The sequence below is a fragment of the Coregonus lavaretus genome (assembly GCF_964263955.1).
Source record: "Coregonus lavaretus genome assembly, chromosome: 23".
NCBI classification, from domain to species: domain Eukaryota; kingdom Metazoa; phylum Chordata; class Actinopteri; order Salmoniformes; family Salmonidae; genus Coregonus; species Coregonus lavaretus.
Genome location: NC_140010.1, coordinates 6,297,367 through 6,441,545, shown reverse-complemented (window position 1 = coordinate 6,441,545; position 144,179 = coordinate 6,297,367). Strand labels below are relative to the sequence as shown.

The 144,179-nt window shown below is 45.2% G+C and overlaps 3 protein-coding genes and 1 pseudogene across 4 annotated transcripts in view; 1 reads left to right on the top strand and 3 right to left on the bottom strand.

Moving 5' to 3' along the window:
* Positions 1–8,261, bottom strand: part of ece2a (endothelin converting enzyme 2a) — a 156,531-nt gene extending 148,270 nt beyond the window's left edge. The window contains exons 1-2 of the mRNA XM_084139906.1: positions 8,140–8,261; positions 7,612–7,788 (exon numbers count right to left, since the gene is read on the bottom strand). Coding sequence (XP_083996032.1) covers positions 7,612–7,771 — 160 coding nt within the window. The 5' untranslated portion in view covers positions 7,772–7,788; positions 8,140–8,261. The remainder of the gene's footprint in view (positions 1–7,611; positions 7,789–8,139) is intronic.
* A 618-nt stretch (positions 8,262–8,879) lies between these two features.
* Positions 8,880–19,363, top strand: LOC311150659 (acyl-coenzyme A synthetase ACSM3, mitochondrial-like). The gene is made up of 14 exons (XM_084188157.1): positions 8,880–9,069; positions 9,359–9,565; positions 9,891–10,101; positions 11,981–12,188; positions 12,525–12,668; positions 13,064–13,220; positions 14,024–14,103; positions 14,191–14,314; positions 14,388–14,468; positions 14,627–14,728; positions 14,963–15,090; positions 18,176–18,275; positions 18,515–18,634; positions 18,734–19,363. Exons 2-14 carry the CDS (start codon positions 9,359–9,361, stop codon positions 18,818–18,820), a joined length of 1,749 nt encoding a protein of 582 aa, XP_084044283.1. The 5' UTR covers positions 8,880–9,069; the 3' UTR covers positions 18,821–19,363.
* Positions 19,364–38,634: 19,271 nt separating this feature from the next.
* On the bottom strand, positions 38,635–114,314 carry LOC311098807 (YEATS domain-containing protein 2-like; annotated as a pseudogene). The gene is made up of 25 exons: positions 114,210–114,314; positions 113,937–114,029; positions 113,576–113,760; positions 113,177–113,295; positions 111,622–111,708; positions 97,477–97,587; positions 96,629–96,673; positions 96,229–96,423; positions 95,476–95,636; positions 94,761–94,925; positions 90,758–90,844; positions 89,624–89,796; positions 88,629–88,867; positions 87,860–87,996; positions 85,683–85,831; positions 71,001–71,189; positions 52,642–52,991; positions 52,329–52,452; positions 49,150–49,221; positions 45,519–45,622; positions 42,278–42,458; positions 39,896–40,132; positions 39,001–39,075; positions 38,891–38,901; positions 38,635–38,734 (listed from the first exon to the last, which is right to left on the bottom strand). The product of its transcript is annotated as a YEATS domain-containing protein 2-like (transcript).
* An 11,175-nt stretch (positions 114,315–125,489) lies between these two features.
* The window catches only part of LOC311150705 (kelch-like protein 24), a 45,862-nt gene continuing 27,172 nt past the window's right edge, over positions 125,490–144,179 (bottom strand). The window contains exons 6-8 of the mRNA XM_084188217.1: positions 132,558–132,746; positions 128,998–129,186; positions 125,490–128,698 (exon numbers count right to left, since the gene is read on the bottom strand). Coding sequence (XP_084044343.1) covers positions 128,495–128,698; positions 128,998–129,186; positions 132,558–132,746 — 582 coding nt within the window. The 3' untranslated portion in view covers positions 125,490–128,494. The remainder of the gene's footprint in view (positions 128,699–128,997; positions 129,187–132,557; positions 132,747–144,179) is intronic.

The window sequence follows — 144,179 nt, the reverse complement described above, 5'->3', positions numbered from 1 at the left end:
CTGGGGGAGGGGAGATGACTAGGGGGGAGGAGGTGAGAGGACTGGGTGGATGAGGGGAGAGGACTAGGGGGAGGAGGGGAGAGGACTAGGGGGGAGGAGGGGAGAGGACTAGGGGGGAGGAGGGGAGAGGACTAGGGGGGAGGAGGGGAGAGGATTAGGGGGAAGGAGGGGAGAGGACTAGGGGGGAGGATGGGAGAGGACTAGGGGGGAGGAGGGGAGAGGACTAGGGGGGAGGAGGGGAGAGGACTGGTGGGAGGAGGGTAGAGGACTAGGGGGGAGGAAGAGAGAGGACTAGGGAGGAGGAGGGGAGAGACCTAGGGGGGAGGATGGGAGAATATTAGGGGGGAGGAGGGGAGAGGACTAGGGGGGAGGAGGGGAGAGGACTGGGGGGAGAAGGGGAGAGGACTAGGGGGGAGAATGGGAGAATATTAGTGGGGAGGAGGGGAGAGGACTAGGGGGGAAGGTGACAGTGGATCTGATAACAGCTCTTGACAGCTGCTCAGACATGACTCTCTCCCTCTCTCTCTCTCTCTCCCTCTCTCTCCCTCCCATCGTCTCCCCCATAACCCACTATCTTTCCGTCCTGTCAGCGTTTAGCAGAGCGAGAGAGTGTGTTGAACTTCTGACACTGCAGAAAAAGGGATCTGAGAGGACCTTGACCCAGGAGCTCCCCATTAACAATGACATCCAATCCTCCCCCACCCGGGCATCCTCCCAATCACCCACCCACCCACCTACCTACCTACAGCAATGCAGGAGAGGACACACACACAGTCTACATCAAAACCATCGACACGCGTTTCCCACAGTGCGGAAAATAAGAAACACGCAAACCCACACAGATAAACAGAGATACTCTCAGCATTACAGTGAAAAGAGAGAGATTAACATTCTGATCATGTTCATAGAAATCACTGCTTGGAGACAACATGGAGGCCGAAACAAGACCAGGGCGGCACGAGCAACCTCCTGTCTGGCTACTGTCTGTCTACTGGCTGGCTACTGTCTGGCTACTGGCTGGCTACTGGCTGGCTACTGGCTGGCTACTGGCTGGCTCCTGGCTCATTTGAGCCCCCAATATCTTTGACAGGCAGAGAGGAGAGCACACAGTGGACTAGGAGCACTGTAGGCAATGAGGAGACGGGTGGGTCGACCAAAAAAATAGGCAAACATTTTGAGAGATTTCATGAAACAATTGAGAACCATTCTACACTTTGGGGTTGTTAGTTATGTTCTCACATTGGAGCTTTCCAGAGTTTAATAAATATCAAACTAAAGTTTAGCATTCATACATTAAAAAAATAAAATCACTTTCTGTAGGACACACCAACATTAACTTAGGGAGTGAGTCAATAAAAACCAGTCTGGAAACTGCTGCTCTAGAATCTATGGAGTCGTAAACACTTCCACTACTTCTATATATAAGCTAACTGCCATCTAGCTACGGTAGGCCTTTGATACCCAATACCGATGGACGTTGTGGAGAACCGAGGGCGGTGGCCAGGGGGACTGGCGTTAGAGCAGTGGCGTAATGAAAGTGGCTGGACGACTGGACAGCGGGTCGGACTGGGCCATAAACGGTTATACAACGATCAACAGAAACCCCAGACAGTCACGTGCTGCTAATGCTAATGGTGCTACAGTCAATAATTTCAGTTTACATCACCCCTGGGCAGTACGCCCCCTGGTAGTCTAGGGTCATTACTGTTACTAGGAGAGGGTGAGAGAGAAGGAAAGAGAGAGGGATGGGACTCGTACTATTAATCTGTTAATTAGTTCATAGTTAATGAAGTTAGACATATATGCAGTGTTTATAACACAGTGGATGGCCATGGAAGATGTTCCAGACACAACTGTCAATAGGCAACCTGAAATGTTTGTTTTATTGTTTTAATAGCGTCTGATGTTCTTACAAATTCATACATAAAGATACACATTCTCTCTCTCACGCTCTCTTCCTCGCTCTCTGTCACACACACAAAGCATTCTGCATCTTTCAGGACCCCCCCAGGCAGTGTTTCCAGTGTCTGTTGTGAGATGTCCTGGTCTTATCATGGGCTAGTCTGCCATGCGCAGTGGGACGGAACATTCGGAGAACATTGTGTAGTCACACACCCTCTGGCTCCGGAACAGGGGAACAGGGTCATTACATCACCACTAAGCGCCACGGGAACAGAATCATAGTCAGAGCTCTCTATATTTCTAAATAGGAGATTTACATTTTATACTTTAGTCAAGTAGCAACATGCAACAATTTCAATGATTTTACGGAGTTATAGTTCATGTATGGAAATCAGTCAATTGAAATAAATTCATTTGAGAGAAGTAAGCTTTTTGTGCAGATGGAACATTTCGGGGATCTTTTATTTAAACATGTAAAAGTGGGACCAACACTTTACATGTTGCGTTTATATTTTTGTTCAGTATATATATATATATATCGATATTTGACTCCAAGTATTTATTTCATTTTATTTTTGATACTGTAGGTAGCATTAGCTAGCACTAGTCGGGTGTACCCGAGCCAAAACTACATCAAATCGCAATAAAATCACAGTATCGATTCGCAATACATATAGAATCGTGAGAATGGCAATACATACAGTATCATATCGGCACCTAAGTATCGTGATAATATCGTATCGTGAGGTCCCTGTTAATTCCCAGCCCTAGTACATCATCAAACAGGCAGGTAATAAAAGCATGAGTAAGTCCATGCGTCAGTGTTGACCAGTGGTAATGCTTGTGACCCACAGAGGGGAAGTGTGACTGAGAAGGGTCAGAGACTGTTCTGTTCCTTTTACTAACATGACACACACACACACACACACACACACACACACACCCCAGGCATATCCTATCATGTACAGCTCAGAAGTAAACATATTGGATACACATACAGGGCCAGGTAAATATAAAGCTATAAAAATACTGACACTGTAAATAGGTCAGGATGTTGAAAACGGTTGACATGTAGAAAGAGAGTGAGACAGTGAGCAAGAGAGGAGGAGTGGGTGAATGAAGAGGTGGAGGAGGAGGAGGAGGAGGAGGAGGCGAAGCTTTAGTCGACTGGTCGATTATTTGGCCGACCGAGATTTCTTTAGTCGAGCAGTAGCAAAAATAAATATATGTCATGGTGGACAAGACCCGTGTCTGATTGGCTCCTGTCTGAGTGGACTTATCAATTATGGAGGCCTGTCTTGAGTGGACTGATCCACTGTCATAAAAATAATAATAATAACCATCCGTTTTCTTCATCTCCTTATTGTTATTGTTATGATCATCATTATAATAATAAGTGATGTCATCATCATTAGTAGTCTTAGTATAGCAGCCTTGTATAACCACCATCGTCCTGTAAGCCTAAGAGGGCATCCTGTTCAGTCTTAATACCGTAACTTACTTAGGCCTATATTTCAATACTTATTAAATAGGCTACAGTACCGTATCAATCAATCATTCATTATTTCGTGTCATCACACAGCATACAAGTCATTCATTATTTGAAATGCAATCAATCATTTTAGTTTTAAAATAAAATAACAAAGCAACACTTGAATAATTAGCGTAAACAATAAATAAACTGTTCCATTTCAGAAATTGCATTCCCGAATTATTGTGACTGCTTTTAGTCTTTGCTGTAATAAAGGCTTTACAAAAAAATATATATATCCTTACTGGCCTGATATAGGCTGCACTATCTAGCTACTCTCCTTACTGGCCTGATATAGGCTACAATATCTAGCTACTCTCCTTACTGGCCTGATATAGGCTACACTATCTAGCTACTCTCCTTACTGGCCTGATATAGGCTACACTATCTAGCTACTCTCATTACTGGCCTGATATAGGCTACACTATCTAGCTACTCTCATTACTGGCCTGATATAGGCTACACTATATAGCTACTCTCCTTACTGGCCTGATATAGACTACACTATCTAGCTACTCTCCTTACTGGCCTGATATAGGCTACACTATCTAGCTACTCTCCTTACTGGCCTGATATAGGCTACTCTATCTAGCTACTCTCCTTACTGGCCTGATATAGCCTACACTATCTAGCTACTCTCCTTACTGGCCTGATATAGGCTACACTATCTCGCTACTCTCCTTACTGGCCTGATATAGGCTACACTATCTAGCTACTCTCCTTACTGGCCTGATATAGGCTACACTATCTAGCTACTCTCATTACTGGCCTGATGACTGTAAGTCGCTTTGGATAAAAGCGTCTGCTAAATGGCTTATTATTATTATTATTATTATTATATAGGCTACACTATCTAGCTACTCTCCTTGTGTCATGGTATGTCCTTGTAGATAACAATGTCACAAATAAATAAATACAATTATTTATACAAAAGCTTTTTCATTATTAAAATAGGCCTACAATTTTTTATCTAAAAAAATGAACACTCACGTAATCTAATGCTAACGTCCGTTTGGATATTCAATTAATCGATTAACTGTGTGCATCCCTAGAAGGGCAGATGAGATAGTTTGACACAGAGGCAACAGTAAGACAGAGCGATTGCCTCAGAGAAAGAGAGAGAAAGAGAAAGAGAGAGATAAAGACAGAGAAGGGATCAAACTGTGATCAGCATGCAGAATGCTCTCTTTTCTCCACCCCCTCTCTCTCCTCCACCCCCCCCCTTTCCCCCTCCCCCTCTTTCTCCTCCACCCCCCTCTCTTTCCCCCTCCCTCTCTCTCTCTCCTTTCCCCCTCCCTCTCTCTTTCCTCCACCCCTCTCTCTTCATTTATCTATATCTTCCTTGCTCTCCCATCTCTTTCTACCTTCCTCAATCCCTATATATTGCTTTCCCCCATCCCGCCCTCTCAACCTCTCCCTCCCTCCACTATGTGCAGATTAGTCTAATAGAAATGACCTATTGGAGAGAGCAAAGTGTTCCAAACCTGATTACTCATTTACCTCCCCTTCATCCTTTTCTCACTCCACTCCTCTATTCTGCCCCCCCCCCCCCCGTTTCCTCCTCTTCTCTCCATGCTTTAGAGAGTTATCCCACTGCGTTACACACCACAGTGAGGCAGATTCTCTGTGACAGTTTATATGAGCCAATGGCCTCACTTAAACACCAACCAGAAACATCACTGTTGAGATGGTGGGTGAAGCAGGGGTTTGTGTGTGTGTGTGTGTGTGTGTGTGTGTATGTGTGGATATAAAACCTATATGTAACTGAACTGTAGATGTGTGTGTGTATGTGAGCGTAAATGTGTGAAGAGACAGTACACGTGCCAGTGACAGAAACGTGTGATACGGTGATTGCCTGTGTGTGTGTGTGTGTGTGTGTGTGTGTGTGTGTGTGTGTGTGTGTGTGTGTGTGTGTGTGTGTGTGTGTGTGTGTGTCTGTGTGTGTGTGTGTGTGTGTGTGTGTGTGTGTGTTTGTCTGTGTGTGTGTGTCTGTGTGTGTGTGTGTGTGTCTGTGTATGTGTGTCTGTGTGTGTGTGTGTGTGTGTGTGTGTGTGTGTGTGTCTGTGTGTGTGTGTGTGTGTGTGTGTGTGTCTGTGTGTCTGTGTGTCTGTGTGTGTGTGTGTGTGTGTGTGTGTGTGTGTGTGTCTGTGTGTGTGTGTGTGTGTCTGTGTGTGTGTGTGTGTGTGTCTGTGTGTGTGTCTGTGTGTGTGTGTGTGTGTGTGTGTCTGTGTGTCTGTGTGTGTGTGTGTGTGTGTCTGTGTGTGTGTGTGTGTGTGTCTGTGTGTGTGTGTGTGTGTGTGTGTGTGTGTGTGTGTGTGTGTGGGGGAAGCTCCTCAGTGAGGAATGCATCCAGCCCTGAGGTGATGTAATGGTTTTCCTTAGGCTCAGATCAACATGCAGAAAGAGTGGTCTGTCTTGCAGCAGCACCATACTGTGACGCAGGTAGGTGGAGGTGACAGAGGTCTCGCCATACGTCGATGAGACAATACGAGACACATTCACCACCCCTTTTACCAAAGGTGTTACTTTTTGACGCAGGTTGGCACCCTGTTTAATTTGGGGATTTTACTATAGTATGTTTGTGTGCACAAAAGCAAATGTTGTTCCACAAAGAATATACAAAGATAAATAAATAAGTCGGTATTAGCTGACCAACATGCATCAATATTTATACATATATATTCTTTTTTTTTGTAAACTGGCAGCCATTTCACTCGCAATACTTTTCCATCTGCAACGTGCTGCATTCATCCCACTGAATGAGCAGAGGCTATTTAATATTAAATCTAAGACATGAACCTGTTTGATCCCAGGTAGATTCGACTCCCAGGGTCGAGTGAAAGACGAGAAAAATTACAGGAGAGAAATTACAGGAGTTTTCCGTGGAGGAATGCAAGCCCTAGTGCCTAGCTCCTGACGACACTGGTCGTACCCCATCGTAGTACGGAAAGCCCCTGTCGTTCGCTGACACCATTTTTCAGCATTGAACCCTCCACATACACACACACTCCTAACCAAGAGCGCTGCTCTGCTGTGCATACATAAACAAGGACCCTACAGTAGAACACTGACAACAGACCACTAGCAACAGCGCCCCCTTAGGCCTCTGAATGGTCACTGCAACTACAGTCCAACACTCCAAGCCAGGGGGAAAAAAATCATATCAGCAAGGTTGGCTTTGGAATCCTCTGCACTGGGATAATAATATTATTCAGGGCTCTATCAAACCGTTTTTTGGGGGGGATATTCCATCAAAATAATGCAAACATGTTTAACACATTTGTCAACATCAACTTAACTGTTGCATTCTATAATTAAGCAATACGGCCCGAGGGGCTTTGGTATATGGCCAATATACCACGGCTAAGGGCTGTTCTTACGCACGACGCAACGCAGAGTGCCTGGATACAGCCCTTAGCCGTGGTATATTGGCCATATACCACAAACCCCAGAGGTGCCTTATTGCTATTATAAACTGGTTACCAACGTAATTAGAGCACAAAAAATAAATGTTTTGTCATACACGTGGTATACGGTCTGATATACCACAGCTGTCAGCCAATCAGCATTCCACAAGGAACCGCTTTCACTACTGGGACAGATACAATATCTGCCATGTAGTGGCAAAACAACGGCTTGGGTAGGGTTTGAAGGATAGCTAACAACAATAATATATATATATATATATATATATATATATATATATATATATATATATATATATATATATATATTTACTCTATCCATGCTGTTTAAGACTTCCATTCAAATAACAGGCAACATAGGTTACCATGGCTATCATTCTGCACTCTGAATGCACCAGTGAAAGTATCCAGATAAGCACTGAATAGCTACAAAACCCGGTCATACATCTCTACAAATGACTTCCAACCACTTCTGTAGAATGATGTAATCAGGGGCTGAAGAATTTGCAGGGATGGGATTATAATATTATAACGAAACTGAACATGGACATTTTCAAACGTTGTCTTACAGCGCCATGTTGTGGTCTGTCGCGTTATAGAGCCCTGTTCCACTCTTTCCAACGACATTACCAAATTATGAGGCAAACATTCAATTGATGCAGTAGAGTCTTAACCAATATAATTTTCACAAGGTCCAATATTTATTCAGAAATAAAGACAAGTAGGCAGGCAAGTAAGGTTAAAAACACATACCAAGCACGAGGATGGCATCGTCCTTCATGACGTGTTGCTGCAGTAGATGCTGGAACTTGGAGAAGTCTCCAAACCATTCAAAAGAATGTTCCGTCTTGTACCTCTCATCCCAGTAGTCCACGTCTTTATACCTTGAGTTACGGTCGGGTAGATACTCCATCCCAACGCTGTCCCTCACTGTAGACGGAATGGAATGATAACTATACACAATGTATAGAAATTAAAACATAATTGATACTTTCCTGTATAAAATGGAACATGAATTTACTGTCAGTCACCATTATGTTGTGAGTGGCATTGCTGAGTTGATGACAGAGAAATGTAACTAATTAGACTGTTGACAGTGTTATGTTATGATGACTGCCCCAGGTTGTGGCTGTGCAAGTCTAAACCAACGATAATAGCACAACGTTTTTACATACTGTACTGTCTTTGACAATAGCTATCTAGCCATATATATCTATCTATCTATCTAGCTACATTTCACGCTGAATCCCCATGTGACATTGTCAACTCTTATTCGCTTACGTTAGTCAGTTATGTCCTCACTTTATGCAGTTTTCATAAAAATTATTTGAATTGAAATGAAAGGAAAATATAGGCTAGCTGTTCATGTAATCATTTTCCATATTCCACGTGCTGCTCGCGGGAACCATCTGACGCTTCGCGCAAAGCATCCTTGGGAAATGATATCACCGTCCAATCACATTTGAGGAACCGACGCTACAGTGTAGCCGTGCGTAGTAGCAGGGTTAACTGTATTTGCAAATAAACCTGGCAGAAGTCTGTGACATTGCCTACTACAGTTGTAACAATGTTTTCACGTTCATTCGTTTCCGCTCCGTTTGTAATCACATGAGATTCACCGTGCAAGCATACCGTTTTCATGTGTGTAAAACGACGAAGAAAGTGTTAGGCTACATTGTGACAGATTGCATGGCCTGGGTGGGTGGTGATTTCTCTTAAGGACCAATGGCACCGGCCATGCAAAACGAACTCTATTGAACAGCGCTTGATGGCCATCTAATCTGCACAGTATACTAATATTTTGGACTGCAAAATATGTATTTAGTAGGCGCTATGATAACCATAAAGACTATTAACAACCAATTTGTGGTGTCATATTACTCTCATTGTGGTCTGAAACATATTAGTGGTTTTCTTCTCAATTGTTCTGTAAATAAGCAAACACGTTTGAACTTTTACATGTGCACTTGTAACACCACGCCTACTTCCTGGTCTTGCAGATTTTAATAGTTCACCCATTCAGTTCAAGGAATGGACAGATCTTTCCCCGATCTTGCCCTGTGTCAGAGTCGAACCGTGGTGATCCTTCCTTTTCTCTCGACCTTTTCTGGAGAAATTCCTTGTGCGCCATTCCTTCTTTTCAGCCCACAGACAGCGCAACATAAATCGCAAACAATACGACGATTGGAGGTCATCTTGGAGATTTGAGAGGTAGTTTTTGAAGGGGGTTTAAACTTAGTCGTGATACTTTCTAAGCTTTATAAGTTCTGCACAGTGTTCTTCTCTGCACACAAATACTAGTTGCACAATTTGTCTCTGTACTGAATGGCTTTAATATAACTCGTAAGAATGTCTTCAAAGGCATTTGCATAATGCATAGAATGAGAGAAAGAGATGGTTCTTGCTCTGAACTGTATTTTTCCTACTGCATCTACAAGTCCCCCATATAATTTATTTTATCAAGTCAATACTTAAGTAGTGTTTTATTTTTCCTTTGCAGATGAGGGCCATTGGGAAAGTGTCCTTTCAATTGAAGGCGCTCAGCATATTCCCAAGTAAATTTAAATGTCAGATCCGTGGACATAGGGTATCTCGTCCTCAAAACTTTACTGGCTATGAGAGTATCAAACAACAATACAGCCCCCAGATACCTGAGTACTTCAACTTTGCAAAAGATGTGCTTGATGTGTGGGCAGAGAAAGAAAAGGTACAGTATACCTTGTTTATCTAACCTTCAACTTCCGTTGCCAGTGCTTGACTTGGATGCCAGCTCCTGCCCAAGTCAAGCACTGTCCGTTGCATAAATTGTCATGGTGGAATGAAAAAATGGTAACACTTGACTTGAACCCTCTGACTGTGACATAGTTGTTATAACTCGTAATGACGTGTTGTTATGTCAGTGTTATGACAACATCATCATGATAGCATATTTGACATATCATTCATATTGGCAGAGGGATATGTTCAGCATTAAACTTTACGGTTTCAGATTAACTAAAATGTAAATGTGAAATCACCATTGTTTATTTCAGAAAGGAGAGAAAGCATCTAACCCTGCCTTCTGGTGGGTGAATGACAGAAAGCAGGAGGTGAGGTGGAGTTTTGAGGAGCTGGGCTTCCATTCCAGAAGACTGGCCAATGTTCTGTCAGGTGCCTGTGGTCTCAACCAGCAGGACAGGGTGTTTCTGGTACTACCCAGGGTTCCAGAGTGGTGGCTCGTCAATGTGGCCTGTCTCAGAACAGGTGAGCTAGAAAAGATCTAATCAAGAATTCCAAGACTTCATAATAGATTGAATAATTTTTTTCACCAGAAATTCTGGCGACCCCACCACACCCCAAATCTTAAAATTGGTCAGTTTTGATTTTCACATCAACAAACTTCAAATCATTACATTTTAATCTCTCTAAGAGAACCAATACATACATTTAGTCAATACAATTTTATTTGTCAAATTATCTTTTTCACTAACGTTTGTATATTGTTCCCATAAAATAATCTGTACTGTTAATTTTTGGTTCCCCCCAAAATAAAATAAAAACGTTTTATTTATTTTTATTTGGCGACCCCACTGAAATTCCCCCGCTACCCTGACTTTGAAAACTGTTTAGTGCAATAAATAAACTCGTAGTCCTCTCACTGTCAACTACGTTTATTTTCAGCAAACTTAACATGTGTAAATATTAGTATGAACATAACAAGATTCAACAACTGAGACATGAACAACTGAACAAGTTCCACAGACATGTAACTAACAGAAATTGAATAATGTGTCCCTGAACAAAGGGGGGTCAAAATCAAAAGTAACAGTCAGTATCTGGTGTGGCCACCAGCTGCATTAAGTACTGCAGTGCATCTCCTCCTCATGGACTGCACCAGATTTCCCAGTTCTTGCTGTGAGATGTTACCCCACTCTTCCACCAAGGCACCTGCAAGTTCCCGGACATTTCTGGGGGAAATGGCCCTAGCCCTCACTCTCTGATCCAACAGGTCCCAGACGTGCTCAATGGGATTGAGATCCGGCCTCTTCGCTGACCATGGCAGAATACTGACATTCCTGTCTTGCAGGAAATCACGCACTGAACGAGCAGCATGGCTCGTGGCATTGTCATGTTGGAGGTTCATGTCAGGATGAGCCTGCAGGAAGGGTATCACATGAGGGAGGAGGATGTCTTCCCTGTAATGCACAGCTTTGAGATTGCCTGCAATGACAGCAAGCTCAGTCCGATGATGCTGTGACACACCGCCCCAGACCATGACGGACCCTCCACCTCCAAATCGATCCCGCTCCAGAGTACAGGTCTCGGTGTAACGCTCATTCCTTCGACGATATACGCGAATCCGACCATCACCCCTGGTCCACTCGTCAGTGAAGAGCACTTTTTGCCAGTCCTGTCTGGTCCAGCGACGGTCGGTTTGTGGCCATAGGCGACGTTGTTGCCGGTGATATCTGGTGAGGACCTGCCTTACAAGAGGTCTACAAGCCCTCAGTGCAGCCTCTCTCAGCCTATTGCGGACAGTCTGAGCACTGATGGAGGGATTGTGCGCTCCTGGTGTAACTCGGGCAGTTGTTGTTGCCATCCTGTACCTGTCCCGCAGGTGTGATGTTCGGATATACCGATTCTGTGCAGGTGTTGTTACACGTGGTCTGCCACTGTGAGGACGATCAGCTGTCCGTCCTGTCTCCCTGTAGCGCTGTCTTAGGCGTCTCACAGAACGTACATTGCAATGTATTGCCCTGGCCACATCTGCAGTCCTCATGCCTCCTTGCAGCATGCCTAAGGCACGTTCACTCAGATGAGCAGGGACCCTGGGCATCTTTCTTTTGGTGTTTTTCAGAGTCAGTAGAAAGGCCTCTTTAGTGTCCTAAGTTTTCATAACAGTGACCTTAATTTTTGCTGAGTTTATGTTTGGGGCAATACAATACAAATAGTTTTGGAGAACAGCTGCTAAATTAGTAAACATTTCTAATATAAATGCGATACCTATTTGGTCTCCTGACCTGAACAGGAAGAACGTAGAACCTTATTTATTCCAGTCCCTTGTTATTAGCTATGGCTAGGGCCCCAAGACTTTCCTTCAGGAAAAACTCCTGTCCTTGGTGAAGTCCCATGTCTCCCACAGGAACAGTGCTGCTGCCAGGCACCTCTCAGCTGACAGCCAGGGACATCCTCCACCGGCTGCAGACCTCCGGCGCCCGCTGTGTCATCACAGACGAGTCCCTGGCCCCCCTGCTCGATGCCGTGGCCTCTCAGTGTTCCAGCCTGCAGCATAAAATACTGGTGTCCCCCACCAAGAGAGAGGGCTGGAAGAACTTTGGAGATCTGGTGAGGTAAAGATAATAACTTAGGTCAGAAATAATTCCCTAGACACCTCATAGAAAGGATCATATATTTATATATTTCCTAATTCCATTCTTTTACTTTTATATTTGTGTGTATTGTTGTGAATTGTTAGATACGACTGCACTGTTGGAGCTAGGAACACAAGCGTTTCGCTACACCAGCAATAACATCTGCTAAATATTTGTATGTGACCAATACAATTTGATTTGATTTGAATGGGCTCATAATGGCTCCAGTTCACTGTGTTTGATATATTGGTTTGGTCTATCTACACCTTGCTTGTTACTTTCAGCACCTCGGTACTGACCAAACTCTCTCCATAGGAATGCGTCCAGCGACCATGAGTGTGTGGAGACTCGCAGTGATGACCCTATGACCATCTTCTTCACCAGTGGGACCACAGGGTCACCTAAGATGACCCAACACAGCCACAGCAGCTATGGGATAGGCCTTACTGTCAACGGAAGGTAGTTCCTCCAACATTAATCTCGGTTAACCCAGATGTTTACGTAGTCTGTCCATGAGAGATTACTTCAACATAATAATAACCATAACCTTAACCACAACCAAAACCACAACACAACCATAACATAATTAGAACCATAACATAACCATAACCACACCACAACCATAACATGGGTTAAACTTAGATTGCACTGACACTAATTGCTTAGGATTTTTTGGTCATTTTATTAGGATCCGCATTAGCTGTTGTGAAAGCAGCAGCTACTCTTCCTGGGGTCCACACAAAACATGAAACATGACATAATACCCATTGAACTGAACCCTAATTGCGGTTTATCTCTGTCCTACTCCCTCCCTCCCTCCCTCCCTCCCTCCCTCCCACTCTGTCTGTGTGGAGGTACTGGTTGGACCTGACAGAGAGGGATGTCCTGTGGAACACATCCGATACAGGCTGGGCCAAGTCTGCCTGGAGCAGTGTTTTTGCCCCCTGGATCCAGGGAGCCTGTGTCTTCATCCACCATATGCCCCGCTTTGACAGTCACACTGTACTAGAGGTGTGTGTGTGTGGTGTGTGTGTGGTGTGTGTGTGGTGTGTGTGGTGTGTGGTGTGTGTGTGTGTGTGTGTGTGTGTGTGTGTGTGTGTGTGTGTGTGTGTGTGTGGTGTGTGTGGTGTGTGTGGTGTGTGTGTGGTGTGTGTGTGTGATGTGTGTGCGTGTGTGTGTGTGTGGTGTGTGTGTGTGGTGTGTGTGTGTGTGTGTGGTGTGTGTGCGTGTGTGTGTGGTGTGTGTGGTGTGTGGTGTGAGTGCGTGTGGTTTGTGTGCGTGTGTGTGGTGTGTGTGTGTGGTGTGTGTGTGTGGTGTGTATGTGTGTGGTGTGTGTGGTGTGTGTGTGTGTGTGCATGTGTGTGTGTGGTGTGTGTGTGTGGTGTGTGTGGTGTGTGTGTGTGTGGTGTGTGTGTGGTGTGTATGTGTGTGGTGTGTGTGTGTGTGTGCATGTGTGTGTGCATGTGTGTGTGTGTGGTGTGTGTGTGTGTGGTGTGTGTGTGCGTGTGGTGTGTGTGTGTGTGTGTGGTGTGTGTGCGTGTGTGTGTGTTCATACACCATATGGTCTGAAAACAACACCTATTCCCTTACCTCATTGATGTCAGCACATCTGAAGGAAGTGGATTGCTTCAGATCTGCATACACTGCATTTGACCACTAGATGGCCCTGCATGTCCATTCTCACTCCATAGAACCCCTCTCTGTGTCTTCTACTGCCTGTGTGTCCATGGCTAGGTTAATACTGAATGTAGTGGGGAAATGTTGTTATTTCATGTCATTACAGATACTGATATTTCATGTGTTTTTCTTTGAAGACTCTCTCCAGCTACCCCATATCCACATTCTGCACGGCTCCAACTGCTTATCGAATGCTAGTGCAAGAGGACATGTCCAGGTATTTGCTTCTACACTGATTAAATAATGTCCCGATTAAGATTAAAACCAAATCATTATTAACATCTGAGACATCTCTTCTTGTCAGTTATAATTTCAGCAACTTGCAGCATTGTTTGTGTGCTGGTGAGCCCATCAACCCAGAGGTGATGGGGAAGTGGAGGGATGCCACTGGACTGGACATCTACGAAGGATATGGACAAACTGAAACTGTGAGTTACGTTCGAGATGATTAAAGGTTGCACAAAGAATGGTGTCTTAGCTTCTCTGTCATTTCACTTCCAGGTACTGATAGCTGGTACTTTTAAGGGCATGAAGATCAAAGCCGGGGCTTTTGGGAAGGCTTCACCAGCGTATGATGTGCAGGTATGTGCAGTCTACAGACAACAGTGTTGAAAATTATCCAAGTCATTCATTCATGTAATGTGTGCTAAACCATCAACATTAACCAATGTGTAATCAATAAAGTTGCCAGGTTTTGATACAAACTGCGGACATTGGCAACATTTGTGTTTGTATCTCAGGTGGTAGATGAAGCCGGTAATGTCTTGCCCAGAGGAGTGGAGGGGAACCTTGGTATCAGAGTGAAACCACACAAGCCTTTTTCCCTCTTTACTGAATACACGGTATGTAAGACCACTTCACTGCAAGTCAACTAGATGCCACTTGGTCCCCCTGTCTGTTTTTTTCCAATAGGAATTGATGAAATATCCACATCATTGATTGATTGATTGATTGATTGATTGATTGACTGACTGGTCCTTCAATTTGATATTGATCTGAACCTTCTGAAATACATTGACACTTGGTTTGTTTCCTTGCATCTTAATATTGTAATATTTTTATACACCTCCATGCAGGGTGACCCTGAGCGAACAGCAGAGTGCTACGTTGGGGACTTCTACCTGACTGGGGACAGGGGCGTCATGGATGAGGACGACTACTTGTGGTTCGTGGGTCGAGCTGATGACGTCATCCTCTCAGCTGGGTAACACTACGGTCGACTTCCTGCCCGACTGGATGTGCAGGCCTTGCATTGCATCAACCAATGGTTGCGTGCCACATCATCGACTGTGCAGTTGGGAATTAGATTGCTATGTCATTATGCTGCGTTCGTAACCAAGTGGGAGGAGGGAATTTACCAGTTGTGAAGTCGTAAATACCAGTTGGATGCGTTCACGTGCTTTGAACTCGTTGAGAAACCCTGATTGGCTAATGGCCAAATAGCTGCGTAAATCATAAACTAAAAGTTCAGCTATCATGCTTGTAAACAAATGATAGTGCTCAAAAACTATATTAATAAATTGTTTTGTTGTTGCATTTAACTGCCGAAAATGCTGTTATCGAGGTAATTTCCTTAGTAGGTGAGGTCAGAGGTAACCATGTGGAAGTAGTGGGAGCGCAGGATCATAGTCAGTTTCCCACTAGTAATTACCAGTTGGAGGGCCGTTCAAGTGGATTTTTCCCAGTTTTATGTGTAAATTCCCACTTTCCTCTTGGTTACAAACACAGCATTAGTTGACATGTTAAATACCTATCCAGGCGTTGTAAGATCTACCATGTGTCAGCAATGTAGTCGGGCAGGAACTCAACCTATATCTATGGGGCACAAATGTCAATTGAAAGTTCTTCTCAATCCATGAGTAAGCTCAATCTGAGTCTGGGAAACTGGACAACAATGTTTAGTTGACTATCGCCCTATTGGCACGGGACTAGTATTACTAGAGAACGTTGGTTATGTAATTATTACTCCAGAATGTCCGTAATTCCAGAGGACGATTCGGACGGGATTCGTTTTTTCCAAACTGCCGGCTGTAATGATTACTTTTATGACGGAAGCCTGGAGTTTTTATTCTAGTCGTGAAGATACAGTATTTCAACATGTCCAGGTGATCGGGCCACACTGATAACTCCAGCTTGGTTCCCAAGTTTCTAAACCATACCCAACCATCTTTGGTATAGTGTCGCCATAATATTTGAATTGAGGAAGTGTGATCATAATCATTAGGATATTTTAGCGATCCGCAGTACGTCCTAAATGCCCCCCATCCTTCAGATGTGAGCTAATCAGTGCACTTGCACCTGAGATCCATTTTAAGGCTATGGATGAGAAAGTTAACATATAATTTCCAAACGTTTAGGTCAGTTGTATGCTGCTTTGCGATCTATTAACAGCAAGGGTTGCATTAAATAGCCGCAATATATTTTTTGCACAAAACATATTTAAAAAAGCATTCACTGTGTAAGTTTGTATTTATTATGGATCCCCATTAGCTGCTGCCAAGGCAGCAGCTAGTCTTCCTGGGGTCCGGAAGAATTAAGGCAGTTATACATTACAATACATTCATTACAGAATTCACAACACACTAAGTGTGTGCCCTCAGGCCCATACTCCACTACCACATATCTACAACACAAAATCCATGTGTACGTGTGTGTATAGTGCGTATGTTATCGTGTGTGTGTATGTATGTGTCTGTGCCTATGTTTGTGTTGCTTCACAGTCCCCACTGTTCCATAAGGTGTGTTTTAATCAGTTTTTTAAATCTAATTTTACTGCTTGCATCAGTTACTTGATGTGGAATAGAGTTCTGTGTAGTCATGGCTCTATGTAGTACTGTGCGCCTCCCATAGTCCGTTATGGACTTGGGGACTGTGAAGAGACCTCTAGTGGCATGTCTTGTGGGGTAAGCATGGGTGTCTGAGCTGTGTGCTAGTTGTTTAAACAGACAGCTCGGTGCTTTCAACATGTCAATACCCCTCACAAATACAAGTAGTGATGAAGTCAATCTCTCCTCCACTTTGAGCCAGGAGAGATTGACATGCATATTATTCATATTTGCTCTCTGTGTACATCCAAGGGCCAGCCTTGCTGCCCTGTTCTGAGCCAATTGCAATTTTTTGTGGCACCTGACCACACGACTGAACAGTAGTCCAGGTGCGACAAAACTAGGGCCTGTAGGTCGGACCTACCTTGTTGATAGTGCTGTTAAGAAGGCAGAGCAGCGCTTTTTATGGACAGACTTCTCCCCATCTTAGCTACTGTTGTATCAATATGTTTTGACCATGACAGTTTACAATCCAGGGTTACTCCAAGAAGTTTAGTCACCTCATCGTGCTCAATTTCCACATAATTTTTTACTAGATTTAGTTGAGGTTTAGGGTTTAGTGAATGATTTGTCCCAAATACAATGCTTTTAGTTTTTGAAATATTTAGGACTAACTTATTCCTTGCCACCCATTCTGAAACTAACTGCAGCTCTTTGTTAAGTGTTGCAGTCATTTCAGTTGCTGTAGTAGCTGACGTGTATAGTGTTGAGTCATCCGCATATATAGACACACTGGCTTTACTCAAAGCCAGTGGCATGTCGTTAGTAAAGATTGAAAAAAGTAGGGGGCCTAGACAGCTGCCCTGGGGAATTCCTGATTATACCTGGATTATGTTGGAGAGGCTTCCATTAAAGAACACCCTCTGTGTTCTGTTAGACAGTTAACTCTTTATCCACAATATAGCAGAGGGTGTAAAGCCATAACACATACGTTTTTCCAGCAGCAGACTACGATCGATAATGTCGAAAGCCGCACTGAAGTCTAACAAAACAGCCCCCACAATCTTATTATCATTAATTTCTCTCAGCCAAGCATCAGTCATTTGTGTAAGTGCTGTGCTTGTTGAATGTCCTTCCCTATAAGCTGAAAAGTTGATACATGTAGGCCATTAATATATAGCTTATGTGCAGCACTTCGTTCAATTTATCCAATCAGTTATCGTTTTCTTGCTCAAACCGCGAACGAGCAACACCTGTCAAACTCAGACATTTCTCTCAAAACACAGGTATATCGATTCGCACAGGACTAGCATTACCAGAGGACCTTGGTGTTCGCCAAAAAACAGTAGGTTATTCTGGCTGGAATTGTTACTCACCTTCCATGTAAAAATTACTGACATGGCAGAATCGGACGGGACTAAAATTACAGATGTGGTGTTTTGTGCTCGTGAACATAATTACATTACCTCCCCCAGTAAAACTAATCCTGTCCGAATAGGGCTAAAGTTTGGGTTGGTTGTTTAGGTACCGTATTGGTCCATTTGAGGTGGAGAACGCTTTGATTGAACACCAGGCTGTGGCTGAGTCAGCCGTGGTCAGCAGCCCTGACCCTATCAGAGGAGAGGTACAGTATGGATGGATCAATCAAATCCATTAAAGGAATAGGTCATCCTCACCCAAAATCAAAGCTTGTCAGATGATTTCAGAGCTCAAGTTGTTAAAGTCCATAGTCAAGCTAAGTCCATATTTTATGCTATCTTGTTGTTTAGATCTCTATAAATGAACCTATATTGGCCTCAATCCCAAAATGATTTGTAGCGATTGCACTATAATTCCAGTGAATCTTTCCGTCCATCTTTCCAGGTTGTGAAGGCGTTTGTTGTTCTAACAGCAGAGTACAAATCTCAAGATCAAGATCAACTTAAGAAAGAGTTACAGACGTATGTGAAGAAAGTTACTGCACCGTACAAGTATCCACGCAAGGTAATTGTTATTATTTTGTAAAGATACTTATCATTGAAAAAAGGTTGATCAATATCTATTAGGCAAAATAAGGTATTTAGACTTTTCTCCTCTTGACAGATAGAGTTTGTGGAACAGCTACCAAAGACAGTCAGTGGTAAAATCAGAAGAGTGAAGCTAAGGAACAAAGAATGGGGACGATCCTGAATCGTTTGAGGATAATCTGTTGTACAGTCTTATTGGAACTGTGAAGAGAAGGTTTAAAACGTTTATCAAATCGCACCGTCTTTTCTTACTAGCACCGACTTTTCTTACTAGCACCGTCTTTTCTTACTAGCACCGACTTTTCTTACTAGCACCGACTTTGCTGATAACTACTTAATTGAGGAAAAATGTACTTACTGTGATATGTGGTTGTCTCACACTATCTTATGATGAATGCACAAACTGTAAGTTGCTCTGGATAAGAGTGACTGGTAAATTACTAAAATGTAAATGTAAAATGAATCAAAACATCTGTGAAATGAATGGCACATGCCATTTTCTATTTGTCTCCATCATTGCATGATTAGCTACTTCACATTGGTATGAATGAGAAAAACTTTAACAATAAACTTTTGATTCAGTATATTACAGCACTGTGTGCGTACGAGCATGTGTTTTTCTGTGAACAGCAGCAGTGATTTACTAGACAAATTAAGGCCCAAAGCAAAGTGATAATATTGAGAAAATAAACATCTATTTCTGTACAAACCTGTTTTGGTTATCCCATGATCCTCTGAGGTCTTCTACTGAAGATTCTAGTTCTCTACATGTTCTTCTTCATACACTTTTTGGTGTTGATGACAGTGTGCAGTCCAGGTATTGTGTGACGTCTATGTAGACCCCTGGAGACTGGACCATACCACAGCCCATGCCCCAGGACACCACCCCTAACAGCATGGTACGACACACCAGAGGCCAACCTGAGTCCCCCTAGAGAAGAGAGAGAGAGACACCAGTCCTGTTTGAATACTTTAAGGTGATGTAGAGTTGAAGTCGGAAGTTTACATTCACCTTAGCCAAATACATTTAAACTCAGTTTTTCACAATTCCTGACATTTAATCCTAGTAAAAATTCCCTGTCTTAGGTCAGTTAGGATCACCACTATTTTAAGAATGTGAAATGTCAGAATAATAGTAGAGAGAATGATTTATTTCAGCTTTTATTTATTTCATCACATTCCCAGTGGGTCAGAAGTTTACATACACTCAATTAGTATTTGGTAGCATTGCCTTTAAATTGTTTAACTTGGGTCAAACGTTTCGGGTAGCCTTCCATAAGCTTCCCACAATAAGTTGGGTGAATTTTGGCCCATTCCTCCTGACAGAGCTTGTGTAACTGAGTCAGGTTTGTAGGCCTCCTTGCTCGCACACGCTTTTTCAGTTCTGCCCACACATTTTGTCAGGGGTCAGGGCTTTGTGATGGCCACTCCAATACCTTGACTTTGTTGACCTTACGCCATTTTGCCACAACTTTGTAAGTATGCTTGGGGTCATTCTCCATTTAGAAGACCCATTTGCGACCAAGCTTTAACTTCCTGACTGATGTCTTGAGATGTTGCTTCAATATATCCACATAATTTTCCTTCCTCATGATGCCATCTATTTTGTGAAGTGCACCAGTCCCTCCTGCAGCAAAGATGCTGCCACCCCCGTGTTCTTCGGCTTGCAAGCCTTCCCCTTTTTCCTCCAAACATAACAATGGTCATTATGGCCAAACAGTTCTATTTTTGTTTAATCAGACCAGAGGACATTTCTCCAAAAAGTACGATCTTTGCCCCCATGTGCAGTTGCAAACCGTAGTCTGGCTTTTTTATGGCGGTTTTGGAGCAGTGGCTTCTTCCTTGCTGAGCGGTGTCGAGCGCTGTCGATATAGGACTCGACCTGTTTCCTCCAGCATCTTCACAAGGTCCTTTGCTGTTGTTCTGGGATTGATTACTTGTGTCATGCACAAAGTAGATGTCCTAACCGACTTGCCAGAACTATAGTTTGTTAACAAGAAATTTGTGGAGTGGTTGAAAAACGAGTTTTTATGACTCCAACCTAAGTGTATGTAAACTTCCGACTTCAACTATACGTCTTTTCTCTTTACTCTAGTTGCTAATCTGTTGGTCATTATCTAAGTGGAAGCAAGACTTCCTATCTTATCTCAATCAGTCCATCCTTCTCAGGGACCGGACCATCGATTTAGTGGCAATCCTTGACTCAAACTGAGTTTCCCTGTGTGTGAGTGGCCTGTACCTTGATCAGCGTGATGTCATGGTTGATGACACAACTGGCTTTGTACGACATTGATCTGTAGATACGGCCCTCCAGAATCCTTTGACCCCTCACCAACGAACCCTCACTGCCCAGGTCCACCGTCATCCTGGAGGGTATTTGGGTTTGGGGAAAAGCATATCAGACTCTATAGGGACTTGGAAAGTTAAGCTTGAACCAATAACCCAGCATTTAAAGGGCAAGCACACTGCCTCCTGTGCCATAAATTTCAGACCTCTTGGCAGGGGCCATACATTGCTGTACAGACAGGCTCACTGTATATAGCAGTACGCAGCAGAGAGGACCCAATGCGGATGAATCAGGGCTCCACCGCACAGGGAGGTTTTCACACGGAACAAGCTGACTGCAATTACTGGGTTAAAGAAGCCTTGTCAGAGCTGTGATGTGATTGACGTCTCAATGGATATTTCATTACTTTAAGTTTACACCATGTTACCTTTTAGCCTAATGTCAGTTTCAGATGTATGTTCAGAGAGCCACAGGCTAGTGTGAGTTTGATTAGTAATAATGGGTTGTGCTGTGCATGATGGAACTGTTATGTAGACTACAGGTTTGGAATGAGAGAGAATACAGATTCCTGCTGAGCCTGTAATGAAAAAACTAGACCTGAATAGCAATAGCACAGCCTTTTCTCTCAGTCGGACTCCAGATTAATCATTTGCTATAGATTTCTTAGCCAGCAGATCCGACCTGCTTGCTTACAGCTGTACTGGGGTCTGGCAGGCTTCCTGTGTGGATTAAGACATCTTGGAGCTGGTGTGAGATATGGCTTGGAAAACGTACTTCAATCTAGGGATAAGAAATGCGTTGTACTCCGAATTGTCCCATTATCCCAACTGAAAGACTGAGAAGATTGAACGTCTGCTAGCTGTCTTACGTAACCATACCAAACATAATATATCATACTAATTTGAGTGTCTCGGATTCACGTTTACTATGTTACGTCTAGTCTATGATGACAGCTTTTCGATAGCGCTCTAGCTGCTCCGCTCCATCCTGGCATTCCGGAGCCGTGGCATGGAGACAGCACGCTCGCGCAGGTTTCCAGGAACGGCCACACACAAGGCGGCACTTCTGAATGCAGCTAACGTTGGATTTGTTTTGTTTGATTAAATGTTCCTTATTATATTTTTTTCCCATTTTCTTTGATTAGTCTATTACTTTTTTTATTCGAACCAAATCGCCATGGCTTGGCCATGCATAAGCAGAGTGTGCTGTCTGGCTCGGTTTTGGAACCAGTTTGATAAATCCGATCTTTCATTGCCACTGACCAACCATAACTACTCAGACATCGCAGACCAAGAGGTGCGATCCGTCACCAGGCATGTACCGACGGACCGGGTTCTGACGCACAACTATTCCACCCCGGACCACCGCGGATCCCCCCAGACACCGGGAGATGCCCCGGGGACCCGGAGATCATTGAGAGGCCGGAGGGAAGCCAACTTCAAACCCCGGGAGGACTACCATCGACCCGGCGTGCCGTTCTCCAGTGTCACCCAGTACAAGCAGGATTACAAACCCTGGCCTATTCCGAAGAAGGAGAATTTCCCCTGGATTAGCAATTGCGGAAAAGGTGGCAACGTTGGTTCGGATAGCCCAGTAAACAGTTACCCCAATGCGAGCCAGACGAGAGGGGACAGGGGGGAGAGGGAGAGAGAGGAGCTGGGCATGAGGTGGGGGGAGCAGGGGACGGGAACAGCTAAAAGCTCTTACAGGTAGGCTCCATCACTCTGACGCTGTCCTTTCAGAACCATTCTGTTTCTTTCATTTCAGCACCTGGAGCTGTCCACTCACTCATAAACTATTGATAACTGCGCTCTAACCTAACGATTTCATTAGTCTGCTTCAAGTTATTTTATTCATGATGCACTGTCTGAAATTCGTTAAATCATTTTTATTCATGTACCGTGGGCTATTGGCCCAAATGTAATTTGCAGTATGTATAATTATGCAATACCTTTTGAACGGAAATTGCCACCAGGCTAGGTCTTGCAGTTCAGTGTGTGTGTGTGTGTGTGCATGCGTTCGCGCGACATAAATTGGATGCATTAAGTGTCATGCTACAGAAATAACCAATAGCTTTGATCTGGACAGTAGGCTGCTGCTAAGATAGAAACACAGCAAAACGCTTTAAATTATTAATAAACACATTTTTTATCCCCCCTGTTGGACACACATTTTATATCCCCCCTGTTGGACACACATTTTATATCCCCCCTGTTGGACACCCATTTTATATCCCCCCTGTGTTGGACACACATTTTATATCCCCCCTGTTGGACACACATTTTATATCCCCCCTGTGTTGGACACACATTTTATATCCCCCCTGTTGGACACACATTTTATATCCCCCCTGTTGGACACACATTTTATATCCCCCCTGTTGGACACACATTTTATATCCCCCCTGTTGGACACACATTTTATATCCCCCCTGTGTTGGACACACATTTTATATCCCCCCTGTTGGACACACATTTTATATATCCCCTGTTGGACACACATTTTATATCCCCCCTGTTGGACACACATTTTATATCCCCCCTGTTGGACACACATTTTATATCCCCCCTGTTGGACACACATTTTATATCCCCCCTGTGTCAGACACACATTTTATATCTCCCCTGTTGGACACACAATTTATATCCCCCCTGTTGGACACACATTTTATATCCCCCCTGTTGGACACACATTTTATATCCCCCCTGTTGGACACACATTTTATATCCCCCCTGTTGGACACACATTTTATATCCCCCCTGTGTTGGACACACATTTTATATCCCCCCTGTTGGACACACATTTTATATCCTCAACATCATCATTAACAGAACCCACCCCCGGTACCGCTCTGCTCGAACCCCAATGGACACCATTATCCTTTATCGATGATAAACCTGATTAGTTCGTTCATGCTTTGGTTGGTCCAATTTACACAACAGTACATCATTTGCACACTTTTCTATGTAAAATAGCCTACAGTATAGAGAGCATAAAGCCAATGGATAAAACTTTTGCAGTGTTGGTCAAAGAAAAATTATTTTCAGACCGTGGGAGCTCTCTTACACTTCCATCCTCTCCTCCTTGTAGACAGGAGTACCGGCCGTGGACGGGGGCAAGACCAGCCAAGACCACTAGGAAACAACGCCCCCCTGCCCCGTACGCCAGCCCCCGGTCGGGGGTTTCCCACCTCCCCAATGAGACCAGCTACCAGGCCGCCTACAGCGGAGCCGGGGAGGCTTTCAGACACACAGAGCTTCACCAGAGGGACCATAATACCACCACCTCCTCCGCCGGGCTGCTGACCACCACCTCCATCTCCACTGTCCCCCAGACCACTGTAACCCTGCTCCAGCCCTCCTCCACCACTACCACCCCTATCACCACCACCGGCCTCCAGCAGAGCAGCCTGCCAGAGAGACCCAACCTCAGTATAGGGACCATGGGAGAGGTGAGACAGAGGACTTCGGTTTTTGAGTTTCACAGTTTCAGGGCATAAATCCAGCTTTTTCAATGTTATTCAAAATGGGTCGAATCCTTGAGATGAGCAAAGTGTTAGTAGTGGTATCTCGTTCTGTAGAAGTAATTGTACAAATCTGTGATGACGCCCCCTATTCCTTAGATAGTACTATTTCTGACCAAAGGGAAAGCCACTTGAAAGACATAGACACTGTAAAGACACAAAGACACTGTGTGGGGAATATAGGGTAAGGGTGGGGTTTGGGACATAGCCATTGTTCCAGCCAGGTCCCAGGTGTTCCCAGTGGTGCTGAGGCATCTCTAAGAGGTGATACTGTGATCCTGTTCTGTCCTAAAGCTGCTCAATGTGGCCCAGCTGTTTCAGACTATGACGCAAACTGCCAGGCCTATGACATTGACCTGGTTAGAGCAGAGCAGGCATTACATGCAGAGAAAAGAAGGTCAATAGTATTTAGACATTTGGGCAATTAGGATTTGGATGAGAGAGAGAGAGAGAGAGAGAGAGAGAGAGAGAGAGAGAGAGAGAGAGAGAGAGAGAGAGAGAGAGAGAGAGAGAGAGAGAGAGAGAGAGAGAGAGAGAGAGAGAGAGAGAGAGAGAGAGAGAGAGAGAGAGAGAGAGAGAGAGAGAGAGAGAGAGAGAGAGAGAGAGAGAGAGAGAGAGAGAGAGAGAGAGAGAGAGAGAGAGAGAGAGAGAGAGAGAGACTGTAACTCTTTCCTGTTTTGATCCCCGCCCCCCTGTCCTCTCCCTGGTAGCTCAGAGCAGACGTTGTGTGACAGGGAGTGGAACTCTTTAGGGAATGTCCTGGGGTTTAATGACACCCCCCCCTTCCCCGCCCCGCTTCTCTGTCTGCCAGCGGAGAGTAGAAGAGAACGGACTGAACCGACTCGGCTTTCTGCTTTCACTCACTGTCATCTACGCCAGAGAGTTTGTCACAGATTAGAGAAAGAATAAACTCCTGCACACTGCTTGCTAGGAATGTTTTGGTTTTAAATATAATAACAAAAAGTGAAACTTTGAAAGCAAGCAGTGTGGAGGAACTGTCCCCGCGTAGCTGAGTGTTAGTGATGTGGATGTGCCAGTACATCTCTTCTCAGAATCAGAGAGAAAAAAGAGAAAAGAGTGAAAAAGATTATCTTCGGTCAGTTCAAACTTTCTTCCGATGTTCTTTGGGAAGATAACATTTTCTAAAAGCAGAAACATACTCCACTATAGCTTCCCAAAAAGCCACAATTAAAGTTATTCAACTTTTTGACCATTCACATGGGAGAACATGTTTTAGCCTCCAAATCAGATGTAGAATGCCAGTGCCTAGCCATTCTAAGCCAGATGTTGTAGAATGCCAGTGCCTAGCCATTCTAAGCCAGATGTTGTAGAATGCCAGTGCCTAGCCATTCTAAGCCAGATGTTGTAGAATGCCAGTGCCTAGCCATTCTAAGCCAGATGTTGTAGAATGCCAGTCCAATAGTGTTTGACAGGCCACCGGGTTTAATATGAGACATGTCATCTGTAGGTCATAGTCTATTAATAACCATGGCCCAGAAATCAGTGTGAGATGTGTGTATGTGTGTGTTCAGCGTGAGATGTGTGTATGTGTGTGTTCAGCGTGAGATGTGTGTATGTGTGTGTTCAGCGTGAGATGTGTGTATGTGTGTGTTCAGCGTGAGATGTGTGTATGTGTGTGTTCAGGGCGCATGCAGGGAAAGGTACAACTCTACAGTTGGCTGCGATGTAAGAGCTATTTTTAAAAAATCGGGTGCAAAGGATTTAACTCCTGCCCTGAAAAGTAGACATTAGATACCAAACTACAGGCTATCTGCTATGGTCATCATATTGGACCCCTCAACCATCAACCATCAACCAAACCCTACCTCAGTGTACCTCCCCTCTACCTACTGACAACAACCTAGTGCTCTATTGTTTTTTATCCGTCGCCGAGCAATCTGCCAACACCACGCAAAACCCAGAGGATCGATATTAAACAATCCAGTCCAAGACCCCACACACTGCCAAGTCATTTCTGACACCCCCAGAGCACTCTGATGCAGCACTCCATCACTCTCCTTCTTGGTAAAATAGCCCTTACACAGCCTGGAGGTGTGTTGGGTCATTCTCCTGTTGAAAAGAAAATGATAGTCCCACTAAGCCCAAACCAGATGGGATGGCGTATCGTTGCAGAATGCTGTGGTAGCCATGCTGGTTAAGTGTGCCTTGAATTCTAAATAAATCACAGACAGTCACCAGCAAAGCACCCCCACACCATAATACTTCCTCCTCCATGCTTTACGGTGGGAACTACACATGCGGAGATCATCTGTTAACCCACATCGCGTCTCACAAAGACACAGTGGTTGGAACCAAAAATCTCAAATTTGGACTCCAAACCAAAGGACAAATTTCCACCGATCTAATGTCAATTGCTCGTGTTTCTTGGCCCAAGCAGGTCTCTTCTTCTTATTTGTGTCCTTTAGTAGTGGGTTCTTTGCAGCAATTCGACCATGAAGGCCTGATTCACACAGTCCCCACTGAACAGTTGATGTTGAGATGTGTCTGTGACTTGAACTCTGTGAAGCTTTTATTTGGGCTGCAATTTCTGAGGCTGGTAACGCTAATGAACTTATCCTCTGCAGCAGAGGTAACTCTGGGTCTTCCATTCCTATGGCAGTCCTCATGAGAGCCAGTTTCATCATAGCGCTTGATGGTTTTTGCGACTGCACTTGAAGAAACTGTCCATATTAACTGACCTTCATGTCTTAAAGTAATGATGGACTGTCGTTTCTCTTTGCTTATTTGAGCTGTTCTTGCCATACTATGGACTTGGTCTTTTACCAAATAGGACTATCTTCTGTATAGCCCACCTACCTTGTCACAACACAACTGATTGGCTCAAACGCATTAAGAAGGAAAGAAATTTCACAAATTAACTTTTAAGAAGGCACGCCTGTTAATTGCAATGCATTCCAGGTGACTACCTCATGAAGCTGGTTGAGAGAATGCCAAGAGTGTGCAAAGCTGTCATCAAGGCAAAGGGTGGCTACTTTGAAGAATCTCAAATATAAAATATATTTTGATTTGTTTAACACTTTTTTTGGTTACTACAGTGGGGAAAAAAAAGTATTTAGTCAGCCACCAATTGTGCAAGTTCTCCCACTTAAAAAGATGAGAGAGGCCTGTAATTTTCATCATAGGTACACGACAACTATGACAGACAAAATGAGAAAACAAAATCCAGAAAATCACATTGTAGGATTTTTAATGAATTTATTTGCAAATTATGGTGGAAAATAAGTATTTGGTCCATAACAAAAGTTTCTCAATACTTTGTTATATACCCTTTGTTAGCAATGACACAGGTCAAACGTTTTCTGTAAGTCTTCACAAGGTTTTCACACACTGTTGCTGGTATTTTGGCCCATTCCTCCATGCAGATCTCCTCTAGAGCAGTGATGTTTTGGGGCTGTCGCTGGGCAACACAGACTTTCAACTCCCTCCAAAGATTTTCTATGGGGTTGAGATCTGGAGACTGGCTAGGCCACTCCAGGACCTTGAAATGCTTCTTACAAAGCCACTCCTTCGTTGCCCGGGCAGTGTGTTTGGGATCATTGTCATGCTGAAAGACCCAGCCACGTTTCATCTTCAATGCCCTTGCTGATGGAAGGAGGTTTTCACTCAAAATCTCACGATACATGGCCCCATTCATTCTTTCCTTTACACGGATCAGTCGTCCTGGTCCCTTTGCAGAAAAACAGCCCCAAAGCATGATGTTTCCACCCCAATGCTTCACAGTAGGTATGGTGTTCTTTGGATGCAACTCAGCATTCTTTGTCCTCCAAACACGACGAGTTGAGTTTTTACCAAAAAGTTCTATTTTGGTTTCATCTGACCATATTACATTCTCCCAATCCTCTTCTGGATCATCCAAATGCACTCTAGCAAACTTCAGACGGGCCTGGACATGTACTGGCTTAAGCAGGGGGACACGTCTGGCACTGCAGGATTTGAGTCCCTGGCGGCGTAGTGTGTTACTGATGGTAGGCTTTGTTACTTTGGTCCCAGCTCTCTGCAGGTCATTCACTAGGTCCCCCCGTGTGGTTCTGGGATTTTTGCTCACCGTTCTTGTGATCATTTTGACCCCACGGGGTGAGATCTTGCGTGGAGCCCCAGATCGAGGGAGATTATCAGTGGTCTTGTATGTCTTCCATTTCCGAATAATTGCTCCCACAGTTGATTTCTTCAAACCAAGCTGCTTACCTATTGCAGATTCAGTCTTCTCAGCCTGGTGCAGGTCTGCAATTTTGTTTCTGGTGTCCTTTGACATCTCTTTGGTCTTGGCCATAGTGGAGTTTGGAGTGTGACTGTTTGAGGTTGTGGACAGGTGTCTTTTATACTGATAACAAGTTAAAACAGGTGCCATTAATACAGGTAACGAGTGGAGGACAGAGGAGCCTCTTAAAGAAGAAGTTACAGGTCTGTGAGAGCCAGAAATCTTGCTTATTTGTAGGTGACCAAATACTTATTTTCCACCATAATTTGCAAATAAATTCATAAAATGTCCTACAATGTGATTTTCTGGGTTTTTTTCCTCAATTTGTCTGTCATAGTTGATGTGTACCTATGATGACAATTACAGGCCTCTCTCATCTTTTTAAGTGGGAGAACTTGCACAATTGGTGGCTGACTAAATACTTTTTTTCCCCACTGTACATTATTCCATATGTGTTATTTCATAGTTTTGATGTCTTCACTATTATTCTACAATGTAAAAAATAGTAAAAATAAAGAAAAACCCTAGAATGAGTAGGTGTGTCCAAACCTTTGACTGGTATTATATATTTTTTTTAAATTAACAATACCCTTACAGTTAAGAAAGATGCCTAGCAGTCTACAAGCCATTTATTTCCTCTGTCTCTGGTAAACATTTAGGCATAATATTCTGTAGTTCCATCATGTCTAGTGAGAGTGTTTTCTCCTATGAGACATTTTAAGAACCTTGCAGAGATTTTTTTAGCTGCTGGAGGACATGGCTTGAGCTTTTCTATGTGATAATAAGAGAGAGTTTCTGCTTTGTACTAAAACAGATGAACGTTCAGGAATGGGGATGTGGTTTACAATGGGTTAAAGTGCATAACAAGAGGATAAACCAAAGCATCATGCTAATCACACCCCTTTGCACCCCTTTACTCTCTCACTCGCTGTCTTTTCACCCTCCCTCCCTCCCTCACCCGCTCTCCTTTCACCCTCCCTCCCTCTCTTGCTTTCCTTACACCCTCCCTCCCTCACCCGCTCTCCTTTCACCCTCCCTCCCTCTCTCGCTTTCCTTTCACCCTCCCTCACCCGCTCTCCTTTCACCCTCCCTCCCTCACCCGCTCTCCTTTCAGCCTCCCTCCCTCACCCGCTCTCCTTTCACCCTCCCTCCCTCTCTCACGCTCCTTTCACCCTCCCTCCCTCCCTCCCTCCCTCACCTTTCACCCTCCTCCCTCTCTCGCTTTCCATTCACCCTCCCTCCCTCCCTCATCCGATCTTCTTTCACCCTCCCTCCCTCACCCGCTCTCCTTTCACCCTCCCTCACCCACTCTCCTTTCACCCTCCCTCCCTCTATCGCTCTCCTCTTTTTATTGTCTCTCCTGTCTCCCTCTCACTCACTGTTCTATTAAATGTGAACTTTTCCCTTTTCCCACGATGCATCTGACTACAGGCACGGTCATTAGCCAAACCAACAGGGAGGGAGAGAGAAAGTCAGAAAGAGCGAGGGATGGATGGAAAGGGTGAGAGAGAGAGAGAGAGAGAGAGAGAGAGAGAGAGAGAGAGAGAGAGAGAGAGAGAGAGAGAGAGAGAGAGAGAGAGAGAGAGAGAGAGAGAGAGAGAGAGAGAGAGAGAGAGAGAGAGAGAGAGAGAGAGAGAGAGAGAGAGAGATGGAAAGGGTGAGCGGAAGAGAGAGCGAGAGAGAGAGAGAGAACGAGGGTTGGATGGAAAGGGTGAGCGGAAGAGAGAGAGAGAACGAGGGATGGATGGAAAGGGTGAGCGGAAGAGAGAGAGAGTGAGCAAAAATTGATTATTTGCCATTTTGTTAAAGTGTGATGTGATGCAGTGGGTTGCAGACTTTTCAGCGTGAATCTAATTTAGGAGAGGCAGACCTGGCTGCTGTACCGAGTGGAATAGAGTTTGGGTTGGAGGAGGGAGGAGAGGAGGGAGGAGGTGAACACACACCCACGAATACACAGAGACACATAAACACATAGGCAAACAGACTCTGAAGCACACGCACACGCAAAAACAATTTTTGAAGCCGCAGTTTGACAGACACAGCCTCTCATCCAGCAAATAGTCATATTCTATTTTTTCATTGGCCCAAGAGGCTGTTACTGAGACTACAGACCTACAACTTAGAAAAATACGCTTTGATCTCAAGTCAAACTCTGCCAAGCACACCTTCCATTGTACCACTACTGGTCAACTGCATTGGAACAGTTAGATCCATATCTAAACATCATATCAAGCCTAGAACATCCCACTGGGCACAGACGTCAATTCAATGTCTATTCCACGTTGGTTCAATGTCATTAAAAGGATGAGGAAACAATGTTGATTCAACCAGTGTATGCCCAGTGGGATGTTACTTGATGGATGCAGCATGCAAACTTCCTTTCAGGGTCGAGTGAAATTCCATTATTGTAAGCTAAATAGGTTCCGGCTGGATGTTCTTTCAGAAAGTCTGGCATCAGCAGCATTTTGCAGTGATGAATTCTGTCTACTAGTCCACTGACAGCAGTGGTGAATTCTGTTTACTAGTCCACTGACAGCAGTAATGAATTCTGTCTACCAGTCCACTGACAGCAGTGATGAATTCTGTCTACTAGTCCAATGACAGCAGTGATGAATTCTGTCTACCAGTCCACTGACAGCAGTGATGAATTCTGTCTACCAGTCCACTGACAGCAGTGATGAACTCTGTCTACCAGTCCACTGACAGCAGTGATGAATTCTGTCTACCAATCCACTGACAGCAGTGATGAATTCTGTCTACCAGTCCACTGACAGCAGGGCTGATGCACTATGTCTGCACAACCAATCAAGTCACCTCTCATATAGCATATCTCCTGTTTGAACAGCACAAGACCTGTATTGCCTGTGGTCATCTTTCAGTAACCCATGTCTTGTTTGTGTTATTGCAGGAGCAGTTGGTGAGGACTAAGCTCTCTCCCAACCCCTCTGCGGTGTTTCAAAGCAGATCCAGGATCTTCAACATATGACAGACTCTCCAGACTATTCTACTGGTTACCAGGAGACAAAAGAACCAATGAGGGGAATGTTCTCTGTCCATTCCACACTACAACAAAATCTATGCAGGGAATGTACAGCTTAATGTAACCAGAAAGGAAAAGTATATACAGCTTACCAGTCCATTATAGTAAGTCAGAGACAAGTGAATGACAAACCAGATGTCACAAAACAAGAGAAATCATTTTACAATCCTGTTCTATTGCTATGAAAATGGAAAATGCATGTAACAAGCTAGTTTGAAATCGAGCTTCTTTTGCAGTGTTAGACACTCCAAGACAACATGGCTGCTCTGTATTGTGTGTTTGTCTGTACTGTCTGTATATGTCTATGTACCTGTTGAGATGGAATGATTTGTGTTAAATCCTTTTCTGTACATACTGTTGGATCTATTGAAATGACAGGGTGACGACTTGTTGTGAAATTTATGCTCAAACTGTACTTTGTCCAGAAAGTAAGGTGTTCCTTTACTCTCTGCAAGTATTTTATGAACGGAAACAAAACATATATTTATTTCATTTATTTTCAATTAGGTAACTATTTTGAGAAAGTAATTGTTCCGGTGTTTACGTTCATTTTGTAAATCTGTTGTTTAAGAAAAGTCAAAAAATAGTTAAATATTAAATGATGTACAGTATATTACAATAAAATAATATCAGGTTCTTAACTCCATCAGGTTCTTAACTCCATCAGGTTCTTAACTCCATCAGGTTCTTAACTCCATTGATGTAGATGTTTCTGCTACACCGGTCTCAGATGATATCTACATGATCTTTTATGAACTGTTTTCTTTGATCAAGATCCGTATGTGTGAGTAGGGTTGCAAAATTCCGGGAACTTTCAATAAATTCCCTGGTTTTCCAGAAATCCTGGTTGGAAGTGTCTGGATTTCCAGCGTATTCCCTCCTGATTCCGGGAATCCTCCAACCGGGATTTCGGGAAAACCAGGGAATTTATTGAAAGTTCCAGGGATTTTGCAACTCTAATGCTGAGTGCTGATCTAGGATCAGGTCCCCCTGTCCTTTTAATCTTATTCATCATGATCTAAAATGCAAGACTGATCCTACTCAGATCCTTTATGACTTATTAATTAATTATTGGGATACAGTAAATCAATATACAGCAGGGTGGAGATGAGAGGTGATAAGTGTGTTGTAACACCTTTGGCAGTGGAGGCTGCTGAGGGGAGGACAGCTCACAATAATGGCTGGAACGGTGCGAATGGAATGGCATTGAACACGTAGAAACCATGTGTTTGATACCATTCCACTCATTCCGCTCCAGCCATTAGCACGAGCCCGTCCTCCCCAATTAAGGTGCCACCAACCTCATGTGACCTTTTGGACATTGTTTATCTGGTGTGGTAGTGTCTGTGCTGACGTATCTGAGCAGCTGACAGCCTGTCCATAAGTGTGATATTGATAACGGCTCACAGTTTTCTCTTCGTTCCCCTCTTATGTAACCTGCTCCAACAGTGGAGGAGCACCACGAGAACCCTGCAATGTCTGGGTCTGTGTGTGTTGGCATGCAAGCAGTTTTAGCCGAAATCTCTGATCACAGCAACTAAATCAGAAACAATAATTACTAATCTCCCTGGTCCATCAACATGATCCACAGAATGGAACAACACCACAACAACACATTATACTACAGTGTGTGACTTCTGTACCCATCTGTTCAATCTATTAGTTTAATGGAGCCTGTTGAAATTGATTATAAACAGCATCCACAGGATCAGATACACAACCCCTTTTTCAGATCAGTTCCATTATCCCAGCCCTAATCTTAGAGAAACCTAACCTCATCGAACCTAACAGCAAGCTAACGTTATAGTAACCTAAGAGTAATGAGCAAGACTCCACAGGAAAAGATGCGTGCCAATCAGGGATGCTAAACATAGTGGCCTGTCCTGGTATTCATGACTATATTCTCTAATGCATGTCACACAGCTGATACGATCACAGAATATAACAGGGAGTATCCGTTGACACACACGGCTCTCTAATGCTTCCGTGTCGGGCCATTCTGGCTAATGTACCTGGAAACCTGGTTGTCCCTGTCCCTGTCCTGGTGTTGTGTCTGGTCTCTGTCCTAAAAATACTGCCTCTGATGTATCAAAGGTGGCCATTAAAGGTGGACTCTGTCACTTACCTGCAACAGCGGCTTTGTGTGTCTGGCTTCTAGAATAGTAACTGATTCTGTGATCTTCCAGTATCACAGAAGGCCACTGCTTTCCAGAATGAAGTGTGTGTGTGTGTGTGTGTGTGTGAGATAATGTTTTATTGAATCCCTCTCGCTGCACCAGATCCCTTCTCATCCCTCTCATATCTCCCTTCTGTGAAAAAAAAAGATGAAGGGAGCGAGGCACAGGAGTTGAGCCACATTAAGAGAACATAAAGTACTGTCATCTGATCCTCCCATCCCACCCAGACACACCAAAGCCACCTCATCTGATCCACCCATCCCACCCAGACACACACAACAAAACCACCTATTCCATCCAGCACCCTGTAATCTTTCAATCTATGGGGAGATTACAGGGTCAAACACGACACTAAATCACCACACGTAAACACAAGCACAGTTTTTATATTTTAATAATACATTTTAATAATAAATATTTTGGTGTGCACCGGAAAATGAAATAACAATGGTCAATTTATATTATTTCTACAATACATAAAGTTTGGTCAAACAGGCAAGGTGACCACTCAGTTTAAGTTAAGTTTTAATGTCACGTGCACAAGTACAGTGAATTGCCTGTCTTGCAAGCTCTAAACCCAACAATGCAGTAATCAATAACAATGTAATTCTAAAAATAACATATGGTAGAACAAAAACACACAATAAATGAAAATAAGAATACGATAAAGTAAGTAAGCATACTAAATACAGGGTCAGTCAGTTCCAGTACCATGTTTACAATGTGCAGGAATACTGGAGTGATAGAGGTAGATATGTACAGTGCATTCGGAAAGTATTCAGACTCCTTGACTTTTTCCACATTTTGTTACGTTACAGCCTCATTCTAAAATTGATTAAATTGTATTTTTCCCTCATCAATCTACACACAATACCCCATAATGACAAAGCAAAAACAGTTTTTTAGAAAATTCTGCTCCGTTCATCTTTCCCTCGATCCTGACCAGTCTCCCAGTCCCTGCCGCTGAAAAACATCCCCACAGCATGATGCTGCCACCACAATGCTTCACCGTAGTGATGGGGCCAGTTTTCCTCCAGACGTGACGCTTGGCATTCAGGCCAAAGAGTTCAATCTTGGTTTCATCAGACCAGAGAATCTTGTTTCTCATGGTCTGAGAGTCCTTTAGGTGCCTTTTGGCAAACTCCAAGTGGGTTGTCATGTGTCTTTTACTGAGGAGTGGCTTCTGTCGGGCCCCTCTACCATAAACGCCTGATTGGTGGAGTGCTGCAGAGACGGTTGTCCTTCTGGAAGGTTCTCCCATCTCCACAGAGGAACTCTGGAGCTCTGTCAGAGTGACCATAGGGTTCTTGGTCACCTCCCTGACCAAGGCCCTTCTCCCCCGATTGCTCAGTTTGGCCAGGCAGCCAGCTCTAGGAAGAGTCTTGGTGGTTCCAAACTTCTTCCGTTTAAGAATGATGGAGGCCACTGTTCTTGGGGACCTTCAATGCTACAGACATGTTTTGGTCCCCTTCCCCAGATCTGTTCCTCTGGAGCTCTGCGGACAATTTCTACAAACCTCATGGCTTGGTTTTTGCTCTGACATGCCCTGTCCACTGTGGGACCTTAAAAAGACAGGTGTGTGCCTTTCCTAATCATGTCCAATCAATTGAATTTACCACAGGTGGACTCCAATCAAGTTGTAGAAACATCTCAAGGATCATCAATGGAAACAGGATGCACCTGAGCTCAACTTCGAGTCTCATAGCAAAGGGTCTGAATACTTATGTAAATAAGGTATTTCTGTTTTTTATTTTAAATACATATGCTAAAATTTCTAAAAACCTGTTTTCGCTTTGTCATTATGGGGTATTGTGTTCAGATTGATGAGGAAAAACATTAATTTAATCAATTTTAAAATAAGGCTGTAACGTAACAAAACGTGGAAAAAGGGAAGAGGTCTGAATACTTTCTGAATGCACTGTATAGGGGTAAGGTGACTAGGCATCAGGGTCCTAAGCTTGGAAGGGACAATGGTGTTGAACACTGAGCTGTAATCAATGAACAGCATTCTCACATAGGTATTCCTGGAGAGCAATTGAGATTGCGTTGTCTATGGATCTGTTGGGGCGGTATGCAAATTGGAGGGGGTCTAGGGTGTCTGGGATGATGGAGTTGAAGTGTGCCATAACCAGCCTCTCAAAGATGACAGAAGTGAGTGCTACAGGGTGGTAGTCATTGTGGCATGAAGCCTTAGAGTTCTTGGGAACAGGAATGGTGGTGGTCATTTTAAAGCGTGGGGATTACAGACAGGGACAAGGAGAGGTTGCAAAGTACTGTTTTTGTTTTTGTACTGTGAATATGCCTACCAGTTGTTCTGCGCAAGCTCCGAGAACGCACCCTGGAATACCGTCGGGCCCCACGGCCTTGCAGGTGTTGACCTGATTAAAGACCTTACTCACGTCGGCCTCAGAGAGTGAGATCACCCAGTCCTGTGGGTCGGTGACGGAGGTTTGATCAAACAGGCAAGGTGGCCACTCAGTTTACAGTGAGAACACCACACACTTACACTAACCGGATTCATAAAGAAACCGATGAAACTCCAACACAAGCTAAATCTCCACCAAAAACCATGTACACAACATCCAATATGGATCACATTCAAAGAGATTTTCATTCTTTCACCTTAACTTTCTCTCACTCTCAGAGGTACATACTGTACATTACACCCAAGATAACATGAGAAATGCACTTCAACGACAACCAACGGTCAACCCTACTCAAGAGGGGAATGGACCATGTAAAAAATAAAAAATACAATATACTTTATCATGGACTCACACAGATGAGTGTGTGTCCTCCCTCCACCCCTACTGTCCAAGACTTCTCAAGTTATTTAACAACGCTCCTTCTTGGACATATGGAACTAGCCTGGTCCCAGATGGAACTAGCCTGGTCCCAGATGGAACTAGCCTGGTCCCAGATGGAACTAGCCTGGTCCCAGATGGAACTAGCCTGGTCCCAGATGGAACTAGCCTGGTCCCAGATGGAAGTAGCCTGGTCCCAGATGGAACTAGCCTGGTCCCAGATGGAACTAGCCTGGTCCCAGATGGAACTAGCCTGGTCCCAGATGGAACTAGCCTGGTCCCAGATGGAACTAGCCTGGTCTCAGATGGAACTAGCCTGGTCCCAGATGGAACTAGCCTGGTCCCAGATGGAACTAGCCTGGTCCCAGATGGAACTAGCCTGGTCCCAGATGGAACTAGCCTGGTCCCAGATGGAACTAGCCTGGTCCCAGGCTGACATGGAACACTCGAGTAGTCTACAGTGACATCATCACAACAGTCAGTATTGGTCTCTGTTCCATTTCAACTCAGTCAATTCAGGACGCATGAATAATTGGAATTGAAAATTCCTAATGGAAAAATGTTGAACCAACTAATTAAATGAATCTCTTGAATTGACTGAATGATAATGGAACTGTTCCCAAAAGAGTACAATGGGATTACGACTGGTATTGGGAGGAGTAGTCTGGTCTCATGTACAGTAGGTCTGTAAAACACGTAATCTCCCCTGTGACTGTCAGACAGACAATACTTTAACACACACAATCCCCTTATAAGGTGAGAAAGAGGACACCAGACAATGTATGAGACCTACAATGTTCAATACAATGTTGATCTCACGTTGTGTGGTGGTTTAGAGGGACCAGACTGAGCCCAGATGTGATTAAGTCAACAGATACAGTTCATTAGTCAGACTGTCAGTTAAACCAGTTATACAAACTGAAACAGATTATTCAAGAAACGGCTATGCCAGGTACATTATGAGTGATCCTCAGGGTGGTGTTCAGTAGGGAATAATGTTATGGAATGTACACATAGAAATATATTGAGTAGAACAGACAAACTGCTCTGTCATCATACAGAGTAATTCAGAGTCCACAGACACAGAGTCTGGCGGCGCATTGTGACACATCTATCCGGCTCTGTGACTAGTGTCCGTGGGGGACCCACAGCCCGACCGCACACCTCCCTAAAATTCCTACCAACGCGGACCTGCGTACGCGTCCTCTATTCATTTGAATGTGGTGACGGTTGGAGAAATTGATTGAGCTGCGCTGAAAATTCTAAAAGTATGAAAGCCAAAGGTCCAATATTCTACAGCACTGTTATGCGGAAGAGTATACGTACAATGATAAGCGCTTAAGGAATCATGTCATCTCTTAACGTTCAGAAAGTTGTGCAATCCTGAATTCCACCCAGATATTAGTGTTGTCTGTTCTACTTGATTCTACTTTATGATACTGAGATACGAAAAGTAGCTGACTAGTAGTTCGAAATGTCAGTTAAACTGGTAGAAACCGGTTGGTTCTGGATGTCCAGGAGCCCTTAATAGCTAAAGCATGTGATTATATATCCTCTCTGTCAAGACTAAACTGATTTCTCTTTCTCTAGGAAATGGATGAGACAGAGCTGGAGACAGTGGAAGATAAATAGAGTGAGAGGAGAGAGAGAACAGGCAACAGTGAGAGAATAAAAGAGTGAAACGGTTCCGTTGCAGACAGATGGTCCTCCTGGTGGGGTCGAAGCCTTCCTGCTGCGGTCCAACTGTTGCTGTTGTGGCCTCTGTCTGTTGCGGTCATAGTGTTCTTCTGCCCGGCCAACCGTTCACTTTTACCCCAGAGAGACATGGCCATACGCTCGTTACTGCCCGTCTCTCAGCTAGTGACACTGATGGGAGTAGCCAGTGTGCCATCGTCCTATGTTAGGCTGTGTATAAGATTGTGTGTTATCAGTCCTCCTTGGTCAGGTAGCCCATGTGTGTGTTGGTGAGGAAGTCACATGTGGGGATGTTGCTGGCAGCCTGGTGAACGTTAATGGCTGTGATCTCCCTGGCAGCCCAGGGGACACAACAGGAAGATATTCATACCATACTATTAATCTAATAGCTTATTAGATAGGGACGAATACAACACATCACCAACGTTAGTGGTTCAACACTACATTATCAAATATATACTGCGTCACAGACAACGTGTTATCAGTACAGGAGAATAGACTGGTGCACAGGGGGACACAGGACAACTTTCTTGATTCATTCATCTCTCAACTGTCATTCTCATTGTGCTGTGTGTTTGAGGCATCCGGAGTGACTGACCTTGAGAATCATGACCTCGATGACCGGAGAAAACACAGTCATCTCCACCTCCACCTGCTGGAAGGACACACCCATCTGAGAGAGGGAGGGAGGGAGGGAGGAGGAGAGGGAGGGAGGGACGGAGGGAGGGATGGATAAAGAGTGATACTTAGGTTAGGATGAGATGATGGGTCTTTTCACCACAAGATACTCAGCTGTATTGATGATGATGCTGGGAGTATAAGATACTCAGCTGTACTGATGATGATGATGCTGGGAGTATAAGATACTCAGCTGTATTGATGATGATGCTGGGAGTATAAGATTCTCAGCTATACTGATGATGATGATGCTGGGAGTATATGATACTCAGCTGTATTGATGATGATGCTGGGAGTATAAGATACTCAGCTATACTGATGATGATGATGCTGCTGATGCTGGGAGTATAAGATACTCAGCTGTACTGATGATGATGATGCTGGGAGTATAAGATACTCAGCTGTATTGATGATGATGCTGGGAGTATAAGATACTCAGCTATACTGATGATGATGATGCTGCTGGTGATGATGCTGGGAGTATAAGATACTCAGCTGTACTGATGATGGTGATGATTATGATGATGCTAGGAATGTGTACTTTCACACAATCCTCTTACAGGATTGTCATCCTCACACAATCCTCTTACATCTAAATACAGCACTGTGCAACCTGGCTTTTTAGGTGCTCTTCCACTTTCATAGCCAGCCTCTAGTCTGCAAAGACTTGGTTTCCTCCAAGGTCTAAATGGGTATACGTATATCGTAGGAAGGAAAGCCAGCACACACTGTGGCCGTGGGTGATCAGAGTTGTGCATCTGTCAGGGTCAACTTGGACCAACTTATCTGTCGGTGCTGACCAGATAGCTAATCACCTGTCGGGCTGTGTCGCCTGACGAACTGGGTCTAGGGGCAGGGGGCCAGGAAGTACTTGGGCTCGGGGTCCGCTTCCTGTTTCTCCTCGTTGACATTTAACCTCTGGGAGGGCGGGGTCACGCTGACAATATCCAAGACTTCATCGTTGTCGTCCTCTGGCTCAGTCTTTAGCAGGGCCTGCAGCTGCGCCAACCGCTGGACCAACTCCTCACAGCTAGCCAGGGTAGAGGGTCACTCTGCAGAGAGAGATGGAGGCACGTTACACACACACACTTTCCTGTGTTTCTACAGCCTAAGGTAGCAGCAGGGTGAAGAGAGATGTGTGGGCGTCTGTGTGGTGGCAGTTAGCCTAGTAGTTAGAGCGTTGGGCCAATAACCAAAAGGTCGCTGGTTCGAATACCCGAACCGACAAGGTGAAAAATCTGTTGATGTGTCCTTGAGCAAGGCACTTAACCCCAATTTGCTCCAGGGGCACCGTACTACTATGGCTGACCCTGTAAAACAACACATTTCACAGCACCTATCGAATGTGTGACAATAAAACATCTATATTTATACAGTATATAACATTTTAAAAAACTTTGTACCCCTTTTTCTCTCCCCAATTTCGTGATATTGGTAGTTAGAGTCTTGTCCCATCACTGCAACTCCCTACGGACTCGGGAGAGGCGAAGGTCGAGAGCCATGTGTCCTCCGAAACACAACCCGCCAGGCCACACTGCTTCTTGACACACTGCTCGCTTAACCCGGAAGCCAGCCGCACCAATTGTGTTGAAGGAAACACAGTACAGCTGGCGACCTGAAGTCAGCGTGCATGTGCCCGGCCCGCCACAAGGAGTCGCTAGAGTGCGATGGGACAAGGACATCCCAGCCGGCGAGAGAGAGAGAGAGAGAGAGAGAGAGAGAGAGAGAGAGAGAGAGAGAGAGAGAGAGAGAGAGAATGGAAGAGAGAAGGCAAAAGAGTGTGTGCATTTGGGCCATAGTGATCAGAACAGATCAGAGCTTGGTTGTTTGGGTTAATGATCAGAACAGAGCAGAACAGATCAGAACAGAGCTTGACTGTTTGGGTTAGTGTTAGTGATCAGAACAGATCAGAGTTTGGTTGTTTGGGTTAGTGATCAGAACAGAGCAGATCAGAACAGAGCTTGGTTGTTTGGGTTAGTGATCAGAACAGAACAGAGCAGATCAGAACAGAGCTTGGTTGTTTGGGCTCAGGCTGGTGTAACTCATCAGGCTAGCGGCCTCCTTCTTCCTCCACACAGGAACAGGAACAATAGACCGAATTCATCAGGACAGCCTGTGAATACAGGCTAAACAAAGCACCAGTACATACTAGCACTAACACAGTACACTGGACTAGCTGGGCTTGAAAAGGACAAACAGAATGCCACGTTTACAACTGCAGCGAAATGTCTTCAGTGGGAAACACAAATGTTGCGTGCAGACCGACACCCACATACACCATTCAACGTTACTTCCTCTATCTTTGTCACATGCATGCACAAACGCACACAACACCCCTCTTCCCCCTTCCCCCCATATACACCCATATAGGCTTGGGCGGTATACCGTACATACCATATACCGGGGTATTTGGAAAAAGCCACGAGATGGTTTTTCAATACCGTCAAAACTATTTATTTGAAGTTTTCAATAAATGTCAATGTTTGTAGCTGCTTTTTAAGTGAATACCTGCAGTGAACTTGTGCAATACATTAGGAGATAAAGCAGATCGCGTTCTTCATTTCACCTGTCACTTTATTTTACATTATGAAGCTTACCGTAGTCCTCCCATCTGCTCCGTGTGCACATGCTGCTCTTCCTTCAGAAAAGCATGCATCACAACTTTGTTCATTGCTCAATATCTCTTGTTCACTTTTGCCTGCAACAAAAATGACAATCGGTAGCTACTAGCTATATTTATATAACTTTATGAGCTGGAGTTGTCCGTCTTTGCAACAGTGCTTGACTTGGGCAGGAGCTCACCTGAGCTGAGTACCTGCACCTAAAATGTTCTACTGCTTGAGCTCCTGTTCCTCTTATAGAATATTAGCTCAAAAGTATTGTGGAGCTCCTGCACCTAAATATATACAGTACCGGCACCCAAAATGAGTACCGGAACCTATTTCAGTCCAAGTCAAGCACAATTTGCAATTTATGTTCGTCTTCTCTCGTTAGCATTTAGCTAACAGCGTCTATGTGATTTCGCTGATAGTTTGTACTAATTTATTTAGCATTCTGGTAGTAGAGGCCCAATGGGCTTTTCTTGCGTTTTAGCGCCCCCTTGTGTGCTATGCCAGTAATACTGTAAATCCCGGGATGAGAGAAGGATGGTATGACAATATGAAAATCTGGATACCACCCAACTCATACACTCATACCTGGCTCATTGTCTACCTGTGTACGGATGCCCTCTATGGTCCCTTCACCAGGCCTGCTGCTGCGTAGGGGGTCCGGAGGAGTGTAGCTCCTCTGTCATCACCACTGAACCACCTCTCTGGTCTTAGGAGGGGTGAGGGCCTGCAGACAGGGGCAGCGCTCCAACACTTCCTGGACCATTTCCTGCATTCAACATACTTTACACAACACACAACACCCAAAACCCAACAAAATCAACACAATGGACACGTTATAAGGGAGACACACAAAGTGTTGTGCATAGTAAACTTGCCAGCTCTGATTACCCACAATTCCCAGCAATCTACTTATTTCACTCCTCTTCAAACAGCTGTCACTCAAATTATGTTTTGCATATTAATCACATGGAGTCTGTTGATTTGGAGTAAACAGAGGGAAGGGAACTAATATACTAATTGTTTTTTAGCTAGCCAGCCCAGAGCCAACTCTCTCCAAGGTGTCTTAGGCATCATTTCCCCTGAAGCTCCTCTACAGTGTTGAGTTCATATGAGTTCATATGAGTTCCCATTCCAAAGTCAGTAGTCAGAAATGAGTGGATCATCCCCACACCCTCATAACCCAGCCAGTTCATAGCATCACATGACCTTCCCTCCCACAGTCTGTATTTCACTGGGTAGAATAAGTCTGACTTCTGGGCACTGGGGCAGGCAGCATATAGCAGTGCTGTCTGAGAGACTGACTGTCAGAGAGTGTAGAGTAGAAAACCAGTCCAGACTGCATCCACAGATAGTATGGGTCTACAGGGCTTTTAGGCAGCAGCTGGGGTTAAAAGTGTGTGTGTGTCTCCGTGAGTGCTTTCTGTAGAAATAAAAGAGGATGATGAAGGGGCAAAGAGAGAGACACTCATCAGATCTGACAGAGGAGAGACATGAGGTAACCAGGAAATATGCAGAGTCACAGTCTCGTGTACACACACAAAAACAATACTAACGAACACTGCCATGGATTACAGGCAACATCCGCACTGAGCTAAAGGGTAGAGCTGCCGGTTTCAAGGAGCGGGACTCTAACCCGGACGCTTATAAGAAATCCCGCTATGGCCTCAGATGAACCATCAAACAGGCAAAGAGTCAATACAGGACTAAGATTGAATCGTACTACACCGGCTCTGACGCTCGTCGGATGTGGCAGGGCTTGAAAACTATTACAGACTACAAAGGGAAGCACAGCCGCGAGCTGCCCAGTGACACAATACTTCCAGACGAGCTAAACCACTTCTATGCTCGCTTCGAGGCAAGCAACACTGAAGCATGCATGAGAGCACCAGCTGTTCCGGATGACTATGTGATCACGCTCTCCGTAGCCAATGTGAGTAAGACTTTTAAGCAGGTCAACATTCACAAGGCCGCAGGGCCGGACGGATTACCAGGACGTGTACTCCGTGCATGTGCTGACCAACTGGCAAGTGTCTTCACTGACATTTTCAACATGTCCCTGACTGAGTCTGTAATACCAACATGTTTCAAGCAGACCACCATAGTCCCCGTGCCCAAGGACACTAAGATAACCTGCCTAAATGACTACCGACCCGTAGCACTGACGTCTGTAGCCATGAAGTGCTTTGAAAGGCTGGTCATGGCTCACATCAACACCATTATCCCAGAAACCCTAGACCCACTCCAATTTGCATACCGCCCCAACAGATCCACAGATGATGCAATCTCTATTGCACTCCACACTGCCCTTTCCCACCTGGACAAGAGGAACACCTACGTGAGAATGCTTTTCATTGACTACAGCTCAGCATTCAACACCATAGTGCCCTCAAAGCTCATCACTAAGCTAAGGATCCTGGGACTAAACACCTCCCTCTGCAACTGGATCCTAGACTTCCTGACGGGCCGCCCCCAGGTGGTAAGGGTAGGTAACAACACATCTGCCACACTGATCCTCAACACGGGGGCCCCTCAGGGGTGCGTGCTCAGTCCCCTCCTGTACTCCCTGTTCACCCATGACTGCATGGCCAGGCACGACTCCAACACCATCATTAAGTTTGCCGACGACACAACAGTGGTAGGCCTGATCACTGACAACGGTGAGACAGCCTATAGGGAGGAGGTCAGAGACCTGGCCGTGTGGTGCCAGGATAACAACCTCTCTCTCAACGTGACCAAGACAAAGGAGATGATTGTGGACTACAGGAAAAAAAAGAGGACTGAGCACGCCCCCATTCTCATCGACGGGGCTGTAGTAGAACAGGTTGAGAGCTTCAAGTTCCTTGGTGTCCACATCACCAACGAACTATCATGGTCCAAACACACCAAGACAGTCATGAAAAGGGCATGACAAAGTCTATTCCCCCTCAGGAGACTGAAAAGATTTGGCATGGGTCCTCAGATCCTCAAAAAATTATACAGCTGCATCATCGATAGCATCCTGACTGGTTGCATCACCGCCTGGTATGGCAACTGCTCGGCCTCCGACCGCAAGGCACTACAGAGGGTAGTGCGTACGGCCCAGTACATCACTGGGGCCAAGCTTCCTGCCATCCAGGACCTCTATACCAGGCGGTGTCAGAGGAAGGCCCTCAAAATTGTCAAAGACTCCAGCCACCCTAGTCATAGACTTCTCTCTGCTACCGTACGGCAAGCGGTACCAGAGTGCCAAGTCTAGGTCCAAAAGACTTCTCAACAGCTTCTACCCCCAAGCCATAAGACAGCTAATCATGGCTACCCGGACTATTTGCACTGCCCCCCCACCCCCACCCCCACCTCCCACCCCATCTTTTTACGCTGCTGCTACTCTGTTAATTATTTATGCATAGTCACATTAACTCTACCCACATGTACATATTACCTCAACTACCTCAACTAGCCGGTGCCCCCGCACATTGACTCTGCACCGGTACCCCCCTGTATATATAGCCTCCCTACTGTTATTTTATTGTACTTCTGCTCTTTTTTTTCTCAACACTTTTTTGTTGTTGTTTTATTTTACCTTTTTGATTTGATTTGATTTTATGTTTACACATGTTGTACACAGCCAGACCAACAAACACACAGACAACAACACAAACACACAGCCAGACCAACAAACACACAGACAACAACACAAACACACAGCCAGACCAACAAACACACAGACAACAACACAAACACACAGCCAGACCAACAAACACACAGACAACAACACAAACACACAGCCAGACCAACAAACACACAGACAACAACACAAACACACAGCCAGACCAACAAACACACAGACAACAACACAAACAAAGCCTCTTACCTCAGCTACCCTGCGTTTCCCAATGTTCCAGGACTAGTACTGTTCAGTAGACACTGCACAGAACGGATGGGAGTCCTTGGCTAAACAACACAACATTAACCATAAAACACACAACATATCAATCAATCAAATGTATTTATAAAGCCCTTTTTACATCAGCAAATGTCACAAAGTGCTTATACAGAAACTCAGCTTAAAACCCCAAACAGCAAGCAATGCAGATGCAGAAGCACGGTGGCTAAGAACAACTCCCTAGAAAGGCAGGAACCCAGGAAGAAACCTAGAGAGGAACCAGGCTCTGAGGGGTGGCCAGTCCTAATCTACTACATAGTAGATTATCCATCTACATTCAATCTTTGTTTATATGTGGTTGTCTCACGTAGTTACCTTAATATAAATGCACTAACTGTAAGTCACTCTGGATAAGAGCGTCTGCTAAATGACTAAAATCTAAATGTAAAAACAAATCAAATAGACTGTTTTCACATTGACGATAGTGAAAGGACATTCTGGAGAGGTTCTGGAGAAGTTCTGGAGAGGTATCAATTTTCGAGAGACAACACAGTTGTGTATACTTTATTGAGTTTTTACCTCAAATTGCAGTAACTGTTCTGAAACTGTTGCAGTAGCTGCCAAGCTGCCAGCTGCGCTGAGCCATGTAAAACTATGGAAGCCCATTCCCACCACATTTTTATTTTTTGGGTCGACACTATCTAAAAAATGTGTAGATATGTAAGTGAACATTTTGAGATAGTAGGTCACACAAATAGAATATGTTTTTTCATTTGTAACATTGAGTGGAGATTTCAGAGGTGGCATCACAGGTCCCAGAGTGGTGGGGGGGAAAAGTTTTCGTGGGGCCCAGAGTTTTCCTGATCTGGTAGGCTAGCCTAACCAAATACAACTCTGGGTATGACATAGTAATCAATTAGGTGTAAAAAAATTTAAAAAACTATTTTATATGGGCTATGATGGGACCAGATTTTTCTAATCAGTTCATATGGGTAAAAAAAAAATCCTGGGGATAAAAATTAAATAAAACATATTGTCAAACAAATCATGAAACGAATCTAAACAACAGTACTTTGTCCCTCTTTCCAACGCTTTTGTGCCAATATCTTTTTATAAACCAAATCGAAAAGTGCTGGGGCAAATGCCAGCTTGCCCATGTTTGCCGACGACCCTGCTGTGATGATCTCTGCAATGTGGATAGATGGAAATTGCCACAAAATGCTACAAATTAAGAAACATAACCTACAGTGGGGAGAACAAGTATTTGATACACTGCCGATTTTGTGTCATTTTTATCATAGGTACACTTCAACTGTGAGAGACGGAATCTAAAACAAAAATCCAGAAAATCACATTGTATGATTTTTAAGTAATTAATTTGTATTTGATATATCAGAAAAGTAAAACTTAATATTTGGTACAGAAACCTTTGTTTGCAATTACAGAGATCATACGTTTCCTGTAGGTCTTGACCAGGTTTGCACACACTGCAGCAGGGATTTTGGCCCACTCCTCCATACAGACCTTCTCCAGATCCTTCAGGTTTCAGGGCTGTCGCTGGGCAATACGGACTTTCAGCTCCCTCCAAAGATGTTCTATTGGGTTCAGGTCTGGAGGCTGGCTAGGCCACTCCAGGACCTTGAGATGCTTCTTACGGAGCCACTCCTTAGTTGCCCTGGCTGTGTGTTTCGGGTCGTTGTCATGCTAGAAGACCCAGCCACGACCCATCTTCAATGCTCTTACTGAGGGAAGGAGGTTGTTGGCCAAGATCTCGCGATACATGGCCCCATCCATCCTCTCCTCAATACGGTGCAGTCGTCCTGTCCCCTTTGCAGAAAAGCATCCCCAAAGAATGATGTTTCCACCTCTATGCTTCACGGTTGGGATGGTGTTCTTGGGGTTGTACTCATCCTTCTTCTTCCTCCAAACACGGCGAGTGGAGTTTAGACCAAAAAGCTCTATTTTTGTCTCATCAGACCACATGACCTTCTCCCATTCCTCCTCTGGATCATCCAGATGGTCATTGGCAAACTTCAGACGGGCCTGGACATGCGCTGGCTTGAGCAGGGGGACCTTGCGTGTGCTGCAGGACTTTAATCCATGACGGCGTAGTGTGTTACTAATGGTTTTCTTTGAGACTGTGGTCCCAGCTCTCTTCAGGTCATTGACCAGGTCCTGCCGTGTAGTTCTGGGCTGATCCCTCACCTTCCTCATGATCATTGATGCCCCATGAGGTGAGATCTGGCATGGAGCCCCAGACCGAGGGTGATTGACCGTCATCTTGAACTTCTTCCATTTTCTAATAATTGCGCCAACAGTTGTTGCCTTCTCACCAAGCTGCTTGCCTATTGTCCTGTAGCCCATCCCAGCCTTGTGCAGGTCTACACTTTTATCCCTGATGTCCTTACACAGCTCTCTGGTCTTGGCCATTGTGGAGAGGTTGGAGTCTGTTTGATTGAGTGTGTGGACAGGTGTCTTTTATACAGGTAACGAGTTCAAACAGGTGCAGTTAATACAGGTAATGAGTGGAAAACAGGAGGGCTTCTTAAAGAAAAACTAACAGGTCTGTGAGAGCCGGAATTCTTACTGGTTGGTAGGTGATCAAATTCTTATGTCATGTAATAAAATGCAAATGTATTACTTAAAAATAATACAATGTGATTTTCTGGATTTTTGTTTTAGATTCCGTCTCTCACAGTTGAAGTGTACCTATGATAAAAAATTACAGACCTCTACATGCTTTGTAAGTAGGAAAACCTGCAAAATTGGCAGTGTATCAAATACTTGTTCTCCCCACTGTATTTGTATCATCTATATGTATTTAATTTTTTATATGGGCCTCCATATAAAACAGCTCATGTCCAATCCCTGGTGAATTATACCCACGTTTTCAGTCGCAATTAGCTTTTACCACATGTAGTCTAATGATTTGCATGATATTGATCAAAATGAAGCCTGGTTTGTTGTACTGTTGTAAGGTAGGCCTAATGTACTTGTATATTGGTATCAGCTGGGTAATCGTTCATTACTTGATGAAGACCAGTTGTTAGCTTTAGCTAGCAGTAACTCTGTGCTCTTCTCTTGAAACTAGACTGTAAGGAGTGTACAGACGAGAAAATTAACCCTTAATTGTCTGCACATGCTTGTGAATTGTTGCGTTATTCAAGAGTCTAATATGGTTTTCTTGCAATAGTTAATAATGTAATATGGTTTTCTTGCAATAGTTAAGAAGGTAATAGGGTTTTCTTGCATTAATTAAGAGTGTAATATAATTAAGAGTGAGGCATGAAGAGTTGCTTGCTTAAAGTTAGCTAGTATCTAACTAGCTAGTAGAATAGCTTGCAATGCTTAGCCTCCTGGCTGTTGGCTACTGTGATATTTACGGTACTTTTGAGCAGCGACGCAAGAACGTCAACCGAACCCTCTCTCGGCTCGTGACAATCCCGTTGCTAATGTGAATTGCAAAGTGTATGTACATATTATGTAAATAGGAATTACCTCCCGATAACTGTATTCAGTGAGAATAAGCCCTAAGAATAATGCCTGTAAAGAGAATCAGTAGTGAGAACGAGGATAAATGAAGAAGGGAGCTTACTCTTCTCTGGTACGATGAGGGGGAATGTCTTCACCACGGCCGTGAGCAGCTGCATGAAGGTCTCTATGTGTTCTGTGCTGAGCAGCCAGGAGAGAGAGGGTCAGAGGTCAACAACCAATGGGTCAATCCTAACACATCACAGCCACATTACACCACACACAACAGACAAGCACACTGGAAAAACCTATAGATCTGAATGTCGTGCCAAAAACAACATGCAATAGCCCAGTTTATTATAGCTATGCTCGAGCTGATATGCAGAGCTGATATGCTAATGTTTGGTGCTTTGTTGTTAGCCAATGGCCAGTCCTTTTCATAGCATATTGTCACGCTCTGGCTCCGGGACTTTGTATTATTGAGCCAGGGTGTGTTCATTTTTGTTGTGTTTGGGGATTAGTTGGGTTGTTATTGGTTGTTTCATTGTTTGGTCCAGTGACTCCCAATCAGTGGTAACGAGTGTCAGCTGTCGGCTCGTTATCTCTGATTGGGAGCCATATTTATACTGTCTGTTTTCACCTTGGGGTTGTGGGTTTTTGTTCTATGTTCAGTCGTTGTCACTGAGGACTTCATGATCGTGTTTTGTTTTGTATTCTCGTGTATTGCATTAAAGTCAATATGTTCGCTACCAACGCTGCGCTTTGGTCCTACTTCATAGACGATCGTGACAGAAAAACCCACCACAACGAGACCAAGCAGCGTTTCCAGGAGTTGGATGACGAGTGGTGGAGACAGAAGAGCGAAGGTTGGGAGAGGACTATAGAGGCCTGGTCCACGGAGAGGAGAGACCCCCAGAAAATTTTTAGGGGGGGGCTCACGACGTCGGGGCAGCAGGAGTACGGGTTAGAGGAGTGCAGTAGGTTGGCAGAAAAGGCCGCCAGGTTAAGGGGGCCACTGGTCACGAAGGGGAAGGAAGGTGTGGAGGCACGGCGAAGGGTACTGGGGTGTGTTACCAGTCCGGTCCGGCCCGTTCCTGATCCCCGTGTAGGGCCAGGGGTGTGTGTCCTCAGTGCGGTCCTGTCTGTTCCTGTTCCTCGCATGGAGCCTGTGGTGCGCGCCGCCAGCCCGACTCGGTCTGTTCCTGCTCCCTGCACCAAGTCTGTGGTGCGTTTCGTCGGCCCTGTCCGGCCCGTGCCTGCTCCCCACACCAAGCCAACGGTGTGCGTCGCTAGGCCAGCTCGACCTGTCCCTGCTCCCCGCACCAAGCCAATGGTGCGCGTCGCCAGCCCAGCCCGGCCTGTCCCTGCTCTACGCACCAAGCCAAAGGGGTGCGTCGCCAGCCCAGCCCGGCCGGTTCCTGCTCCACGCATCAAAACTACGGTGTGCGTCGCCGGCCCAACCCGGACTGTTCCTGCCACTCGCACCAGGCTAAGGGTGCGAGTCGTCAACCTGGGTCAGCTCGTTCCGGCTACTCGCACCAAACCAAGGGGGCGAGTCGTCAACCTGGTTCAGCCTATTCCTGCTACGCGCACCAAGCCAGGGAGGCGAGTCGTCAGCCTGAGGAGGTCCGTTCCGGCTCCACGCACCAAGCCGAGGATGCGTATCGTCAGCCAGGTCCGGTCCGTCCCTGCCTCACGCGCCAAGCTAGGGGTGCGCGTCATCAGTCCGGATCCAGCCAGCTGGGTGGGATCGGACCGGGGCCATTACGGGGGGATGGATGTAGGATGGTGGTCAAGCCCGGAGCCAGAGCCGGAGCCGCCTCCGAGGAGCAACACCCACCCAGCCCTCCCCTATTTGGGTTCTTTGAGGCGCGGTCGCAGTCCGCGCCTTTAGGGGGGGGTACTGTCACGCTCTGGCTCCGGGACTTTGTATTATTGAGCCAGGGTGTGTTCATTTTTGTTGTGTTTGGGGATTAGTTGGGTTGTTATTGTATAATATAATAATATTATAAGGAGTACGGGTTAGAGGAGTGCAGTAGGTTGGCAGAGTGCCATCCTAGGGTCATGAACTACTCAAAGCATATTTAGAACTTGTATTATTCAAAAACGTGTGTGTGTGTGTGTGAGAGAGAAAGAGGAATTTTAATATTGCAATAGCCCTGCTCCTCTCTCTCTTATTGGTTGTTTCATTGTTTGGTCCAGTGACTCCCAATCAGTGGTAACGAGTGTCAGCTGTCGGCTCGTTATCTCTGATTGGGAGCCATATTTAAACTGTCATTGTTCACCTTGGGGTTGTGGGTTTTTGTTCTATGTTCAGTCGTTGTCACTGAGGACTTCATGATCGTGTTTTGTTTTGTATTCTCGTGTATTGCATTAAAGTCAATATGTTCGCTACCAACGCTGCGCTTTGGTCCTACTTCATAGACGATCGTGACACATATATTGTTTTATTGATTTACAGTGGCTTGCGAAAGTATTCACCCCCCTTGGCATTTTTCCTATTTTGTTGCCTTACAACCTGGAATTAAAATTGATTTTTTGGGGGTTTGTATCATTTGATTTACACAACATGTCTAAAACTTTGAAGATAAGACAAAAAAACGGACAACTTGAGCGTGCATAACTATTCTATATTTGACGTTGGATTGAACAGTATAAAACTATTAGAATGGAGAAAGCCCCATTGAAATCACTTATAATTTATGTGTTGCCATCCTAGGGTCATGAACTACTCAAAGCATATTTAGAACTTGTATTATTCAAAAACGTGTGTGTGTGTGTGTGAGAGAGAAAGAGGAATTTTAATATTGCAATAGCCCTGCTCCTCTCTCTCTCCAACTGCACTAACTAAATCCCCAGCCCATTGAAGCTCATCTCTCTGTCTCCCAGCTCACCTCATGTTCTTTATCTGGATCTTGGTAATAGGTAGAATCCCACAGCACACAGACTAGTCTAGGGGTTATATATATAGATTCTGCTCTCCAGTCCTCAGGGGCTGCTGTGAGTCTGTTTATATAATGGACAGGTAAGCTAGCGGTTAAGACCATTGGGCCAGTAACCGAAAGGTCGCTGGTTCGAATCCCATAGCAGACTAGGTGAAAAATCTTTCGATATGCCCTTGAGCAAGGCACTTAACCCTAATTGCTCCTGTAAGTCACTCTGGATAAGAGTCATATGCTTTGGGGGCCTTTGTGATAACTGTCTGAAAAATACATTATTTCAGGAAAAACACTGGATTGTCTGATGGATCGATTGATAGATTATGGAATGATTGACCAATATGAGGGAGGGACGGACTCTTACCTTTGTTGACGGGCATCACTATGGTCTGTGACCGTGCCCACCCCCATCTGTTTGAGCTGGTTGGCAGGAAAGGTCAGCACTGTCTGCTGAGAGTGGGAACCGCCAGAGTGGTTCTTCAGCATACCTAGACAAGACGAGAGTACAAGAGACAACACTTAGCCTGGAACGGGAATTTGGCCACTTACATCATCTATCTATTCTAAAACGATGCTTTATTTATACAGGTGATCCCACTGAGATTAAAAATTGAGACCTGTCTCAAAACAGCAGCAATCCACTTTCTCAAACAACATAAGAGGTATTATCATCCTACCTGATAGAGTAGCAGCAGTCTTCCCTCCCCCTGCCGCCATCCCACTGACCAGTGAGGCCGCGCTGATCAATGTCATGCTTGCGCTCTTGGGCACGCCCACTACCGTAGACCCCGCCCCTTTGGCCATGCTGATAACATGCATGTTGGCAATGGTGTTAAGAGGTGTTGGGACCCTTTCCCAAGGTGACAGTTGCCGCGGCGCCCTTCGTCATGGTTACCAAACTGGTGGCGCTCTTTGCCATGGTAATGGCAGTTGCCATGACGTTCTTTGCAGCCTTGATGACTGCAGCCTGGCTGGCTGCTACCAGGACAGAGTGGGACACAGATTTGGCCTGACCGGACCCCCTCCACTACCTGGAACCAAACAAACAGCTGTTATTAGTGGAGGTGTACTGACACAGACAACGCACACCGTTTTACAGCCTTGAATTTCACCATGTTTTCAGTCTGTGTATAATTATATATATATAAACTCAGCAAAAAAAAGAAACGTTTATTTTCAGAAAACTTAACATGTGTAAATATATGTATGAACATAACAAGATTCAACAACTGAGAAATAAACTGAACAAGTTCCACAGACATGTGACTAACAGAAATTGAATAATGTGTCCCTGAACAAAAGGGGGGTCAAAATCAAAAGTAACAGTCAATATCTGGTGTGGCCAGCAGCTGCATTAAGTACTGCTGTGCATCTCCTCCACATGGACTGCACCAGATTTGCCAGTTCTTGCTGTGAGATGTTACCCCACTCTTCCACCAAGGCACCTGCAAGTTCCCAGACATTTCTGGGGGGAATGGCCCTAGCCCTCACCCTCCGATCCAACAGGTCCCAGACGTGCTCAATGGGATTGAGATCCGGGCTCTTCGCTGGCCATGGCAGAACACTGACATTCCTGTCTTGCAGGAAATCACACACAGAACGAGCAGTATGGCTGGTGGCATTGTCATGCTGGCGGGTCATGTCAGGATGAGCCTGCAGGAAGGGTACCACATGAGGGATGAGGATGTCTTCCCTGTAACGCACAGCGTTAAGATTGCCTGCAATGACAACAAGCTCAGTCCGATGATGCTGTGACACACCGCCCCAGACCATGACGGACCCTCCACATCCAAATCGATCCCGCTCCAGAGTACAGGCCTCGGTGTAACGCTCATTCCTTCGACAATAAACGCAAATCCGACCATCACCCCTGGTGAGACAAAACCGTGACTCGTCAGTGAAGAGTACTTTTTGCCAGTCCTGTCTGGTCCAGCGACGGTGGGTTTGTGCCCATAGGTGACGTTGTTGCCATTGATGTCTGGTGAGGACCTGCCTTACAACAGGTCTACAAGCCCTCAGTGCAGCCTCTCTCAGCCTATTGCGGACAGTCTGAGCACTGATGGAGGGATTGTGTGTTCTTGGTGTAACTCGGCAGTTGTTGTTGCCATCCTGTACCTGTCCCACAGGTGTGATGTTCGGATGTACTGATCCTGTGCAGGTGTTGTTACACGTGGTCTGCCACTGCGAGGATGATCAGCTGTACGTCCTGTCTCCCTGTAGCGCTGTCTTAGGCGTCTCACAGTACGGACATTGCAATTTATTGCAGTCCTCATGCCTCCTTGCAGCATGCCTAAGGCACGTTCACGCAGATGAGCAGGGACCCTGGGCATCTTTCTTTTGGTGTTCTTCAGAGTCAGTAGAAAGGCCTCTTTAGTGTCCTAAGTTTTCATAACAGTGACCTTAATTGCCTACCGTCTGTAAGCTGTTAGTGTCTTAACGAACGTTCCACAGGTGCATGTTCATTAATTGTTTATGCTTCATTGAACAAGCATGGGAAACAGTGTTTAAACCCTTTACAATAAAGATCTGTGAAGTTATTTGGATTTTTACGAATTATCTTTGAAAGACATGGTCCTGAAAAAGGGACGTTTCTTTTTTTGCTGAGTTTATATACATACACACACTGCTTTACCAAAAATATGTGGACATCTGCTTGTCGAACCTCTCGTTCCAAAATCAGGGGCATTAATATGGAGTTGGTCCCCCCTTTGCTGCTATAACAGCCTCCACTCTTCTGGGAAGGCTTTCCACTAGATGTTGGAACATTGCTGCGGGGACTTGCTTCCATTCAGCCACAAGAGCATTAGTGAGGTCGGGCACTGATGTTGGGCAATTAGGCCTGGCTCGCAGTCTGCGTTCCAATTCATCCTAAAGGTGTTTGATGGGGTTGAGGTCAGGGCTCTGTGCAGGCCAGTCAAGTTCTCGACAAACCATTTCTGTACGGACCTCGCTTTGTGCATGGGGGCATTGTAATGCTGAAATAGGAAAGGGCCTTCCCCAAAATGTTGCCACAAATGTCACGATTCTCTAAAGCGGAACCCAGAAGCAGACCAGGACAAGGTGAGTAGAATGAAGGTGAGTATTTATTTAAAGACTTAAATGTGGAAGCAGGAGAATCCAGGTGACGGAGCTGGCAGTGGAGGTGAGTTGGTGGGAGTGAATGGGCAGATCCAATGATGTTTCTGAAGCCACAGACGACCAGGCAGAGGTGGAGTGAATATTCCGGGAGAGTAACTGTAGACAGAGGAAACGAAGGTGAGTTCACAGCAAGCAAAAAGTAACAGAACAGCAAAACTAACTTTAGTAATCTGAGGCTGATACGCAGGCACAACATACTGTTCATGGCTAACGATCCGGCAGGGAATGGATGTCAGGTCAGAGCTTATGAAGTGGAGAGGTGATGATCAGAACCAGGTATGCAGATAGCTGATGAGATGCAGGTGCGGGTAATGGAGAGATCTCCCGCCTTGCTTCGTCGCCCGGCAACCAGACAGGGTGCGTTCAGGAAACTCAGGAAAAAAAGACTCCAGGACAGAAAACAGGCAACTCAGGCAGAAACCGACCATGACAACAAAGTTGGAAGAACAGAATCATCTAGAATGTAATTGTATGCTGTAGTGTTAAGATTTCCCTACACTGGAACTAAGGAGCCTAGCCCGAACCATGAAAAACAGCCCCAGACCATTATTCCACCTCCACCCAATTTTACAGTTGGCACTATGCACTGGGGCAGGTAGCGTTCTCCTGGCATCCGCCAAACCCAGATTCGTCCGACGGACTGCCAGATGGTGAAGCACGATTCATCACTCCAGAGAACGCGTTTCCACTGCTCCAGAGTCCAATGGCGGCAAGCTTTACACCACTCCAGCCGATGCTTGGCATTGCGCATTGGCGATCATAGGCTTGTGTGCGGCTGCTCTGCCATGGAAACCCATTTCATGAAGCTGCCGACAAACAGTTATTGTGCTGACGTTGCTTCCAGAGGCAGTTTAGAACTCGGTAGTGAGTGTTGCAACTGAGAACAGACGATTTTTACAAGTTTCAGCACTTGGCGGTCCCGTTCTGTGCCGTTGTTGCTCCTAGACATTTACACTTCACAATAACAGCACTTACAGTTGACTGGGGCAGCTCTAGCAGGGCATACATTTTCCGAACTGACTTGTTGGAAAGGTGGCATCCTATGCCGGTGACACGTTGAAAGTTACTGAGTTCTTCAGTAAGGCCATTCTACTGCCAATGTTTGTCTATGGAGATTGCATGGCTGTTTGCTCGGGAGTCCACATACTTTTGTGTATATACAGTGCATTCGGAAAGTATTCAGACCCCTTGACTTTTTCCACATTTTGTTACGTTACAGCCTTATTTTAAAATGGATTAAATTGTTTTTTTCCATCATCAATCTACATACAATACCCCAAAGCAAAAACAGGTTTTTAGTAATGTGTGCAAATAAAACTTAAATATCAAATGTACATAATTATTCAGACCCTTTACTCAGTACTTTGTTGAAGCACCTTTGGCAGCAATTACAACCTCGAGTCTTCTTGGGTATGACGCTACATGCTTGGCACACCTGTATTTGGGGAGTTTCTCCCATTCTTCTCTACAGATCCTCTCAAGCTCTGTCAGGTTGGATGGGGAGTGTCGCTGCACAGCTATTTTCAGGTCTCTCCAGAGATGTTCGATCGGGTTCAAGTCCGGCCTCTGGCTGGGCCACTCAAGGACATTCAGAGACTTGACCCGAAGCCACTCCTGCATTGTCTTGGCTGTGTGCTTAGGGTCGTTGTCCTGTTGGAAGGTGGAACTTCGCCCCAGTCTGAGGTCCTAAGCACTCTGGAGCAGGTTTTCATCAAGGATCTCTCTTTACTTTGCTCCATTAATCCTTCCCTCGATTCTGACTAGTCTCCCAGTCCCTGCCGCTGAAAAACATCCCTACAGCATGATGCTGCCACCACCATGCTTTACCGAAGGGATGGTGCCAGGTTTCCTCCAGAACTCTTTGGCATTCAGGCCAAAGAGTTCAATCTTGGTTTCATCAGACCAGAGAATCTTGTTTCTCATGGTCTGAGAGTCCTTTAGGTGCCTTTTGACAAACTCCAAGCGGGCTGTCATGTGCTTTTTACTGAGGAGTGGTTTCTGTCTGGCTACTCTACAATAAAGGCCTGATTGGTGGAGTGCTGCAGAGATGGAAGGTTCTCCCATCTCCACAGAGAAACTCTGGAGCTCTGTCAGAGTGACCATCGGGTTCTTGGTCACCTCCTTGACCAAGGCCCATCTCCCCCGATTGCTCAGTTTGGCCAGGCGGCCAGCTCTAGGAAGAGTCTTGGTGGTTCCAAACTTCTTCCATTTCAGAATGATGGAGGCCACTGTGTTCTCGGGGACCTTCAATGCTGCAGAAATGTTTTGGTACCCTTCCACAGATCTGTGCCTTGACACAATCCTGTCTCAGAGCTATACGGACAATTCCTTCGACCTCATGGCTTGGTTTTTGCTCTGACATGCACTGTCAACTGTGGGACCTTATATAGACAGGTGTGTGCCTTTCCAAATCATGTCCAATCAATTGAGTTTACCACAGGTGGACTCCAATCAAGTTGTAGAAATATCTCAAGGATGATCAATGGAAACAGGATGCACCTGAGCTCAATTTCGAGTCTCATAGCAAAGGGTCTGATTACTTATGTAAGTAAGGTATTTCTGCTTTTTATTTTTCATAAATTTGCAAAAATGTATAGAAACCTGTTTTCGCTTTGTCATTATAGGGTATTGTGTGTAGACTGATGAGGATTTGTATTTATTTAAACCATTTCAGAATAAGGCTGTAGCGAAACAAAATGTGGAAAAAGTCAAGGGGTCTGAATACTTTCGAATGCACTGTATATACACTACCGGTCAAAAGTTTTAGAACACCTACTCATTCAAGGGTTTTTCTTTATTTTTACTATTTTCTACATTTTAGAGTAATAGTGAAGACATCAAAACAATCCAAGAATGGCGCCGGAGAAGATGGCTGCCGTTTTACAGCTCTCTAACCAATTGTACTATTATGTGTGTTTTTCCGCGTTATTTGTAATTTATTTTGTACATAATGTTTCTGCCATCGTCTCTTATAACCAAAAAGAGCTTCTGGATATCAGGACAGCGATTACTCACCTCGTATTGGACGAATAATTTTTCTTCAACGAGGCGGCCGCGAAGGATATCCTACAGACACCCGACAAGGCCCAAATCCCTGTCATTCGCATGAGGAAGAGACGGAGATATCGCGGACGTAGGTCGGGGTGCCTTGTAAGGATCCGACAGCGAGCGAGTAAACTGCCGCTCCCATCAATCCTATTAGCCAATCTTAAATCATTGGAAAATAAATTGGATGACCTAAGATTACGGTTATCCTACCAACGGGACATTAAAAACTGTAATATCTTATGTTTCACAGAGTCGTGGCTGAACGACGACATGGATAACATACAGCTAGCGGGCTATACGCTACATCGGCAGGATAGAACGGCTGACTCCGGTAACATTTTTTTTACATTTTAGTCATTTAGCAGACGCTCTTATCCAGAGCGACTTACAGTTAGTGAATACATTATTATTATTTTATTATTTTATTTTTTTTATACTGGCCCCCTGTGGGAATCAAACCCACAACCCTGGCGTTGCAAACGCCATGCTCTATCAACTGAGCTACATCCCTGCCGGCCATTCCCTCCCCTACCCTGGACGACGCTGGGCCAATTGTGCGCCGCCCATGAGTCTCCCGGTCGCGGCCGGCTGCGACAGAGCCTGGATTCGAACCAGGATCTCTAGTGGCACAGTTAGCACTGCGATGCAGTGCCTTAGACCACTGCGCCACTCAGGAGTAGAAGACAAGGGGTGGCAGTCTGTGTATATTTGTAAACAACAGCTGGTGCACAAAAGTATCTAGGTTTTGCTCGCCTGAGGTAGAGTATCTTATGATAAGCTGTAGACCACACTATTTACCAAGAGAGTTTTCATCTATATTTTTCATAGCTGTCTATTTACCACCACAAACCAATGTTGGCATTAAGATTGCACTGAATGAGCTGTATAAGGCCATAAATCAACAGGAAAACGCTCATCCAGAGGCAGCGCTCCTAGTGGCCGGGGACTTTAATGCAGGGAAACTTAAATTAAACTACCTAATTTCTACCAGCATGTTAAATGTGCAACCAGAGGAAAAAAAACTCTAGACCACCTTTACTCCACACACAGAGACGCATACAAAGCTCTCCCTCGCCCTCCATTTGGCAAATCTGACCATAACTCTATCCTCCTGATTCCTGCTTATAAGCAAAAACTAAAGCAGGAAGCACCAGTGACTCGGTTAATAAAAAAGTGGTCAGATGACGCAGATGCTAAGCTACAGGACTGTTTTGCTAGCACAGACTGGAACATGTTCCGGGATTCTTCAGATAGCATTGAGGAGTACACCACATCAGTCACTGGCTTCATCAATAAGTGCATCGATGATGTCGTCCCAACAGTGACTGTACGTACATACCCCAACCAGAAGCCATGGATTACAGGAAACATCCGCACTGAGCTAAAGGGTAGAGCTGCCGCTTTCAAGGAGCGGGACTCTAACCCGGGCGCTTATAAGAAATCCCGCTATGCCCTCCGACGAACCATCAAACAGGCAAAGAGTCAATACAGGACTAAGATTGAATCGTACTACACCGGCTCTGACGCTCGTCGGATGTGGCAGGGCTTGAAAACTATTACAGACTACAAAGGGAAGCACAGCCGCGAGCTTCCCAGTGACACAAGCCTACCAGACGAGCTAAACCACTTCTATGCTCGCTTCGAGGCAAGCAACACTGAAGCATGCATGAGAGCACAAGCTGTTCTGGATGACTATGTGATCACGCTCTCCGTAGCCGATGTGAGTAAGACTTTTAAGCAGGTCAACATTCACAAGGCCGCAGGGCCGGACGGATTACCAGGACGTGTACTCCGAGCATGTGCTGACCAACTGGCAAGTGTCTTCACTGACATTTTCAACATGTCCCTGACTGAGTCTGTAATACCAACATGTTTCAAGCAGACCACCATAGTCCCCGTGCCCAAGGACACTAAGATAACCTGCACTACGGCAAGCGGTACCGGAGAGCCAAGTTTAGGCCCAAAAGACTTCTCAACAGCTTCTACCCCCAAGCCATAAGACTCCTGAACAGCTAATCATGGCTACCCGGACTATTTACACTGCCCCCCCATCCCATCTTTTTACGCTGCTGCTACTCTGTTAATTACTTATGCATAGACACTTTAACTCTACCCACATGTACATATTACTTCAACTACCTCAACTAGCCGGTGCCCCCGCACATTGACTCTGCACTGGTACCCCCCTGTATATATAGCCTCCCTACTGTTATTTTGTTTTACTTCTGCTCTTTTTTTCTGAACACTTTTTTGTTGTTGTTTTATTTTACTTATTTTTTTTAAATAAATGCACTGTTGGTTAAGGGCTGTAAGTAAGTATTTCACTGTAATGTCTGCACCTGTTGTATACGGCGCATGTGGCCAATAAAATTTTATTTTATTTTATTTGAAATACCACATATGGAAGGAGCAATGGGGTGAGGTTGTGTTCCTCTAAGCGGGGAGGTAAGCTTGGCTTCTTCTTTATATGTGTCGAGTAAAGCTTAAACCATGCATTTAGATTGTAGGTAGGTATTGTAGTTAGGTATTGTAGGTAGTTTATCCAGGTAGTTATTGTAGGTAGTTATTGTAGGTAAGTATTGTAGTGTATTCGGCTGAACCCGGTGAAGCACGAGGCTAGCTAGCTAACCCACTACCTGGACCAATAAAGCTAGCTAGCTAGCGGGTAGCTACTTGTAATTTGGTAACTGTTAGCAACTGTGGATAGTTGTTTCCAATGTTATTTCACGCTTAAGAGTACCTGTAATTATTGTAGGTAGATATTGTAGGTATTGTAGATAGTTTATCTAGGTAGTTATTGTAGGTAGTTATAGCCAACTTTACCAGCTAGCAGTCAACACCGCAGCCACTGCTAGCTAGCCAACCTTACCAGCTAGCAGTACTGTAGCAACCAAATATATTACAACGGAACTATTTGATTTGATTAGTATAATGTTAGCCAGCTACATTCGTTCGCAGCGACGCCGTTTTCCATACTAAGTCAACTCCGCAGCCACTGCTAGCTGGCCAACTATACCAGCTAGCAGTACTGTAGCAACTAAATACATTTCAACGGAACGATTTGATTAGTGTAAAGTTAGCTAGCTACATAGTTGTCTTGGTATCAAAGACAAAGGTGTAGTATAGAGAAACTATCGAGGTTAGCTAGCCAGCTACATTTTCAAACAGTCAACACCGCAGCCACTGCTAGCTAGCCAACATTACCAGCTAGCAGTACTGTATCATTTTAGTCAATGAGAATTTTGCAACGTAAGCTTCACTTTCTGAACATTCGAGATGTGTAGTCCACTTGTGTAGCTAGCATGACTGACTTTGTGCTAGCTAGCCATCGTTTAATTACTTCTGCGTTATGAAAGGAACTAGACACAGACATGAATGATCCATTGGTAGTTTGTTGTAACTAAGTATTGGTGCTAAACCGTGTGTTATTGGATGCTAGCATGCTAGTTAGCTATGGCGTCATAGGATACGGTGCCCTTGGCAGTTTTCACAGAAGAATACTGTACCAAGTTAGCTAGCTGAATAAACTAAGTTAGTCTATTCCTGGAAACATTGAACTACTGTAGATTACAGCAATTATAATTTCTAAACTGGAAGTAGGAAGAGTTGTATTTGAGTGTTTCAGTGAAAGGTTAGTGAGGGAGGCCTCGCTTCCCCAGATGTTTAGTTAATTTCATTCCGATCTCCTTTGCATTAGTGTAGCCTTTTCTGTAGCCTGTCAACTATGTGTCTGTCTATCCCTGTTCTCTCCTCTCCGCACAGGCTGCTGCCTCTCTAACCTGATGGTCCCTGCACGCACAACCCACGTGGAGTTCCAGGTCTCTGGCAGCCTCTGGAACTGCCGTTCTGCGGCCAACAAGGCAGAGTTCATCTCAGCCTATGCTACCCTCCAGTCCCTCGACTTCTTGGCGCTGACGGAAACATGGATTACCACAGAAAACACTGCTACTCCTACTGCTCTCTCCTCGCCTGACCATGTGTTCTCGCATACCCCGAGAGCATCTGGTCAGCGGGGTGGTGGCACAGGAATCCTCATCTCTCCCAAGTGGACATTCTCTTTTTCTCCCCTGACCCATCTCTCTATCTCCACATTTGAATTCCATGCTGTCACAGTCACTAGCCCATTCAAGCTTAACATCCTTATCATTTATCGCCCTCCAGGTTCCCTTGGAGAGTTCACCAATGAGCTTGATGCCTTGATAAGTTCCTTTCCTGAGGATGGCTCACCCCTCACAGTTCTGGGTGACTTTAACCTCCCTACGTCTACCTTTGACTCATTTCTCTCTGCCTCCTTCTTTCCACTCCTCTCCTCTTTGACCTCACCCTCTCACTGTCTCCCCCTACTCACAAGGCAGGCAATACGCTTGAACTCATCTTTACTAGATGCTGTTCTTCTACTAATCTCACTGCAACTCCCCTCCAAATCTCCGACCACTACTTTGTATCCTTTTCTCTCTCGCTCTCCTCCAACACTACTCACTCTGCCCCTACCCAGATGGTAATGCGCCGTCGCGACCTTCGCTCTCTCTCTCCCGCTACTCTCTCCTCTTCCATCCTATCATCTCTTCCCTCTGCACAATCCTTCTCACTCCAATCTCCTGATTCTGCCTCCTCAACCCTCCTCTCCTCCCTTTCTGCATCTTTTAACTCTCTATGTCCCCTATCCTCCCGGCCGGCTCGGTCCTCCACTCCTGCTCCGTGGCTTGACGACTCATTGCGAGCTCACAGAACAGGGCTCCGGGCAGCCGAGAGGAAAATTAGACTCCCTCCTCTCTACATTTTCTTCCGCTGTTTCTGCTGCTAAAGCCACTTTCTACCACTCTAAATTTCAAGCCTCTGCCTCTAACCCTAGGAAGCTCTTTGCCACCTTCTCCTCCCTGCTGTATCCTCCTCCTCCTCCCTCCTCCCTCTCTGTGGATGACTTCGTCAACCATTCTGAAAAGAAGGTTGATGACATCCGATCCTCATTTATTAAGTCAAATGACACCGCTGGTGCTGCTCACACTGCCCTACCCTATGCTTTGACTTCTTTCTCCCCTCTCTCTCCAGATGACATTTTGCGACTTGTGACGGCTGGCCGCCCAACAACCTGCCCGCTTGACCCTATCCCCTCCTCTCTTCTCCAGACCATTTCCAGAGACCTTCTCCCTTACCTCACCTCGCTCATCAACTCATCCTTGACCACTGGCTATGTCCTTCCGTCTTCAAGAGAGTGATAGTTGCACCCCTTCTCAATAAACCTACACTCGATCCCTCCGATGTCAACAACTACAGACCAGTATCCCTTCTTTCTTTTCTCTCCAAAACTCTTGAGCGTGCCGTCTCTAGCCAACTCTCCTGCTATCTCTCTCAGAATTACCTTCTTGATCCAAACCAGTCAGGTTTCAAGACTGGTCATTCAACTGAGACTGCTCTTCTCTGTGTCACGGAGGCTCTCCGCACTGCTAAAGCTAACTCTCTCTCCTCTGCTCTCATCCTTCTAGACCTATCTGCTGGCTTTGATACTGTGAACCATCAGATCCTCCTCTTCACCCTCTCCGAGTTGGGCATCTCCGGCGCGGCTCACTCTTGGATTGCGTCTTACCTCACAGGTCGCTCCTACCAGGTGGCGTGGCGAGAATCTGTCTCCGCACCATGTGCGGAGACAAGAAGGCAGGCAGAAGGCAGGGCAGCACTTGTGTAGAGAGCTGGTTCCAATGGTAATGTAGTCCTAGCCAACGTTTAACTTTTGCTTAACCATGTATTAGATCGTAGGTAGGTAGTTAGCTGTAGTTAGGTATTGTATTTACTGTAGGTTAGTATTGTTGTTATTGTAGGTTTCCGTGGGTAATTGTGGGTTGGTATCGAGGCACGAGGCTAGCTAGCTAGCGGGTACCTACAGGTAACGATTAGCAACGCTGGAGAGCTGGTTCCAATGGTAATGTAGTCCTAGCCAACGTTTAACTTTTGCTTAACCATGTATTAGATCGTAGGTAGGTAGTTAGCTGTAGTTAGGTATTGTATTTATTGTAGGTTGGTGTTGTTGTTATTGTAGGTTTCCGTGGGTAGTTGTAGGTTAGTATCGAGGCACGAGGCTAGCTAGCTAGCGGGTAGCTACTGGTAACGATTAGCAACGCTGGAGAGCTGGTTCCAACGTTTAATTTTTTATTTTATTTTTTGCTGCGTTGTGAAGGGAACTCGACACGGACTTGAATTGTCTGTTTGGTGTGCTGACACACTCTTGGCAGTTTGTTGTGGCCAGGTGTTGATGCTAAGTTGTGTGTTAATGGATGCTAGCTTGCAGGTTGGCTACGGCGTCATAGCTAGGCTTCGTGGGTTGTTGTGGGTAGTTACTGTGTCTTGGCAGTGTCCTCGGCCGTGCCGGCTGTAGCACGAAGCTAGCTAGCTAGCCGTTCTTCAAACAGAGTCAACACAGTGGCCATTGCTAGCTACCCAACATGACCAGCTGGCTGTACTGTAGTAGCTAACCACAATATACTTGTCCTAGCTAGCCAACGTCTAATCATTGCTGCGTCATGAAAGGAACTTGACACAGACACGAATGATCTGTTTAGTGTGTTATCATATTATTGGTGGTTTGTTGTGACCAAGTGTTGGTGCTAAACGGTGTGTTATTGTTATTGGATGCTAGTCTGCTAGTTGGCTATGGTGTCATAGTTGGCTAGCTGAACAAAGTGGGTTGAGTCTATTCCTTTAAACATTGAACCGCTGTGGTTCACAACAATTCTGATTTCCAAAGGCGGAAGTTGGGAGAGTTTTTTGTTCGGGTGGTTCAGTGAAACAATTTTAGTTTCTGAGGTAGAAGTTTTTGGTGAGGGAGGCCCTGCTCTCTCCGCTCCCAGATGCTTAGTCCATTTCATTCCGATCTCCTCTGCATTTTTGTAGCCATTTGCTACAGCCTGTCAACTATGCCTCTGCCTATCCCTGTTCTCTCCTCTCTGCACAGGCTACACAAACGCACCACACCGCGTGGCTGCTGCCTCTCCAACCTGGTGGTCCCTGCACGCACCACCCACGTGGAGTTCCAGGTCGCAGGCAGCCTCTGGAACTGCCGTTCTGCTGCCAACAAAGCTGACTTCATCCCAGCCTATGCCAACCTCCAGTCCCTCGACTTCCTGGCGCTGACGGAAACATGGATCACCACTGAAAACACCGCTACTCCTACTGCTCTCTCCTCGTCTGACCATGTGTTCTCGCATACCCCGAGAGCATCTGGTCAGAGGGGTGGTGGTACAGGAATCCTCATTTCTCCCAAGTGGACATTCTCAATTTTTCCCCTAACCCATCTGTCTATCTCCTCATTTGAATTCCATGCTGTCACAGTCACTAGCCCATTTAAGCTTAATATCCTTGTCATCTATCGCCCTCCAGGTTCCCTTGGAGAGTTCATCAATGAGCTTGACGCCTTGATAAGTTCCTTCCCTGAGGATGGCTCACCCCTCACAGTTTTGGGGGATTTCAACCTCCCTATGTCCACATTTGACTCATTTCTCTCTGCCTCCTTCTTTCCACTCCTCTCCTCTTTTGACCTCACCCTCTCACCGTCCCCCCCTACTCACAAGGCAGGCAATACGCTTGACCTCATCTTCACTAGATGCTGCTCCTCTACTAATCTCACTGCAACTCCCCTCCATGTCTCCGACCACTACTTTGTTTCCTTTTCTCTCTCACTCTCCTCCCACACTACTCACTCTGCCCCTACACAGATGGTAATGCGCCGCCGCAACCTTCGCTCTCTCTCTCCCACTACTCTCTCCTCTTCCATCCTATCATCTCTTCCCTCTGCTCAATCCTTCTCCCTCCAATCTCCTGATTCTGCCTCCTCAACCCTCCTCTCCTCCCTTTCTGCATCCTTTGACTCTCTGTGTCCCCTATCCTCCCGGCCGGCTCGGTCCTCCCCTCCAGCTCCGTGGCTTGATGACTCATTGCGAGCTCACAGAACAGAGCTCCGGGCAGCGGAGCGGAAATGGAAGAAAACTAAACTCCCTGCCGACCTGGCATCTTTTCACTCCCTCCTCTCTACATTTTCTTCATCTGTTTCTGCTGCTAAGGCCACCTTCTACCACTCTAAATTCCAAGCATCTGCCTCTAACCCTAGGAAGCTCTTTGCCACATTTTCCTCCCTCCTGAATCCTCCCCCCCCCCCCCCCCCCTCCTCTCTCTCTGTGGATGACTTCGTCAACCACTTTGAAAAGAAGGTTGACGACATCCGATCCTCGTTTGTTAAGTCTAATGACACTGCTGGTCCTGCTCACACTGCCCTACCCTATGCTTTGACTTCTTTCTCCCCTCTCTCTCCAGATAAAATCCTGCGACTTGTGACTGCAGGCCGCCCAACAACCTGCCCGCTTGACCCCATCCCCTCCTCCCTTCTCCAGACCATCTCCGGTGACCTTCTCCCCTACCTCACCTCGCTGATCAACTCATCCTTGACCGCTGGCCATGTCCCTTCCGTCTTCAAGAGAGCGAGAGTTACTCCCCTTCTCAAAAAACCAACACTCGACCCCACTGATGTCAACAACTACAGACCAGTATCCCTTCTTTCTTTTCTTTCCAAAACTATTGAGCGTGCCGTCTTTAGCCAACTCTCTTGCTATCTCTCTCAGAATGACCTTCTTGATCCAAACCAATCAGGTTTCAGGACTGGTCATTCAACTGAGACTGCTCTTCTCTGTGTCACGGAGACTCTCCGCACTGCTAAAGCTAACTCTCTCTCCTCTGCTCTTGTCCTTCTAGACCTGTCTGCTGCCTTTGATACTGTGAACCATCAGATCCTCCTCTCCACCCTCTCCGAGATGGGCATCTCCGGCGCGGCTCACTCCTGGATTGCGTCCTACCTGACCGGTCGCTCCTACCAAGTGGCGTGGCGGGAAGCTGTCTCCGCACCACGTGCTCTCACCACTGGTGTCCCCCAGGGATCGGTTCTGGGCCCTCTCCTTTTCTCCCTATACACCAAGTCACTTGGCTCTGTCATATCCTCACATGGCCTTTCCTATCATTGCTACGCTGACGATACACAACTAATCTTCTCCTTTCCCCCTTCTGATAACCAGGTGGCGAATCGCATCTCTGCATGTCTGGCAGACATATCAGTATGGATGACGGATCACCACCTCAAGCTGAACCCTGGCAAGACGGAGCTGCTCTTCCTCCCGGGGAAGGACTGCCCGTTCCATGATCTCGCCATCACGGTTGACAACTCCGCTGTGTCCTCCTCCCAGAGTGCGAAGAGCCTAGGCGTGACCCTGGACAACACCCTGTCGTTCTCCGCCAACATCAAGGCGGTGACCCGCTCCTGCAGGTTCATGCTCTACAACATTCGGAGTGTGCGACCCTGCCTTACACAGGAAGCGGCGCAGGTCCTGGTCCAGGCACTTGTCATCTCCCGTCTGGACTACTGCAACTCGCTGTTGGCTGGAATCCCTGCCTGTGCCATTAAACCCCTACAACTCATCCAGAATGCCGCAGCCCGTCTGGTGTTCAACCTTCCCAAGTTCTCTCACGTCACCCCCCTCCTCCGCACACTCCACTGGCTTCCAGTTGAAGCTCGCATCCGCTACAAGACCATGGTGCTTGCCTATGGAGCAGTGAGGGGAACGGCACCTCTGTACCTTCAGGCTCTGATCAGTCCCTACACCCAAACGAGGACATTGCGTTCATCCACCTCTGGCCTGCTGGCTCCCCTTCCTCTGCGGAAGCATAGCTCCCGCTCAGCCCAGTCAAAACTGTTCGCTGCTCTGGCACCCCAATGGTGGAACAAGCTCCCTCACGACGCCAGGACAGCGGAGTCACTCACCACCTTCCGGAGACATTTGAAACCCCACCTCTTTAAGGAATACCTGGGATAGGATAAAGTATTCCTTCTAACCCCCCCCCCCCCCCCCAAATTGTAAAGTGGTTATCCCACTGGCTATAGGGTGAACGCACCAATTTGTGAGTCGCTCTGGCTAAGAGCGTCTGCTAAATGACGTTAATGTGCCCTTGAGCAAGGCACTTAACCCTAATTGCTCCTGTAAGTCGCTCTGGTTAAGAGCGTCTGCTAAATGACTAAAATGTAAATGTAATATGTAAATGCTCTCACCACTGGTGTCCCCCAGGGCTCAGTTCTAGGCCCTCTCCTATTCTCTCTATACACCAAGTCACTTGGCTCTGTCATATCCTCACATGGTCTCTCCTATCATTGCTACGCAGACGACACACAATTAATCTTCTCCTTTCCCCCTTCTGATAACCAGGTGGCGAATCGCATCTCTGCATGTCTGGCAGACATATCAATGTGGATGACGGATCACCACCTCAAGCTGAACCTCGGCAAGACAGAGCTGCTCTTCCTCCCGGGGAAGGACTGCCCGCTCCATGATCTCGCCATCACGGTTGACAACTCCGTTGTGTCCTCCTCCCAGAGTGCAAAGAACCTTGGCGTGACCCTGGACAACACCCTGTCGTTCTCCACTAACATCAAAGTGGTGACCCGATCCTGTAGGTTCATGCCCTACAACATTCGCAGAGTACGACCCTACCTTACACAGGAAGCGGCACAGGTCCTAGTCCAGGCACTTGTCATCTCCCGTCTGGATTACTGCAACTCGCTGTTGGCTGGGCTCCCTGCCTGTGCCATTAAACCCCTACAACTCATCCAGAACGCTGCAGCCCGTCTGGTGTTCAACCTTCCCAAGTTCTCTCACGCCACCCCGCTCCTCCGCACACTCCACTGGCTTCCAGTTGAAGCCCACATCTGCTACAAGACCATGGTGCTTGCCTACGGAGCTGTGAGGGGAACGGCACCTCCGTACCTTCAGGCTCTGATCAGTCCCTACACCCAAACGAGGGCACTGCGTTCATCCACCTCTGGCCTGCTGGCCCCCATACCTCTGCGGAAGCACAGTTCCCGCTCAGCCCAGTCAAAACTGTTCGCTGCTCTGGCACCCCAATGGTGGAACAAGCTCCCTCACGACGCCAGGACAGCGGAGTCACTCACCACCTTCCGGAGACACTTGAAACCCCACCTCTTTAAGGAATACCTGGGATAGGATAAAAGTAATCCTTCTACCCTCCCCCTAACCCCCCCCCCCAAAAAAAGTATATATATATATATATTGTAAAGTGGTTGTCCCACTGGCTATCATAAGGTGAATGCACCAATTTGTAAGTCGCTATGGATAAGAGCGTCTGCTAAATGACGAAAATGTAAATGTAAATGTGGTAACCAAAAAAGTGTTAAACAAATCAAAATATATTTGAGATTCTTCAAATAGTCACCCTTTGCCTTGATGACAGCTTTGCACACTCTATAGTAGATATACACACACACTGACAAAGCACCCTCTTAAGGAGAGAGATATAATGATACAGACTACAGGGACTACACCTCTCTAGTTTCATAACTCATAATGATACAGACTACAGGGACTACACCTCTCTTTGTTTCATAACTCATAATGATACAGACTACAGGCACTACACCTCTAGTTTCATAACTCATAATGATACAGACTACAGGGACTACACCTCTAGTTTCATAACTCATAATGATACAGACTACAGGGACTACACCTCTAGTTTCATAACTCATAATGATACAGACTACAGGGACTACACCTCTCTAGTTTCATAACTCATAATGATACAGACTACAGGCACTACACCTCTAGTTTCATAACTCATAATGATACAGACTACAGGGACTACACCTCTAGTTTCATAACTCATAATGATACAGACTACAGGCACTACACCTCTAGTTTCATAACTCATAATGATACAGACTACAGGCACTACACCTCTCTAGTTTCATAACTCATAATGATACAGACTACAGGGACTACACCTCTAGTTTCATAACTCATAATGATACAGACTACAGGCACTACACCTCTAGTTTCATAACTCATAATGATACAGACTACAGGGACTACACCTCTAGTTTCATAACTCATAATGATACAGACTACAGGCACTACACCTCTAGTTTCATAACTCATAATGATACAGACTACAGGGACTACACCTCTCTAGTTTCATAACATGTTAGGGTCCGCTGCCCTGTGCTCCCCTTCTGCAGCTCCACTGATAAATCCAATTAATTCTAATTAAGAGGCAGACTGATCAGGCTAGGCCAGTGGGTTTAGGGAGTTCTAGCTGAAACAAAGGAACACATTTCTCTCTGGCAAGACACTAACATTCCAATTAACAGTTCTGGAAGAGCAGCGTTGCAAAAAGGGGATCAGGCACGGAAGAGAGGCTTCTTGGTTCAATAAAGCAGTGGTTCCCAAACTGTGGGGCGCCCCCGAGGGGTCGGAACATTTGAACGTTGTAATAGTAGAATGCAATAGTAGAATGTGCAATAAAAAAATTGGGTAGTGCATCAGCAGTTTTCCTCTTGTCATGTCAGTCATTGCAGACCTTAGAGAGCTATTTATAACTTGTCAGAAATGTCCAGATCAACTAGCCCATGTCAGCTAATGTTTTTTAGCTAGGTTTTTAAGCCCATTGATTTTGTTGTAATGTTTGAGTCGCTCAGATAAGACATGGCAAAATGTGTAGAATTCCAGGAAATTACCTTTAAAATGGCACCAAAAAAAGTATCCACCACATGACAAAATGTATAAGGGAATTGCAGGAAATAAGCTTTAAACCTGCAAAACGTTCTCTCCGCCTACAAGAGGGGTGTGAACAGTTTGTGCCATGGGGGGGGGGGGGTGTTCCACAATGATGGAAGTGGGCCCCCGAGAGTGAAAAAGTTTGGGAACCTCTGCCATAAAGGACCAGAGAATGTAGTTCCAATATGTAGTTCCAATACAGGGTCTATTTGGGGAGGTAACCCCAAATAACCCAAACTCCTCCCACTCACCTGTTGACTAGCAGTTGCCATGGCGATGGTGACAGCGCTGGGGGTGAAGCTAGCAGCTGTGATGACTCCGCCCGCCATCCTAAGTTTAGTCGTGCCCGACTTGGACAGGTGGGCCGCTGTCGCCGTGGTTACCGTCTTCACCGAGCCATCAGACAGCTTCACCTGGGACCCTTTGGACCCGCCCAGCGCCTGTCAATCAACACAAAGTCCATACAAAGAAATTAGATACAACTTTATTGCACTTATCTTGTACATTGCAAGTACATTGCAAATACTGTATATAGGAATTTCACAGTCGAGTCTCTCACATTTTTATAAGGGAAGTGCACTGAATTGTGAGACAATAGTTCAATAGTATATTCCACAAGTACCCCAGCACGACATTCAGAGATCTTAAGAGTGTTTCTCTGATCATTCTGGCTGACCCATACGAGGCAGATCTGTCCTGCACTTTAGCGTGACATTCTATACAGCAGATCTAGCCTGCACTCAAAAGCCTTTGTAAGCGTTATGAGCATTAACACATTCACGTCCTTTAACTATATTTAGTACAATATTAAAATGCGCCACTGAACAAATTCTGTTTGGTATAAATGCATGACATTTGGTGTAGTACAAGTGTCTAGGCCACATGGACGTTTTAACATTGTCATTTTCTACTTCCTGTGTCAATCAAAGCTGGGATTTACAGAACATTTGAAAAAAATCATTCAAATGACTTCAGAATATGTATTTCTAAACACATTTCTGAATTACATTGTTCGAAAGCATGTAGTATTGTTATTTGACCTGTTCTAAGCCTAAATATGCCAAATATATGATTAAACTCATTGTAATTTGTGAACTACAGCCGTTTCTGTACCGTACTATATTTAGTCTTTAGACACAAGGGTTTACAGTTTTTTACACATTTCACGAATCAAGTCATGTGAATACATGTTCAAATCTTAATAATTTGTTTGTATACAGGTTGTCCGGACCAATATACATACAGTACCAGTCAAAAGTTTGGACACACCTACTCATTCAATAGTTTTTCTTTATTTTCACTATTTTTTACATTGTAGAATAATAGTGAAGACATCAAAACTATGAAATAACACATATGGAATCATGTAGTAACCAAAAAAGTGTTAAACAATCAAAATATATTTTATATTTCAGATTCTTCAAAGTAGCCACCCTTTGCCTTGATGACAGCTTTGCACACTCTGGGCATTCTCTCAACCAGCTTCATGAGGTAGTCACCTGGAATGCATTTCAATTAACAGGTGTGCCTTCTTAAAAGTTAATTTGTGGAATTTCTTTCCTTAATGCGTTTGAGCCAATCAGTTGTGTTGTGACAAGGTAGGGGGGTATACAGAAGATAGCCCTATTTGGTAAAATACCAAGTCCATATTATGGCAGGAACAGCTCAAATAAGCAAAGAGAAACGACAGTCCATCATCACTTTAAGACATGAAGGTCAGTCAATACGGAAAATATCAAGAACTTTGAAGTTTCTTCAAGTGCAGTTGTAAAAACCATCAAGTGCTATGTTGAAACAGGCTCTCATGAGGACCGCCACAGGAAAGGAAGACCCAGAGTTACCTCTGCTGCAGAGAATAAGTTCATTAGAGTTACCAGCCTCAGAAATTTCAGCCCAAATAAATGCTTCACAGAGTTCAAGTAACAGACACATCTCAACATCAACTGTTCAGAGGAGACTGCGTGAATCAGGCCATCATGGTCGAATTGCTTAAAAAAAACACTACTAAAAGACACCAATAAGAAGAAGAGATTTGCTTGGGCCAAGAAACACCAGCAATGGACATTAGACCGGTGGAAATCTGTCCTTTGGTCTGATGAGTCCAAATTTGAGATTTGTGGTTCCAACCGCCATGTCTTTGTGAGACACAGAGTAGGTGAACGGATGATCTCTGCATGTGTGGTTCCCACCGTGAAGCATGGAGGAAGAGGTGTGATGGTGCTTTGCTGGTGACACTGTCAGTGATATATTTATAATAATAATATAATATGCCATTTAGCAGACGCTTTTATCCAAAGCGACTTACAGTCATGCGTGCATACATTTATTTGTGTATTTAGAATTAAAAGGCGCACTTAACCAGCATGGCTACCACAGCATTCCGCAGCGAAACGCCATCCCATCTGGTTTGCACTTAGTGGGACTATCATTTGTTTTTCAACAGGACGATGAGCCAACACACCTCCAGGCTGTGTAAGGGCTATTTTACCAAGAAGGTGAGTGATGGAGTGCTGCATCAGATGACCTGGCCTCCACAATCACCCGACCTCAACCCAATTGAGATGGTTTGGGATGAGTTGGACCGTAGAGTGAAGGAAAAGCAGCCAATACGTGCTCAGCATATGTGGGAACTCCTTCAAGACTGTTGGAAAAGCATTCCAGGTGAAGCTGGTTGAGAGAATGCCCAGAGTGTGCACAGCTGTCATCAAGGCAAAGGGTGGCTACTTCGAAGAATCTAAAATCTAAAATATATTTTGATTTGTTTAACACTTTTTTGGTTACTACATGATTCCATGTGTTATTTCATAGTTTTGATGTCTTCACTATTATTCTACAATGTAGAAAATAGTACAAATAAAGAAATACCTTGAATAAGTAGGTGTGTCCAAACTTTTGACTGGTACTGTATATATGAAAACAATATTGAAAGAAATCCACGCACTCTCTGTCACACACACACCCATAGAGTACATGCAGTATTTGCAAATCCAATGGATACAGGAGAGAGAAACATTTCCCAACATTTTCTATCTTTCTTAGATCTTAAACAAGTTCAGATTTTAATACTTTTTGGTATATAGATTTTCTAGACCAACATATAAATATAAAAACAATATCTAAATAAATCCACGCTCTCTCTTTCTATGCAATATAAGCAAATTCAATGGATTAATTTTAGCAGCTTTTTTCTTCTCTTTCTCAGATTTTAAACAAGTTCAAATCTTAAAAATTGTCTGGACCAATATATACTGTATATACAGTGAGGGAAAAAAGTATTTCATCCCCTGCTGATTTTGTACATTTGCCCACTGACAAAGAAATGATCAGTCTATAATTTTAATGGTAGGTTTATTTGAACAGTGAGAGACAGAATAACAACACAAAAATCCAGAAAAACGCATGTCAAAATTTGTATAAATTGATTTGCATTTTAATGAGGGAAATAAGTATTTGACCCCCTCTCATTCAGAAAGATTTCTGGCTCCCAGGTGTCTTTTATACAGGTAACGAGCTGAGATTAGGAGCACACTCTTAAAGGGAGTGCTCCTAATCTCAGTTTGTTACCTGTATAAAAGACACCTGTCCACAGAAGCAATCAATCAATCAGATTCCAAACTCTCCACCATGGCCAAGACCAAAGAGCTCTCCAAGGATGTCGGGGACAAGATTATAGACCTACACAAGGCTGGAATGGGCTACAAGACCATCGCCAAGCAGCTTGGTGAGAAGGTGACAACAGTTGGTGCGATTATTCGCAAATGGAAGAAACACAAAAGAACTGTCAATCTCCCTCGGCCTGGGGCTCCATGCAAGATCTCACCTCGTGGAGTTGCAATGATCATGAGAACGGTGAGGAATCAGCCCAGAACTACACGGGAGGATCTTGTCAATGATCTCAAGGCAGCTGGGACCATAGTCACCAAGAAAACAATTGGTAACACACTACGCCGCGAAGGACTGAAATCTTGCAGCGCCCGCAAGGTCCCCCTGCTCAAGAAAGCACATATACAGGGCCGTCTGAAGTTTGCCAATGAACATCTGAATGATTCAGAGGAGAACTGGGTAAAGGTGTTGTGGTCAGATGAGACCAAAATTGAGCTCTTTGGCATCAACTCAACTCGCCGTGTTTGGAGGAGGAGGAATGCTGCCTATGACCCCAAGAACACCATCCCCACCGTCAAACATGGAGGTGGAAACATTATGCTTTGGGGGTGTTTTTCTGCTAAGGGGACAGGACAACTTCACTGAATCAAAGGGACGATGGACGGGGCCATGTACCATCAAATCTTGGGTGAGAACCTCCTTCCCTCAGCCAGGGCATTGAAAATGGGTTGTGGATGGGTATTCCAGCATGACAATGACCCAAAACACACGGCCAAGGCAACAAAGGAGTGGCTCAAGAAGAAGCACATGAAGGTCCTGGAGTGGCCTAGCCAGTCTCCAGACCTTAATCCCATAGAAAATCTGTGGAGGGAGCTGAAGGTTCGAGTTGCCAAACGTCAGCCACGAAACCTTAATGACTTGGAGAAGATCTGCAAAGAGGAGTGGGACAAAATCCCTCCTGAGATGTATGCAAACCTGGTGGCCAACTACAAGAAACGTCTGACCTCTGTGATTGCCAACAAGGGTTTTGCCACCAAGTACTAAGTAATGTTTTGTAGAGGGGTCAAATAGTTATTTCCCTCATTAAAATGCAAATCAATTCATAACATTTTTGACATGCGTTTTTCTGGATTTTTGTGTTGTTATTCTGTCTCTCACTGTTCAAATAAACCTACCATTAAAATTATAGACTGATCATGTCTGTCAGTGGGCAAACGTACAAAATCAGCAGGGGATCAAATACTTTTTTCCCTCACTGTATGTCTAAAGAAATTCATACACACTCACTAATACAGTGTATTATACAGCATAAGCAAAGCCAATGTAAGTCAATGGAGAGTGAAGCCTGCTACAGCATTCTCCCTCTTTCTCTCCCTCTCACACACACCACAGACATCAATGCATGCTGTACCATGCCTCAATCTCCATTGTGTGTAAAAAAAACAGTAACCCCATGAGTCCTAAGACTAATTATAAACTTGGTGGTTCGAGCCCTGAATGCTGATTGGATGACAGCCGTGGTATATCAGACAGTATACCACAGGTGTGACAAAACATGTATTTTTACTGTTTCTTTTTACCAGTTTATAATAACAATGTAGCGGGTAATTTGGACGGAGTCAGGCGCAGGAGGGTAAATCACAGAATAATTGGTTTATTCGGCAAATACAGCGGTACGCAGCAATGCGTAAAACTCTACAGTGCAGTATAATGGCGCATGGTGGAAAAATAGAGGTTCAGCTGCAGGAGGAAACCCTGGCAGTGGGCTACTGTCCCGTCGTATTCCCTCGGTCGAGGTAGGTGAATACCTCTGGGCGCTGGGGTGTGGGTGGCTGGATCCGGTCGCTCAGCTGGTTCCGAAGGGTCAGTTTCGCCAAAACTGGCTAACATGTTAGAATGCTCCCGGACCCGCTCAACGACTCCAGGCATATTCCCCGCTCCTGCTGACTCCATGCTGTTGGGTGTGTGATTCTGTAGCGGGAGATTTGGACGGAGTCAGGCGCAGGAGGGTAAATCACAGAATAATTGGTTGATTCGGCAAATACAGCGGTACGCAGCAATGCGTAAAACTCTACAGTGCGGTATAACGGCGCACTGGAGAAAACAAAGTACACAGGTGAATATCCCGGCGATACAAATATATAAAGCTCCACCGAGCTATCGTCACCTCCACAATAAACAATCACACACAAAGACATGGGGGGCAGAGGGAATACTTATACAGGTACTGATGAGGGGATATGAACCAGGTGTGTGTCAAAACAAGACAAAACAAATGGCTAGAAGGCCGGTGACGACGAACGCCGAAGCCTGCCCGAACAAGGAGAAGAGGCAGCTTCGGAGGAAGTCGTGACAAGCAATAAGGCACCTCGAGGAGTTATGGTATATGGCCAATATACCATACCTCCTCTGGCCTTATTACTTAAATATAGTACAATATCAAAAACTCACATTGTAGACAAACATGTTGGACGATTTAAAACATGTCTTCAGATTCGTCCAACAGTAAGCTTAGAGAACATGTGTACTAAAGGACATTTGACATTTATGGACATGAATGGGTTAAGCTCACTATGAGGCCCAGGATTATAATATTTAATGTCACCACATGATGTGAATACCCAGGCTGGCAGGCAGGCAGGCAGGCAGGCAGGCAGGCAGGCAAGGCCCCAGAGGAACAGAGAGAGGAGCTGAGGATGGGAGGGATAGCTAGAGAGATGAAAATGGCTATTGAAGTTATGTAAGCTAAAACAGATTGAACGGTGAGAGAGTGTCAGACTCCTCTCCTCTAGCAAACGCTAGCATGGATGGGCCCGCACACACAAGTACAAGCAGGGGAGCTGTTTCAGCTGTCCCCTGCTAAGTCCTAGACCGATAAATAGTCTTACACACACCAATACTGCTGTCCTCTCAAATGGTCTCTCACCCAATACTGTTAATGTCTTAAAACGCAAAGGGACACATTTACTGGCGTTTTCAACTGCTATTTTCAAGTGAGAATCAAATATAAAAAGGAGAGAAGTTAATTCTTTATAGTAAATAACATTGGGGGGAGGTGTGTCAATCGACTCTAGTGGGTTATACTATATGCCGATAGAGGACATTAATACTAGCTGAATGAGATGATAAAACAGACTGGCTGAGGAGAGGACGAGAGACAGATATTAAGAGAGGGGCAGAGAGAGAGAACTAGTCCAAATTAAAAGCTCAGACGTCTGCCAAAAAGCATAATTATGAGCTCTAATCTGATAATCTGTCACGGTTTCGGCCGAGGCGGCTCCTCCTCCTTGTTCGGGCAGGTTTCGCCGGTCGTCGTCTCCGGAGTTCTAGCTGCCACCGCTCGATGTTTCGTGTTTGTTTGGTTTTGTCTGTTAGTCACACCTGTTTTGTGTTAGGTCTCATTTAGCACCCTATTTAGTTTCCTTGTTGTTAGGTTTGTGTTGTGTGTGATTGTTTGTGTCGTGGTTGCGCTACCCGTGTCGGTACGCTATTTTTCCTGAGCTTCCTCCTTGTTGTGTGAGGAGAGATTTACGCACCTGTGTGTGCGCTTGTATTTACGCCTGTGTGCGTCTTTTGCCTCCGGGCTGTTTTGGATTACTTTTCGTGCTCAGTAAAGTCTTGTTGGACTTACCCTCTGCTGCCTGCGCCTGATTCCACACCACACCCATACACAGCACCGTGACAGAATCACACACCATTAGATGGAATCAGCAGGAGCACCCGTCGACCCCATGGAGGAGCGTCTCCTTGGACACGAGCACCGGATCAACCGTATCGGGCACGCCTTGGAGGGCGTCATGGACACCCTTCGTCGATGGGAGACCAGCGGGGTTCCCATAGCCCCACCTATCGCACCATCACCTTCACCACCGGACAACCAGCCCGTCCATCGACCGGAACCCAGTGGGATTCGGCTCTCGCTCCCGAGGGCGTACGACGGCACCGCTGCCGGGTGTCAGGGGTTCCTCCTACAAGTGGAGCTCTACATTACCACCATACACCCGGCGCCCTCGGGATACGAGAGCGTTTCCGCCCTCATCTCCTGTCTCACCGGCAAGGCGTTGGAGTGGGCCAACGCCGAGTGGAGGGGAATAGACGCCGCCACCGTCACCTATGCGGAGTTCTCCCGTCGCTTCCGTGCGGTCTTCGACCATCCACCAGAGGGGAGAGCGGCGGGGGAACGTCTATTCCACCTCCGACAGGGGATGAGGAGCGCTCAGGCGTTCGCGCTGGAGTTCCGGACTCTAGCGGCTGATGCGGGGTGGAATGAGAGGGCCCTCATAGACCACTTCCGATGTAGCCTTCGGGAGGACGTCCGCAGGGAGTTAGCCTGCAGGGACAGTACACTAACATTTGACCAGCTGGTGGACATGGCCATCCGACTGGACAACCTGCTGGCGACCCGCGGACGTCCCAGGTGGGGGCCCCCCATTCCACCCTCCAGCGCCTCCGAGCAGTGTCCGATGGAGCTTGGAGGTGCTGGTGCTAGAGGGAGAAGAGGTAGGAGCCCGAGGGGGGCAGTCTCCTGCACCAAGTGTGGGCGCGGAGGGCACACCGCGGCTAGGTGCTGGGGAGGGTCCCCTGGTGAGGGAGAGAGCAGGTCGTACAGTGGGGAGTCCACCCAGGTGAGTAGGCGCCCTACTTACCCAGAGCTTTCTGTCGTTCACATTACCTTACCTGTTTGTTTCCCACAGGTTGCACCTCGGTCCCAGCATAAGGCACTAGTCGATTCAGGCGCAGCTGGGAATTTTGTAGACCGGAGATTCTGTGTTAAGTTAGGGATTCCCCTCCTTCCAGTCGACAAACCCTTTCCTGTACATGCCCTAGATAGTCGTCCGTTAGGATCTGGGTTGATTGGGGAGGTCACAGCGCCACTTCGGATGATGACGCAGGGGGGTCATGAGGAGACGATTCAACTCTATCTTATCGACTCTCCTGCGTATCCGGTGGTACTGGGGCTTCCCTGGTTGATGACCCATGATCCTACTATTTCGTGGCGAGAGAAAGCTCTTAAAGGGTGGTCTGCTCAGTGTGAGGGGTTATGTCTGGGTGTTTCCGTAGGGGCGACCTCGGTGGAGAGTCCGAACCAGATGCCAGCACTGCACATTCCTCCTGAGTATGAGGATTTGGCGCTCGTGTTCAGTAAGACCAGAGCGGCACAGTTGCCACCTCATAGACAGGGGGATTGTGCGATAGACCTCCAGACAGGAGCAGCGCTTCCGCGGAGCCATGTGTATCCTTTGTCACAGGAGGAGAAAAGGGCAATGGAGACTTACATTGCCGAGTCTCTGAGACAGGGATACATACGGGCCTCCACTTCTCCCGCGTCCTCGAGCTTCTTTTTTGTGAAGAAAAAGGATGGAGGTTTGCGTCCGTGTATTGATTACCGCGGTCTCAATCAGGTGACGGTGAAGTACAGCTATCCACTTCCTCTGATTGGGACCATGACGGAGTCCTTACACGGGGCAAGGTTCTTCACAAAATTGGATCTCAGGAGCGCATATAACTTGGTGCGCATTAGGGAGGGCGATGAGTGGAAGACAGCATTTAGTACTACATCCGGCCATTACGAGTATCTCGTCATGCCATATGGGTTAATGAATGCTCCATCAGTCTTCCAATCGTTCGTAGACGAACTTTTCCGGGACATGCAGGCGCAGGGAGTAGTGGTGTACATAGATGATATTCTTGTGTACAGTGCTACTCGGGCCGAGCATGTAGCCCTGGTGCGCAGGGTATTGAGGAGACTGTTGGAGCATGACCTGTATGTCAAAGCTGAGAAATGTCTGTTCTTCCAGGAGTCAGTTTCCTTTTTGGGTTACCAGTTGTCTGCGTCAGGGGTGAGAATGGAGGTGGACCGAGTGTCCGCCGTGCGTAATTGGCAAACCCCAACTACGGTTAAAGAGGTGCAGCGGTTCTTGGGTTTTGCGAATTACTACCGGAGGTTTATCCGGGGTTTTGGACAGGTGGCAGCTCCCATAACGTCTCTTCTGAAGGGGGGTCCGGTGCGCTTGCAGTGGTCAGCTGAGGCGGACAGGGCCTTTGGGAGACTGAAGGACCTGTTTACCTCGGTCCCGGTGTTGGCGCACCCGGATCCCACTTTACCCTTCCAAGTTGAGGTGGACGCGTCTGAGGCCGGTATCGGGGCAGTTCTTTCTCAACGATCCGGTACACCACCTAAGCTCCGCCCCTGTGCTTTTTATTCTAAGAAGCTCAGTCCGGCGGAGCGGAATTATGACGTAGGGGACAGGGAGCTGTTAGCCGTAGTACAGGCCCTAAAGGTGTGGAGGCATTGGCTTGAGGGGGCTCAGCACCCTTTCCTCATTCTGACCGACCATCGTAACCTGGAGTACATTCGGGCAGCTAGGAGACTGAATCCTCGCCAGGCTCGATGGACTATGTTTCTCGCCCGGTTTGTGTTCAAGATCACTTACATCCCTGGGTCCCAGAACGGGAAGGCAGATGCTCTGTCCCGTCGGTATGACACGGAGGAGAGGTGCGTGGAGTCCATTCCCATACTACCGGAGTCTTGTCTGGTGGCACCGGTGGTGTGGGAGGTCGATGCGGAGATCGAGCGGGCGTTACGCACCGAGCCTAGTCCTCCACAGTGTCCGGTGGGTCGGGTGTACGTCCCGCTCGAGGTCCGGGATCGGCTGATTTATTGGGCTCACACGTCCCCCTCCTCTGGACATCCGGGTATTGGCCGGACGGTGCACTGCCTTAGTACGAAGTACTGGTGGCCAACGTTAGCCAGGGATGTGAGGGTTTATGTCTCCTCCTGCTCAGTATGTGCCCAGTGTAAGGCGCCCAGACACTTGCCCAGGGGTAAATTACAGCCCCTGCCCGTTCCACAACGACCCTGGTCTCACCTCTCGGTGGATTTTGTTACCGATCTTCCCTCCTCCCAGGGGAATACCACCATCCTGGTCGTTGTGGATCGGTTCTCGAAGGCCTGTCGTCTCCTTCCCATGCCGGGTCTTCCTACGGCCCTACAGACCGCTGAGGCTCTATTTACTCACGTCTTCCGGCATTACGGGGTGCCCGAGGATATAGTGTCCGATCGAGGCCCCCAGTTTACCTCCAGAGTCTGGAGAGCATTTATGGAACGTTTGGGGGTCTCGGTGAGCCTTACCTCGGGTTACCACCCGGAGAGTAATGGGCAGGTTGAACGAGTCAACCAGGATGTGGGTAGGTTTCTGAGGTCATATTGTCAGGGCCGGCCGGAGGAGTGGGCGAGATATGTGCCCTGGGCCGAGATGGCACAGAACTCTCTCCGCCACTCCTCCACCCAACTAACCCCTTTTCAGTGTGTATTAGGGTACCAGCCGGTTCTGGCACCATGGCATGAGAGCCAGATCGAGGCCCCCGCTGTGGATGAGTGGGTGCGGCGCTCGGAGGAGACGTGGGACGCTGCACACGTCCATCTGCAGCGTGCCATACGTCGACAGAAGACGAGCGCCGACCTACACCGCAGTGAGGGGCCAGTGTACGCACCTGGAGATCGAGTCTGGCTCTCAACCAGAAACCTGCCCCTCCGCCTGCCCTGCCGGAAGCTGGGTCGGCGGTTTGTGGGGCCTTTTAAAGTCCTGAGGAGATTGAACGAGGTGAGTTACAGGTTAGAACTACCTATTGATTACAAGAATATTAACCCCTCGTTCCATGTGTCTCTCCTCAGGCCGGTGGTAGCTGGTCCACTCCAGGACTTTGAGATTGAGGAGACTCCTCCGCCCCCGTTGGACATCGAGGGGGCTCCGGCGTACACGGTTCGGACCATCCTGGATTCGAGACGCCGGATGGGGGGTCTCCAATATCTCGTGGAGTGGGAGGGGTACGGTCCGGAGGAGCGGTGCTGGGTGCCAAGGAGGGACATTCTGGATCCGTCCCTGATGACCGAATTCCATCGTGGTCATCCTACGCGCCCTGCTCCGCGTCCCCCTGGTCGTCCCCGAGGCCGGAGGCGGCGCGCGGCTGGAGCCGCGCGTCAAGGGGGGGGTACTGTCACGGTTTCGGCCGAGGCGGCTCCTCCTCCTTGTTCGGGCAGGTTTCGCCGGTCGTCGTCTCCGGAGTTCTAGCTGCCACCGCTCGATGTTTCGTGTTTGTTTGGTTTTGTCTGTTAGTCACACCTGTTTTGTGTTAGGTCTCATTTAGCACCCTATTTAGTTTCCTTGTTGTTAGGTTTGTGTTGTGTGTGATTGTTCGTGTCGTGGTTGCGCTACCCGTGTCGGTACGCTATTTTTCCTGAGCTTCCTCCTTGTTGTGTGAGGAGAGATTTACGCACCTGTGTGTGCGCTTGTATTTACGCCTGTGTGCGTCTTTTGCCTCCGGGCTGTTTTGGATTACTTTTCGTGCTCAGTAAAGTCTTGTTGGACTTACCCTCTGCTGCCTGCGCCTGATTCCACACCACACCCATACACAGCACCGTGACATAATCAGGGCAAACAAACACACACACACCCAACAAACACAGAACACACACACACACACACAAACAGCAGACACACGAGAACTCCCTTTTTAAAGCCTACTCATTTGAGTCCAATTTATTTCCAGGACAATAACTACAGGAAAAACACTCATTTTTTTAAACACAGCATAGTATTCTATATGTATGCTAATTCTGTCCTTAACGAATGCCCTTATAATATATTCAACTCCTCTAGCTACTAGAATCTAGTACCATTGCTACGGTGGTATAATAATACCTTTAGTGCACCACTGTTGGGCTACAGTAAGTTTGTGTGAGGATAGACTAGCGTAGAAGAATCGTCTGGCTATAGGTTTATCCCCGAGAACATGTATGTGTCTGTGTCTGCGTGTGTACGGTCTGTGGACCCACTACAACTCACAAAAGGTCAGCAGAGTCTGTCATTCTCTGCTCTATCGCTGCTGATCAACAGCAGTTTGCTGACACCTTGCCATTGGAAATGTATCGGTTTATTTGAATACTTGCAACAGCTACTCTTCTGTAGTAGTATTCATCCCCCTTGGCGTTTTTCCTATTTTGTTGCATTACAACCTGTAATTTAAATGGATTTTTATTTGGATTTAATGTAATGGACATACACAGATCTTATTTAGGGGCTATGAAGCCCCTAAATAAGATCTGGTGCAACCAATTACCTTCAGAAGTCACATAATTAGTTAAATAAAGTCCACCTGTGTGCAATCTCAGTGTCACATGATCTGTCACATGATCTCAGTATATATACACCTGTTCTGAAAGGCCCCAGAGTCTGCAACACCACTAAGCAAGGGGCACCACCAAGCAAGCGGCACCATGAAGACCAAGGAGCTCTCCAAATAGGTCAGGGACAAAGTTATGGAGAAGTACAGATCAAGGTTGGGTTATACAAAAATATCCAAAACATTGAACATCCCACGGAGCACTATTAAATAGATTATTAAAAAATGGAAAGAATATGGCACCACAACAAACCTGCCAAGAGAGGGCCGCACACCAAAACTCACGGACCAGGCAAGGAGGGCATTAATCAGAGAGGCAACAAAGAGACCAAAGATAACCCTGAAGGAGCTGCAAAGCTCCACAGCGGAGATTGGAGTATCTGTCCATAGGACCACTTTAAGCCGTACACTCCACAGAGCTTGGCTTTACGGAAGAGTGGCCAGAAAAAAGCCATTGCTTAAAGAAAAAAATAAGCAAAACGCTATGTCTGGCGCAAACCCAACACCTCTCATCACCCCAAGAACACCATCCCCACATGGTGGTGGCAGCATCATGCTGTGGGGATGTTTTTCATTGGCAGGGACTGGGAAACTGGTCAGAATTGAAGGAATGATGTATGGCGCTAAATACAGGGACCTTCTTGAGGGAAACTTGTTTCAGTCTTCCAGAGATCTGAGACTGGGACGGAGGTTCACCTTCCAGCAGGACAATAACCCTAAGCATACTGCTAAAGCAACATTTGAGTGGTTTAAGGGGAAACATTTAAATGGAAACATTTAAAATCCAATTGAGAATCTGTGGTATGACTTAAAGATTGCTGTAGACCAGCGGAACCCATCCAACTTGAAGGAGCTGGAGCAGTTTTGCCTTGAAGAATGGGCAAAAATCCCAGTGGCTAGATGTGTCAAGCTTATAGAGACATACCCCAAGAGACTTGCAGCTGTAATTGCTGCAAAAGGTGGCTCTACAAGGGGGGGCGGGGGGGTGAATAGTTATGCAAGCTCAAGTTTTCTGTTTTTTTGTCTTATTTCTTGTTTGTCTCACAACAAAAAATATTTTGCATCTTCAAAGTGGTAGGCATGTTGTGTAAATCAAATGATACAACCCCCCAAAAAATAAGGCTACAAAATAGGAAAAATGCCAAGGGGGGTGAAAGGTGTTCGATGGGGTTGAGGTCAGGGCTTTGTGCAGGCCAGTCAAATTCATCGACAATGAAAAAAAAAACATTTCTGTATGGACCTCTCTTTGTGCACGGGGGCATTGTCATGCTGAAACAGGAAAGGGCCTTCCCCAAACTGTTGCCACAAAGTTGGAAGCACAGGATCGTCTAGAATGTCATTATATGCTGTAGCATTAAGATTCCCCTTCACTGGAACTATACACTTTACAGTTGGCACTATGCATTGGGGCAGTTAGTGTTCTCCTGGCATCCGCCAAACCCAGATTTGTCCGTTGGACTGCCAGATGGTGAAGCGTGATTCATCACTCCAGAGAATGCGTTTCAACTGCTCCAGTGTCCAATGGCGGTGAGTTTTACACCACTCCAGCCAACACTTGGCATTGCGCATGGTGATCCTAGGCTTGTGTGCGGCTGCTCGGCCATGGAAAGCCATTTCATGAAGCTTGCGACGAACAGTTATTGTGCTGACGTTGCTTCCAGAGACAGTTTGGAACTCGGTAGTGAGTGTTGCAACCGAGGACAGACGATTTTTACACGCTTCAGCACTCGCTGGTCCTGTTCTGTGAGCTTGTATGGCCTACCACTTCACGGCTGAGCCGTTGTTGCTCCCAAATGTTTCCACTTCACAATATAGCACTTTCGGTTGAATGGGGCAGCTCTAGCAGGGCAGACATTTTAATAACTGAATTGTTGGAAAGGTGGCATCCTATGACGGTGCCACGTTGAAAGTCGCTCTTCAATAAAGACATTATATTGCCAATGTTTGTTTATGGAGATTGCATGGCTGTGTGCTCGATTTTATACACCTGTCAGCGATGGTTGTGGCTGAAATAGCCAAATCGACTAATTTGAAGGGGTGTTCACATACTTTTGTATATATATATATGACCACTATCTCAAAACCACTATCTCCCAAGAAGTAACTATGGCTACCTGTCCTCCATTTTGTGTCCAGATGGTACTGACCTGAGCCAGGATGGCAGCCATCTGACCCGCCGTGACTGGATGGCCTGCTGGGTGACGGTCATCGGGGATGACACCACGTGACCTGTGGAACTGGCCACGACCTGCTTCCCCATGCCCTGTGATGTAGTCTGGCTAACCAGAAACATACCCTGGGAAAGATCAATCATAAACAAAACTCGGTCAATACAACACCCACACATAACAACAACAGGGCTTTATAATACTATCTGAGAGTTAAATGCTTTTGATTAGGGGAGAGGGGATGGGGACTTCTAGTTTATTTATTTAGTTAGAGAGTGTGTGTGGTGGGGGTGGTGGTGAGTGGGTGTCACAAGGCAGATTAAAGGTGTCGGTGTATTCTTTAGTTAGGCTGTTTGAGGATGTAGGAGGTGTGTGTGTGTGTGTGTGTGTGTGTGTGTGTGTGTGTGTGTGTGTGTGTGTGTGTGCACTACATACCTTTTCTACCGACCGTTAGAGCAGTGGAAAGAAAGAGGATGTTTCATTTTGTCCGTACTCTCTGCGGGCAACCCTGTGGCAAACGCTAAAGATTTTTCCCAAAGGTTCGACCGACGTCAGAGTGAGAAGAGCGAGTGGTGACATGAAATGATCTCTGCCCCAGATTTAGATTCTAGGTGGAAGGAAGAAGAGATGAACGGGGGGAAGCACAGAGACTTCATTAGTAGTTGTTGGGTAAATGCAGAGACAGCATTGTTCCAGAGTTGAGAACTGGATCAATGGCTTGGTAATGAATGTATCTAATTAAGGCCTATAGCTAGATATGGCAGGCTCAATCAATACTAGAACACTAAAGATGGGCTCTCTACAGGGCTCTCTACAAGGCTCTCTACAGGGCTCTCTACAGGGCATTCTACAAGGCTCTCTACAGGGCATTCTACAGGGCTCTCTACAAGGCATTCTACAGGGCTCTCTACAGGGCTCTCTACAGGGCTCTCTACAGGGCTCTCTACAGGGCTCTCTACAGGGCTCTCTACAGGACATTCTACAGGGCTCTCTACAGGGCTCTCTACAGGGCATTCTACATGGCTCTCTACAGGGCATTCTACAGGGCTCTCTACAGGGCATTCTACAGGGCATTCTACAGGGCTCTCTACAGGGCTCTCTACAGGGCTCTCTACAGGGCATTCTACAGGGCATTCTACAGGGCTCTCTACAGGGCATTCTACAGGGCTCTCCACAGGGCATTCTACAGGGCTCTCTACAGGGCTCTCTGCAGGGCATTCTACAGGGCTCGCTACAGGGCTCTCTACAGGGCATTCTACAGGGCTCTCTACAGGGCTCTCTACAGGGCATTCTACAGGGCTCTCTACAGGGCATTCTACAGGGCATTCTACAGGGCTCTCTACAGGGTTCTCTACATGGCTCTCTACAGGGCTCTCTACAGGGCTCTCTACAGGGCATTCTACAGGGCTCTCTACAGGGCTCTCTACAGGGCATTATACAGGGCTCTCTACAGGGTTCTCTACATGGCTCTCTACAGGGCTCTCTACAGGGCATTCTACAGGGCATTCTACAGGGCCCCTACATGGCTCTCTACAGGGCATTCTACAGGGCTCTCTACAGGGTTCTCTACAGGGTTCTCTACAGGGCATTCTACAGGGCTCTCTACAGGGCTCTCTACAGGGCATTCTACAGGGCTCTCTACAGGGCATTCTACAGGGCTCTCTACAGGGCTCTCTACAGGGCTCTCTACAGGCCATTCCACATGGCTCTCTACAGGGCTCTCTACAGGGCTCTCTACAGGGCATTCTACAGGGCTCTCTACAGGGCATTTTACAGGGCTCTCTACAGGGCTCTCTACAAGGCATTCTACAGGGCTCTCTACAGGGCTCTCTACAGGGCTCTCTACAAGGCTCTCTACAGGGCTCTCTACAGAGCATTCTACAGGGCTCTCTACATGGCATTATACAGGGCATTCTACAGGGCTCTCTACAGGGCATTCTACAGGGCATTTGAAGCGCTGCCTAGACTCTTAGAAGAGACTACTTTATTCTTCTCTGAGCATGACATGACTCTCCTCAACATTAAGAGATGAAAGACAAAAAGAGAGAAAGGGGTGAGAGGGTAAATGAAAGACAGCAGCTTGTTTCACACAATTATTATTTGAAGAGGATAACAGGACGAACAGAGAGAGAGAGTGAGTGAGGAGGTGTATGTACCAGTGAGGTCTATTTGAGGAGCTGTGTGTCTAGCGGGATGTATGATGTATAGGAGAGGTTAGAGGGCAGACTGCTGGAGGAGGAGATCTGGGAGTCAGAACACACACACACCTCCTTCAGTATGATACACCTATAGACTGCTATCACACAGTCAGCAGTATGTGACGTGGAGGCAGAGGAGAAAGAACACAGTTGGGAGAAGGAGACAGAAAATGGACAGAGAGGAGAAGAGGGAGAAGAAAGGAGGAAATGAAAGAAAGAGAGGATAGGAGAGAGGACAGGAGAGAGGACAGGAGAGAGGATAGGAGAGAGGACAGGAGAGAGGACAGGAGCGAGGATAGGAGAGAGGACAGGAGAGAGGACAGGAGAGAGGACAGGAGCGAGGATAAGGAGAGAGGACAGGAGAGAGGACAGGAGAGAGGACAGGAGAGAGGATAGGAGAGAGGACAGGAGAGAGGACAGGAGGGAGGAGAGAGGACAGGAGAGAGGATAGAGAGGGGGGGAGCGAGAGAGAGAGAGCGATAGAGAGAGAGAGAGAGAGAGAGAGAGAGAGAGAGAGAGAGAGAGATAGACACACACACACACACCATCAGTCAGAAGAGCTGTGTGGGAGCATGTGAATGTTTCTGTGCATTTGTGTGGATGGGTGCTGTGACAGTGGACGTCTGTCAAGAGTGTTTGTTGTTGTTTACGTGTCTCAGATAAAGAGGCGCCTTTTTTCCTGTGTTTGTGTGAACGACCAAAAGTGAAGGTGTGTGTGGACCCTCACCTCCACTCTTTCCTGTTCCCCCTGCGGCCCCAGTTGCCTTAACAATGACCTGCTGACCCACGATGCTACCGGCCGCCCCGCTGACGATGGCCTTGGCAACATCCCTGGGCGACCACATGCTTCCCGCCCATCACCTTGGAGATGGAGGGGTTACCCTTGGTGACCAGAATCTGTCCGCTGCTGATGGCCACCTGCTTCATCGCTGCCTGGAGGGCAGAGCCTAAAGGGATACCCAGAATCTGGAGGGCAGAGGCTACAGGGATACCCAGAATCTGGAGGGCAGAGCCTAAAGGGATACCCAGAATCTGGAGGGCAGAGCCTAAAGGGATACCCAGAATCTGGAGGGCAGAGCCTAAAGGGATACCCAGAATCTGGAGGGCAGAGCCTACAGGGATACCCAGAATCTGGAGGGCAGAGCCTAAAGGGATACCCAGAATCTGGAGGGCAGAGCCTAAAGGGATACCCAGAATCTGGAGGGCAGAGCCTAAAGGGATACCCAGAATCTGGAGGGCAGAGCCTAAAGGGATACCCAGAATCTGGAGGGCAGAGCCTAAAGGGATACCCAGAATCTGGAGGGCAGAGCCTACAGGGATACCCAGAATCTGGAGGGCGGAGCCTAAAGGGATACCCAGAATCTGGAGGGCAGAGCCTAAAGGGATACCCAGAATCTGGAGGGCAGAGCCTACAGGGATACCCAGAATCTGGAGGGCGGAGCCTACAGGGATACCCAGAATCTGGAGGGCAGAGCCTACAGGGATACCCAGAATCTGGAGGGCGGAGCCTAAAGGGATATCCAGAACCTGGAGGGCGGAGCCTAAAGGGATATCCAGAACCTGGAGGGGGGAAACATGGGAGATGTATTTTAACAGGTCAAAAGCCTTGCTCTTTGATACCTTGCTCATTGGCTGTGAACCATATGTGTGTATGTGTGTGTGTGAGTATGTGTGTGTGAGAGTATGTGTGTGTGTAGTGTCAGTGTGTGTTTTGTCTGATACCTTGCTGGTTGTTGCCCCCGCCCCTTTGGCCCCTCCTGTCTGTCTCTGTGGCGACATGGAGATCAAGTGACTTCCTGCTGAGTTGCCGCGGCGAGCTGCTGGGCTGCCGTTACCGTGGAAACCATCTGCTGCTGCTGAGTGGGAACTTCTCCCGGCTCCTGCTTGATAATGGCCTGCAGACGAACAGAGCATAGAGTTAGAACATTACAGAGAAGACAAACACAGGTAAAATAAACAGTTTCTATGCAATCTACGTAAGTCAAGTGTGCCCACTGATTCATTGAGCTAAAATAAATATTAATTATACATTCTGTCCCATTCCAAACAGGCTAGAAAGACTAGAAAGAAACGGCTGGGCAGAAAATAGTTCCTCTGCCCTGAAATTGGGTTGTATCGTCTGTGGAGAGAAGATGTGGGAGTGGGTGGATTTTATTACAGGAGTTTGACACTGTCTCTCTCTTTCCATCTGTGTGTGTGTATGTGTGATACAAACGTGCAGTTATTCTCTCTGCAATGTCTCCCCCATCCTCTCTCTGACTGATGTCCCATTTAAACAGCTTGCCAAGTGGCTGCTCACAGCTGCTGAGGACAGCACCCTGGCAGGGTGGCATTCTATTGTGTGTGTGTTGTTACAGGAAGTAAGTGTCTACAGAGACAGGAAGTGACTACGCCACACAGAGACCTGTCTGGGAGGAGACAGCCAATCATAGAGACCCATCTGGGACCCTTCGCTCCTGGCAGCCCACCACTGCTGGGTTTGGTCTGACACTTCGCTCCTGGAAGCCCACCACTGCTGGGTTTGGTCTGACACTTCGCTCCTGGAAGCCCACCACTGCTGGGTTGGCTCTGACATGAATCTCCTGGAAACTAAACACTGTTAGCTCTATAAAAAGTACTCATGACAGGTGAAGACAGGTGAAATCAGTCCTGGAGGACTTTCAACTTTAAATCAACCCAGTCTGATAGATTTCTATAAAGCTCCTAATGTCAAAGAAACTACACGTCTTAGTGACGAAGGCCATTTCAGAATGTGGAGGTTAAGATGCCAGTTCTCCTCATGACAAAGACTCTTACTCCACTTAGACACACATATTGACCTTTGAGTGACTTCTGTGTGACCTCTGTGTAACTCACCTTGACCCCTGAGGACAGGAAGCTGCCCGTGTGAACCTTGGGGGCGAGTGACCTGGGCCGCACCCGACTGCTTGGCTGTAAGACTTCCTGTAATACAGAAAGACATAGACCATGAATTAATCAATCAATCAACATATCTATTGGTCACAGCCTGAGACTGGTTACTGGATAGAAGCACTGGTTTTAGTCACTCTGTGGGTTACAAGGGCTGCTTTTACACAGTCAGCCCAATTCTGATCTTTTGACACTAATTGATCTTTTGACTAATCAGATCAGATCTTTAGCCAATATTTGGGCAAAAGATCAGAATTGGGCTGCGTTTACAGCCAAATAAATTGAATTCAAAAGCTTTAGGTGGGTTAAAGCACTAAGGTATCGAGAGAAAGAGAGAAACTAAAGTATTGCCTAAGCCAGTGTTGGGATTCGTTATTTGAAAAGGTAATAATATATTACATGTCGTTACATGTCTCAAAAGTAACGCGTTACTTTACAATATTACTTTGCATGGAAAGTAACACAGTATATTACTAGTTATATTACTTCAAGATACTTTCATGAAAAACATTTTTTTTTTACTTGACAAAGTAACTATAATTACAGTACCAGTCAAAAGTTAGGACACACCTACTCATTCAAGGGTTTTTCTTTATTTTTTACTATTTTCTACATTGTAGAATAATAGGTAAGACATCAAAATTACGAAATAACACATATGGATTCATGTAGTATCCAAAAAAGTGTTAAACAAATCAAAATATATTTTATATTTGAGATTCTTCAAATAGCCACCCTTTGCCTTGATGACAGCTTTGCACACTCTTGGCATTCTCTCAACCAGCTTCACCTGGAATGCTTTTCCAACAGTCTTGAAGGAGTTCCCACATATGCTGAGCACATGTTGGCTGCTTTTCCTTCACTCTGCCGTCCGACTCATCCCAAACCATCTCAATTGGGATGAGGTCGGGGGATTGTGGAGGCCAGGTCATCTGATGCAGCACTCCATAACTCTCCTTCTTGGTCAAATAGCCCTTAAACAGCCTGGAGGTGTGTTGGGTCATTCTCCTGTTGAAAAACAAATGATAGTCCCACTAAGACCAAACTAGATGGGATGGCGTATCACTGCAGAATGCTGTGGTAGCCATGCTGGTTAAGTGTGCCTTGAATTCTAAATAAATTACAGACAGTGTCAGCAGCAAAGCACCCCCACACCAAAACACCTCCTCCTCCATGCTTTACAATGGGAAATACACATGCAGTGATAATCCGTTCACCCACACCACGTCTCACAAAGACACGGCGGTTGGAATCAAAAATCTCCAATTTGGACTCCAGACCATAGGACCAATTTCCACCTGTCTAATGTCCATTGCTCGTGTTTCTTGGCACAAGCAGCTCTCTTCTTCTTATTGGTGTCCTTTAGTAGTGGGTTCTTTGCAGCAATTCTACCATGAAGGCCTGATTCACACAGTCCCCTCTGAACAGTTGATGTTGAGATGTGTCTGTGACTTGAACTCTGTGAAGCATTTATTTGGGCTGCAATTTCTGAGGCTGGTAACGCTAATTAAATTATCCTCTGCAGCAGAGGTAACTCTGGGTCTTCCATTCCTGTGGCGGTCCTCATGAGAGCCAGTTTCATCATAGCGCTTGATAGTTTTTGCGACTGCACTTGAAGAAACTTTCAAAGTTCTTGAAATTTTCCGTATTGACTGACCTTCCTGTCTTAAAGTAATGATGGGCTGTCGTTTCTCTTTGCTTATTTGAGCTGTTCTTGCCATAATATGGACGTATACCCCCCTACCTTGTCACAACACAACTGATTGGCTCAAACGCATTAAGAAGGAAAGAAATTCCACAAATTAACTTTTAAGAAGGCACACCTGTTAATTGAAATACATTCCAGGTGACTACCTCATGAAGCTGGTTGAGAGAATGCCAAGAGTGTGCAAAGCTGTCATCAAGGCAAAGGGTGGCTATTTGAAGAATCTGAAATATAAAATATATTTTGATTTGTTTAACACTTTTCTGGTTACTACATGATTCCATATGTGTTATTTCATAGTTTTGATGTCTTCACTATTATTCTACAATGTAAAACATTGTAAAAATAAAGAAAAACCCTTGAATGAGTAGGTGTGTCCAAACGTTTGACTGGTAGTGTATATTACCCAGTTTTTAAAAGTAACACATTACACTACTAGTTACTGATAATAAGTAATCTGATTACGTAACGCTTTACTTTTGTAATGTGTTACCCCAACACACTGGCCAAAGCTTTTGCCTTCGTTTCAGCGTCAAAATATCTCTTTAGTTAGACTCGTGAATCAGCGCTAACTCCCACATCAGCATCAATCCTCCAGCTTGAAATAACATGAGACACTTTAAACCCCTCTGCCTGCCTGGATCTGCTGAAACTAAGCGTTGGTGGATACATGGGAGAGGTTTGTGGAAGTGTAGAGCACATGACTGGAATGTGAATGTGAGCTATAAAGGGCTGAAACACAGCAGAGAGGGAATGTGGTTTCACTGTGTTCCACTTGAGAATGACACTGATACATGGAACGACCAAATGCCAACAAACACATTAGTTCTGTAATTGAATTTACAATGAAGCGTAGCCTAGTCAATAAACACACACAAAGTCACATAGGAAAAGTAAAACATAGTTTTGTGCCGAGACCTGTGATGGCGAAATCTCTCTCTTGCGCTCACACACACACACACACACACACACACACACACACACACACACACACACACACACACACACACACACACACACACACACACACACACACACACACACAAACAGCAGACTCATCTAACCACCCCTCACTCTCCTGTAATCTGTCCCTGACACTGAGCCACAGAACACTGTAGTACAGCAGTGGTTCTGGTCACCATGGAAACCCCTCTCATACCATCGCATTGCTGCTGCCTCACCAACCGTCATGATCTATGAACGGAAGGAGATGGAGAGAGAGAAAGAGGGAGCGACTAAGAGAAAGAGAGAGAGATAGAGAGAGAAATAAAGAGAGGAAGAATGGCTTTGCCTGTAAAGATACAAGTGTAGGCATCTTCAAGATAACAGAGGAGAAACTGTCAGGGTTCAGGGATAGGAGAGTTAGAGAATACTAGTCAACTGTCAGGGTTCAGGGATAGGAGAGTTAGAGAATACTAGTCAACTGTCAGGGTTCAGGGATAGGAGAGTTAGAGAATAGTAGTCAACTGTCAGGGTTCAGGGTTAGGAGAGTTAGAGAATAGTAGTCAACTGTCAGGGTTCAGGGATAGGAGAGTTAGAGAATAGTAGTCAACTGTCAGGGTTCAGGGATAGGAGAGTTAGAGAATAGTAGTCAACTGTCAGGGTTCAGGGTTAGGAGAGTTAGAGAATACTAGTCAACTGTCAGGGTTCAGGGTTCAGGGTTAGGAGAGTTAGAGAATACTAGTCAACTGTCAGGGTTCAGGAATAGGAGAGTTAGAGAATACTAGTCAACTGTCAGGGTTCAGGGTTAGGAGAGTTAGAGAATACTAGTCAACTGTCAGGGTTCAGGGTTAGGATAGTTAGAGAATACTAGTCAACTGTGGTACAGTAGTACGAAGGGCAGTTATCAGTATGAGGGGAGGGGAGAGGACAAGAGAAGAGAGGAGAGCAGTGAGAGTGCACTAGATTTAGCCTTTGTGTGTAGCAGACAGTGGTCTGTGGGAGAGGAGTGTTGACCATACAGTGGCTGAGGATAATCTAAAACACCATTATCAGATGCTGTGTGGGAGGCACAGAGTCCACAGCACAGTCTCTTATAGTGCTGCAGGAACTGACCCAAAAAGAGAGGATAACTCCCTCTAGACAAGCAGAGAGCTCAGTGTTGAAATTGCCCTTAGGCACAGATCTAGGATCAGATTACTCCAGCTAAATCCTAACTTTTACCATTAGTGGGAAAACGCCAAACTGGCCATAGCTCAGTGTTTAGAAGGACTTCATCCTAGTCAGAGCAGCGCAGTAGCGTACCTGTGGAGGCGGCGAAGGAGGTCATTGCCATCCGGATGACCTGGCCGGGCTTGTCGACGATGATGTAAGGGTTTTTGAGTACGGAGGAGCCCTGTTTGGTGTGTACAGGGGTGGAGGTGAGGGTCCGGGGGAGGGGCGAGCGGCTGGGTGTGGAGATGGGTGAACCTTTGGGACCAAAACAAATCACAAACAAGCTGCTCATTGTAAAGATATTCATTATAAAGGCTTGCACACGTCGCACCACACGTGGATCTAGCATTCGTCTGCCTATCATTCAGCGACTGTGTTTTAGGGACCACCAGCTGTAGACGTCTGACTGACAAAAATGTTCAGGCGTGTCTTAGACCTAAAACATAAATTTTTCTAAAGCTCTGAATCCTCGCAAATACAGGCTATGAACAATCACAAGTTGTGCTTTAGTTTCAACAGCCAATCTATCTAAAGATTTTCCCTTAGGCATTTGTGTGCCCCAATTTAGAAATGTAACCCCATTTCCATGTTAAAAGAGGACAGTGTTTTTAAACTGAGATTGACTGACAGTTTCTTCCGTTTCCTTTGAATAAGAAAACGAATCACATAAATATCCCCACTGGAGGTCTGACTGACTACCATAACAAAAACCAAATAAAACTACTGAATCATTCAACAGTTCCCCTATCTCCCTCCCTTCCTCCGTTCGCTCCAATACCGCCAGATCCCATTGGTAGATAGTTACCTGACACAATCTTACAGCTGGCAGTGATTGGCTGGAAGGCTAAGTGTTGCCATGGGAACCCAACGCAATCTTCTCTGTGACTTTAGGCCGGGATGGGGTGCGTTCCGAGGCTGAAGGAGGCGTGCTGTACACCACGGACCTCCCCGCTTTGATGGGCAGACCTGGACGGGAAGAGAGGATAGAGAGAGAGAGAGAGAGAGAGAGAGGGGAAGGAGGTAATAACCATTAAAAACCACTCTGGGATTCATCTACAATGTAATTACCTTCATCCTGGCACAAAGAGATAGGGGGAGAGAGAGGTAGGATAGAGAGAGAGAGGGAGAGAGCCAGAGAGAGGGAGGGGATGAGACGGTTTCTCAGTCCAGCCTCATCAATAATTCACTATAGGCCTGCAGAGGAAAGGATTAAAAGAAGAAAAAAAAAAGAGGTGAAAAATAACAGCAAATCCACTTGGGCTGGTCGTGATTCACTGACTAGGAGATGAAAGTGACATCAATCCAATGCAAACAGTTACAGCTACTTATTTTGCAGTTCACGTCAAGGCCTCAATTGAAAATGTTTGTCTCTTCTATGGTGCGCGGACTAGAGTTACGCTAGATGTCTCAGTCCCAACTCTATCTGAATATAACCCCCCAAGCATAGAAACAGAATGACAGCCATATTGAATTAACCCTTGAGTGCACTTCAAATGGCAGTGGTCCGAGGGCTTATCCTGTTCTAGTAATTATATTTATATTCCCCCATGTATCTCACCTTTCTCTGCGATGGTGGGGTGGTTGTCCTGTGAGAGAGGGAGTGGAGAGCTGCAGCGGCCAGAGAGGGGGCCTGGTGTCTGAGGCAGAGAGTAGGGGGACGAGGGGCTGGCTGCACGCTGGTGGTGGTGGTCATGGGAGGAAGAGGAAGTGGGGAAGGGGACAGGAAGTTCCTGTGGAGCTCAACATCCACCACCTGACAGAGACAACAGAGAGAAGACAGAGTGAGTTTAAGGGTCAATGTTCACAGTGGTAAAAAACGGTATATTCAACAGAAAGAGTCAAATTTGAGATCAATGCTGGGGCTATGGTCCCATGTAGTGTAAGGTGTAGGTGTCTTGCTAGTAGATTTGTAAACGTAATAGAGAAGTTTGAAAGCAGTAAATTAATAACAGGCTTACTATTTCTGTTCGCACTGTCTGCAGGCCTGTGTAAGTTCTGTCCAGCTGTAGGAGAGAGAGAGAGACAGAGCGAGAGAGCGAGAGACAGACAGAGAAACAGAGACAGAGACAGGGAGAGAGACAGAGAGAGAAGAGAGAGAGAGAGGTAGAGAGAGAGAGAGAGGTAGAGAGAGAGCGAGAGGTAGAGAGAGGTAGAGAGAGAGAGAGAGGTAGAGAGAGAGCGAGAGGTAGAGAGAGGTAGAGAGAGAGAGAGGTAGAGAGAGAGCGAGAGAGACAGGTAGAGAGAGAGAGAGCGAGAGAGAGAGAGAGAGAGAGGTAGAGCGAGAGAGAGAGAGCGCGAGAGCGAGAGGTAGAGAGAGCGAGAGAGGTAGAGAGAGAGAGACTGCGAGAGAGACAGCGAGAGAGTTAGAGAGAGAGAGAGAGAGACAGAGAGCGAGAGAGAGAGGCAGAGAGAGAGAGAGGTAGAGAGAGAGAGAGACAGCGAGAGAGGTAGAGAGAGAGAGAGAGAGAGAGAGAGAGAGAGAGAGAGGTAGAGCGAGAGAGAGAGAGAGAGAGAGAGAGAGAGAGAGAGAGAGAGAGAGAGAGAGAGAGAGAGAGAGAGGCAGAGAGAGAGAGAGGTAGAGAGAGAGCGAGGTAGAGAGAGAGAGGTAGAGAGAGAGAGGTAGAGAACGAGAGAGAGAGAGAGAGAGGTAGAGAGAGCGAGGTAGAGAGAGGTAGAGAGAGAGTGAGGTAGAGACAGAGAGAGAGAGAAAATAAAGAAAGAGAATAAGAGAAGAGCATCATCTCCTCCTCTTTGATTTAAACGTGTTTCCAGTGTAAATAAAGTTGAGTTGAATATCTAATCTGACCTTGACATGATGTACGATGTCAATGCGTTTGTTGCTGGGCTCTTTAAAGTGGATCTGATGCGGACAGGAAACTCCCCCCAGCCACGGCACGTCAGGTGGAACGGAGGCTCACTGAAAACAGACACAGTCAAGAGTCATGAACACACACATACTTGGATCAGGGGGACACACACACATAAACACAAATACACGCACACACACACACACACCTTGGTTTAGATTAAACATAACATCCATGACAACAACATCATAACTACCCTTGAAAAACATCAAAAACAGTCTGTCAGAGAAAGTTTCCCATCTCCTCCTATAGTCTGACTCAGGCTTCTCTGTAGACATTCTCCCCCCAAATAAATTACCAGGAGGCTCTCTCTCGCTCATCTCCTCCTTTCTTTGAGGCCTCCTGTTCTCATCCAGTGGCCCAGAGGCTGATCTGACGGCCAGTGTGTGTGTGTGTGCATGTCTGTTTGTACTACGTGCGTGTGTTATATAGTCAGTGTTTGTTCACCTGTGTGTAATTCCCACACTTGAAGACCTTTGATGTAGCCTGAGTACCGCTCTCTTCATCTAACATTCCTACTCCTTGCCTCTCCTTGTCATTGCCAAAGAGACAGGCCTTTCGGCAATCTCAACGTTCAATATGCAGCTGGTTTTACGGCGCTGTTTCTGATTGGTAGTTGGTATATTCCATTACAACGTTATGGAACATGGGGTGCACACAAATTTGGCGCAATATAGAATTTGAATTTTAAGAACAACAAACAAACAATACTGTTACGACCTGCTGAGGTAATTCCCTTGTGAGAAGGCAATGTCAATACAAGATCATGTTGTTCAAAGAGGACTCCTGTCACGCCCTGACTCAAGGGACTCGTATTTGTTGAGTGAGGGTGTGTATTTGCTGTGTTGTGTATGTTCTATGTTATATATTTCTATGTTGATGATCTAGATCGTTTAGATCTATGTTGGCCGGTGTGGTTCCCAATCAGAGGCAGCTGTAGCTCGTTGTCTCTGATTGAGGACCATACTTAGGCAGCCTATTGGCACTAGTGGATTGTGGGATCTTGTTCCGTGTAAGGTATGTTGTGTTGTGTTGTGCTGCCGTGGACTTCACGTTTCGTTTCATTTGTTGTTTTGTCGCTTGTTTATTCAGTATAAATAAACATGTACGCATATCACGCTGCGCCTTGGTCCGTCCCGTCTATAAGCGATCATAACAGAAGATCCCACCAAACGAGGACCAAGCAGCGTGCCCAGGAAGAGCGAGTAGCGATGTCACAGGTGGGCAAACTGTGGTCATGGGAGGAGATATTCGCGGGGAAAGGGCCATGGGCGAAGGTAAATGCCCAGGCAGGAGAGGAGAAACGGTGCCAACCGTGCCGACGACGGACACCCGAGAGGCAACCCCAATAAATGTTTTTGGGGGGGCACACGGTGTGGACGACGAGGCAGCAGGAAGCAGCGACAGGGCGGATCTGCAGGTTAGGAGAGGAGGCCACCAGGTTACGGGGGCTATTGGTTCAGAGGGAGGGCCTGTTCCTGTCCCTCGCACCAAGCCAGTGGTGCGCGTCGCCAGCCCGGCCCGGCCTGTTCCTGCCCCTCGCACCAAGCCAGTGGTGCGCGTCGCCAGCCCGGTCCGGCCTGTTCCTGTCCCTCGCACCAAGCCAGTGGTGCGTGTGTCCAGTCCGGCACGGCCCGTGCCTGTTCCACTGGTTCCTGGTCCGGCACCGGTCAGCTGCTCCACTCCGGAGCCAGAGCAATCCGCTCCACCGGGGTCCAGTCCAGCTCCGGTCAGCGGCTCCACTCCGGAGCCAGAGCAATCCGCTCCACCGGGGTCTGGTCCAACTCCGGTCAGCGGATCCACTCCGGAGCCAGAGCAATCCGCTCCACCGGGGTCCAGCTCCGGTCAGCCGCTCCACTCCGGAGCCAGAGCAGTTCGATTCACCGTCGTCGGGTCCAGCTCCAGTCAGCGTTTCCAGTCCAGACCCAGACGTCAGCCCCTCTCCAGGTTCGGGGTCTCCCACACCAGGGTCCAGACAGGGCTTGGTACGTCGTGGGAGGAAGGAGAGGGGAAGCAGCGCGCCGAGGTCCAGACCAAACCAGGGGCGCAACAGGGAGGTGGAGAGTAAGTGGTGGTCACGCCCGGAGCCGGATCCGCCTCCGAGGTGGAATTCCCACCCGGCCCCTACCCTGTTATGTTTATGTGGCGCGGTCGGACTCGTATTTGTTGAGTCAGGGTGTGTATTTGCTGTGTTGTGTATGTTCTATGTTATATATTTCTATGTTGATGATCTAGATCGTTTAGATCTATGTTGGCCGGTGTGGTTCCCAATCAGAGGCAGCTGTAGCTCGTTGTCTCTGATTGGGGACCATACTTAGGCAGCCTATTGGCACTAGTGGGTTGTGGGATCTTGTTCCGTGTAAGGTATGTTGTGTTGTGCTGCCTTGGACTTCACGTTTCGTTTCATTTGTTGTTTTGTCGCTTGTTTATTCAGTATAAATAAACATGTACGCATATCACGCTGCGCCTTGGTCCGTCCCGTCTATAAGCGATCGTGACAACTCCGTAATGAGACAGAAATAATGATACAGAAAATATTAGCCTACAAGATTCAAACGAGCTACGTTTACATCAGTTGCATTCCATTAATGAGAGGAAAGAACCGCAAAACTGGCAACTGTCGTCATTCCTCGCACATACAGTTGAAGTCTACATACTCCTTAGCCAAATACATTTAAACTCAGTTTTTCACAATTCCTGACATTTAATCCTAGTAAAAAGTCCCTGTTTTAGGTCAGTTAGGATCACCACTTTATTTTAAGAATCTGAAATGTCAGAATAATAGTAGAGAGAATTATTTATTTCAGCTTTTATTTATTTCATCACATTCCCAGTGGGTCAGAAGTTTACATACACTCAATTAGTATTTGGTAGCATTGCCTTTAAATTGTTTAACTTGGGTCAAACATTTCGGTAGCCTTCCACAAGGTTCCCACAATAAGTTGGGTGAATGTTGGCCCATTCCTCCTGACAGAGCTGGTGTAACTGAGTCAGGTTTGTAGATCTCCTTGCTCGCACACGCTTTTTCAGTTCTGCCCACACATTTTCTATAGGTTTGAGGTCAGGGCTTTGTGATGGCCACTCCAATATCTTGACTTTGTTGTCCTTAAGCCATTTTGCCACAACTTTGGAAGTATGCTTGGGGTCATTGTCCATTTGGAAGACCCATTTGCGACCAAGCTTTAACTTCCTGACTGATGTCTTGAGATGTTGCTTCAATATATCCACATAATTGTCCTTCCTCGTGATGCCATCTATTTTGTGAAGTGCACCAGTCCCTCCTGCAGTAAAGCACCCCCACTGCATGATGCTGCCACCCCCGTGCTTCACGGTTGGGATGGTGTTCTTCAGCTTGCAAGCCACCCCCTTTTTCCTCCAAACATAACGATGGTCATTATGGCCAAACAGTTCTATTTTTGTTTCATCAGACCAGAGGACATTTCTCCAAAAAGTACAATCTTTGTCCCCATGTGCAGTTGCAAACCGTAGTCTGGCTTTTTTATGGCGGTTTCGGAGCAGTGGCTTCTTCCTTGCTGAGCAGCCTTTCAGGTTATGTCGATATAGGACTCGTTTTACTGTGGATATAGATACTTTTGTACCAGTTTCCTCCAGCGTCTTCACATGGTCCTTTGCTGTTGTTCTGGGATTGATTTGCACTTTTCGCACCAAAGTACATTCATCTCTAGGAGACAGAACACGTCTCCTTCCTGAGCGGTATTGTCACGACTTCCGCAGAAGTTGGTGACTCTCCTTGTGCGGGCGGCTATCGGCGGTCGTCGTCATCGGCTTTCTAGCTGCCACCGATCTAAGTTTCTGTGTTCCATTTGTTTTGTCTGTATTGTACACACCTGGTTCCCATCACGTTAATTTGTTTCCCTATTTAACCCTCTGGTTCCCTCATGGTGTTGTGCGTGATTGTTCTTTGTTTGATGTTATATACTGCTGTGAGCTGTTGTATTTCCCTGAGTGGAAATTAGATTTGTTGCTTTTTCGAGTAAAGTTTGTCATTTACTCGGTTCTGTGTCCTGCGCCTTACTCCGTCCTACCGCTGCACACTGACACCTGACAGAATCATGCACCCGATATGGAGTCAGCAGGTGCACCCAGTCCTCCGGTACCGGTGAAGGAGCGCATCCAGCAGCACGCGATGATGCTCCACAATCTGGGCACAGCCATGGATCGCGTGCTGCACACCATGGAGCGATGGGAGAGAGAGGGTTTTCCCACACCCCCATCAACTTCACCTCAACCCACACCGCTGTCCACCCCTCCGTCACCTGGACCCAGTGGGATTCGGCTCTCGCTCCCGAAGGCCTATGATGCGACGGCTGCCGGGTGCCAGGGGTTCCTGCTCCAGGTGGAGCTCTACCTGGCGACCGTCCACCCGGCTCCCTCGGGATACGAGAGAGTGTCCGCCCTCATCTCCTGTTTGTCGGGGAAAGCGCTGGAGTGGGCCAATGTCGAATGGGGAGGGATAAACGCTACGTTGGTCCGCTACGAGGATTTCACCTGACGCTTCCGGGGGGTCTTCGATCAGAGAGTGGCGGGGGAACGCTTGTTCCATCTCAGACAGGGGAAGAGGAGCGTACAGGACTTCGCACTGGACTTCAGGACCATGGCTGCCAGCGTGGGATGGAATGAGAGGGCCCTGATCGACCATTACCGGTGTAGTCTATGGGAGGACGTTCGTCGGGAGCTGGCCTGCAGGGACACCACCCTTACACTCGACCAGCTGGTGGAGTTATCCATCCGGCTGGATAACCTGTTGGCCACCCGCGGACGTTCGGATTGGGGTCCGTCCGTTCCATCCCCTAGCACTTCCGAGTCTACACCTATGGAGCTCGGAGGTGCTGCTCTAAGGGTGACCGGAGGGGGGGGCTGTTTCCTGCACCACCTGTGGCCACAGAGGGCACACTGCTGGTCGGTGCTGGGGAGGTTCCCCAGGGAGCCGAGGCAGCAGGCCGGGCACTGGTGGATCATCCCAGGTGAGTAGGCACCCGACTCACCCAGAGCTCCCTGTTGCGCACATGTGTGTCTGTATAAAGTTTCCTGAGTTTTCCCCGCATTCCCAGCATAAGGCGCTAGTAGATTCAGTCGCAGCTGGGAACTTTATTGACCATACGTTTGCACTTAGATTAGGGATCCCTATTGTTCCTGTTGATGTGCCCTTTCCTGTACATGCCTTAGATAGTCGTCCTTTAGGATCGGGCCTGATTAGGGAGGTCACAGCTCCACTATGTATGATAACGCAGGAGGGTCATGAGGAAAGTATTAGTCTCTTCCTGATCAATTCTCCTGCGTTTCCTGTGGTGTTGGGGCTTCCCTGGTTGGCCCATCATGACCCCACTATTTTGTGGCAACAGAGGGCTCTGAAGGGATGGTCACGTCAGTGCTCAGGGAGGTGTGTAGATGTTTCCATAGGTGCAACGTCGGTGGAAAGTCCAAACCAGGTCTCCCCCATGCACATCCCCCCCCGAATATGCCGATTTGGCTCTCGCCTTCTGTAAAAAGAAGGCGACTCAATTACCACCCCATTTTTCGAGTAAAGTTTGTCATTTACTCAGTTCTGTGTCCTGCGCCGACTCCGTCCTACCGCTGCACACTGACACCTGACAGGTATGACAGCTGCGTGGTCCCATGGTGTTTATACTTGCGTACTATTGTTTGTACAGATGAACGTACTTGCCAAAACTATAGTTTGTTAACAAGACATTTGTGGAGTGGTTGAAAAACTAGTTTTTCCAACCTAAGTGTATGTAAACTTCCGACTTCAACTGTATGCTGATCATCATGACTTGCTTACATTTTTACAATTTTGTTATGCTCATTTCAGTTATATTATTTGTCCAGACAAGCTACTTTAGGAAACTTTCTGAATGGACGTAGAGAGAATTAGTGAACACACACACACACACACACACACACACACACACTAAAACAGGCATCATCAACTAGATTCAGCAGCGGGCTGATTTTTTCTTCAGCAGATGGTCAGGGGGCTGGATCATAATTACAAATAACTTGTAAACTGCAAATTGACCGCAAGAAGCCCAAACGTATATAATATTGAACTAAAACAGAATCATTTCAAAACTTGCTTACATTTATATACGATCACATACTGTATATCTGTCTATTATGTGTGGGAATACTTTGGAAGAGATTTCCTAAATTAAAATCAGTCTGAGCTGATTTGCTGGTGTTTTTACAGTATTTAATGTCCAACAAGAAAATATATGTATTTAAATAAAATTAAAAATAATTTGCTCAGAAAACTTGTGGGGCCAACCAGTTTGGGAACCCTGCCCTAAAAGGACCCATCAATCAAAGCCACCAGCGCTCCTCAGATGTACACAAATCACATTCTCCTTTCCTAAAAACATATTCAAAACCTTGTCTCACCTTAAAAATATTGGCTGTAGTCCATCAGAAAGTAGGCCTAGGCTACACTATAGCATAATGCTAATATAATGTTGCCTATCAAATTAATTGAAAAGGAACGTTTGAAGGAGGGAGCGAGAGACTGCCAGGGGCACACACATTCTGAAATTGCATGTTAGTCCCCCCCAGTTTTGTCATTGCACTGTGATACAAAATGTGGCTCAGGTGTACTTTAGGACCATGCGGACGCCTCAGAGCAGCTTTAGAAGCTTCTGATAGGCTAATTGACATAATTTGAGTCAATTGGAGGTGTACCTGTGGATGTATTTCAAGGCCTACCTTCAAACTCAGTGCCTGTTTGCTGACATCATGGGAAAATCAAAAGAAATCAGCCAAGACCTCAGAAAACAAATTGTAGACTTCCACAAGTCAGGTTCATCCTTGGGAGCAATTTCCAAATGCCTGAAGGTACCACGTTCATCTGTACAAACAATAGTACGCAAGTATCAACACCATGGGACCACGCAGCGGTCATACCGTTCAGGAAGGAGACCAGCTCTGTCTCCTAGAGGTGAACGTACTTTGGTGTGAAACGTAAAAATAAATCCCAGAACAACAGCAAAGGACCTTGTGAAGATGCTGGAGGAAACAGGTACAAAAGTATCTATATCCACAGTAAAACAAGTCCTATATCGACATAACCTGAAAGGCCGCTCAGCAAGGAAGAAGCCATTGCTCTAAAACCGCCATAAAAAAGCCAGACTATGGTTTGCAACTGCACATGGGGACAAAGATCGTACTTTATGGAGAAATGTCCTCTGGTCTGATGAAACAAAAATAGAACTGTTTGGCCATAATGACCATCGTTATGTTTGGAGGAAAAAGGGGGTGGCTTGCAAGCTGAAGAACACCATCCCAACCGTGAAGCACGGGGGTGGCAGCATCATGCAGTGGGGGTGCTTTACTGCAGGAGGGACTGGTGCACTTCACAAAATAGATGGCATCACGAGGAAGGAAAATTATGTGGATATATTGAAGCAACATCTCAAGACATCAGTCAGGAAGTTAAAGCTTGGTCGCAAATGGGTCTTCCAAATGGACAATGACCCCAAGCATACTTCCAAAGTTGTGGCAAAATGGCTTGAGGACAACAAAGTCAAGGTATTGGAGTGGCCATCACAAAGCCCTGACCTCAAACCTATAGAAAATGTGTGAGCAGAACTGAAAAAGCGTGTGCGAGCAAGGAGGCCTACAAACCTGACTCAGTTACACCAGCTCTGTCAGGAGGAATGGGCCAACATTCACCAAACTTATTGTGGGAAGCTTGTGGAAGGCTACCCGAAACGTTTGACCCAAGTTAAACAATTTAAAGGCAATGCTACCAAATACTAATTGAGTGTCTGTAAACTTCTGACCCACTGGGAATGTGATGAACGAAATAAAAGCTGAAATAAATCATTATCTCTACTATTATTCTGACATTTCACATTCTTAAAATAAAGTGGTGATCCTAACTGACCTAAGACAGGGAATTTTTACTAGGATTAAATGTCAGGAATTGTGGAAAAACTGAGTTTAAATGTATTTGGTGTATGTAAACTTCCGACTTCAACTGTACATATATATACATATCCTTTTAAAAAATATATTTCCCTTTATTACTTTCCAACCCCACCACCCCTTCCTTAATTGGAGTAAACTAGTGAACAACAATGCTTAGGCCTCTACTTCCAGCTTATACATACTATATACATTTTACTCCTGAACTTCCTCTACCCTCAACCTCTCCGATCATTTTCATGATGTCCATCCGGTTTGCTTCTATATGCCATATATTTCTAACTGTGCTCTTTCACAAAAGCTCTCAACCTATAACCTATATACTTATTATAGACACAGTATGCTTTACATTAGTTATCTTGTTGTTATTAGTTGTTGTTAGTTGTTATTAGTCCCATCCTTCAACTCCATTCAACACCTCCCATCTATCTCTTAACACCATCCGTATTGGATTTCTATTTGCCATATATTTTTCAACTGTACTGTGATGTTTTACAAAAGTTCTGAACCCTTCTATTCTCATTGTTTCTACAGATTGTAAATTGAAAATAATTTTTTTTGCTAAAAGTATTATTATATTATTGATCGATTGACTATGACTTTTCAGATCACCCATTAGTGCTATCTGCAAGGTTAGCTCCAGGTAAATATTGCAATCCTTTAGCCATTCCTGGACCTGTGTCCAAAAACAAGCTACAAATGGACAGAACCAAAACAAATGATCTAATGATTCTGTCTCTTCACAGCAAAATCTGCAGAGCTGGGAAGATTGTATCCCCCATATAAATAACATTCTATTGGTAGCAAGAATTTTATATAATAATTTAAATTGAAAGATTCTAATTTTTGAATCCGGTGTCATTTTGCATGTCAGTTCATAAACACTATGCCATGGGATCGGTACGTCAAAAATCTCTTCCCAACTATTTTGCAATCTATATGGGACGGCTGTCAATCCTTTGGTCCTTAAGTGAAACTGATATGCTTTTTTATTTATCACAGTTTTCCTTAACCAATTATGTTCTTTAATGCAAGGCTGACAGACAAGTTCCTTACTTTCTCCCCCTTCCACTTTCCTCTTCCACTTTTGCGGTAAGGCTGCAATTATTTGGTTGTAATTTTGGGTAGAGCAGACATTTCCATATGTTTTTGTTAGCTGCATGTGCGACATAACTCCACCAGTCCTACCGATGATATCATTTACGAAGATTATACATTTTTTAAACATTCTGTCAAAAAATAAAGGTTTTTTGTCAATTAGTATATTTGAGTTTAACCACAATATTTGTTGCATTATTTGTTCTGTCGTTTCTGGAGGATTAAATTGAAATTGCAACCAACTTTCTATGGCTTCTTTTAGAAATAGTGATATTTGGGAGATGATTTCCTTTTCAAATAACTGCAAATGAGTTGTTGTAATCTGAATAATGGGAAAAAGGCCTTTCTTGAACATTGGGTGAGACAATCTTACTAATTTGCTTGAGAACCAGTTCGGATTTAAGTATAACTTTTGTATAATAATAATAATAATATAATAATAATAATGACTGAAGCTGATAGATTAATTATTAATGACTAATTATTACACCCTGAAACAGTGTATAATGTGTTAGAAATGTGTGAGTGTAGGACCAGTAAAGGCTATGGCATTGAGCCACTATTTAGCAATGTGAGTAAGAGTTAGGCCAGACAACAAAGACAACTGAGAAACTAAGATAAAGAGGCCTCCCAATTTAGGGAGGGGAGAAACTGTTATGAAAACATGGTGCAGAATATTGTGAGAACGGCAATAACTGAGTAATGCAGGGAGTAGGATATGTGTGTGTGTGTGTGTATGTATGTGTGTATGCATGTGTGTATATGTGTGTGTGTGTGAACTGAAGGTCAGTAGAGCAGTTTTAGAGTGGAAAACTACAGCCCGCCTACAGAGGGGAGGGATTTCTTTTTGTATGACGTATGAGTATAAAAGATGGACTCTGAAATTGTGATGGCAGAATTCTCAATGAATAAATATCTCTGACTATGCAGACCGGGACTCTGGCCGTTACTTAAATCCCAAAAGACTTACAACCTTTTGGGAGACGCACAGAGGCACTAAAATAGTTTGTTAAATAATTCACGTAACAGAAGCTTTTAGTGATAGGTCTAATGCTTTAATATTTAATAATTTCTGTCCTTCATTATATAAATATGCCCTTTTAATTTTGTCTGGCTTGCCGTTCCAAATAAAATTTAATATTTTTCTCTCATATAATTTCAAAAACTGTTCGCTAGGCGTAGGCAAGACCATAAGCAAATAGGTAAACTGGGATAATACTAAAGAGTTAATCAGGGTGATTTTTCCACAAATTGACAGGTATTTTCCTTTCCATGGTAGTAAGATCTTATCTATTTTTGCTAACTTTCTATTAAAATGTATTGAAGTGAGATCATTTATTTCCTTTGGGATATGTATTCCGAGTATATCCACATCACCATCAGACCATTTTATTGGTAAACTACATGGTAATGTAAAAATTGTATTTTTTAGTGATCCAATACGTAATATAGTACATTTGTCATAATTTGGTTGTAATCCAGAGAGGTTAGAAAATGTATCTAGATCATCTATGAGGCTGTGGCCCTAGGGATTCTAGTTGTGGATTTAAAAGAAAACATGAATCATCAGCGTACAATGACACCTTTGTTTTTAAGCCCTGGATTTCTAATCCTCTGATATTATTATTGGATCTGATTTTAATAGCTAACATCTCGATGGCCACAATAAATAGATATGCCGATAGTGGACAACCTTGTTTCACTCCTCTTGACAGTTTACAACTTTCTGAGAAATAGCCATTCTTTACTATTTTACACCTAGGGTTACTATACATGATTTTGACCCATTTTATAAGAGATTCTCCCAAATTTAAATGCTCCAGGCATTTTATATATAAACCCCAGTCGAACTTTATCAAATGCCTTTTCGAAATCTGCTATGAATAGTACCTTACTCTTGCTTCCTGGATATAAAATAGGCTACAGTGTTCACAATGAACTGGCGGGTAAGTTTGAATGGCAAGAGCTTCTCTGGTGTGATGTGATCACATTAGCTGGTGGTAGAAATGCAATAAACGGGAAGCCTCGGTTCTCCCCGCGTCCAATGTTTATGTTTACAATGTGCTTGTATTCTGTCAGAATGCCCAATGTTAGAAAGAATCCAATAAAATTGGCTCCCGAGTAGCTCAGTTGGTAGAGCATGGTGTTTGCAACACCAGGGTTGTGGGTTCGATTCCCAAGGGGGGCCAGTATGAAAAAAATAAAAAAATAAATAATGTATGCACTCACTAACTGTAAGTCGCTCTTATGCTAAATGACATAAAAATAAAATAAAATGTATGAATTAAGTTAGAAAGTTTTCCTATCAGTTTAATTTGCATAAATATTGTGATTGAATGATAGCTGTGAGGGTTATTCAATCCTCTGATCTCCTCGTGCTCATTAATGATAGAATGTTTGAAGATTGCCGAAAGGCCAGTCTCTATGGTAATGACAAGGAGCGGCAAAGAGTGAAATGTTAGGTGAAGAGACTGGTACCCAGGCTACCTTAGATGTGTCTTAGAAGGCTTTAGCTATGTGTCTGTGGGGTTCAGTGAGTTTGAATCCTCCACTCAGCCAGCCAGTCAGCCAGCCAGTCAGTCAGCCAGTTAGTCAACCAGCCAGCCAGTCTCTCAGTCAGGGTGCATCTATCTGGGTTACTAAGAGCCTTGTGTATCTGGTCAGCTAAAAACAGCCAGAGAGCAGAGGATCAGAAAAAACCCTGTGTCTATGGGGATTCTAAAGCAGGATCAACCTTTATGCGTGTCAGGGCTCTGCCTGAGGTATTCTGATGAGATTTTCGTATTTCTGAGTGGTTACACTGTCTGTAGGTGAAGGGTGTGTCAGCACGGTTAGTCATATTGACTCCTGGTCTGACTCAGACTGCTCACACAGGTCATAGGTACACAGGTCATAGGGTGTGTGTCAGGTGTGTCAGCGGGCTCTGTAGAAGTTGCCCTTAGGCGGCATTGCAGGTCTAGGATCAACTTTCCCACCCCAAATCATAACCTTTAACCATTAGTGTGGAAAAGGACAAGCTGGCCTTAGATCAGTGTCTAGGGACTAGTGGTGCGCGGGTCAGCTGTTTGTTCACTCGCACCCGCCCGCAATTGCTAACAACCCATCTGCAACCGCCGACTATGTTATAAAGTAAACATCTGAGGCCCACACCCAACCGTAATCCACTAATATAGAAAATGCGCTGTAGGCTACAGTCAGAGACGGCGGAACAATTTTTTCTCAGGGGGTGCAGGATTTTCATTTGCCTGCTTTAGACACGTTTCTGCTTGTCATTTCTGCTTGACTATTTGTTAGTCAACTTGTCTATAATTAGATACATGCAGCTTCTCTTCTGTCATTATATGTTGCCCTAGAATACTAAATAAACACTTGCTCACCAGAATAATGTCATAAATCAATAGAATGAATGCTTCAATCTAGCTGACATCGGTAAAGTTCTCTCTGTCATCTCTGCTTCTTTCTCGGCGCAAAGACATTTAGTGACCGCGGAGAAAATGCAATAACCAAATAAAAAAAGGGAAAGATTTTCTGTGCACAATTTGCAAATGACATCAGTTTGACCGGTTGTATGGAAATAGTAAGCTGTGAAAACGACCCAACATGTTTCTGATAAGATTTCAGTTCGGCTTGGATGCATATTCTATGTGATTGAAATACTATCAGCTTTTCTGATGCTGATAAAGATAGCACCTCTACAGACAGTATATAACTGCGCATTCGCATTCTCTCAAGATGCTGAATGAAATAAATAATATTTCTCCACTTCTGTTCCCGATAGAAAATGTAGCCTACATTTGATGCATCATTTTACTGCAAGAAATGCATAATTCTGCAGGAGTTATTATTAAAGCCATGTGAGAGGTTATAGACCTACAGTCAGTGTCCAGATTTCAGTTTACATTTAACCCATCTGAACAGTAGGCTACAGTTCCCTTGACTTGCCATAAGCCTATTTGAAGTCCCCGTCTTGTTGCTGTCGAATTTGTATAGCGCCTCACAATCATCACACAACATAGCCGGCACCGCTATCATCCTCTTTTACCACTTCACCAAATCTGTCACAAACATGACTTTTCTGACCCTCCCTTCTCTTTATTTTCAACTCTCCTTTACGCATCTTGTATTGAATTAAACTCCGACACTGTGCTTTTTGCCTCTGTGGATTGACATGAACGTTTTCTGCCCGTTCCCAAAAGCATTTGGCGAATGGCGTGTAGGCATACAGTTACACCCTGTTTAGGCTTATGCACTAATGCCAGATATCCTAAAAGAACTAAAGAAAAACCTCAATGTAGCCTATAAATATAAAGAGCACAATAATGGATTTTTTTGGGGGGGGGTATTGTTTTCTCTTTCTGGTCACACGCCCGCCCTTCATCCACACTATATTTAATTACACTAAACCCGCCCGGACTACGGCTATACCCACGGGGACTGCGGGTTATTAGTCAACCCGCGCATTACTACTAGAGACAACTTGACCGACCTAACTCCTGTGTGATGTCTAAAAGGTTTTGGTGCATAGTCTCATGTCCACATGAGGGTGCTATTACTCCATGACATTTCAGTTTGTGATGGGAGCGGCATTCTACTCAAGCAGTCTAACGGATGGGGCCTGAGGCTGGGTATCTGTAAAGCACTTTACGACAACGGCTGTTGTAAAAAGGAATTTATTTTTAAAAAAAAACATTTGATTGATTGAATTTGATTGCAACCGTTTATGTAATAGCTAGGCCTACATCATTGTCTGGCCAAACAAAAGTTTTTCATAAAACTTTTGTTGACCTGTAATATCAAATGGAAATGGTGTAACCAGGGGCAACACTAGATAGATGGTAGTATCAGATGAAAACATGTTGCTCAGAGAGTCTCAACCTTTCTGCTGTTGTCTGAGGCCTGCATATAAAAGCAACACTTCTTGCTGTTGCCTGAGGCCTGCATATAAAAGCAACACCCCAGTGATCTATTCAATAACAAGACCTACCTCCATAAAATACTGTCACACGCAATCACATTAACATCAGTACACACACACACACACACACCTGACTTGCTCCAGGTTGTCGGGTTGTAGCTGGGGTTGCAGAAAGAACCAGACTTTCTCAACAAAGTTGTCAATGCTGGGCTCTCTTCTGGAGAGGGGGAGATGAAGGAGGGAGAAAGGAGAGAAGTAGAGAGAGTAAAACACAAGGAGGAAGAGAGATAAAGTGTGGAGGGAGGAGGGAGGAGGGAGCTGCCTTGCAGGGGCAGAGTGAGGGAGCTGCCTCGCAGGGGGAGAGTTAGGGAGCTGCCTCGCGGAGGGGGGGGGGGGGGGGGGGGGTTTGGAGACTCTCTCTCTCGTTAATGGGATCCCAGAGAAACAGGGCACTTAAACCTTTCAAAAAAGAGTAAACCAATTCCAAATATATTTCATAGGCCATGGTAGTACATGATATAACTTTTGAACATAGTAATTCTAGCTACTTTGTGAAGTCAGGTGACATAAGTAGTAATTAATGTTTTATGTCACTGTTATGACACCTTATGACAGAGGTCATGGCCTAGTTGTTGTGTTCTGGTATAGTGTCTCCCTGTAACCCCTAAACAGGTTTGAGATCCAGGGGGAAAACATGTCAGTGATCAGGACACTGAGGCTCTTTATGTGCTGTATCAAGATTGGGCTTGCATGACATGCACCCAGTTACCCAACTGCTCGCTGTAGTGTGAGGGAACAAAAACAAGGTGTGCTGACTAAATGGTTACAGTACTGAGAAACTCAACTGTATACCAAGGGCTTGCAACACACTGCTGTTGTTCATATCTCCCTGTGTATGTCACAAAGGACTAGATACATTGTGAAAGGGTTTAGAAAGTTCACTGTGTCACAAAAAAATTATGGGAACCACTAGCTAGGTTTCCATCAACTTGTCCAGTGATTCATTTGTCGACATTTAGAAAGTTTGCATAGAAAATAGATGCGACAATTGTCTGCTAGGGTGAGGTTCCAAAAATAGAATGCAATAATTGACTAATATTTGCCATATTCTAATAATTCTCATGTACCAACGTATCGCCACAGTCCATGCCATGGTGAAACTTGCATTTCTGTAGATCTGAAATAATTGGATACTGAAACTTGCCAGCCAACCAGAAAAGCAAGGCGAAGCAATTCAGGCATTCTTGAAAGTCAGGACAATCCTTGTCCTGCAAAGAAACATAATTTTTGTTTGAAAAAAATACTTTTGCAAGCAGTAGGCATTTAGAATTAAATGTGGAGTGGAGCTTATAGTTACGTGATTAGCCTACATCACGTGCCCCGCGTACCTTCAAAGGTATTTGGCAATCATCATTTATTAGAAAAACACAATTTCCACCATAATTTGTCGCAATAAAGAAAGTTAGACAGAAGAAAAATCCACCCCTGTTGAACGGATAAAAATGTTGTTGATCTTTAGAAAATGTATCCTATATCGGCCATTTCCATTACACGTCTCAACAAAAACAATTGGTGACATTGCTTTTGTCGAATAAACCAATGGAAACCTGCTTATTGTCTTGAAAAGCTCTCAGATTCAATTGAGTAAAAAACAGGAAAACTCATTGATAATATCAGCCACGTACTTGGAGACATTTCCCACCACAATGGTCTTCCTCACGCAGAGCCTAGAGGCCTCGTCTCCTGTAGTGTGGTTGGGTACCCTCGGCTCCCCTACGACTGATGATGGGACACCAAACGTGTCCTTCAATGAAGGAGATAGTCATAGTAATGACCGTTAGAGGTTGCAGCACTGATCAAAAGGTTCATTATATGATCGCTTTTTTTCTTGGGTGTCTCTCAATAGTCTACAGTGCTTCCCTCTCCTTGTCTCCTTTACTGGCCTGAAAAGACAGGAGAGGTGGAGGCAATTTGCTCTTATCTAGCCCAGTCTTTCAGATCAGTATGGATGAAGGAAAGGACACGCGGAGAGAAAGCCACATCAGCCTATTGAGATGTGGCCCTTAACTCCTCACTCCACTCACCTTCCTTGTGTTGCGGCCCCTGTCCTCCCTCCAGGCCACCTCCCAGTCCGGCCCCTCGCCCTGCTGGGACAGGGACTTGGAATCCGAGGGACTCAGTCGAGGGGGGATGAGGAGCGGGAGGGCGACTCCAGGAAACGCTTGATGGCCGGGTGGTTCAGCACCGCCGGGTCGCTCTTGGAGACATGCTGGGAAACGTAGGAATGGAGAGGGGATGTTCCACCTTGATATCCTTTCTTAAAGACAAAGAACGATACAGCTATAATAGGCAGATGAACGAATAGGGAAGAAAGGGAAGTTGTAGAATACATGGTGTGAATTGGTTTCAGATAAACCGTGACAGTGAGATTAAAAACAAATGTACCTCCTGGAGCTTGAACGCCCCAGCGTTGGCATAGTAATTGGCCACTATTCAGGTTCTGAGCTTGTCCATCATTCACTTGGCCTCATTCAAACGCTGTGAGGAGACATGAACGGAGACACGGAATTCATTACCCACAACGAAAGGCAATAAACATGTAATGAAAACAGGGTGTTAGTATGCATTTGAGGTGTTAGTACTTTTGTCCACTCAAAGTTCTGTAAGGCTCATGTATGGCGATATGATACTCATTCAGTAGCTGAGGTTAACAGTTACCTGTCCAATCACTTCCATCTCATGTTCTGTGTTCTTCATCTCCAAAGAGAACAGATCGTTAATGATGGCCTCAATCTTCTGCACCGTAGCTTCCCTCACTGGCATGTATGGGAAAATACAGAATGAGATACAGTAGGGCACATGTTAGCATCATCATAGAGATACTGTGCCCATACAGTCCATACAAATAAAGGAAGGCTGCAATAGTACAATAGCATGTGTTCTAGCAAAGATTATCTACAGTGGGGTCCGAAATTATTGACACCCTTGATAAAGCTGATCAATAATAAACTTTATAAAATAAATAATTCAAATACTGAGCTATATTGTATGCTCAAAGGAATTGGGAAATTTTATAATTTTATACTAATACAACTGCTCAGAGAAATATATTTTATTTAACAAGTAATAATACAAAAATGAAATAACGGTAGTTATCAAAATTATTGACACCCCTAAAGATTCTTATAAAGTAGTCAGAAGTTTAGTATTTGGTCCCATATTCCTAGCACACAATGGTTACATCAAGCTTGTGACTCTACAAACTTGTTGGATGCATTTGCTGTTATTATATTGGTTGTGTCACTTTTATTATAAATAATAATATCATATGTTTCTAAACATTTCTAGATTAATGTGGATGCTGGATAATCATGAATGAATCGTGAATAACCGTTAGAGGTTAACGCCTCCCGAGTGGCGCAGTGGTCTAAGGCTCTGCATCGCAGTGCTAGCTGTGCCACTAGAGATCCTGGTTCGAATCCAGGCTCTGTCGTAGCCGGCCGCGACCGGGAGACCCACGGGACGGCGCACAATTGGCCCAGTGTCGTCCAGGGTAGGGAAGGGAATGGCCGGCAGGGATGTAGCTCAGTTGGTAGAGCATGGCGTTTGCAACGCCAGGGTTGCGGGTTCGATTCCCACGGGGGGCCAGTATGAAAAATAAAAAAATAATGTATGCACTCTAACTGTAAGTGGATAAGAGCGTCTGCTAAATGACTTAAATGTAAAATGTAATGATGAGTGAGAAAGTTAGAGGGTCAAAGGTCATACCCCCAAGACATGCTAACCTCTCACCATTCCTAATAACTGGGGAGGTTAGCATAAAAAAAGGTGAAATTAACAAATTAAAAATTGTGCACGGGGGCATTGTCATGCTGAAACAGGAAAGGGCTTTCCCTAAACTGTTGCCACAAAGTTGGAAGCACAGAATCACCTAGAATGTCATTGTATGCTGTAGCATTAAGATTTCCATTCACTGGAACTAAGGGGCCTAGCCTGAACCATGAAAAACAGCCCCAGACCATTATTCCTCCTCCACCAATCTTTACAGTTGGCACTATGCATTGGGGCAGGTAGCGTTCTCCTGGCATCCGCCAAGCCCAGATTCGTCCTTTGGACTGCCAGATGGTGTCACTCCAGAGAACGTATTTCCACTGCTCCAGCGTCCAATGGCGGCAAGCTCGGCCATGGAAATCCATTTAATGAAGCTCCCGACGAACAGTTCTTGTGCTGATGTTGCTTCCAGAGGCAGTTTGGAACTCGGTAGTGAGTGTTGAAACCAACGACAGACGATTTTTACGTGCTACACGCTTCAACACTCGACGGTCCCGTTTGTGTGGCCTACCACTTCGTGGCTGAGCCGTTGTTACTGCTAGATGTTTCCACTTTACAATAACAGCACTTACAGGTGACCGGGCAGCTCTAGCAGGGCAGGAATTTGACGAACTGACTTGTTGGAAAGGTGGCATTTTATGACGGTGCCAAGTTGAAAGTCACTGAGCTCTTCAGTACGGGCCATTCTACTGCCAATATTTGGCTGTGGAGATTGCATGGCGATTTTACACACCTGTCATCAACAGGCAGTGGTGGAAAAAGTACCCAATTGTTATACTTGAGTAAAAGTAAAGATACCTTAAAAATTAGTCAAGTAAAAGTGAAAATCCCCCAGTAAAATACTCCTTGAGTAAAAGTATTTGGTTTTAAATATACATAAGTATCAAAAGTAAATGTCATCGGCAAAATATACTTAAGTATCAAAAGTAAAAGTATAAATCATTTCAAATTCCTTATAATAAGCAACCCAGAGGGCACGATTTTCTTGTTTTTTTATTTACGGATAGCCAGGGGCACACTTCAACAGTCAGACATCATTTACAAACAAAGCATTTGTGTTTAGTGAGTCTGCCAGATCAGATGCAGTAGGGATGACCAGGGATGTTCTCTTGAAAAGTTTGTGAATTAGACAATTTTCCTGTGCTGCTAAGAATTCAAAATGTAACGAGTACTTCTGGGTGTCAGGGAAAATGAAAGGAGTAAAAAGTACATTCTTTTACTTAGGGATGTAGTGGAGTAAAAGTAAAAGTTGTCAAAAATATAAATAGTAAGGTAAAGTACAGATACCCCCCAAAAAACTACTTAAGTAGTACTTTAAAGTATTTTTACTTAAGTACTTTACACCACTGGCAACAGGTGTGGCTGAAATAGACGAATCCACTAATCAATACTTTTGGCCATGTAGTGTAAATGTATATATATTAAATATAATAAATATTTAATATTTCTCACTAACTAAATTAGAGAAGATGCTGCCAGTTAGCTTATTATCTTGCAGAAGCAGTAATTGCTGATTCATCAATATTATTCCAGGTAATCAATAAATAACAACCTAGCTTGTTGAAATGTGTTAAATGTCCCCTAGTACATGGTATTTGAGAAGTTATATAATAATATAATATAATATGCCATTTAGCAGACGCTTTTATCCAAAGCGACTTACAGTCATGTGTGCATACATTTTTACGTATGGGTGGTCCCAGGGATCGAACCCACTACCCTGGCGTTACAAGCGCCATGCTCTACCAATTGAGCTACACTGTCATTGCACTAGCTAGCATAAGCTGTGAAGTATGAATGCGCTAGATATAAACATTTTCTATTTCCAACAACAAATCATGGCATTCTATTGAATGGCTTTAGACTTGCAACATAGCTATATTTACAGTGGCTAGCTAGCTACATCGACTAATTTAGCATCTAACTAGTTAGCGAATTAGCTAGCTAGCCATCTATCTGGAGCTTTATGCGAAAAGTTAGCATTTAGCATAGCTAGGTGGTAAATTCTAGTTACTTGGCTAGATAGCATAAAATGGAGCTGCAAGTCGGGATCACTCTCCTACTCGACACCGATGTGTAGTTAGGCCTTTGAATTACACTATTAGCAAGCAGCTAGCTAGCTACCATTATTTCGTGGTAGCTACACAGGGGATTTGTGAAAACACGTTGCTACCAAACTTGACAATGCAGCTGTCTAGTGTACATTTATTAATTAAGATAACATAGCATTTGGTTATAGCCCCCCAGACTCACAGCATAGCTAGCTAGCTACCCGAGAATTAACCCTCCCTTACTCTCGTGCAGGAACCGGGAGGCGTGCTGGAGAAAGTTGCTAGCTAGCTGAACGTATGATGTGATTGTGTTTGCAAGCAATTATCAAGCTTATGTAGCTTGATAATTACTTTTCTGCGTGGAGAAGGTGCATTTAATGGACGTTTCTATATCAAGTGAGTTTTCATGTAAAGCTAGCTAATGTTTTGCTGTGTTTGTAGCTAGAATCTCGAGCTAGCTAAGCCCCTTGGTATACACCGACACAGATGGGCCTTGCAATTTCTGCGATGAACCAGAGGAGGGCGCTATAAAACAGAATCATAATTCAAATTACACAGAATTAGGATTGCAAAATTCCTGGAATTTCAATAAATTCAGTTTTTCCAGAAATCCTGGTTGGAGGTTCCGTGTTTCCTGCTTATTCCCTATTGACACCAGGAAGCCTCCAACCGAGGGAATTTATTGAACGTTCCTGGAATTTTGCAACCCTACACAGAATACAGTAACCTACCCAACACTGTACCTCAGTATCAGAATAATAATCTTAGCTTCATGCTGAAGAAATAGGTCAATAATTATTAACCTCACGGAAGTAAAATGTAGCTGTTGTCATAACAAAGTTTTAAAAACACAATCAATTCTGTTATTGAAACATCTTTACTCTTCATTGTTGGCCCTTTGCTTTCTCTCAAATGTGCAGTGTCAGAGTTACACACTTCAAATCGTTTGTGAACCCACTATACAGTAGCCAAGGTGTTCTAATGCCGAGAACATAGCCTACTTTATTTATCAGTTTATCAAATAGAAAACAATCTGGCTTGTGCCACATTTGTTTGGCACAGTAACCATAACAATATTTTCAGGTCCTGAAATGGCATAATGTATGCCAGAGAGAGAGAGAGAGTATACATGCATAGATAAGGAAGTCTGTGGTTCATGACAGTGTGTGTGTGGCTGAGATGAGCTGTGAGAAGAAGCGAAAGCTGGTGCCAAATATCTTCCTTACAGACTGGAGTTATTTGATCATCCACCTCTGGCCTGCTAGCCCCCTACCTCTACGGAAGCACAGTTCCCGCTCAGCCCAGTCAAAGCTATTCGCTGCTCTGGCACCCCAATGGAGAAACAAGCTCCCCCATGACGTCAGGACAGAGGAGTCACTGACCACCTTCCGGAGACACTTGAAACCCTACCTCTTTAAGGAATACCTGGAATAGTATAACAGTAATCCTTCTACCCCACCCCCCATAAAAAAAAGAAGGGTAGTTGTCCCACTGGCTATCCTAAGTTGAATGCACCAATTTGTAAGTCGCTCTGGATAAGAGCGTCTGCTAAATGACTTAAATGTTAAATCACACAGTCAGATTAATTTGAAAGATGGCATAGCTGATTAGAAATTGAACCTGATAAACCTTTGAGCCACTGTTTCATTCTCCCATATTAAATCCATGTGGGTTTGTTGCCATACAACCTGAGGAGAATGTCTGAGGTTTAGATGTTACCACTCTGTATTAGAATAAAACCAGAGGTATCTGAAGCATGAGCAACGGTGGTATGCCAACCTTCAATAATAACCGAATGGCATTTTGCCAAACAGATAACATTCAGTCCTGGCACCACCTGTTAACTGATATGATATTGTTACTGTTAGTTGAAGGTTGTATACACAGAGTATGATAGGTCCGTGTGTGTGTGGAAATACTTTTCACTTGGGATTTTAATACAAAATACAGCATCGACGGTCAGCTGCCAGGGCCAGGATGTCCAGTGAGGTGCAGAGACCGGACGATAGCCCCAGCACCAGTGGGGGGAGCTCGGATATTGAACAAAGAGAATCATCGGTACCCCCAGAACAGGAGCGGGAACAAGCACAGCACAAAAAGAAGGAGACCAAGATCTCCAGTAAAACAGCTGCCAAACTCTCAACCAGTGCCAAGAGGATTCAGAAAGAACTTGCAGAAAGGAGACAACATCTATGAGTGGAGGTCAACCATCCTGGGACCACCAGGATCTGTTTACGAGGGAGGGGTCTTTTTCCTGGACATCGCCTTCACACCCGACTACCCCTTCAAACCACCCAAGGCCTTACAAACGCCTCACACCGCGTGGCTGCTGCCTCTCTAACCTGGTGGTCCCTGCACGCACAACCCACGTGGAGTTCCAGGTCTCCGGCAGCCTCTGGAACTGCCGTTCTGCTGCCAACAAGGCAGAGTTCATCTCAGCCTATGCTACCCTCCAGTCCCTCGACTTCTTGGCGCTGACGGAAATATCTATTACCACAGAAAACATTGCTACTCCTACTGCTCTCTCCTCGTCTGACCATGTGTTCTCGCATACCCCGAGAGCATCTGGTCAGTGGGGCGGTGGCACAGGAATCCTCATCTCTCCCAAGTGGACATTCTCTCTTTCTCCCCTGACCCATCTGTCTATCTCCTCATTTGAATTCCATGCTGTCACAGTCACTAACCCATTCAAGCTTAACATCCTTATCATTTATCGCCCTCCAGGTTCCCTTGGAGAGTTCATCAACGAGCTTGACGCCTTGATAAGTTCCTTTCCTGAGGATGGCTCACCCCTCACAGTTTTGGGTGACTTTAACCTCCCTACATCTACCTTTGACTAATTTCTCTCTGCCTTCTTCTTTCCACTCCTCTCCTCTTTTGACCTCACCCTCTCACCGTCTCCCCCTACTCACAAGGCAGGCAATACGCTTGACCTCATCTTTACTAGATGCTGTTCTTCTACGAATCTCACAGCAACTCCCTTCCAAGTCTCCGACCACTACTTTGTATCCTTTTCTCTCTCGCTCTCCTCCAACACTACTCACTCTGCCCCTACTCAGATGGTAATGCGCCGTCGCAACCTTCGCTCTCTCTCTCCCGCTGCTCTCTCCTCTTCCATCCTATCATCTCTTCCCTCTGCTCAATCCTTCTCCATCCAATCTCCTGATTCTGCCTCCTCAACCCTCCTCTCCTCCATTTCTGCATCTTTTGACTCTCTATGTTCCCTATCCTCCCTGCCGTCTCGGTTCTCCACTCCTGCTCCGTGGCTTGACGACTCATTGCGAGCTCACAGAACAGGGCTCCGGGCAGCCGAGCGGAAATGGAGGAAAACTAGACTCCCTGCCGACCTGTCATCTTTTCACTCCCTCCTCTCTACATTTTCTTCCTCTGTTTCTGCTGCTAAAGCCACTTTCTACCACTCTAAATGTCAAGCCTCTGCCGCTAACCCTAGGAAGCTCTTTGCCACCTTCTCCTCCCTGCTGAATCCTCCTCCTCCTCCCCCTCCCTCCTCCCTCTCTGTGGATGAATTCGTCAACCATTTTGAAAAGAAGGTTGACGACATCCGATCCTCATTTATTAAGTCAAATGACACTGCTGGTCCTGCTCACACTGCCCTACCCTATGCTTTGACTTCTTTCTCCCCTCTCTCTCCAGATGAAATCTTGCGACTTGTGACGGTCGGCTGCCCAACAACCTGCCCGCTTGACCCTATCCCCTCCTCTCTTCTCCAGACCATTTCCGGAGACATTCTCCCTTACCTCACCTCGCTCATCAACTCATCCTTGACCACTGGCTATGTCCCTTCCGTCTTCAAGAGAGCGATAGTTGCACCCCTTCTCAAAAAACCTACACTCGATCCCTCCGATGTCAACAACTACAGACCAGTATCCCTTCTTTCTTTTCTCTCCAAAACTCTTGAGCGTGCCGTCTTTAGCCAACTCTCTTGCTATCTCTCTCAGAATGACCTTCTTGATCCAAACCAGTCAGGTTTCAAGACTGGTCATTCAACTGAGACTGCTCTTCTCTGTGTCACGGAGGCTCTCCGCACTGCTAAAGCTAACTCTCTCTCCTCTGCTCTCATCCTTCTAGACCTATCTGCTGCCTTTGATACTGTGAACCATCAGATCCTCCTCTCCACCCTCTCCGAGTTGGGCATCTCCGGCGCGGCTCACTCTTGGATTGCGTCCTACCTCACAGGTCGCATGGCGAGAATCTGTCTCCGCACCACGTGCTCGCACCACTGGTGTCCCCCAGGGCTCAGTTCTAGGCCCTCTCCTATTCTCTCTATACACACAATTAATCTTCTCCTTTCCCCCTTCTGATAACCAGGTGGCGAATCGCATCTCTGCATGTCTGGCAGACATATCAGTGTGGATGACGGATCACCACCTCAAGCTAAACCTCGGCAAGACAAAGCTGCTCTTCCTACCGGGGAAGGACTGCCCGCTCCATGATCTCGCCATCACGATTGACAACTCCGTTGTGTCCTCCTCCCAGAGTGCAAAGAACCTTGGCATGACCCTGGACAACACCCTGTCGTTCTCCGCTAACATCAATGCGGTGACCCGATCCTGTAGGTTCATGCTCTACAACATTCGCAGAGTACGACCCTACCTTACACAGGAAGAGGCACAGGTCCTAATCCAGGCACTTGTCATCTCCCGTCTGGATTACTGCAACTCGCTGTTGGCTGGGCTCCCTGCCTGTGCCATTAAATCCCTACAACTCTCCCAGAACGCTGCAGCCCGTCTGGTGTTCAACCTTCCCAAGTTCTTCCCAAGTTCCGCTCCTCTGCACACTTCACTGGCTTCCAGTTGAAGCCCGCATCTGCTACAAGACCATGGTGCTTGCCTACGGAGCTGTGAGGGGAACGGCACCTCCCCCCCCCCCCCCCCCCCAAAAAAAAGCCATACAGTGAGGGAAAAAAGTATTTGATCCCCTGCTGATTTTGTACGTTTGCCCACTGACAAAGAACTGATCAGTCTATTATTTTAATGGTAGGCTTATTTGAACAGTGAGAGACAGAATAACAACAACAAAATCCAGAAAAACGCATGTCAAAATTTTTATAAATTGATTTGCATTTTAATGAGGGAAATAAGTATTTGACCCACACTCAATCAGAAAGATTTCTGGCTCCCAGGTGTCTTTTATACAGGTAACGAGCTGAGATTAGGAGCACACTCTGAAAGGGAGTGCTCCTAATCTCAGCTTGTTACCTGTATAAAAGACACCTGCCACAGAAGCAATCAATCAATCAGATTCCAAACTCTCCACCATGGCCAAGACCAAAGAGCTCTCCAAGGATGTCAGGGACAAGATTGTAGACCTACACAAGGCTGGAATGGGCTACAAGACCATCGCCAAGTAGCTTGGTGAGAAGGTGACAACAGTTGGTGCGATTATTCGCAAATGGAAGAAACACAAAATAACTGTCAATCTCCCTCGGCCTGGGGCTCCATGCAAGATCTCACCTCGTGGAGTTGCAATGATCATGAGAACGGTGAGGAATCAGCCCAGAACTACACGGGAGGATTTTGTCAATGATCTCAAGGCAGCTGGGACCATAGTCACCAAGAAAACAATTGGTAACACACTACGCCGTGAAGGACTGAAATCCCCCCTGCTCAAGAAAGCACATATGCATGCCCGTCTGAAGTTTGCCAATGAACATCTGAATGATTCAGAGGAGAACTGGGTGAAAGTGTTGTGGTCAGATGAGACCAAAATCAAGCTCTTTGGCATCAACTCAACTCGCCGTGTTTGGAGGAGGAGGAATGCTGCCTATGACCCCAAGAACACCATCCCCACCGTCAAACATGGAGGTGGAAACATTATGCTTTGGGGGTGTTTTTCTGCTAAGGGGACAGGACAACTTCACCGCATCAAAGGGACAATGGATGGGGCCATGTACCGTCAAATCCTGGGTGAGAACCTCCTTCCCTCAGCCAGGGCATTGAAAATGGGTCGTGGATGGGTATTCCAGCATGACAATGACCCAAAACACACGGCCAAGGCAACAAAAGAGTGGCTCAAGAAGAAGCACATTAAGGTCCTGGAGTGGCCTAGCCAGTCTCCAGACCTTAATCCCATAGAAAATATGTGGAGGGAGCTGAAGGTTCGAGTTGCCAAACGTCAGCCTCGAAACCTTAATGACTTGGAGAAGATCTGCAAAGAGGAGTGGGAAAAATCCCTCCTGAGATGTGTGCAAACCTGGTGGCCAACTACAAGAAACGTCTGACCTCTGTGATTGCCAACAAGGGTTTTGCCACCAAGTACTAAGTCATGTTTTGCAGAGGGGTCAAATACTTATTTCCCTCATTAAAATGCAAATCAATTTATAACTTTTATAAACCTTCCATCAAAATTATAGACTGATCATGTCTTTGTCAGTGGGCAAACATAAAAAATCAGCAGGGGATCAAATACTTTTTTCCCTCACTGTATATGTACATATCTACCTCAATTACCTTGTACTCCTGCACATCGACTCTGTACTGGTACCCCGTGTATATAGCCAAGTTATCATTACTCATTGTGACGAGTACTGAGAATACGAAGAGGCAGGACGCAGACGCAGGAATTAACAAGGTCAAGGTTTACTTAAACAATGACAAAGAGAAATAACACCGATAGCGTACATGACACGAAGCTAAACAATCACACACAACATCACAAGGAACAGTCCAGGGCTAAATAGGGGTGGTGATGAGATGATGAGGTGCAGGTGCGTTGGAAGTGATTAGGGTGCGTTGGGTTTCCATTCCAGTGTTGCCGAGGTGGTGCGCTCAGACCGGTGGCTCAGTAGACCGGCGAATCAGAGCGCCGGAGGGGAGCAACGGGAGGAGACGTGACACTCATTGTGTATTTATTATTTATTTATTAATTAATATGTTTTTTACTTTTCTATTATTTCTCGATTTTCTTTTAGTTCTGCATTGTTGGGAGGCAAAGGGGGTTCCGACCCGGTACTATATGGGTGTACCTAATAAACTGGCCAGTGTGCATATGTTGTTGTTGTTGATACACAGTGGTGGGTCCATCTCTTAGGCCCTAAACACGGTCTGAAATTACACTGTACCTCTGCAAACATATAAACACCATAGGCACAGATCTAAGATCAGATTACCCCCATCCTACCCTAGGGGGTATTGCGGTGAGGGCTAGGGTGGATCAGAGCCAGGTGGCTCTGGGGTGGATGAGACTCAAAGACTCAAAACTTACCTTAGATCAGTGGCTAGGGATAACTTAATCCTATCCATGAATTCCATCATCACACTCGCCTGGATTCTGCTCTCTTGCCAACGATGGAATTGCCAAGCCAAACATTGTTTGACACGACAATGAGTGGAGTAATAGCTAAACAGACCGGTACCCAGGCTATCGTCACGCCACCTGTTGTAGCTAATCTCCAGTCTCTGCCAGCACAACAGATGGTTTCCCCCTCAGAGTAATCGTCCTGGGTTTATCAACATATACATTCACATGCGTAGCCTACACTCTTAGAAAAACGGTGCTATCTAGAACCTAAAATTGTTATTTGGCTGTCCCCTTAAGATAACCCTTTGAAGAACACTTTTTGGTTCCAGGTAGAACCCTTTTGGATTCCATGGAAGCCATGAATAAAGCCTCAGTCTAAAGCCACAATAAAACACTTTTCCAAAGTAGTGGAATTATTCTCTGAAATAATTGGTGTTTAAAAATATCCTTATTGTTCTTTGACTGTTTTCAGATGTATCTTGATGAGTCATCATTTGAGTAAAGTGCGATAAGGCATTTCCATGTAACTTCTCCCCCGGGTAACTTCCTTTAGACGATTGACAGGTAGTTGATACATTGACACCACTGTAATAACAACCCTGTACAGTGTTTAGTAGTCGTGTCATTTCTTTGGAATCTCTCCTCTCCGTTCCAGGCTATAGGTTTAGTGGGGGTGGTAGACAGGCAGACAGACATGTATCTTTACATTCTTCCAATCACTGTGATTATAAGACTGTAATGTATGGCTTGTTTTATCTACTACAGTTGCACTATATCATAGTATTGCTGCCATTTATGTTTTTAAACTGGTATTTTATATATTGTATTGCAATATTTCATAAAACTGTACACCGAGTTCAGTATAAAGAAGAACTTTATTAATGCTTCATTTACACACGTGAACAATTACTCTGATATACTGTAGCTCAGACAGTCCAAGTTACTTTTTCAGCGACAAACAGAAGAACGAAAGATTCAAACATCACATCATACATACTTTAATCCAATATTGGCTTATTCCATTAAGGTATAAAGGACTGCATTCTCCAGACGGTACTACCCTCCATCTTGTACACAAGTACTTTAGGCTGCACAAGTTAATCAAATCCACGGTTGAAATCCAGGGTTACCATGGAAGCAGGTTCAAAACAACGTCACCTCAGGGATTTGATCTGAGCCGAAGGCCTGATGCTGCATTCACATCCATCAACCACTTCTCCCCTGTCCAGGCCTTGCCCACTGAGAGTAATCCAAAATAGAATAGAGACCATTTGCATGTGACAGATTATCAAAAACAAGCATCACGCAATCACACATAATCCTAACCCTAATCCCAGCACTCAACAGCTATAGAAAGAGTAAGAATATGATCAGAAAAAAAGGATAATCTCAACAAGGCAGAAACAAAACCTCTACAATGCTAATAGAGAAAAACATAAATTATGGTGTTACATAGACATGAGGACAATGTTGTTTTGTCCTGTTAGTGTAAATACTCAATGAAGTCACAGACGCACTCACACTCACTCTTTCTTTCTCTCTCTCTCTGTCTTTCAATCTTTCTTTCTCTCGCCTGCCAGCCTCCTCTGGTTGGGTGCCACTGAGATAAAACCCTGAGCTAGGAATTCTGGGAGAGAATGAGAGTACACTTGAGGGGTTCTGAAGAATTCCAACATTCCTCTCATCCAATATTGCTTCCGGTGGTTTATTTGTGGGAAATCAGAGCATTAGCAGGCACAGACCAGTAGGAGTCACTGGCAGGCTCCATTCACCACACTCACATACGTCACATGAAAGCAAAGAACATTTACTGATACAGTAAACAAAGGAAATCTAAAATCATATTTACATTGCGATATTTTCATTTTCTACTTATAATAGTGAAAGTGCACAATTGGGGCTATCAGATACAAAAAACACCAAAAAGACACGATCCACAAAGACGTATACATTTAAATCAAAACGGAGTAAAGAAAAAGCCTTAAAGTTCACAGCAATACATCTCTATTCTAACCACACCAAAAGTAAAAGGAGACTTTTACTGACCAGAATAAAGACTTTACATTTCCACCGTCACACCTGCCAATGGATCATATCCTGTGTGAGGTAATACACTGGTGTCAGCTCGCACGAGCTGATGGCACACACACCTGGAGGTCACCATGGTTACCCCGAGCTCCACTGTGTACATGAGCTGTACATTACATAAGTATACAGGTGACACAGTCTACGTATGGCACAGAGTTCTATAGAATTTGCATATATGAGGCAAGGCCACTGGGTAAACGGCACAATAGCAAACAGTCTATTATGATGTAACGCGGTTTACATATGGTAAAAGTCACATAATATACTGTACCAGTCATTCAGAACAGTCTTGATATACAAAGGCATCTGATATCGACTAAATCACCCACACACCCAACATCCAGATCAACTATCCAAACATATGTAGCAACAAGCACACCGGTAAAGCTACATCAGTACACATATCCAAAGGTAAAAAAAGGCCAACAAATATAATTTAATAAATTCAAAAATAAAATAAATGTCTGTGTGTGTTTGTGTTTGTGTGTATGTATATGCGTATGTGTGTACCAAAGATTAAAGGGAGGACGACCGTGAAATATGATGACAGTGTCAGTGTAAGAGGTAGGATATGAGGAGAAAAGAGATGATATGGAAAGAGGAAGTAGAGGGAAGCTCTAACAGGAAATGGAAATAGGAGAGAGCAGATTCAGAGTTCAGACCACAGCAGGAGGGGAGCAGGAGCAGAGACAACTGGCTGCGTCCCAATGCTCTAATAAGGCCTCCTTTCCTTGCCTCCTTTCCTTGCCTCCTATCAATCATGTAATTGAGAGGAGATGAAAGGAGACACTGGAAGAAAAACTTTTCATACTATTTGGACATGGCCTCTGTTTTTCCATCAGCTATTAAAATATATATATTTATACCAAACAATTACTGCTTAACTCCATATCAAATTGAAGTCATGAAACTCAGTTCGACCACATTTCTACCCTCTAGCTTCCATCCCTACCCTCTGGGCTTCCAGGTAAAAGGACTCCCACACATTCCATGATACTGTTACACAAGTTTCCATGATACTATCAAGTGATCACGAAGGAAGAGGAGGCCATTTTAAGACAGTTGAAATACAGCCAGTGGAGTGATGAGTATAACATCTTGCCTTTTAAAACTGGCTTCCTAAGTATTCCTCAGTATCAGAGCCAGGTTCCAATGAATTTCTCTCAAGTCTGAATCAAAGCTTTGTTTCTTGTTCACTATCACTATTCACTGTCAACACTTGTCCACATGACAACATCCGTAATCTCTAAAAGCAACACTTTGTTTCCATTTCACTATCTGTCCATCAAAGAGCAGAATCTCTGGTTCTTAGGATGAGCAGCTGAGAAGCTGCTACTGGCCCTGGAATGCCCACGGCCTACACATTGATGCTGACATACTGTAGTGGTGCCTGGAGGCAAAACAACCCGTCTGTGGTTTGGTTCTCCAGAAAACAACAACTGGCAGAGATGGATCAGCTGTAGCATAGCAGGAATTCCATGATACCAACCACAGAGAGAGTTGCTACATAGGACAATGAGCAAATACGTTTATCGGAAACTGGGGCTGTAGGTGGTCTGAATTTCTAAACGAGTTGCTTCTTGAGATGAACAAAGAATGTGCGTGTATGTGTGTGTGTGTGTGTGTGTGTGTAAGTGGGGTGAGTATGTGTGAATGTCTGTTTGCAGCATTTTTTGAGAGAGCGTGTCTCAAGAAACATTTTTCATTGTGTCTGAAAGCGTGTTTATGTATAATCCTGTGTGTGTGTGTGTGTGTGTGTGTGTGTATGTGTGGTCAGGGCCGGTGGAGGAACTTCTCGTTGTAACGATGGATGGTGACACAGCCGTGGTAGGAGATGGGGCGAGGCATAGCGGCCACCCCAGTGATGATGCCTGTTGCCGGGTCGTAACACAGGATGGTGTCCGAGGCCTCGCCATTTTCACCCCGCCCACCCAGGATGAAGATCTTCCCGTTACACACAGACATCCCACAGCTCTCCTGGAGACCGAGAGAGAGAGAGAGAGAGAGAGAGAGAGAGAGAGAGAGAGAGAGAGAGAGAGAGAGAGAGAGAGAGAGAGAGAGAGAGAGAGAGAGAGAGAGAGAGAGAGAGAGAGGGGATGTTCCTCATCACTGTTGCCTCACATTCTTTGGGGGTGAAATCAAAAATCTCCAGTTATATGATGTAATGTGAACACTGTATTTGTTTTCATAGACTATTGTTACCTCATAGCAGCTCTGAAGTTGATAATGAAACACAATCTCCAGTCTCCCAGTGCCACAGCTGGTGTCAACATTACCTGTTTGCTGAAGGTGTGCACCACATGCATCCAGTAGTCCTCTGCAGGGTCGTAGCAGAAAATGGACTTGGTGAGACCTCCTGACACATAGATGAGGTTGTTCAGAGAGACCGCCGTGATGCAACGCTTTGCAATGGGGATACTTGCCCTTAGCCCCCAGGTGTCTGCCTCTGGGTCATAGCACTGGACCTAGAGAGAGCACGTGGATTGATTGATTGATTGATGATTGATGGATTAATGATTGATTGATTCATTATGTTAGGTTTAAAAAAAGGTAGTTTGAAAAATATAGCTGTGCAAGGATACATGGACTCAGAGCATAACACATGAAAACATTATGCAGTACAACATTTATTTCCTACGTGGATCTTGGTGAAACATGCAGAAACACTTGCAACATGCAGAAACGTTGGACAGACTGATTGTACCAGCAAGAGATATGGAATTGGACATGTTATCTAACACATATACATCTCGGATTAATCAATAATATATCTTTCAGTTGACCTATTTTCTTATCTGTTCAGTGGTGGAAAGTTTTACGGCAAGATATGCAAAACACTATTTACATTTTAGTCATTTAGCAGACGCTCTTATCCAGAGCGACTTACAGTTAGTGAGTGCATACATTTTATTTTCATACTATGAGGGCTCCTGGCCAAACCATGAGTCTCTCCCTCCCTCCCTCCCTCCCTCCCTACCTGCCTCCCTCCCTCCCTCCCTCCTTTACCTTCTTTCTCTCCCTCCCTGTTTTCTCTCCCTTTAAAGGTCATAAACAGAGCAGGTGCTTTAAATACTTTTTACAGCTGGCCCATCTAGCGGAAATGGCTCAGTTCTGCCAGAGCACGATTCATGACAATAAGTGTCAACCTGTGATGCAAAGGGGCGGCTAGGACAGGAGACAAATTAAACTATTGGAAATGTGACAAGTTTCTAGGAAAGTAGTCAAATGAGACTATAGGAAAGGTGACACGTTTCTAGGAAAGGAGTCAAATGAGACAATAGGAAAGGTGACACGTTTCTAGGAAAGGAGACAAAGGGGACTAGGAAAGGAAATATAACAATTAAAATACTATTAGACTAGAGCCCAAGTGTGATATCTGTGCTACCTGAGAGAGAGACAGAGACACTGCAGCCTTTGTTGTCTGTCTTTGTCTGTGTTCATTTATCAGACATCACCACTGGTTCCAAGAGGAGGATGGAGAAAACATTTACATTTAGGTCAATTAGCAGACGCTCTTATCCAGAGCAACTTACCGGAGCAATTAGGGCACAGACAGATTTTTCACCTAGTCAGCTCAGGGATTAGAACCAGCAACCTTTCGGTTACTGGCACAACGCTCTTAACCACTAAGCTACCTGCCGAAAACTGACTGCCGCACTACTTCCAGGAGATATGATTGTCCTGGACCCGTATTCATATCAGAGTAGGAGTGCTGATCTGTGATCAGGTCTCCTGTCTTACTCATTATAATCTGAAAGGCTAAATTGATCCTAGATCAGTACTCCTAGTCTAAGACCCTTTGTAAAAACTACTTTGTACATGACACAAGTCATTTTTCCAATAATTGTTTACAGACAGATTATTTCACTTATAATTCACTGTATCACAATTCCAGTGGGTCAGAAGTTTACATAAACTAAGTTGACTGTGCCTTTAAACAGCTTGGAAAATTCCAGAAAATGATGTTATGGCTTTAGAAGCTTCTGATAGGCTAATTGACATCATTTGAGTCAATTGGAGGTGTACCTGTGGATGTATTTCAAGGCCTACCTTCAAACTCAGTGCCTCTTTGCTTGACATCATGGGAAAATCAAAAGAAATCAGCCAAGACCTCAGAAAAAACATTGTAGACCACCACAAGTCTGGTTCATCCTTGGGAGCAATTTCCAAACGCCTGAAGGTACCACGTTCATCTGTACAAACAATAGTACGCAAGTATAAACACCATGGGACCACGCAGCCGTCATACCGCTCAGGAAGGAGACGCGTTCTGTCTCCTAGAGATGAACGTACTTTGGTGCGAAAAGTGCAAATCAATCACAGAACAACAGCAAAGGACCTTGTGAAGATGCTGGAGGAAACAGGTGCAAAGGTTTCTATATCCACAGTAAAATGAGTCCTATATCGACATAACCTGAAAGGCCGCTCAGCAAGGAAGAAACCACTGCTCCAAAACCGCCATAAAAAAGCCAGACTACAGTTTGCAACTGCACATGGGGACAAAGATCGTACTTTTTGGAGAAATGTCCTCTGGTCTGATGAAACAAAAATAGAACTGTTTGGCCATAATGACCATCCTTATGTTTGGAGGAAAAAGGGGGACGCTTGCAAGCCGAAGAACACTATCCCAACCGTGAATCACGGGGGTTGCAGCATCATGCTGTGAGGGTGCTTTGCTGCAGGAGGGACTGGTGCACTTCACAAAAAATAGATGGCATCATGAGGAAGGAAAATTATGTGGATATATTGAAGCAACATTTCAAGACATCAGTCAGGAAGTTAAAGCTTGGTTGCAAATGGGTCTTCCAAATGAACAATAACCCCAAGCATGCTTCCAAAGTTGTGGCAAAATGGCTTAAAGACAACAAAGTCAAGGTATTGGAGTGGCCATCACAAAGCCCTGACCTCAATCCTATAGAAAATGTGTGGGCAGAACTGAAAAAGCGTGTGCGAGCAAGGAGGCCTACAAACCTGACTCAGTTACACCAGCTCTGTCAGGAGGAATGGGCCAAAATCCACCCAACTTTTTGTGGGAAGCTTGTGGAAGGCTACCCAAAACGTTTGACCCAAGTTAAACAATTTAAAGGCAATGCTACCAAATACTAATTGAGTGTATGTAAACTTCTGACCCACTGGGAATGTGATGAAAGAAATAAAAGCTGAAATAAATCATTCTCTCTACTATTATTCTGACATTTCAAATTCTTAAAATAAAGTGGTGATCCTAACTGACCTAAGACAGGGAATTTTTCTAGGATTACATGTCAGGAATTGTGAAAAACTGAGTTTAAATGTATTTGGCTAAGGTGTATGTAAACTTCCGACTTCAACTGTATATAAGGAAAGTAAACAACATTAATTAATATCTGGCTAGGATTTATAGGTACATTCTAGGTGCATATCTAAACGGTAAGGTGTATGGTGTGTATCAAACTTCTTCTATTATCCATGCATATCTAACAGGTGTGGTGTATGGAACAGCGGGGACTGTGAAGCAACACAAACATAGGCGCAAACACACACGATAACATACGCACTATATACACACAGATTTTTGTACTGTAGATATGTGGTAGTGGTGGAGTAGGGGCCTGAGGGCACACAGTGTGTTGTGAAATATGTGAATGTATTGTAATGTTTTGAAAATTGTATGAACTGCCTTAATTTTGCTGGACCCCAGGAAGAGTAGCTGCTGCCTTGGCAGCAGCTAATGGGGATCCATAATAAATACAAATACAAATCTACTGTATAAGAGGTAAAGGTGAACGTTAGCCAGTTATCCATGTGTATGGGTCTACCCACCTTGTCAGTTATCCATATGAATGGATCTACCCACCTTGTCAGAGCAAGTGTTGTCGTCTGGCCCTCCGCCGATGACGAAGAGCTTCCCAGCACAGCTGGACACGGCCGGAGAACTGACCGCCTCCTTCATGTGAGCCACCTCTGTCCAGCGGTTAGAGAAGGAATCATAGCACTCCACACTGCTAAGACGACTCTGGCCGTCATACCCTCCCACTGCATAGACCTGTACAGATATATAATCACAGTGGTTAGACAAGACAATACTGACTACCGTTTACATCAGAGATGGGCAACTCAAGTCCTTGGGGTCCGGAATGGTGTCCCTCTTTCTCCCCATTCTTAGCAAACACAGCTGATTAAACTAATTGCATTCTAAACTGAAGATCAGTTGATTATTTAATTATTGGAGTCAGGTGTGTTAGCTGGGGCTGGGGCAAAAGTGTGACACCAATCAGGAACTGAGGACTGGAGTTGCCCATTCTTTGATTTACATTGACTATAATGTACATACCCTCCCATGCCGAGGGTGTTCACCTGTGCACACACACAATCCTGTCCAAATAGGCTTACTGTACTGACACATCCACCCACAGTGACATTGTCTGTGGCATAGAGACAGGCTTGTTTCCAGGAAGCCACCGGCCCATGTGTGTATACCAGTTCCCGCCTCCTGAGGTAGAACCGGTCAATCCGGTTAACGATAAATTAGGATGTGATGCTTGCTTCATAACAAATGGCACCATCACCCTCCTATGTGTGTGACGTGTAATACATTACAGATATATCAGATAAACTAACTCCACCTCAATCACTCCACACACACTCCACACACACTCCACACACACTCCACACACACTACACACACACTACACACACACTCCACACACACTCCATCTCACACTACACACACACTCCATCTCACACTACACACACACTCCATCGCACACTACACACACACTCCACACACACTCCATCTCACACTCCACACACACTCCATCTCACACTACACACACACTCCACACACACTCCACACACACTCCACACACACTCCATCGCACACCATTTTCTAGTTTTTTTATTTTTTATTCACGGACAGCCAGGGGCACACTCCAACACTCAGACATAATTTACAAACGCAGCATGTGTGCTTAGGGAGTCCATCAGATCAGAGGCAGTGGGGATGACCAGGGATATTCTCTTGATAAGTGCGTGAATGGACCATTTCCTTGTCCTGCTAAGCATTCAAAATGTTACGAGTACTTTTGGGTGTCAGGGTAAATGTGTGGAGTAAAAAGTACATAATTTTAATTAGGAATATAGTGAAGTTAAAGTAAAAGGTGTCCAAAATATAAATAGTAAAGTCATGTCCAGATACCCCAAAAACTACTTAAGTAGTACTTTAAATTATTTTTACTTAAGTACTTTGCACCACTGCTCACACACCAGGGACAAGGAGCAGACAGTCAGACAGGTTCAACTGATATACAAACACATCTCTTATGCAACATGTTGCCTCTAGGCTCTCCCTGCCTCTCCTTTACACAGGCAGGTAAACCGGTAGAGAGGAAGAGAGGGAGGGAGAGAGAGAAGGGAAAAGAGAGAGGGGGAGAGAAATGAGAGGGAAGCAAAATGGACACCTGGCTATCTGCCTACATTCCAAACTGACAAAAATTGAGAGAGAGAGAGAGAGAGAGAGACCAAATTATCAACAAACCCATTTACTTTTTCTCTCTCCAGCCCCTACGCCACACTTGGCATTAACCAGGGACATGGTGGGAGAGAGGAAGAAAGAGAGAGAGAGAAAGGGAGAACAAGAGAGTGAGAGAAGAGAGAAATATATGTATTTTTTGTGTGTTTGTGTGTGTGTGTGTGTGCGTGTGTCTGTGTGTGTGTGTGTATGTGTGTGTGTATGTGTGTGTATGTGTGTGTATGTGTGTGTGTGTGTGTATGTGTGTGTCTGTGTGTGTGTGTATGTGTGTGTGTGTGTGTGTGTGTCTGTGTGTATGTGTATGTGTGTGTGTGTGTGTGTGTGTGTGTGTGTGTGTGTGTGTGTGTGTGTGTGTGTGTGTGTGTGTGTGTATGTGTGTCTGTGTGTGTGTGTATGTGTGTGTGTGTGTATGTGTGTGTGTATGTGTGTGTATGTGTGTGTGTGTGTATGTGTGTGTGTGTGTGTGTGTAAGTGTATGTGTATGTGTATGTGTGTGTGTGTGTGTGTGTCTGTGTGTTCAAACCACGCACCATGCTACACACAGGAGTCAAGGGGAGCCATGTGCTGCTAACAAAGCATCACAGTTCACAGAAGGACAAAGGGACGCTTTAGTTCTCCCCCTCTCCTAAGGACAGACAAACAGTCTTAAGGTGTCCGCATGCTTCCCATCCTAAACAGCTCGGAACACTTTGTGCAAATATTATGCCGACATTTTGTGACGTTTTTGTTCATTTTGGCCTTCGGCAAGGGTTTTTTCGACTGTTCGTGCACACTTTTTTTTAAATCTAGAGGTAAGTCGAAGTTCGGAAGCCGAAGTCTACGCCCCTACGTCGGTGATTGGTAAACAGTAGGGATTCTTCAATGAAGTGTTTGTTGTCATTCAACGATAGACTTATCGTTTTCATGCAAATTCTTTCACTTGAGAAATACTGCACCAAACACCCTAGTTAGATGTAAAATTGCGCGACTAAGATCTCCTTTGCAAAAACGTCAAAATTAATGACAGATTTCTTAGAGTTATCTTAGTTATCTTAGATTAATTCGGACTATTTTGGCTACGGCGTCTCAAGATGGACAAACAGTACTATTGCCGCTTTTTTCTCATTTTTCAAGTGAAGGTCTTTTCAAGCGAAGGTCGAAGGTATGCGAGCACACTAGTTCGTTCGCGTAGCCGAGTTCGGCTAGGCGCCAGCCGAACCGAAGCATGCCGATGCCTTTAGGGTCTGAGAGGAAGGACAGGGCTGGATCAGTTCCCCCTCTCTAAGGACAGACAAACAGAATTTAGGGTCTGAGAGGAAGGACAAGGCTGGATCAGTTCCCCCTCCATCTCATCCAACTCACACACTCACCATAAACACCTCACACCCTTGATAAACACACACACACACACACACAGTCTTGTTTAACTAACCGTATGGGGACACACAATCAACACAACCTTTAACCCCTAACCCTAACCTTAAACTCCTAACCCTAACCCTAATTATCTTCGCTAACACAAACCTTAACCCTAAACCCTCTAGAAATAAACAAACAAAATGTCCCCAGTTGGTAGACCCATGGGGCGGCACACAATTGGCCCAGCGTCATCCAGGGTAGGGGAGGGACTGGCCGGCAGGGATGTAGCTCAGTTGGTAGAGCATGGCGTTTGCAACGCCAGGGTTGTGGGTTCGATTCCCACGGGGGGCCAGTATGAAAAAATAAAAAAATAATGTATGCACTCACTAACTGTAAGTCGCTCTGGATAAGAGCGTCTGCTAAATGACTAAAATGTAAAATGTAGATTTTTTGTTTGTTTACTATTCTTGTGGGGACTTCTGATCCAGTATAGTTAAACATGTCTAACACAGTGCAGCATCAGTGGGAGAGAGGAGGACAGCTGTGGATGGGCACAGCATGTTCCAGAGAGAGGAAAAACAAGAGCTGACCTACATTACTGTGTCTGGCAGGAAGCCAGTCCAGCAGGATGTTAGGGACTGTGTCGAAAACTGTGCCCTTTTTCCTATTTAGTGCACTACTTTTGACCAGAGGCTTATGATCCCATGGTCAAAAGTAGTGCACTAAATAAGAAATAGGGTGCCATTTGGGAGGCAGACAGGGACGGCAGTCACAACGCACAGCTCCTACAATTGTGTGTGTGTGTGTGTGTGTGTGTGTGTGTGCGTGTGTGTGTGTATCATTTCTATAAAAAAAATTGGGTTACAATGCCATCCAAGGGTCAGCTCAAAACGGTGTGTGATGCCAATGAGTCTGCACAATGTATTCCATTTGATCTCTTTATAACTCCTCTTTGGAGAAATCCAAAATAACAGCATACAGAAGGACAGTAACAGCAGGGAAGTTGGTGGCTCCAGCCCTCTAGCAATAGGAACAAAAATCAAAAGAGGAAATTACTAACAACACAGCATTATACTCATCCAGACAGCCTTTTGAGAAGAGGAACAAACATATGGGAAAACCATAACGGCAGAAGAGATAGAGGGCTTGAGATAAGGGGGAACAGAGATTAAAAACAGGTTAGAAGGGGTGTAAAAATATATTTTCTTTCCGATGGTTCAAACCCTTTACTAAGCTACAGAGCTACAGTAATACATGGGTTTGTTAAATAGATAGAATCGTTAAGGCCATGAAACAAGCACCCTCTCAGATGTGGTCAGGAAGAGAGAGACAGAGAAAAAGAGAGAGAGAGGGACAGATGGACAGACACGAAAAGATAAAAAATAGTTTTAAAAAGTTTTAAAAACAGATTTTTTTTTACAAATTTAAAATGTCCTGGGAGAACAAAGACAGACAGACAGACAGACAGACAGACAGACAGACAGACAGAAAGAAAGAAAGAAAGAAAGAAAGAAAGAAAGAAAGAAAGAAAGAAAGAAAGAAAGAAAGAAAGAACTGAAAAAAAGAAAGAAAGAAAGACAGAAAGACAGAAAGAAGGACAAATAGAAAGAAAGAAAGAAAGAAAGAAAGAAAGAAAGAAAGAAAGAAAGAAAGAAAGAAAGAAAGAAAGAAAGAAAGAAAGAAAGAAAGAAAGAAAAAAGAAAAAATAAAGACAGAAATAAAGAAAGAAAGACAGAAAGACAGACAGAAAGAAAGACAGAAAGAAAGAAAAAAAGACAGAAAGACAGAAAGACAGAAAGAAAGACAGAAAGAAAGACAGACAGACAGACAGAAAGAAAGAAAGAAAGAAAGAAAGAAAGAAAGAAAGACAGAAAGAAAGAAAGGAAGACAGACAGACAGAAAGACAGAAAGAAAGAAAGACAGACAGAAAGAAAGACAGAAAGAAAGAAAGACAGAAAGAAAGACAGAAAGAAAGACAGAAAGACAGAAAGAAAGAAAGGAAGACAGAAAGACAGAAAGAAAGAAAGAAAGACAGACAGAAAGAAAGACAGAAAGAAAGAAAGACAGAAAGAAAGACAGAAAGAAAGACAGAAAGACAGACAGAAAGACAGAAAGAAAGACAGAAAGAAAGACAGAAAAAAAGAAAGACAGAAAGAAAGAAAGACAGAAAGACAGAAAGACAGAAAGAAAGAAAGAAAGAAAGAAAGAAAGACAGACAGACATACAGAAAGACAGAAAAAAAGAAAGACAGAAGGAAAGACAGAAAAAAAGAAAGACAGAAAAAAGAAAGAAAGAAAGAAAGAAAGACAGACAGAAAGAAGGACAGAAAGAAAGACTGAAAGAAAGACAGAAAGAAAGAAAAACAGAAAGACAGAAAGAAAGACAGAAAGAAAGACATACAGACAGAATGACAGATAGAAAGACAGAAGGAAAGACAGAAAGAAAGACAAAAAAAGACAGAAAGAAAGACAGAAAGACAGACAGAAAGAAAGACAGAAAGAAAGAAAGGAAGACAGACAGACAGAAAGAAAGAAAGAAAGACAGACAGAATGAAAGACAGAAAGAAAGACAGAAAGAAAGACAGAAAGAAAGACAGAAAGAAAGACAGACAGAAAGACAGACAGAAAGACAGAAAGAAAGACAGACAAAAAGAAAGACAGAAAGAAAGAAAGAAAGAAAGAAAGAAAGACAGAAAGAAAGACAGAAAGAAAGAAAGACAGACAGAAAGACAGATAGAAAGACAGAAGGAAAGACAGAAAGAAAGACAGAAAGACAGAAAGAAAGACAAAAAAAGACAGAAAGACAGACAGAAAGAAAGACAGAAAGAAAGAAAGGAAGACAGACAGACAGACAGACAGAAAGAAAGACAGACAGACAGAAAGACAGAAAGAAAGAAAGACAGAAAGAAAGACGGAAAGAAAGACAGAAAGAAAGACAGAAAGACAGACAGAAAGACAGACAGAAAGACAGAAAGACAGAAAGACAGAAAGACAGAAAGAAAGAAAGACAGAAAGAAAGAAAGAAAGAAAGAAAGATAGAAAGAAAGAAAGAAAGAAAGAAAGACAGAAAGAAAGAAAGAAAGAAAGACAGAAAGAAAGAAAGACAGAAAGAAAGAAAGACAGAAAGAAAGAAAGAAAGAAAGAAAGAAAGAAAGAAAGAAAGAAAGACAGAAAGAAAGAAAGAAAGAAAGACAGAAAGAAAGAAAGACAGAAAGAAAGACAGAAAGAAAGACAGAAAGAAAGACAGAAAGACAGAGGGAAAGAGATAGCAAAATAGAGAGAAAGCGGAAAAGAGAGAGGAGAACAGATAGATTACAACAACAACAAAAAAGGATGAAAGATGTGTGTGTTGCAGGCAGCTGTTCTAAACGACCACAGACACCTCATATAGGGATTTATCCAAGGATATGACACAACAAGGAAAGCTTTTAAACAGAATCTACTAAAGGGGAGGCCAGAAACCCTTTTCACAGACCTCTACAAAAACGGTGATGTGAGTAATCTCATCTTTCTCACTGACCAGCCAAATGCATGGCGCTCAGCAGTCTGCTCTCACTACCCATCCGTAAAGAAAGAGGGAATCTGTAATGGGTGGAAGCTGAAAGTGAAAGAGACAGATGACCCTGACAGCACCATGATAACAATCAACCTCTACAAGACTGGGACTGTCATGGTGCAAGGTAACCTTAGGCTGTTTGAAACAGACTTTCAGACCATTAAGGAGAGAGCAGAGAGAGAGAAGGACACCACCAGTGACATGCCCTCCCACAAGACAAACTCCACCAGCACCACCCTCACCCCCACTATCCCCACCCAAAAAGGCACATCCAGCACCTCTCTTCCCACCATAGTGGAGGACACGCCACAGGAGGAGAGCGACCCCCTCAGTGCAGAGCAGGCTCAGGCCCTCCTCAACACCATGGCTGCCATGAGGGATCAGTTCACCACACTGGAGGGAGAGGTGGTCCTGCTCAGGGAGAGTGTGAGCAAACAGCAACCAGACATCCACACCTTAGAGGAGCTCCTAACCAAGGTGCGGACAGAGCAGGACAGCAGCCTTGCAACACAGCTGAAAGAAGTTCAGCAAGAGAGAGACGGACTCAAGAGAGAGCTGGCTGATCTAACAAAGGAGGTGAGAGAGCTCCAAAAAGACAGGCAGAGCAGTAATAACGAGCTGACCACACTAAGAGAGGAGCTGCAGGAGAGAAAGAGAACAGAAGACAGACTGCAGGAGCAGCTAGATCACCACTCTATGACCTGCCATCACACAGCAGAGGAGCCCACCTCAACCAACCAGGCCTCCCCAGCCCTGCCGGCTGCATGCCTCCCCCCCAGCCCCCAGAACAGCCTCCCACTGACAGAGGCACCGGCACAGACCAGCCACACCCCAGCTCCAACACCCACCAGCCCCAACTCTACCCCCTCCAGTCCAGAAGAAACACTGGCTGAGATTGTCCTGTTGATGGACTCAAATGGGAAGTTTGTTCAGGAGAAGCAACTTTTCCCTAGACACAAAACGAGAAAGGTGTGGTGCCCAACAACGCAGAGTGCCATGGCGCTGCTTGATAAGGCCCAGCTTGGGTCGCCAAGCCACATAATCATACACACCGGAAGCAACGACCTGCGTGCTCAGCAGGAGAGGGTGGCGACTTCACTACGGGGAGTGATTGAGAAGGCCTCCGCAATCTTCCCCAACTCAAGGATCGTGGTGTCAACCCTTCTACAGAGGAAGGACTTCCACCCTGCCACAATCCAAAGAATAAACGCCAGCCTCTCCCGGGACTGTGCCCTACGACCCAATGTACACCTGGCCCACCATCCCACCCTCGATCTGGACTGTCTCTATGACCATGTTCACCTGTACAGGGAGACAGTCCCCATCTTTGCTAAGACTCTCAAGGACGTCGCTTTAAACCGCATCTCGACCTCTCCACCCAGGAACAGCGGAGCAATCGCCACCCCCCCGAGATCACCGAGACAACACCCCGGACCAGTACCCTGGACCCCCCAGCCACGGCCACAGCACCACCAACCTCAATGCCCACCACATCCAGCGCAGCACAGACCACCCCAGCCCAGCTTCAGACCCACCCAGACGAGGCCTAACACCCCCCTCCCCCCCACCACAGACCCACACCTGGAGGAGCCACAGCCCGGCAGACAGAGCTATGCACAAGCTGTGAGAGGAGCAACTGGTCCAGCTCCCACCAACGAAATGAGTGACATCAAACAAATGCTGAATCTACTATGCTCACATGTGATAGGCCGAGGGTCATGGTAAGATGAGCACAAGAACTCCACCATCCTCACACTACATCCACCCAAGTGGCATGACACAAATACTATCTGAAATGATAAACAAATCACATTTGCATAATAAGAGTTTACCTTAATTGAAAAATCCTATTTTAATAGTTCTTGTTGGATTGTGAGTGTTTATTTCATTTTGAATGTAAAGAAAAAACAGTTATGAAGTCTTTTTACGTTGCATGTTGGAATTTACAAGGCTTGAAGTCCTCTGCTTTTGGGCTAAAGAGCAGAAACCCAGACTTCCTTAAATAAATTTATGATGTTGATATTGTAGTACTACAGGAAACATGGTGCAGAGGTGATGTTTCCACTGGCTGTCCACTAGGTTATAGGGAGATAATCGTACCATCCACCAAATTAAAAGGAATCACACAGGGAAGAGACTCAGGGGGAATGCTAATATGGTATAAATCTGAACTAACTAATTCAATCGAATTGATCAAAACAGGAGAATTCTTTATCTGGCTAAAAATCAACAAGGAGGCTATCTTAACAGATAACAACGTCTTCCTCTGTGCCACATACATTCCCCCCTCAGAGTCACCCTACTTCAATGAAGAGAGTTTCTCCATTCTAGAGGGGGAGATTAGTCACTTTCAGGCCCAAGGCAATGTGCTGGTCTGTGGAGACCTGAATGCTAGAACAGCAGAAGAACTAGACACTATTAACAGTCATGGGGACAAACACCTACCGGGAAGCAACAACCTTTCCCTCCCCACATACCCCCCTAGAAACAACTATGACAAAGTGAAAAACAAAAATGGAGTACAGCTCCTGAAGCTCTGTCGAACACTGGGTCTGTACATAGTCAATGGTAGGTTAAGAGGGGACTCTTTTGGTAGGTACACCTACAGCTCATCCCTTGGCAGCAGTACTGTAGACTACTTCATCACAGACCTTAACCCAGAGTCTCTCAGAGCCTTCACAGTCAGCCCACTAACACCTCTTTCTGACCACAGTAAAATCACAGTGTATCTGAAAAGAGCAGAACCCAACCATGAAGCATCACAGCCCAATAAATTACATGGTACTAAACAGACCTATAGATGGAGTGCAAACAGTACAGAAATCTACCAAAAAGCAATTAGTAGCCAAAAAATACAATCTCTCCTGGACAACTTTTTAGCATTAACATTCTCCTACACCAATGAAGGTATAAATTTGGCCGTTTGGAACATAAACTTTATATTTGACAAATTAGCCTCCTTGGCTAATCTTAAGAAACATAAGAGCAAACCAAAAATAATAGATCATGAAAAATGGTTTGATAATGATTGCAAAAATCTAAGAAAGTCATTGAGAAATATATCTAATCATAAACACAGAGACCCAGACAACAAAAATATACGTCTTCAATATGGGGAAACACTGAAGCAATACAAACACACCCTAAGAACAAAAAAGGAACAGCACATTAGAAATCAGCTAGATGTGATTGAGGAATCCATAGAATCAAACCACTTCTGGGAGAATTGGAATAAATTAAACAAACCTCCCCCCCCAAAAAAATTGTAAAGTGGTTATCCCACTGGCTATAGGGTGAACGCACCAATTGGTGAGTCGCTCTGGATAAGAGCGTCTGCTAAATGACGTAAATGTGCCCTTGAGCAAGGCACTTAAGCCTAATTGCTCCTGTAAGTAGCTCTGGATAAGAGCGTCTGCTAAATGACTAAAATGTAATGTAATGTAAATGAATTGGCTATCCAAAATGGGGACATGTGGAGAAATCACTTTGCAAACCTCTACAGCAATATAACAAAGAGCCCAGAACAACAAGATATACAGGAAAAATTACAAATCCTTGAATCAGCAGTCAAAGACTATCAGAATCCTGTGGATACCCCAATTACAGAACAAGAATTATTGGAAAAACTTTGCACTCTCCAACCCAAAAAGGCCTGTGGTGCTGATGGTATTTTAAATGAAATGATCAAATATACAGACCACAAATTCAAATTGGCTATACTCAAACTCTTCAACATTATCCTAACTGCAGGTATTTTCCCCGATATTTGGAACCAAGGATTGATCACACCAATTTATAAAAATGGAGACAAATTTGACCCAAATAATTACAGAGGAATTTGCGTTAACAGCAACTTGGGGAAAATTCTCTGCAGTATCATAAACAGCAGACTACATCATTTCCTTGATGAACACAACGTCCTAAGCAGAAGCCAGATTGGATTTGTAAAAAATTATCGTACAACAGACCACATTTACACCCTCCAGACTCTAATTGACAAACAAGTAAATCAAAACAAAGGCAAAATCTACTCGTGTTTTGTAGACTTCAAGAAAGCATTTGATTCAATTTGGCATGAAGGTCTTTTTTACAAACTAATAGAAAGTGGTATTGGAGGGAAAACATATGATGTTATTAAATCAATGTACACTAAAAACAAATGTGCGATTAAAATCGGCAACAAGCAAACAGACTTCTTCTCTCAGGGACGTGGAGTGAAACAGGGCTGCCCAATAAGTCCAACACTATTTAACATCTACATTAACGAATTGGCAAAAACATTAGAAGAATCGTCAGCACCTGGTCTCACCCTACACAACACTGAAATCAAGTGTCTGCTGTACGCAGATGACCTGGTGCTACTGTCTCCCACTAATCTAAAAAATCTAAAAATCTAATCTAAAAAACTAATCTAATCTAAAAAACTAATCTAAAAAAAACGAATATAATGATATTCCAAAAAAGGTCAGGAAATCAGGCTGACAAATATTAATTCTATTTGGACACAGTTCTATTAGAACACACCAAAAATTACACGTATCTAGGACTAAATATCAGCAACACAGGTAGTTTTCACATGGCTGTGAATGAGCTGAGAGACAAAGCAAGAAGAGCATTCTATGCCATTAAAAGGAATATTAAAATCGAAATTCCAATTAGAATCTGGCTCAACATTTTCCAATCAGTTATAGAACCAATTGCTCTATATGGCAGCGAAGTATGGGGTCCGCTCTCTAATACTGAATTTACCAAATGGGACAAACATCCAATCGAAATACTGCATGCAGAGTTTTGCAAGACTGTATTGCAAGTGCAAAGAAAAACTCCAAATAACGCATGTAGAGCAGAATTGGGCCAATACCCCCTCCTTATTCGAATAGAAAAAAGAGCCATCAAATTTCTACTATGTCAAGAGATGAAACAAGAGAAGAGTCCCCTCAGCCAGCTGGTTCTGAGGCTCAGTTCACTAACAAAACCAACCTCATAGAGCCTCAGGATAGCACTCAGAAAATCTGGCCCAACCAAATCATCACAAAGCAAAAAGAAAAATATATC

What these genes read in the sequence shown, in the direction of transcription:
- LOC311150659 (XM_084188157.1), top strand. Translation starts at nt 9,359, where the DNA reads ATGAGGGCCATTGGGAAAGTGTCCTTTCAATTGAAGGCGCTCAGCATA. An exon ending in TGTGGCCTGTCTCAGAACAG is followed by an intron (nt 10,102 to 11,980) that starts GTGAGCTAGAAA and finishes TGTCTCCCACAG; the next exon opens with GAACAGTGCTGCTGCCAGGC. An exon ending in ACAGTCACACTGTACTAGAG is followed by an intron (nt 13,221 to 14,023) that starts GTGTGTGTGTGT and finishes TTTTCTTTGAAG; the next exon opens with ACTCTCTCCAGCTACCCCAT.